The sequence below is a fragment of the Tamandua tetradactyla genome, chromosome 14 (genome assembly GCF_023851605.1).
Source record: "Tamandua tetradactyla isolate mTamTet1 chromosome 14, mTamTet1.pri, whole genome shotgun sequence".
In the NCBI taxonomy this organism is placed as follows: Eukaryota; Metazoa; Chordata; class Mammalia; order Pilosa; family Myrmecophagidae; genus Tamandua; species Tamandua tetradactyla.
Genome location: NC_135340.1, coordinates 45,204,817 through 45,348,995, shown reverse-complemented (window position 1 = coordinate 45,348,995; position 144,179 = coordinate 45,204,817). Strand labels below are relative to the sequence as shown.

Genomic DNA, 144,179 nt, shown 5'->3' with positions numbered 1-144,179 from the left:
GGAAATTCTACCATTGGTTTAACTTTGAGCAGTGCATCTGGCTGTTCATTTTGCTTGGAAGGAGACCTGGCCAGAGGTGCATTGTATACTGACTCAGGGACTGTTGCTAATGGCTTGGCTAGATGGTCTGGGACTTGAAAGCAGCATGATTGGAAAATTGGTGACAAAGGGGTCTGGGGAAGAGGTATGTAGATAGCCTTTCTGAGAGGGCAAATAACATGAATATATTTGTGTCCCATGTGAATGCTCACCAAAGGGTGACTTTAGCAGAAGAATGTTTTAATAATCAAGTGGATAAGATGACCTGTCCTGTGGGTATGCCATTCTCTTTCCTCAGCCACTCCTGCCATTGTCCAATGGGCTCATGAGCAAAGTGGGCATGTGGTAGGAATAGAGATTATGGATGGGATCCGCACATGAACTTCCACTTACCAACGCTGAACTGGCTACAGCCACTGCTGTGTGCCCAATGTGTCAGCAGCAGAGACCCACAGTCAGGCCCAATGTGGCACCAAACCCCAAGGTGATCAGCCTGCTGACTTGTGGCAGGTTGACTACATTGGGCCACTTCCATCAGGGAAGATGCAGCAATATGTTCTAACTGGAATAGACATATACTCTGGATATGGGTTTGCCTTCCCTGCAAGCAATACTTCTGCAAAAACTTACAAATACCTTATCGTTCATCATGGTGTTCCACACAGCATTGCTTCTGATCAAGGAACTCACTTCACAGCAAATGAAGTGTGGGAATGGGTACCTACTCATGGAATTCTCTGGTCTTATCATGTTCCCCATCATCCAGAGGCAGCTGGATTGATAGAACAGTGGAGTGATCTTTTAAAGACCCCATTATGGTATCAGTTAGGTGGCAATGATTGCAGGGCTGGGGTAGTGCTATCCAGGAGGCTTTGTATGCTCTGAATCAGTGTCCATCTTATGGTTCTCTTTCTCTCAAAGCCAGGATTCATGGGTCCAGGAATCAAAAAGCGGAAATGGGAGTGACAGCCTCACTATCATCTCTAGTGATGCACTAGGAAAATTTCTGCTTCCTATTCCTGAACACTTAACCTCTGCTAGTCTATAGGACTCAGTTCTAAAAGCAGGATTGCTACTACCAGGAGACACAACAAAGATTCCATTGAACTGGAAGTTAAGGCACAAAAGAGATTCCTATTCTGTCTGGGGTGATTCTTCCTGACTATGAAGGGCAAATAAGACTGGAACTACACAATGGAGGTAAAGGAGTATTTTCCTGGACTACAGGAGATCCCATAGAGAGTCTCTTGGCCCTTCCCAGTCCTGTGATTAAAGTCAATGGAAAGCTGCAACAACCCCATCCAGGCAGGACTACTAATGGTCCAGAAACTTTAGGAATGAAGGTTTGAATCACCCCAGCTAGCAAAGAACACAGACAGCTGAAGTGCTTGCTGAGGGCAAAGGGGACATGGATTGCGTAGTAGAAGAAGGTAGTGATAAATATGAGCTATGGCCACATGACCAGTTACAGAAATCAAGACTGTAATTATATGAACATTTCCTCCCTGTATTGTTCTGAGTATGTTTGCACTGATTTTTAAGCAAATCTCTTGTTTTCCTCTTATTCTATGACATAAATTGCATTGTTCATGTTATGGTATTTAATTCACAGGATATGAAGTTTAAGGGTGAATGCTACCTAAGTACTTGCACCTTATTCTGGAGGGATGTAGTACATTTCTGGTTGTTATGCAGGACTGTTAAGCATTGTTAGGCAAAACATATGTCTGTTATTGTGTTCTGTTTGGAAAGTAAGCATGTTTCAAGGTGATGTGTATAGCTGCCATGTTGACAATAAGTGGAGTGTGATGGTTGGAATCTGGTGTCAAATTGGCCAAGTTATGATGCCCGGTTGTCTGGTCAGTCAAGCACTGGTATGACCATTGCTGCAAGGATATTTTGTGGCTTGTTGATAAACTGGTATATGAAATCAGCAATCAGCTGTTTGTATGTGTGGCTGATTACATCAACGATCAATCCGCGCCTCTTGCCAATGAGATAACCCAATCACTTGAATTGTTGCAAGCAGGGATTCTTCAGCCAGTGAACCTCGCCTGTGGAGTTCATACAGACACTTCATCAGAGATGCAAGCTTCACAGCCTGCCCTGCAGATTTTAGACTCTTCCTTTCCCACAGTTGCATGAGACGTCTTTATATATCTCACATTTAGAGATATCTCCTTTTGTTTCTGTTTCTCTAGAGAACCCTGACTAATACAATGATGTTCAATATCATTTTCCCTGAACACTATGTCTTGTGCTGTTCATCCCCTGGTAAAAGGTAGCAGTGGATATAGAAAATAAAATGATAGCTTCCATTTGTCCCTCCAGTCCTACCATCAACCCTCCTGCATCCTACTATTTTCCCTCGGAATCTGACCAGAATGAGCTAACAGGCTTCTTGTTCTGGATTTTCTGATTGGTTTAGCCAGTGTGGAACTCTGCAAGAGATCCAAATGTGGGAGAGAGATGACTGAGATCTGGCCATTTGCATTTGCTCCTTCTCTGCAGGATCTTAGTGGGCTGGCTGGGATTTTTGACAGTGGCCCTCACTACAAAGATTCTTATTTTTTAGATTTAATCTACACTGCCCTTGCCCCTTTAGGCCTAAGAATTGTAATGTGTACTTCTGCTCATTCTAGCCTGGTGTAGTGTACCACTCTTTGTTTTCTGACACATTGGTTTGTAAGGATTCCTTTTTTAATTAAGACTTTCTTAGGTTACCTAATTTGAATGTGGTGTCTCTTATCATGGCAGGTTCCTGATTGATACAAGTATACAAACATTAAAGAAGAAAATCTTTGTTTTCTTGCCTTGTGGTCCAACTGTTCTGAAGTACTTATGGAAGAAGGTTTATTGTCTATTTGTTCAGATACGTATGTATTTATGCACATGGCAACATACTACCTCTACTGTTTAGCTAGTCACTGTTTTACTTAACAATATATGTGGTTATCTTTTAAATGTATAGACTCTGAAAATGCTTTTTAGTGATTGTAGAGAATTTCAGTGTATGGGTGTATTATACTTTAATTTATTGTCAATTGATATTTCGGTTTTAAGTCCTATTCAATGGAATGAATTTCTGTACTGCCAAAGCTTTGTGTCCACCCATAATTGCTCAATATATGATTGTTTGAAAATGAAGCCTTTGGGTATATTCTTCCAACATTTAAACTATATTATAATTAAACACATTTGTTTTTCTAGAGGTAAACAAAGTGATTAGAGTAAAATTATTTGAGTTAATATTTATTTACTTTTAGAGATTTCTTTTTTGGGGCAATAACCCATATTTGTAAAATATCAACAAAATGGCAAAGAAAATAAGCAGAAAATATCCCACTCTTTTCCCTCTTCCTCTCTAGTGCCTTATTATAAGTTCATGGAAATACTGGTTTCTCTGGCCAAACCAAATATATCCCTGGTGGTAAAATCCCTTGATCCATGAGCTCCTTGTAAACTCATGTCTTTGGAGTTATCACTTGGTCACTTTCCTGTAGCACTGATATTTCCATTTACTCCAATGATGATATTTTATATGGTATTTTGTTTTAGAGAAAACAGATGAATCTGGACTCCATAAATATGTTCTTCTGTTTATACAGGTAAAATGGAACCATGAAAGTACATTTTACATTAGAAAGAGTAGATTAAATGTCATATAAGATTCTGTAGTTGGAATTGCTGTGGACATAAATCACATCCTAATGGGCATGAGTGTCATCTTTACCCATGGTAGATAGTGTCTGGAGTTAAGAATTGAGCAGTAGAGGAGAATAATAGGAGGGGATTGACATTTGGAAATGGCTAATTGATGTTTTTGATTTTTATGCAGAACTACACTGTGTGTCTAGAGTAATGTTAAGGATATTAGAAAAAGGCAAATGGCTTTATAATGTTTTGTATTCAGCAGAGGCTATGGTTAAATCACTGTGTTACTAGTAGCAGGGAGTGAGAATCATTCATAGAATTATCACTTGAAACAGTTATGTGTTTCTGTATCATGAGATGCAAGAAAGGGAGGATGAGAAATGAGGTTGGAAATGAGCTTGGAAAGCACTAGATTGGAAAGAACTTTGATCTATTAGGAGCTTGTTGTTCATCTGGAGGTAAAAATAACCCATTAAACCATTGACGCTATGATTAGAATTGTTTTGAACACTTTGAATAACTGTGGGAACAGAAAAGTTGTAGGAAAGTGAGCATCCTGGTGAGGCTTTGTTTGTGAGAGCTGATGAATGCAGGGGCAGTGAGAAGAGAAAGGAACAGACACAAGGCACATGCATTGAAGGACATGAATTATCTTCATATTACAGATAGGAGAATGGGAGGGCTCAGAAATGAAATGGATGTCACACAGCATCACTGAGTTAATAGGTGGCTAGATGTGGAATGTAAATGTGGTTTTCAGATACTGAAGCCTAAATCCATTTCATTATACCATGCAGCTTATTTCAAAATATAGAAATAGTTTTTGTTAGGTATTGTTTGCCATTTGCAAACTCACTGAGAGAGGAAATTAATGAATGAAATGGCTATACATGAGAATCTATCTTTAGTATGTAACTGTAGATTAACTCCAGAGTCCTTGCATCCACATTGAGATTAATGATCAACATCAGTGTACAGTGACTCAAAGATGTATTCAAGCTGCTTACCTTAGTCTTGTTATATATCTAGCACTCTTTGAGACACTGTGGGGATTATAAAGAAACATGGCAAGTGGAATAGCACTATGATCTATTTAGGAAGTTGAAATGAAACCCTAGAAACAGAAAACTGCTTGAGTTGAGAATGATTTCAGGAAGAAGGTGGAACTAGAGTACATGTAAAATTGAGTAAACTTCCATGGGGTAACCCTTGCTGAATTCTCTTCAGGGGGAAGAAAGAGAAGTGGGGGGGAAAAATTGAATGAAGCACATAAATCTGGCAATTTTTTTTAATCATGAGTCCATTCAAGAGACAACTTGTTCAAGTGGAATATTTTCCTGAACAATCAGTATAAGAAGAAATGTTTTACAAATTGGCAAGTTTCCCAGGACTCTGAGTTACATTAATTTGTTGACACACCATTGTCAGAGATGGTTAATTGTCATGGAGGCTGAAACACTAGTCAGTGGTATATCAATATGTGGCAGTTATCCACTAATATAAGGGTTCATCTTTCATGAACAGTTCCTGTCATCACTCTACCACGTATTTTTATTCAGGATGAATTTTCAGGGGTCACAGATAAATGAGGGAAAAGAGGAACTGAAAAGAGTATTGATCTAGAAGTCAATGAACCTGGGTTCTAGTCTAAGCTCTAACATGAGGTAAATTTATGGTTTTCATCAATTTACTCAACATATGCAGTTATGTGTTTCTAGCTGTGTAGTAAGCAGAGATTTTCCTAAATTAGGAATTTTGAGTTCATCAGTAGGGTCCAAAGTTGATCTCCTTGATTTCATTCTTCTTGAATAGGTTTAGCATACTTGCTTTTAGTCTTTTTCTTAATTTTGAAAAGGCAAATCTTTCATTTTTTCTGAATTCCATTGACTTGATCATTCTTACCTGGTCAGTCTCTAACCCAAAGCAAATTAAAATTTTATTCATCCTTTCAGCAAATACTTATTTGTCCCTATTATGTAACTGGAGTGATTCAAAGTTTTTGGTTGTTACAGCAAATGAGACAGATGTGGTCCCAAACTTTATTAAGCTTGCAGCATAGTTGTGTGGAAAACTGAAAAATTAATAATCAATTAATTACATTTGTGGTAGATATAACAAGCGATATATTGCTTTTTAAGAGAATATTAATTTAGTTTACATGTTATAGTTTTTATTTCTATAATAAAAAGAGTATGCATTTTACAGGAGGAGATTATAATTTTTTATTGAAATATCTTTTCTGAAATGACATTTTGATGCTTTCTGTTGGCTAATACCTCCACATTTTCTTATTCATTCATTAATTTAATCTCATATGTTCTGTGCTATTTTGGGCTACTGAAAGGAACAGTAGAATTAACATCTACTGAATAGTTAATATAAAATACATTATTTATCTTAATAATTGCATTTTGATAGATAAACTGTGGCTCAGTTTCTCTATAAAAAAAACTACCCAAGATAACTTGTAAGTGTTTAAACTACACTGTGCTTCTTCTCTAAATAAAAGTAAATAAAAACAAGATAATGTAATAAGTTCTTACACAGAAGTTTGAATAAAATGCTTTTCAATCCACTGTGATGTTTTTCTAAAGCTTTAAGCTTTTCAGATCATGTGCAAATTACTTTTGGCCAGTACATCCCAAATTATCTGTCGTGAAGTTCCAGGTTCTTTGTTTTAATTTTCTAGTTCTTCAGGTACTGATACCTTTATAAAATACAAAATTAGCATCACTTAGTGTGTTGCTATTATATCAAGTAGCTGCAATTTTAATTTCTCTACCAGTGATGCATATGTCAGATAGTTCATAGACCTAAATCCCTGTCTGTGGATCACTTCTCAGTAGCACTGTTTCAGGGAATACAAACATGAATAAAGCCCTAAGTGTGGACTTCAAGAAGCTTGCAGTATACTTGTGAGTTAGAGATTTATAATATCATGACAATATAAGATACTAAAATGAACAAAAGTAACATAAAGCAAGACTTCACAGATGTGGTAAATATTTACTAAGTCCTCAGGTAAACATATTCCCAAAGTGGAGAATATGGAGGAAGGGAGGAGAGGTCTGTCTGCCACACTAAGGCTTTTAGGATTGAAAGTGGATGCAATAGTAATAGTTTTATGTGACTGGGGCCAGGCTATGTTAGTCTGTACCAAAATTCAAAAAGAGTTGCTGTAACCCATGTTAATCATCTTGTGTCTCATGAGGAACATTACAGCATCTACCCTGAGATGGAGAAGTAGGATATTAAATGCAGAGATGACTTGGTGATTGAGGCAGCTGCATATGACAACCACCAACTTCTTGAGGTGATAACAATATCAGAGGCTATGAGCACATTAGGTCAGATGTAATGCTTAAATGGAAATAGGCTCTTAAAATTTGGTTTTTCTCTCTTAAAATTTGTTTTTTCTCTCCTAGTCATTTATAGAAATGCTATTCACAAATATCATTGTCATATTTATATATTTTTCCCATTCCTTTCCTTCAGGCAGCCCTGGTAACAAAGCCAATGGATAGAGTGAATCACTCTGTGGTATCAGAATTTGTGTTCCTGGGACTCACCAATTCATGGGAACCCCAGCTTTTCCTCTTTATGTTCTCCTCCATGCTTTATGTGGCAAGCATGGTGGGGAACTCCCTCATTATGCTCATGGTGACTTTGACCCTCACTTATACTCCCCCATGTACTTTCTGTTGGCCAACCTCTCCCTAAATGACTTGGGTGTTTCTTCTGTCATTTCTCCCAAGATGATTTTTGACATTTAGAAAGCGCAAAATCATCTCCTTTGGAGGCTGCATCACTCAGATCTTCTTCATCCACGTCATTGGTGGTGTGGAGATGGTGCTGCTCATAGCCATGGCCTTTGACAGATATGTGGCTATTTGTAAGCCCCTCCACTATCTGACCATCATGAGCCCACGGATGTGCATTTCCTTTTTAGTGGCTGCCTGGGTGGTTGGCCTTATTCATTCTTTGGTTCAATTGGCTTTTGTCATAAACTTACCCTTTTGTGGTCCTAATTTGTTGGATAGCTTTTACTGTGACCTTCCTCGATTAATCAAACTTTCCTGAACTGACACCTACCAACTGGAGTTTATGATCACAACTAATAGTGGATTCGTCTCTGTGAGTTCCTTCTTCATATTGCTCATTTCTTATATTGTCATCATTTTCAGTGTTCAGAAACTCTCTTCAACTGTTTCATTCAAGGCTCTGTCCACACTCTCAGCTCATATCACTGTGGTAGTTTTGTTTTTTGGTCCTTTGATATTCTTTTATACATGGCCATCTCCTTCCATACCCCTGGATAAGTTTCTTTTCATTTTTGATGCAGTTGTTACTCCTTTCCTGAATCCTATGATTTATACATTCAGAAATCAAGAAATGAAGGTGGCAATGAGGTGAGTATGCAGACAGTTAGTAAGTTATGGGAAAATATCTTAAGTGATTGACTACCATTTGAAGTCTCCTCCTTGACTACTGGAGTTCCTTTTTTGCTAGTCAAAATCAAAGAGAAGCTTCTCCTTACCCTACCTTGGTTTGATTATTCATGCTGATAAAGAGTGTATCTTGTCATTTACTTAAGAATAAGTGACGCTCACTTCTGAAAAGAGAGGAGTTTCATATAAAGTATTTACAAACCAAAGATTATAAAAAAAATCTATGCCTCAATCTTAGGGAATAATATTTTTATGAAGTAATTTTTATTAAAAATGCAAGAGGACAGGCTTCTTTCAGGTCTTCTCATAGTGGGGGAGTCTCTTTTAGCAGGAGTCTCTTTCATTGATAGGAAATCCTGTCTGTAAGCAATGGGACATTTGCTAATGGGAATTTGAACTGAATCTCCCCACTGAACAGAGCTGCTGTTCCCTACCCCACCCCATTTTTGGGCTGGGTTTGCAAGGAGGGTAGAATCTTTGTGAGCATAAACACCAAGTCAATGGATGCATTTTCTGAGTGGAAGCTGTATGATCTGTTCTTGGAATACAAGGAAGGGAGTGGAAAACATGACATTTCTCTGTGATCTGCATTATACTACTCAAATTTATTAAAGTTTCCCTCCCCCTTTTTTCCAATTTCCTCATTTTTCTTCTTCCTTCAGTAGCTCAATGGTCTCCGGTCTAGAAGGGTTTTCTTACTTTTTCCTTCTCCTCTTCCAGGCTTCTTCTCCTTTCTCTGCTGTATTCTGTTCTTCTCCGACTCCCTTTCACACCTTGCTGTTTCCTTTTATCCTCCCTTTATTGCAGCTGCCTTTAAATTGCTCTGTCATTATAAGATGCCTACTGTACCAGCTTCATGTCCTGAGGAATTTTTGTGCATGAGTCACAATGATTCAGCTATCGAGTGTGAGGGGAGAGTGGCAAAATTGCAAGGCAAAGTCACTAAGAGCAGGAGCTCTCACACTTTCTGACAGCTCCCTACAGTAAGAGCTATAGTGTATGCCACCTTCCCAAAACATGCATCTGAAATAAGGTTTCTCATAATACCTATCTTTAGGAAATTTTATTTTATTTTTTCTTTCCCATTCTCTCTTCTTCTGTTAAAAATTTCTGGGCACAATCCACACAATTAATTTTTTAATCCATGAATGAACTGTGACTGCCTTGAAGGACCTGGTCAGAAGTAATGTATGTGGGATATGCACAGTATTGTGTCTTGTTTTTCTTTGCATGACTGTGGGTAAATAGGTAACCAGGAAAAAAGGCAGGCTTGAACTAATTTAGAGAAAATGTATTTGTTGTAATAAATGATTGGAGGCACTTGTAAGAGCAAGAATTAACTCTGGTAAATTCCCTATACTATGTATTTGTTGTTGAATGCATTGTTTACCTCCACTAAACTGTCCCTGTGCTTTCACTGTGGTCTACTATGGTCTACCACATCTCCCTCATCTACTTACCCCTTTTATCATTTTTATTTTGTCCTGAATTTAAGGTCAGATCTTGGGAAGGTAAAATAAAAAGAACTATCAGAACTTACTTTAAAAGAACATTGTCACTTGGATAAGGTAGTCGTATAAATATCTGAAAAGAATAACAGTTGCAGCACTTTATTTATAAGAGTGACAATATAATGTTTAGAAATAAACAGCATAGGAACTTTAGCTCTTTCATAGGCCACTGACATTAAAAAAAGAATAATGACACAAAATAAAGTCAACATAAGGGATGATATATCATTCTCATGAACTGAAGAATCTCTGCTAATTTAGGAAGGTTACCCAGAAGGAGAAGAATGACATTTACTGCCTCTAATTAAGAACAGAATGAGAATGCCAAGATAAATTTTTCATGTTTTTGTAACAGAGAGAAAACCTGTTTTCTATTCTGCTTTAATATATTTGGCAATAAAGCATTTTTGTTTTTTTTTTTTATATAAACCAAACAAAACTGAGCTGTGAAAACTTTACCAAAATTTTAGCACATCTCATTGTGTCTTTTCCATCCTCATTATTTGATATTTGTGTACATCCAGGTCAATATAGTTTTCTGAAAACCTCTGCAGTTTTATGTAGCCACTCATTTTATTTCCTTTTATAAAATTCAATTTTAGTGAGACATATTCATATACCATATAACTTCTAAAGTACACAATCAATGTTTTGTAGTATCATTGTTTAGTTGTGCATTCATCACAATAGACTTTTTTTTAACATTTTCATTACTACAAAAACATAAAAAAAAGAACAAAATAAAAAAGTAAAAGAGACACTCAAAGCACATCAATGCCACCCAATTATTTATGTATTTTTTATCTGTATTTTCTTACTCATCTGTCTATATACTGTGTGATGAGAGTGTCAGTCAAAAAGTTCTCAAAATCACACAGTGACACAATAAAAGTGATATCATTAACAATCATCTTCAAGAAACAAGAGAGGTGGGCCAAGATGGCAGCTTAGTAAGATACGTGTGTCTTAGTTCCTCCTCCAGAGCAACTACTAGGTGACCAGAAACAGTGCAGAACAGCTCCTGGGGCCACGGCAGGGACCAGACACACAGCGTACCCCAGTCTTGACTGGCTGGACTGGCTGCAAGACTCTGCTGAGGTGAGCTCCATGAGTGGCGCATGCATCCCCGGGCCACGGCAGCTGGTGGCCGGCGCCCCTCCCTCTCTCCTTTCCGGACCAGCTGAGAGTCTCAGAGAGGCAAGTTCCTCAAGCCACAGTGGCCGGCGGCCGGCACCCCTCTCTCACGGGCGGTTTCCTGGACCAGCTACGAGTCTCGAATCAGTGAGTTCCCCAAGCCGCAGCGGCCAGCGATCGGTGCCCCTCCCCCACAGGCGGCTTCCCAGTCCAGTGGCGAGTCTCGGATCAGTGAGCTCCCCAAGCTGCGGTGACCGGTGGCCAGTGCCCCTCCTCCACAGGTGGCTGCCCAGAGGGAAACGAGGGAGTCTCCGACAGTGGCAGAGACTGGGTCCAACCAAACACCAATAGTGGCATTAATAAAGGAACCACAACATCTTTTGCTGGTGGGACCCGCAGACAGACAAGCGCCACATACTGGGCAGGATAAAAAAACAGAGCCCAGAGACTTCACAGGAAAGTCTTTCAACCCGCTGGGTCTCACACTCAGGAAAATCTGATTAAATGTCCAAACGACAGCAAAAAATAACAAATCACACCAGGAAAATTGAAGATATGGCCAGTCAAAGGAACAAACCAATAGTTCAAATGAGATACGGGAGCTGAGACAACTAATTCTGAATAAACGAACAGAAATGGAAAACCTCTTCAAAAACTAAATCAATAAATTGAGGGAGAACATGAAGAAGGCAAGGGATGAACAAAAAGAAGAAATGGAAAGTCTGAAAAAACAAATCACAGAACTTATGGGAATGAAAGATACAGTAGAAGAGATGAAAAAAACAATGGAAACCTACAATGGTAGATTTCAAGAGACAGAGGTTAGAATTAGTGAACTGGAGGATGGAACATCTGAAATCCCAAAAGAAACAGAAACTATAGGGAAAAGAATGGAAAAATTCGAGCAGGGGCTCAGGGAATTGGATGATAATATGAAGCGCACAAATATACGTGTTGTGGGTGTCCCAGAAGGAGAAGAGAAGGGAAAAGGAGGAGAAAAACTAATGGAAGAAATTATCACTGAAAATTTCCCAACTCTTATGAAAGACCTAAAATTACAGATCCAAGAAGTGCAGTGCACCCCAAGAGAATAGATCCAAATAGGCGTTCTCCAAGACACTTACTAGTTAGAACGTCAGAGGTCAAAGAGAAAGAATGGATCTTGAAAGCAGCAAGAGAAAAGCAATCCATCACATACAAGGGAAACCCAATAAGACTATGTGTAGATTTCTCAGCAGAAACCATGGAAGCAAGAAGACAGTGGGATGATATATTTAAATTACTAAAAGAGAAAAACTGCCAACCAAGAATTCTATATCCAGCAAAATTGTCCTTCAAAAATGAGGGAGAAATTAAAACATTTTCAGACAAAAAGTCACTAGGAGAGTTTGTGACCAAGAGAACAGCTCTGCAAGAAATACTAAAGGGAGCACTAGAGTCAGATACAAAAAGACAGAACAGAGAGGTGTGGAGAAGAGTGTAGAAAGAAGGAAAATTAGATATGATATATATAATACAAAAGGCAAAATGATAGAGGAAAGTATTACCCAAAAAGTAATAACACTAAATGTTAATGGACTAAATTCACCAATCAAAAGACATAGACTGGCAGAATGGATTAAAAAACAGGATCTGTCTATATGCTGTCTACAGGAAACACATCTTAGACCCACAGCCAAACATAGGTTGAAAGTGAAAGGTTGGGAAAAGATATTTCATGCAAATAAGAACCAGAAAAGAGCAGGAGTGGCTATACTAATATCCAGCAAATTAGACTTCAAATATAAAACAGTTAAAAGAGACAAAGAAGGATACTATCTACTAATAAAAGGAACAATTCAACAAGAAGACATAACAGTCATAAATATTTATGCACCAAATCAGAATGCCCCAAAATACGTGAGAAATACATTACAAATACTGAAAAAGGAAATAGACACATCTGCCATAATAGTTGGAGACTTCAATTCCCCACTCTCATCAATGAACAGAACATCTAGACAAAGGATCAATAAAGAAAGAGAGAATTTGATATTACAATAAATGAGTTAGACTTAACAGACATTTATAGGACATTACACCCCAAAACAGCAGGATACACCTTTTTCTCAAGTGCTCATGGATCTTTCTCAAAGATAAACCAGAGGCTGGGTCACAAAGCAAGTCTCAACAGATTTAAAAAGATTGAAATCATACACAACACTTTCTCGGATCATAAAGGAATGAAGTTGGAAATCAATAAAAGGTGGAGTGCCAGAAAATTCACAAATACGTGGAGGCTCAACAACACACTCTTAAACAATGAGTGGGTCAAGGAAGAAATTGCAAGAGAAATTAGTAAATATTTCGAGTTGAATGAAAATGAAAACACAACATATCAAAACCTATGGGACGCAACAAAGGCAGTGCTAAGAGGGAAATTCATTGCCCTAAATGCCTATATCAAAAAAGAAGAAAGGGCAAAAATTCAGGAATTAACCACCCACTTGGAAGAACTGGAGAAAGATCAGCAAACTAACCCCAAAGCAAGCAAAAGGAAAGAAATAACAAAGATTAGAGCAGAAATAAATGAAATTGAGAACATGAAAACAATAGAGAAAATCAATAAGACCAGAAGTTGGTTCTATGAAAAAATCAACAAGATTGATGGGCCCTTAGCAAGATTGACAAAAAGAAGAAGAGAGAGGATGCAAATAAATAAGATCAGAAATGGAAGAGGAGACATAACCACTGACCTCACAGAAATAAAGGAGGTAATAACAGGATACTATGAACAACTTTATGCTAATAAATACAACAATGTAGATGAAATGGACAAGTCCCTAGAAAGGCATGAACAACCAACTTTGACTCAAGAAGAAATAGATGACCTCAACAAACCAATCACAAGTAAAGAAATTGTATCAGTCATTCAAAAACTTCCCAAAAAGAAAGTCCAGGACAAGATGGCTTCACATGTGAATTCTACCAAACATTCCAGAAAGAACTAGTACCAACCCTGCTCAAACTCTTCAAAAAAATTGAAGTGGAGGGAAAGCTACCTAATTCATTCTATGAAGCCAAATCACCGTCATACTAAAATCAGGCAAAGATATTACAAAAAAAGAAAACTACAGACCAATCTCTCTAATGAATATAGATGCAAAAATCCTCAACAAAATTCTAGCAAATTGAATCCAGCAAGACATTAAAAGAATTATACATCATGACCAAGTAGGATTCATCCAGGTATGCAAGGATGGTTCAACATAAGAAAATCAATTAATGTAATGCACCATATCAACAAATCAAAGCAGAAAAATCACATGATCATCTCAATTGATGCAGAGAAGGCATTTGACAAGATTCAACATCCTTTCCTGTTGAAAACACTTCAAAGGATAAGAATACAAGGTAACTTCCTTAAAATGATAGAGGGAATATTTGAAAAACCCACAGCTAATATCATCCTCAATGGGGAAAAATTGAAAACTTTACCCCTAAGATCAGGAACAAGACAAGGATGTCCATTATCATCACTGTTATTCAACATCGTTTTGGAAGTTCTAGCCAGAGCAATTAGACAAGAAAAAGAAATACAAGGTATCAAAATTGGAAAGGAAGAATTAAAACTATCACTGTTTGCAGATGATATGATACTATACGTTGAAAACCCTGAAAAATCCACAGCAAAACTACTAGAGCTAATAAATGAGTACAGCAAAGTAACAGGTTACAAGATCAACATTCAAAAATTGGTAACGTTTCTATACACTAGCAACGAACAAGCTGAGGGGGAAATCAAGAAATGAATTCCATTTACAATTGCAACTAAAAGAATAAAATACTTAGGAATAAATTTAACTAAAGAGACAAAAGACCTATACAAAGAAAACTATAAAAAACTGTTAAAAGAAATCACAGAAGACCTAAATAGATGGAAGGGTAGAGCGTGTTCATGGATTGGAAGACTAAATATAGTTGCGATGTCAATTCTACCTAAATTGATTTACACATTCAATACAATACCAATCAAAATCCCAATAACTTATTTTTCAGAAATAGAAAAACCAATCAGCCAATTTATCTGGAAGGTCAGGGTGCCCCGAATTGCTAAAAACATCTTGAGGGAAAAAAACAAAGCTGGAGGTCTCATGCTGCTGGACTTTAAGGCATTTTATGAAGCCACAGTTGTCAAAACAGCATGGTACTGGCATAAAGATAGATATATCGACCAATGGAATCGAATACAGTGCTCAGATATAGACCCTCTCATCTATGGACATTTGATCTTTGATAAGGCAGTCAAGCCAACTCACCTGGGGCAGAACAGTCTCTTCAATAAATGGTGCCTAGAGAACTGGATATCCATATGCAAAAGAATGAAAGAGGACCCGTATCTCACACCCTATACAAAAGTTAACTCAAAATGGATCAAAGATCTAAACACTAGGTCTAAGACCATAAAACAGTTAGAGGAAAATGTAGGGAGATATATTATGAATCTTACAATTGGAGGCAGTTTTATGGATCTTAAACCTAAAGCAAGAGCACTGAAGAAAGAAATAAATAAATGGGAGTTCCTCAAAATTAAACACTTTTGTGCATCAAAGAACTTCATCAAGAAAGTAGAAAGACAGCCTACACAATGGGAGACAATATTTGGGAATGACATATCAGATAAAGTTCTAGTATCCAGAATTTATAAAGAGATTGTTCAACTCAACAACAAAAAGACAGCCAATCCAATTACAAAATGGGAAAAAGACTTGAACAGACACTTCTCAAAAGAGGAAATACAAATGGCCAAAAGGCACATGAAGAGATGCTCAATGTCCCTGGCCATTAGAGAAATGTAAATCAAAACCACAATGAGATATCATCTCACACCCACCAGAATGGCCATTGTCAACAAAACAGAAAATGACAAGTGCTGGAGAGGATGTGGAGAAAGAGGCACACTTATCCACTGTTGGTGGGAATGTCAAATGGTGTAACCACTGTGGAAGGCAGTTTGGTGGTTCCTTAAAAAGCTGAATATAGAATTGCCATATGACCCAACAATACCATTGCTATGAATCTACTCAGAAGACTTAAGGGCAAAGACACAAACGGACATTTGCACTCCAATGTTTATAGCAGGATTATTTACAATTACAAAGAGATGGAAACAGCCAAAATGTCCATCAACAGAGGAGTGACTAAACAAACTGTGATATATACATACGATGAAATATTATGCAGCTTTAAGACAGAATGAACTTATGAAACATGTAATAAAATGGATGGACCTAGAGAATATTATGCTGAGTGAGACTAGCCAAAAACTGAAGGACAAATACTGTATGGTCCCACTGATGTGAATTGACATTAGAGAATTAACTTTGAATATGTCACTGGTAACAGAGACCATCAGGAGACAGAAATAGGGTAAGATAATGGGTAATTGGAGCTGAAGGGATACAGACTGTGCAACAAGACTGGATACAAAAACTCAGAAATGGACAGCCCAATACTACCTAATTGTAATGTAATTATGTTAAAACACTGAATGAAGCTGCATCTGAGGTATATATTTTTTATTTTTTATTTTTTTATTTTTAGTTTTATTTTTTCTCTCTGTTATCATTTTATTTCTTTTCCTGCTGTCTTTCTATTTCTTTTTCTAAATCAATGCAAATGTACTAAAAAATGATGAATATGCATCTATGTGATGACATTAAGAATTACTGATTGTATATGTAGAATGGAATCATTTCTAAGTGTTGTGTTAGTTAATTTTTTTAATTAATAAAAAAAAAAGAATCAAGACTACTGGTTTAAATTTCATCAGTCTCAGGCATTTCCTTGTAGTTACTCCAGTACAGCAAGAACTGAAAAGGGGTATATATTTAGTGCATATGAATAACACCCAGAATGACCTCTTAACTCTAATTGAAATCTCTCAGTCACTAAATCTTTGTTTTTTTCATTTCTCTTACTCCTTTTGGTCAAGAAAGCTTTTTCAATCCCATGATGTCAGGCCAGGCTCATCCCTGGAAGTAAGTTTCCACGTAGGAGGGAAGGACAGTGAGTTTACCTGCAGAATTGTATATCTGCTGATTTTTTTCTTTTATCCTCTTTCATATTCAGGAATAAACATTTTATATAAGGATAACTCTATTTTCCTTGATAAACAAATCCAGATCTTATTACTTTGCATGCTAATTCCTATTTCTTGTTCACTATTATTTCTTGTATTTACTTCACCCACATTAATGATTTTTAACTAAAGTAACATTTCTTTTTCACAGAAAGTACTTGAAGGTGGGTAATTAAGAATTGTCTATTATATACAACTTTTTTTTACAACAGTTCTAGTAGATCAGCAAACTATATTAGCACACAAGATATAAGTACCTACAGCCACATACACCCTATTCACCCTTATTCATGGCAAAATATGTCATTTTTAAAGTAGCAAAAATGCACACATTCATATATGACCCAAGGTTACAGACATTTGATAAAGGCATAAGTAAATGCCTTTATCAGTCACACACACACACCTTGACCAATGAATCAATATTCAATATTCAGTTTCATTAAAATGTCATCCAAAGATTATCCACTAATAAGCTGAATTTAACAATTGAGAAAGGCCTAAAAAATAAAATTAGGAGTTTTGTTTTTGTGCACACATTACAGAACTGTCAAAATTATAATCTAAATTGACTGAACACATAACTTCACATTTTTCATAATGCTAAATGCTGGTTTTAAGCTCCATGCTAATAAGATCCTGAAGCAGTCTTTTAGTTGTTTTGCAAAAAAAATCAAAGCAGTCTGAATTTTCCAAGAATTCATTTTGATTATTTTTATATAAAAATGTTTCTTCACTGGTAGTTTTTACAATAATATACTTTTTTTCTGCAAATGTTAGCATGTGCAAATCTTAGACATTCAATTTCATTTTATTTTTTTACTTTTTGGTAATTTGGGGAAAATTAAATTCATGCTTTCACTTTCTAATCTCTATAACCCATACTAATAGAACCCGTTTATTGTAAGAATATTTGTATTTAAGTTACTATCTCCTTGAGTTAGGCTGATATTTCACTTGCACACAGTGTGAGAAAAAGGTCTCTCAATTACAGAAACACAACCAGACATAAATCATGTAGGTTCAGTTCTAGAACCTCAACCCTAGATCACACATGGACTCAGATTTATAAAAAAAAATAAAAAATAGAGGCACATATACAGAAGTCATTCCAGATCTCAAAGAGCTGTTCTGTTTCCCATGGAAACAAGACATAATCTTGCACAAGCAGACAAACAGATAACAAAAACTAACAAGCCAATTTCTCTGTCATTTTTTAATCTGATAGATAGGTCCCCACCATCACAACAGAGATTACCAAATGATCAGATCAGAATATCAAAATTTCAATCTTTCCTGCCACCAATGAGGAATAACCTATTGGCCCTATGCAAATTAAAATCAAAACTAAACTTGGCCAAGATCAGAAAAAAACAAAAACTACCAACACAAAAAAACAGTACAGAAATCTGCATCAGTGAAGGTAAAGGTTTACTTCTGCTTAGTATTTACTGTAAGAAGCAATAAGAGGCATATGTCGGCTTAAATACCCAATGAGGTGCTTTGCGTGGCAATATGGTTTGTTTGATAGGCTCTGGAATGTGAGTCCACTTGGATATCTTGATGTGACCCTCAAAACAAAGTACAATTTAAAAAATTTAAGAGCAGATTCATATATAAGGTGATCACATGCCAAGTATGTTACTAACGAGGGGACCAGCATTGTGGTAAATTGGTTCCAATTAAGTCCATGGAATCAGTTTCTAAGACTGAATGAATATCACTCTGAATCATCTTCAAGATCTCTTGATTTTAGCAAGTCCATGATTCTAATTTGTGCCAGTATATCATAACTGGATTGAAGCACAGTGGCCACTTCAAATCTCATTAAGAACCAAATACAAGGAAATAAAAAACTGGAATCAGACTACCTCTTATTCACAAAAATACATATCTACTGATATTTAAACTAAGGGCCAAAAAATCATGAAATAAATGAATTAGATGTCAAGTCTTTTAAAATGTAAAAGCAGTCCATATTTTATGACATTTAAGAAGTTTAAAATAAAGAAGCAATGAGTACTAACAATGCTCATATTTTCTCTTAATCAGGTAATTCCAAGTTAAAACCAATCTCTAGGCTGAAAAGCCCTTATGCTGTGTGAAAAGCATATTGCTTATAAAACGTGGAATGGAAAGTTCTTAATCTCTCTGACATGAGATAGATTCTGTTCTTGGATCCTGGAAACAAAGAAGTGATATGGTAGTTAGAATGTAGGTTTACAGACTAAGATGTTGGGGAAGTGTTCTTGGTACATAAAGAAATCAAATCTTAAATTGATGTGATCCAGTTCACCTCTGACCTGGTAGTTTCACTCCTTACTGTCCACATGAATCCATCAACTGAGTGGAAAGGAAGGCATCCATAACCTGTGGTTACCAAGTGGTTCCTAATATAATTTGTCCTTTGCCGTAATCAGAATGTATCTCATATGCAAAAATATCTGTATGTTTCCTTTCTGTTGACCAATTAAAACATGTATAGCTATGGAATTCCCATACAGGTCTATTTAGCAATACATACAAAAACTAAACCATGCATATAGTTTTCTACAAAATCCACTTATTATTATATATTTTTGGGAAGCATTTGCATAAGCCATGCATATAGTTTTCTACAAATTTTTACATATGCTTGGGAAGCATTTGCACATGTGTAAAAGACATGTTAAACTTTTATTGTTAAGCTATGAATGTAAAAATTTGGGATAGAATCCTAAATGTCCACCAATGAAGGACTGATTAGATACACTGATATGGTGGCTATTCTCTATTTTCCCATTCATATCTTAATTTTCATCATCTCCACCCTGTTCAGTGCTGAGAGAAACTAATTTTATTGACTGAATCAATAGATGGCTTTTACCCACTGATATCTGACAATGGAAGATTATGGCAAGAATTTTGAGGATAGGATGAGGGTGAAATGAGAATTTTTCTTTTTACCACAGCTCCCTCCTTTCTGGCTGCTGCACTGACCATGGAATTGCATTCTTCCACCAGTGCCCTTGGCACTTGCTGGTGGCCTTTTACTCCTGTAATAGCTCTTTCTTTGGTTTCTGGTGAATGCCCCCTTCCTGGGTCCCCTCAGGTTTAGGGACAGTAGTGGCTCCCCGTGTAGCTAATCCTAGATGCTTTTTTTCCTTGTTGGTCTCTCTTCATACTTCCTAGCCACTTGTAAATTTGAGTTTTCTTATTTATCCATTCGAATGAAGAAGTTTTTTCCAAGGGGGATCCTGACTGATTTGTATTTGTAGCAGGAGAAACTCCAGGAACAGCCCTTTGAAATGGGATTTTGGAATCGAATCACTCACATATTTGAGGAGTCCCTGTATAACTTCCTTGTCTGGGGGATGTTGGACTTTGATCTCATGAGGCACACAGTCACACTGTGATTACCCGAATGACAACTGGTGTTTGTATAGTCTGAGATGCTGATGAAGAGATAGGTACCATGATCCATAGACCACTGAGAGTCACAGCCACTTGGTCTCCCAATGCTTTCCCCTTTTTGCTGGTGGAGCAGCACCTCCATCCTGGTAACAGCTGTCTCATGAGGAGATGCTGATTCTCTTCAGGAACCTCTCCTACCACCCCTGTCTGCCTCTAGGACAATAACAAGAGCTAGATTCCAACATAATTTGAACAGAAAAGCACAAGGCTTGTTCTAATAATATAGAAATGTTATACTAAAATAATTATAGAAATTTGCCATTTTATATTGTTAAGGTTCTGGAGAACATGTATGCAAATTATTTCTAAAGGTATTAGGCTAAAAGGACAAAAATTTGAAGCTGAATCAGGCAGAATTTGTTGATATGGGGGTGTGCAACAGTGGTTCAGGCATTTATGTTGATTTGAGTGTCAGGAGTGGTGGTAATAGCCTTCCAGATTGCTTAGTTAAATACTGTACTCAATGAAGATGATCTCATGTAAATGCCCATCAGAGGGCATCCATTTTGGAGAATCTGTTAATTATCAGGTGAAAACGAGTGCCACCAGGTGGAATTCAGTCAGCCTCTTTCCCCAGACACTCCAGTACTTGCTGAATGGGCCCAAACACAAAGTGGCCATGACAGTAGAGATGGAAGCTATGCATGGCCTCAGCAACATGGACCTCACCTTGCCAAAGGTGATCTGGCTGCTACCACAGCTGAGTTCCAACCTGCAGATGGCTGAAGTCAAGGCTGAACCCAGTTAGGCAACATTCCTTGGGAGGAACCAGCTACCTGGTGGCACATAGATTACTTTGGGCCTCTTCTATTATGGAGGAAGCAGTCACTTATCCTATAGGAATAAATATATATATCAGAATCGTTTTGCCTTACTAGTCTGCTGAATGGCTCTATACTGTGACAATTTACCCAGCATTTTTTCCAGGTATGTTTCCAGATTAGGCTTTGTCACAAGAAAGATTTTTGTGAGTATTAGAAGGTGGCAGTGAAGCAGTAGCCTCTTTTGTTTGAAGGTTAGTGCAGGGCAAAGGCTCTTGCAGCTCATAAAGGTTGTCACTGCTCTGCTGGCTAAAGTTGTTGGTATAAATGGAGCAACTGGGCCTGAAATTCCTCCAGCTCAAACTGGATATACTCTTCCAGCTTCTCCATGACCTGCACCAAGTTCAAGTTTGTCTTTATGGTGAGAAGTGCTAGCTTATTCTGGTAATCACTTTCATTATCAAAATTGGAAGCAAGAAGAGGTAGACATTTCTAGTTTGCCCTTGGTCTTCTCCACTTCTTGTCCTTTTTTCCTTCCTGACTGTCAGCTCTGCTATCTTCAGGCCCAGCACAAGGTTCAATGGCAAGAGGTTTGCATAGAGTGCTTTACAGTTTCCACCAAAACATAAGGACAGATCCCCGTAAGAAATCAATTAATCTATATCACTCATAATGTTTCTACTTCTATGATCAAATCTGAGGGATATAGCCTCAATGGTTCTGCCAATCGAACCATTTGTGGTTTTACAGAATGCTTAGTCTATCCCCATGATATCTCCACAAACTTGCATATTACAAGAGGACTCATTCTACAGAAAATGAATGAGCTCACATCCATGGAATTCATTGGTGCAACCATTTGCCCCATCACTTACAAGCAACAGTCTTGATAGATTCATGTAATGGCCTTTTGGGGTACTGTTACAATTCTGTTTGGGACGTTATACCCTGGGGGACTGAGTGCTTTTCTACAGGATGCAATATAAGCCTGTGATAGGCTACAGATGCAGGCCATATTAATCTCCTGCCCACAGCTCTTGGTTTTACTCGTGATTTTAAAAACTGTCCCCTCCTTATCCTCCTTTAGCTGTAAGGTTGATAATAGCTCACTGCTCTTGCTGCTTTTGCATTCTGTCACCACTTCTGTTTGTTTCTTATAGTTCTACCCAAACCCTTGTATATGGATCCTTTATTAGACACTCTTAGTCAAATTAGACTCATATGACTGTGACATATCTTCCTGTTGGACCTCGAATGATACCTTGAAATACCTGTAAAACACTGAAAGAAATAAACTAGATCTATAGGCATTGACATAGATAAATAAGTAGAAATGTAAATGCTTAAAAACATGTCTAGACAAATACACATCAGAAGATGGTTACCTGTAGAGAAGAGGGATGGGGCCTTGGGCTAAGGGTTATACTCAAGGGGTCTTTGGCTTTATTTGTAATGTCCTCATTTTAAAAGTGAGAAGAAATTCATTTGCTCTCTGATCAATAAATAATTATTTAAAAAATTAAATATATCACTAGATGTTTGCTGCCTGAAAACATTCTTTGATACTTTAAATTGGATTTTCAGTTTTCAATGTATCATTTGTTTATTTTAAAATAAAGATCTTATTAATTCCTATATATCAGGCATACATTTTTATTTTCTGGCTAAAATGAAAACGATCACATTGCTTGACATTCTCTGTTTTTAGTTTGCTAATTTCAAGTATGCTCTGTGGGTTAAGAATAATGTATCCTTGTGGCGATTGATTGCAGGCCTGCTTCGTAAAGTATGTACTCTCTCTTCACAGGTGCCTGTTTGGTTCGTGTGGGCCACAGAGGTGAATGGACTTTGGGGAGACACTGAGAGAGGTCAACCGGCCTGCCACCCAGGGCATGGTCTCTCCTGGGAAGCAGCTTTCACCCAGAAACCATTGCTAAGGATTTATCCGCTTGCTTATTTTAAACCTCAATTTTAATTTCTACTTTCTGAAATTCTGTTGGAAGTGATCATTTTATAATTATGATTTATCCTCCTTCTTAATCATTTCTGACATTTCTATTTTAAACTATTTTTCCATTTTCCATATTTTAACACCTTATTTTTATCTTTCTTATTTCACTTTCACTCAGATTAATAAACATTTAGAGAATAGCTACTATGATCCAGAAAATATGCAAGACACTAAACATACAGAGAAAAATAAGACAACTTCCTGACTTCAAGAACCTTCCATTTTGTAGGAGATGGGGAGAAAAACATATTTTTTTCTTGTCAGAAGTTAAGTGAGTAATAACAGTATACAGAAGATGCTAAGGGAGTACAAAGAGCACAGAATTAGTTTTCACTGTTAACTGTGTATCAGAATTTCCTGAAGAGCTTTAGAAAAGTACAGAGACTCTTGACCCATCTCCCAGAGATTTTGATTCAGTTGGTCTTGGGCGGGCTTGATATTTTAAAAGGTTTTCTGACTCGTCTCCTACCACTTTATACTCTGTACTTAATGTTCCTTTAAGGCTAAATTAACTATCGTGTCTCAAATGTACCAAACTATATCATGCTGCCTACTAATTCCCTCTGGGATGTCTTGCAGTGCCTCCTATCTCCCAATCCCACCCTCTCTCAAACTCTTAAACTCCATGTCAAGGTTCTAGTTTTCAAGGAACTTGCAATCTAATAGACTTTTTTCTTTCCTTTTTAGTGGCTTTTGAGATCCCAGAGAGACTATATTGCATGACATTTTAAAAATGAAGTAATTTTTCTTGCCTGTTCAGCATTACTTGTTCTTAAGGTGATGGAAATTTAAGTGAAAACACATAGTTTTGATTAAATTGTCCATAAGTAAATTTCTTTCCACTCCCCAGACATTTTGCCTCCTTCTAAACCATAAATACACAAGGCAGAATTTGTAGATAAAATTGACAAAGTAATGCTCTTAGAATAGCAGCCTAAATTTTCTTTCCTCTCAAATGACTTATTAAAAGTTCTTCCTTGGTTGCTTTTACTAAACCTATAGAGTTCCAGAGAACACATGAGCTAAGGTGACAAATACTGGTCTCTGCAGCATTACTGGGTCACGACAGTCCAGTGCTGTCAATTACCTTTTAATATTTTTTGACTTTCTGCTTTTCATATAAGAGCAGTGGCAGAAGCAGAAGTTCAGTTAACAATATGCACTAATTCCCTGAGTATGATGTGTGTGGAAACAGGTGGTTTAAATATGGGAAGTCAAGATAATAACAGGAAAAAAAATGGACTTGATCTATTGCCTCCAGTTTCAGAAAAAATAGTGGCAGATTTCAAAGAAATGTTTGCTTTTGGTCAGAGAAGCTGTAATATAGGAAAAAGAAAAAAAGTCATCTTAGGGAGTATATGAGGGTAGTTAAAAACTTCCAAGAAAAGCAAACAACTGACTGATTTCTACCTGATATTAGAAATATGTCTTGGGATTTTCAGCCTGAAACTGAAGCACTGAAGGAGAGTTGGGATGAGCAAAATGTGATGTCATTAGCCAAGACAAGGAATTTGGGGGTGGGTTGGGACTGGCGTTCATTGATAACTTAGCAAAGTACTTATTTAACTTTATATCTCATTACCACCTTGATAGGAGTGAATGGAAATTAATAACACACAAATAATAAAAGTAAAGTTTACTCGTCCTGTTTTATTTCTGTCATTGCAGAAGTCCAAAGGAGACTATTGTTACTTGGTAATCCTTGGTAATAAAACCAAATATTACATGCAGAATTCACAGAAGGATTGTTATGTGAACTGTCTTCCTATGAATCCATCTGACTCACATGTCTGCTCATTTAAAGACTTACCATTATTTTCAATTGTGATGTAGGAAACCCTCCATAAGGGTATTAACTGAGAATTAATTCATCTGCTATGATATGTGTTGGGCTTTTAGTGTTTTTCTTTTTCCCTCTCTAATTTTGGTCACCATAATGTAAAACAGATATAAATAAGGTTAAGAGAGAATGACAAATTTCAGGATCCAGGGATTTGGGAATAGATCTAAGAGGAATGGTGAAAGTATGGGTTAACTTAATTTGATTCCTTTATTTAAGTAGAGTCAGGACTTATATGAGAGTTTTACTTATAATATCTGTAATTTTACTGTCACAGAATAATTGACAAGAGGAAATAAGCTTTGAACAAGGAACAAAAAGTTCAGTTGTAAGCAGGGATGAAGATTTGTACTGTCAGAATGATAAAGTACAAGAATAGTCAAGCAGGAGAGGTATTGAATTGTCAAGTGGTATGTCCTAAATGATTTAGATATGCCACTGAGAAATTATATAAACTAGAACAGAAATTTTATTTACTTACTTACTGGTTTATTTCTATGACTTTATTAGTGAGAAACATTCTCTCCCATTTTCTTTAACAATAAACTTCAAAATGAAAGAGGTCACCTCCTGTAGGAATGACCCAATCCATGTAAGTCCACTAAAGAAAAAATGGTATATGGCAAGCCAATGTTGAGGAATCCTATTTTGAAATCCTTATGGTCCTTTAAGAAAGCAGTGGATGGTCATAGATAAAAGTTCTGGAGAACAGAAGATTCAATGTGACCTATTAGAACAAGCTCTGTTTACGCACAGTGAAAAATGGCTGAGATCACTGTTTCTCATATTTCAGGGGTTCTCCAATGCTTTCCTATAGTCTTCTGAATTCAATGAACAGTCACACTTCTCTTTGAATCTCTGTGATGTAAGCCATCCCCATTTCAATATCTTCACATATTCTTTTCTTTGCATTACTTCCTTGCCCTTTTTAGTTTAGCTCTTTTCAAACTCTTGTTTTTTTAGCCTATTTCTTGTCTCCTATTCCTCCTTCTTCAGAAAATTAGTGATTATAATGTTATACTATCATATCCCATTCAGGCTCATGATACTTAGACAGTATCAAATGCTCCTAATGCATTTGGTCTTTTTCTAACAAAATTCCAAGGTTTTTAAATACTCACATTTGAGTTAGCTATACCTTCCGCAAAGAGATTTTTAAAAAAACCAATTCATGCAAGGGCATAAACGACTTGCAATTTCCTATTCTCAGAATCCTTGTGAATATTAATGTATATTAGCATCCTATGGCATCAGTGCTTAGGAAACTTCTGACGCTATCTACAAAAGTTAGAGTGGACATTAAATATATGAACATTGATTTGTTACTAAAGTTCATGAATTCTTCCATGATGTTTTTCATTTTTTGAAATGTGGACATTATAGAGTCCTCGTGCTTCTAACTAGCACTGGTTAACAAGTGTTGGGCAATCCTTCTTTGCACTGCATTTGGCTCCTCTTCCATCTATCTGTACATCTGTCAATTTGTTTATCATCTTTCCTTCCCTCCTACCATTTATCTACCCACCTCCTCATCCATCCTCCCTTATGCATTCTGGGTACTTTCTCTCTGAAATATTCTGATTTCATGTGCACTATGTGATAGGAATAATGCTGGACATTCTGGGGATTAAGTGGTATAGAAGACTTTGCCTCAGAATTGCTCATAGTTTAAAATAGGGCTTCTCATCCTTAGCATTATTGACATTTTGGCACAATAATTCTTCATGGGGTGCTTCCACTGCACCACAGGATGTTTAACACATTCCTGGCCTCTTACAACTGGATACCTGTAGCTAACACATCCTCATAGCTGTGATAAGCAAGAATGTCTCCAGACATTTTCATCTCTCCCTTATGGGGTAAAACACCTTGGCTGACAACCATTGGTTTAATAAGAACAGCTTAAAGACACATAAATTTCCTGCATTGTAGTAAGTGCTACAATAAAGAAATTTGCTCTGGCGACTTGGTCTTCTACTGAAGGATGTGTTCTGTGTCTTCTCCTCACCTATGATCATTTTAAACATACTTTTGTCAAGCAGTTCAATCCAAGAAAGAGATCCTGTATTTCTGGAAGTTATAAACCATAACTCATGGTTGGCTTGTTTTATAACATAGTGACTTTTATTTCATGTGTTAGATCTCCATCTAGGTAAATTATTAACTGAAAAGTTGGACATTATTACTGCATTTTCTACCATGCTGTTGTTTTGAAACAACTTGAAGAGGATATTTAGTAGAAATGCTCTTTTTTCCCTCATAAGTCTTTAAATACTAAACCACTGAAAATGAGCCAGCATATAAAACTGGATAGAAAGGCCTCAAATTTGTAAATAACTCCTTTACTAGAGCCCTTTTGTGAGATAAAATAGAGAAACACTCAGAAGATTTCAGAAAGAAAGTTCTCAGAGGAGCTAAGAGAGGATCTACAGAATTTCAGAGAGGAGGCCACTGGAGCCAGGTGCTGAGAGCAAAGAAAGCCAAGAGGGAGGATAAGCAAATGCCGGCCATGTGCCTGTAATCTGACACAAGAGCCCTGGATGCTGGTGGCCTTTTTTGGAAAAGGTATCATTTTGCTGATGCCTTAACTGGAACATTTTCATGGTGTGGTAATTAGGGTCAGGTGTCAGTTCTGCCAGGTGATGGTGCCTTGTTCTGTTGCCGTGGACTTGAATCATTAGCATGTGTAATTTATCTATGGCTGATTACATCTGCAGTTGGCTAAGGGGAGTGCCTTCTGCAATGAGTAATGTTTAATTTAATTAGCTGGAGGTTTAAAAGAGAGAGGTCAGAAGAGAGCTCAACCCCTTAGAACTATACATTTTTAAACTAATAAATCCCCATTGTGCTACAACTTCCAGAAGAGTCCCAGGACCAGAGAAATCCTGAAACCTTAGGGCCCAGCTTCTCCAGAGCATCAGCTAATTCCGTCTCCCTACCCCATATTATTGACAGCCTCTTTCAACATGAAACAAAATGGCCATAGCTCAAATACCCCTAATGAGTAGGATAGAAACATCAAAAGTGATGGTGGAGTTATAGAGAGAAAATAGGGTTTAACAAACAAATATGATTATTATATCATTAGTCTCCAGTGTCTTAGAGCAGCTAGACGTGAAAACCTAAAATTGTGGAATGGCATCTCATACCAAATTCTGAAATCTGTTCTACAACTAATTGTTTTCTGTACTTTGAAATTTATGCGTTATTTTTCACAAAAAAAGAAAAAATGTCAATTTTGATGACAAAAAATATTTATTCCTTCTAGCCTCCTATGTTCTGGAGCAGGTAGAAGCAAAAATCTGAGCTGATGTTATGGTAGCCCATGACAAATCCTGGGATCTGTCCAGTAACTATTTGTTGAAGAGTGCTTTGAATATTAGTCCTTTTTTTCTTTCTTTGTTTTATATATATGTATTATGGAGTAAAAAGAGTTTTAAAAAATTCCCATTGTAAAAAATTACCCTTTTCTTGTACTTTGCATTCCAGCAGCTTTGACAAACTGAAACAGTGACACATCAATTCTGTCCTTCTATTTTCAAGATTTTTTGTCTTTGTCTTTTAAGAGTTTACCTATAATACGTCTCAATATGGTCTCTGTGAGTTTGTCACACTCAGTTTTTTTGGGTTTTGGGCTTATATATTTATATATTTCATTAAATTTGTAAGTGTAAGTGTTCAGCTGCTTCCTCCCCTCCTTCTGGGTCTTCTATAATGTACATGTTGGTGTGTTTGATGGTGTCTCACAGGTTCTCTCTGATCAATTTTTTCATTCTTTCACATTGTACACCTTAGACTGGATAATTTGAATTGTCTGATATTCAAGGTCACCGATTCTCTTTTATGTTCACTCCAATCTGTTGTTAAATCTTCCTATTGAATTTTCATCTGATATATTGCCATTTTCATCTCCAGAAATTCTATTTCTTTTTTCTTTGTGATTTATACTTCATGATTGAAATTCTCATTGTATTCATTTATTGTTTTCCTAATTTCCTTCAGTCCTTTTTCTTTTAGCTCATTGTTGCTCTATTAGATAGATGATCAAGATCTTTGATCAGTGAGTTCAAAAACTGTTTTTTCTCTTGAATATTTTCTGTTGAATAATTTCTATGACTGTCCCACAGCTTACTGTTTCATTAGTATGTTTTGTAATCTCTTGTTGAAAACAGGACATGCAAAGTAATATATTCTGGTGACTCTGGAAATTGGGTTCTCTTGCTCCTCATTCTGCAAGAACAATAAAAGATAACAAAAGAAAGAATAATGGAAAGAGAGTGACAGAGACAGAAGAGAAAGAAGCATACTAGTCAACAGCCAGAACAGCTACATGCAAGAAGAGAGGGGCACTGAGTCTCCAAGTCTCTTGGTAAATATGATTGGGAGGCTTGAAGTGGTTGCTGCAGTGGACTGATACCAAGGCTAGCACCCATGCTGGTCCCTCAAAGATGTGCCAGACCAAAAATGCCAAAAAGAGAAAGGAAGCCAAGCAGAAAAGATACACTGGGTCTTTTCATCCCAATTTATTCTGTAAACCAAGAGGGTCAATAACAAGCTAGTGTTTGCTCTGGCCCCTCATGAATCCCCAGATTTACCTTGCTCTCCAATTTCAGCTTTTGAAGCAAGGTGTCCTCTGTCCTCTCTGGCATAAGCCTACTTGTCCCAGAGTCCAGGCTATGCTTCCACAACTACAGCCCTGGGGTTGAGGAACAGGTCTGGTCCTTATTTGTGTATTGCATGCCTTCACTTATTAGAGGTGAAAGCTCAGCTGTCCTTGCTTTGTTTGACACTCCCATGGTCACTCTTAATGTCCAGTCTTGTACCAGGGTTCCCTCTAGTGAATGCCAATTTTTTCCCATTCATTCATTTTTGTGGTGAAGACATAATTTGTAAAAGTTCCTCCTCTGCTGTTTTGTATTTCAACTACTTTCACGTTTATTTACATCTGATATAAGGCAATATATTTGTTAAAATTAGTGAAAAGTACTGATAAATTATTATTAACTAAAGTCCAGTGTTTTATTCTGAATTTCTTAGCTTTTGTTGTTGTTTTCTTTTTGTCCTTATTTTTATCCCAGATCCCATCCAGGATACCATACTATATTTAGTAGTCCCGTCTTCTTAGGCTCATTTTGAAAGACATTTCATGAACTTACTTTGCTTTTAACAGTGTTGACATTTTTGAGAAGACTCAGTTAGGCATTTTAAAGAAAATCCCATAATTTGGATTTATCTGATGTTTTGTAATGATTACTCTGGGATATGGGTTTGAGGAAAAGGACCACAGAGGTAAAATATCATTTATATCACATTCAATCAAGGATACATATTATCAATACAATTTATCACTCAATATTAAATTGAGTTTATTTAAATTGGGTTTCTTGTAGCCAATATAAAGTTGAGACTTGTTTTTTTATCCTCTCTAATGGTCTCTGTATTTTAATTCACATATTTAGACAGTTCACATTTAAGGTGATTATTCACGTAGTTGGATTAATATCTACTACATTTGGTTAGCTCTGTACTCATTGCCCTTATTTTTTGTTTCTTCTTTTTTTCCTCTCTTTTTGTCTGTACTTTATGGGTTTGATGAGCATTTCACATTAATCTTTCTCTCCTTTTTAGTATATCAATTATACGTCTTTTTAAAATTCTGCTAGTTACCATTCTAGAGATTCAATATACATTTACAACTAAGGTAAGTTTATTTTCAAATAACATTATACTTCTGCAAATGTAGTGTGTATATTTAAAGCAGTGTATTCCCTATTATTCTTCTGTATTGCTGTTAACAATGCTGTACTTCATTTCACTCATTCCAATAGTATAATCATCAAATACATTTTTCCTATTATTATTTTATAGTTAAATTTTTGAAAAATTAAGAGTAAGAACATAAAATATTTTACTTTACCTTCATTTTTTCCTTCTGTGATACTTGTTTCTTTTTAATGCAATTTTGAGTTTCTGAACTATGGAGTTCTGAGTTTTTTGTCCCAAAAGACGTTTTTAGCAATTTTTTCATGGTGGGTGTACTCATGATGTATATTCTCACTTGTTGTTTGTCTGCAAATGTTTTTATTTTCCCTCACGTTTGAAGGATAATTTTGATGGATACAGAATTTTATGTTGTTGCTGTTTCAATTCTTTCAATGTTTCTTCACTGTCCTTTTGCTTGCATGGTTTCTTACAAGAAGTCTGCTGTGATTCTTATCCTTGTTCCTCTATAGTTGAGGTATTTTTTTTATGTCTGCCTTTTTTTTTCAGTATCTTCTCTTGTCTCTGACTTATTGTAGTTTAAATGTGCTATGTCCACATGTAGATTTTTCAGTGTTTACCCTGCTTGAGAATTCTCTGAGCCTCCAGATCATGATTTTATATCTATCATTTATTTTGGAAATCTTTCATTTATTATTTCCTCAAATATTTCTTCTTCTCTGTTCTCACCTTCACTTTCTGATATTCCAAATACATACATTTAACAAGTTATTAAAATGTTCCATAGATTTGGATATTCTGTTCCTTTTTTCTCATTATTTTTCTCTTTCGTTTTGTATTTGGGTAATTTCTGTGGACCTATCTTCAAGCATACTTACTCTTTACTTAGCTTTTATGAGTCTACTGATGAGCATTCTTTTACATTTGATGTCTAATATGTTCTTTTGATACTGTCAGAAAAATTTCCATCTCTCTGTATACCATTCCAGTTGTGTCTTGCATGCTGTCTTCTTTTTCCATGAAGGTACTTAATGTAATATCATTATCATTTAATATTCTCTGTCTATGGTTCTAAAATGTGTGTCATGGTTGAGTTTCATTCCTATGCTTATTTTTTTCTCTTGAGAGTGATTTTGCTTTTCCTTATAGTATGCTGTGATGGTCAGGTTCATGTGTCAACTTGCCCAGGTGATGATGCCCAGTTGTCTCATCAAACAAGGCCTGGCTAATCAGTTGCTATGAGGACATTTCAGAGACTTAAATCATGAGCACATTGGTTGCATCCAGTGCTGATTACATCTCCTATTGGCTAAGGGTTGTGTCTTCTGCAATGAATGACACCTAATCTCATAACCTGAAGGTATTTAAGGAGAATTCAGAAGACAGAATCTCTCTTTCAGCTTCAGCCAGCCAGCCTCTCTTGGAGAGTTCATTGAGGAAATTCACTGGAGTTGCCAGCTCACAGCCTGCTCTACAGATTTTGCACTTTTACATCCCCATGGTTGCATGAAACAGCTTTATAAATCTCATATTTATAGATCTTTCCTCTTGGTCCTGTTTCTCTAGAAAATTCTGAGTAACATAGCTTGGTACTGGGAGTGGTTCTTGAGAAACAGAATCTCAAACACTTTTTTTTTCCATTGGTTTTCTACTCTGATTATTCTCAAAGGTATTAAGGACTTTGTTTCAAATAATCAAGATGGCACTGACAATCTATGGGGTGATTTGGCAAGAGAGATACACAAAATGTCAGCATTTAATTCTGCAAGGCTCTGAGTAAGAGTCTTTTTTACACTGAACAGAGTTTTGTGGAATTAAAAGGTATGATGATGTTGGCTAGTTGTTCTTAGAGATGATGGATACAGTTATAAAAGAAAAGGATAAGCTGAAGTTTTCCAATTTGCAGCTTAAGTGCTATATGAAAGACGTAGATGCTTTTATGAGTGCCATGAAAGAAAATTGTAGCCTCAGAGTTGAGATCCCTGAAAATCAGACCCAGAGTCTCATTGTTACAGTAGTAGATTTATAACCTAAACTGAAATCTCAACCTTGCAGGAGGTCTGCTGTTAAAGTGAAGGCATTGTTTGGAAAGGAGTGGGATTCTGAAAACTGGGATGTAGACATATGGATTTATAAGCACTGCTGTGGGGACTTTGAAACTCTAGATTCTGCGAAGTCTTTTCTAGATAAACTTGCAATAGACTGCCTAAGGACATGTCCAACCAACCTTCAGCTTGCACTGAGGAAAGAGCTTCCAGACCACTAGTCTGCTCTGAGGAGTCAGCCATCCAGCCTCCACCTGAAGAGATGAACCCTTCTGTGTCTGCAAGACATGTAACTATCTCCCCCAGGGAAATAGTCCTTGCTTCTCAATCTGGAGAGATTAATCCTGTTTCACCAGATGAAACTGGAAGGGAATGACCTGAAGCAATTGGCTTGAAAGGCACTTTTACTTCTTTTCACGACCCACCTTGCCACACCTCTTTTCTTCCATACCTATGACTAGAATAAGTCACAACAGGTGCCAAAACGTGAGGTACAAGGTGTGATCCATGAGGGGTATGCTATACTCCAAAAGAATTGCATGAGTTTGCCCATCTATGTAGACAGAAATCAGGGGAATATGTGTGGAAATGAATATTAAGGGTGTGAGATAATGGTGAAAGGAATATAAAGCTGGATGAGGCTGAATTTATTGATATGGGCTCACTAAGCAGAGATGCTGCATTCAATGTTGAAGTTCGAGGGGTTAGAAAGGGTATTAACAGTTTTTTTGGGTGGTTGATTGAAACATGGGTCAATAGGTAGCTGACATTACCTGAGGTTGAAATGCCAGAATTGCCATGGTATAATGTAAATGAGGGGATCCAAAGGCTTAGATAAATTGGAAAATCAGAGTGAAATGATCATGGAAGCCCCACTCTCACATCCAGGAATGTCCAGAGGATACAACTTTTATCAGAACCATGAGAAATAAATTTGTGAGAATAGCTCCATCATCCCTGAAGAGCTCTGTATTCATCCTTCTCTGTAGGTCAGGTAATAATGTGGGAACTGCTGTCACTGAGCTGGAATATCTAAACATAATGGAAATGATTGGATCCTGAGTTGGCAGAGGCAGGTGCAACACTTAATTGCCAAAGACAAGGTTGGTGTAGTTATTATAATGGACAAGAGACTCAAAGAAGGAGTCAAAATACTCTGACTCACAGAGATCTGTGTTATTGGCTAGTAGATCATGGGGTATTTATAAGAACAATAGATGGGCACTCTACTGCATTCATGTTTAAGCTGCATAAGTAGAAGAGTTCTAGGTCAAGTGAACAGAAGTCTAACTTGAATTACAAAAACACAGAGTCATGCCCCTTAATCAATTCCCAGACTTGAGACAGATTATAGACCCAGGACTCCTTGAAAGGAGGGAAGGCCATGTCCCTTTGGGGAAGGACCCTGTTACATTACCACAAATTTACACTGTTAATCTTCTTCCCAGCCTTCTTCAAGGAGACCTATGGCCTTTTACAAGAGTAAACTGTTAGGTAGGACACTTTCCCCCATAACATGACCAGCCCCTAGCAAATATTCCAAGAAGCTTTGCTTCGAGGAAACCTACAGGACCCACTCAAGCCCATGTCCTCTTCCCCTCTGGCAGTTTTAATCTTGAGACAAGCTCCCTTTACCAAATGTCTGCCCTCTGGCTGTTGAAATCCTGTCTGACTATGGCAGTCTTTAAATTTTAAACTTATTAATGAAAAGCTACCGATTCCCAACTTAGCCTCCTGCTTCCAAAATCAATCAATGGAAACCTGCAAATGTGCAACTCCCGAACTAGACAAGGAAAACCCACGACTTCCCATTTCCTAATTCCCACTATCTGTCCTATATAAGCTCAATGCCCTCTCCTGCTCGGTGCTGTCACCATTTTAGGTTTCAACCCTGTTGTACATAGCCTCCAAAAAAAGCTCCTTTTTTCGAGTTTTAGCCTCTCTCTTCCCTCCTGGTTGCAAAACCTACCATTTTGGTGCCCAAACCTGGGACTTGGAACAGAGAAAAACCTTCATAGGAGGCAACGAAATTCACTTGCCTGACTTTAGCACTAACACTAGTGAATCATCTCAGGATATGGAAAAATGCTCTCCTCTTTTCTGTCAGGTGCTCCCTTTCTCTGCTGTCTCGGACATGTCTGGTAGAGAGGCGTGCTTCCTCTACCAGATCTGGAACCCGAGAAGTGAGTGAGAAGGTGGGATGCCTTCATGAACTCCACCACATAGTCACTGGGGTTTAAAACTCTCAAGGGGGAATGCCCTCTTGATTGTTTCTAAGTAATTTAAGAGCTAGAGTTTCTCCTGACCCTATCACACTATTATGTACAGCTAATTTAAGATGTAAGAGATTAATTTTACTGCTTGGCCACAGTAAAAACTGAATAATGGATAAGTTTCACCAGAAAACAGAACACTTGACCCACAAATTCTTCCAGAACTTGACAATTACAGTTCAACATCTCAGCAAGCAGAGTGAAGTCCCATATATCCAGGCATTCTTTGGCTTGTACAGGTACACCCTTCCTCTGCCAAACTTGTTCTACTTCTCCATTCCCCTTTTCCAAAACAATCTAGTTCCGAACTCAGTGCCCCTTCTCCTTCTCTTCCTGATTTTTCCTTAGATCCTGCCAAAGACCTTCTCTTTAGCTTCCCTCCCCCACCATGTGCAGCTCTTTCAGCCAAACTGCACCTGCTGTGGCACAGCCAGAAGATAACATTCCCCTATCTTCCCGCCCCCCCCACATTTCCAGACTCCATCACAGAGTCACAACTCTCCTCTAACCTTTCTCTTGCCCCTGGAATTTCTCTAATGTAGCAGAAAACCGATAGAGGGCTATCTCTGGAAAAAGCAAAGGCATTTTCCAATGATCCTGGTCTCAGCTTTTAGTAAAATATATCTAATAATTGGAAATAGTTAAAGAAAGACATAAGAATTCCCCAAATTCCATGACCCTCACCTAAAACTTTCAAATCAAACCTCAACAAGCCTGATTTCTTTCTGTCCAACTTATTCTTGCCTCAAGGCCTAAACACCTAAAGCAGTTATGGGGTGAGGGCTAGGCATAGGAAAATATGGAATGGTGTGGTTTAGATTTTGTTTTAACTCGGCCTGTAGATTAGAAATGGTAAGCATAAAAAATGCTACATAATAAGCTATGTTTGTCAGTATTTTTCTCCAGTAAAAGCTTTGCAATGATAACTGTAGTAATCAGATCATTAAAATATAAATAGCCTTGCAATTGGAATAACTCAATAAATCTAATTAAATTTCAGTAAGTAAAATTGTGGTATATATTTTCCAGAACTTGATAATCAATGTACTTTTAAACTATTTGTAATTTGAAGATATTATGAAAACAAAGACTTTTTTGAATCTGTGATAAAAGAAATTTATGGTAAATTTTGAATTAAACAAATGTGATTTTATTCTGCTTGGGTGTATTCTCCCTAAATTTATACAAGCTTAATACAGATAAAAGAAACTAGTCTAAGGTAATTCTGATTGAACTGAGATATTGCAGGCATATTGTGATGTAATAATTTGTGTTTCTGAATATAAAGTCTATAAATAGATGCCTGTGTTCCTGACTCAAGTGTTCCAGTTTGCAAGCTGCCAGAATGAAATATACTAGAAACAGTATGGCTTTTAAAATGGGAAATTTAATAAGTTGCAAGTTTACACTTCTAAGGCCATGAAAATATCCAAATTAAGGCAAGGCTATGAAAATGCCAAATTAAGATAACAACAAGAGGTTACCTTCAGTCAAGAAAGGTTGGTAAATTTCAAGGTTTTTCTCTTAGCTGGAAGGGCCCATGGCAAAGTCTGCTAGCTTTCTCTCCAGGATTCTTGTTTCATGACACTCCCCACACTGGGTGTTTTCCTTCCTCATCTCCAAAGGTCTCTGGCTGCATGGGTTCTAAAGCTTTTTCAAAATGGTTCCCACTTAAAAGGCTCTGGTAAACATCCCATCTTGAATGGGTGGAGGTACATCTCCATGGAAACCATCTAATCAAAAGTTACCACCCACAAATTGCATGGGTCACATCTCCATGAAAGTAATAAAAAAGCTTGCACCCAGCAGTATTGAAAGAGAATTAAAGGACATGCTTTTCTGGGGTACACAACAGATTCAAACCAGCATGTCAAGCATGAATTTTTCCTTCTCCCATTATTTTGTAGTATTTCTGTCTCTTCTTCCCTTCATGAATACTGTTATTGGAAAGAGGTATGCAGGCAGGTTCAAAAGCTTTGTGAATTCAGTATCGAGTTTATTTCTTATGTGCAGCCTAGATATTTAAAAATTATATGCAGAATGGATATAGAAAGTGATACAAAGTTTAATAGAACAGATTTCATTCATTGTAGTCATGTTGACTGTAAGCCCTGAATGGATACAGAAAGCAGTAGAGAGTTGGAGGTCATAAATTATGTTTTACTCATTGTTGACTATGAGCTCTCAATGAATGGAATTATAAAAAAGGAGTTTGTGCAAGTGAATTCTGTCTGTCAGAGTCAGTGCTGACCAAAATTTAATAAGTCTGTTAATCATACATTTAAAAAAAGAAAGCTTTTGGGTCAAATTGGGTATTCATGCAAAACTAAGGTTTAGTGTTCCTCCCTGTTAAAATAAAATGGATTGTTAGTCTGCTCTTAATGTAAAGTTTTTAAAAGTTTTTCCTTAAATATCCAAGTACTCTGTCCAGAAAACAAAGATTTTGCATCAGAATAATATCCTCATTAATATCCATAGCCTCTTCATCCTTTATTTCAGAAGACAAGTCTTCTCACTGTTCAGGAAAAAACTGTTACAAATAATTTTTTCTTTCCCCTTTATAAGTAAGTGCTAAAATAGTTTAAATGCTAATAGTTTAATGTATCATAAGTGTTTGGGGAGTATTACAGTAGTTAAAAAGTTTTTCTATTTTGTTACTGGTTAAATTTGTATATATAAAATAATATTGTTCATATATTCAGAGATTATAAAATTCCTAAAAACTGACATTGTTCTCACTATCCATGTGATATCTTGCTATTAATCTGCGTGATGTTCAGAAATGGTGTGGTGTTGTTAGTCATAGTTTTAGTTATTCTTTAAAAAAGCTACAGATCATAGAAACAGCCAAATTATCAATTGCACTACTTTGCTCTAATACTTCTATAGTCAGCTATAAGTCAAATCACCATCTGTAACAAGGAAAAGCTTTAGAAGAAAGGCAGGACAAATATAGATATATATTGTCTGTTAATTAACAAAACTTTGGTAAATGTGTAAAAGTGAAATAGAACAAAAGCTCTGCTATGGTTTGTTAATATAAAACAACTGTCTAATATTTTTATTTCTGAAAGAGGCTTCACTTCAGAATGGTTATAAAGATTAAAGCTCAGATTGTAAGCTTTAACTATTATCTTTACATTTTAAAATGCTTTATTCTTTGTATAGCTTAGTAGTTCCCTGGAACTTTAAGTTTCTGTGTGATACCGAAAACTCAGATTTATATCTCCAGCTCCAAAAGTCAGGATGGATACATATAGCAACTGTTTAAACAATAAAAAACACAAGCAAAATACCTGAAAAAAAGATCAAACTCTGATTAAAGATGTGATGAAACTGAGCTAGTTAAAACTAAGGTAATTCAATAAACAAGGTAAACAATAATATTGCCTGTATTTTAAAATTTTAATTTTTTGTAAGATAAAAAGAAAAATTTTTATTCTATCCAAAATTTAAGTTTTCTGTAGCACACTATCACATTTTATCTGTTTAGTTAGTTAATTTAAACAACCTTATTCAGCTTTATTTAACATAGAACTTAAAATAAGGAATACAATCTTAATATGCTGTACAAATTAATGTTATGTTCAGAATATTTTGGGCAGAAAGTGAAAAATATTTGCAAAGTCCCTTGAGGAGCTCTTGATCTTGAGGCTTATTCTTGTGAAGCTTATGTAGGTAGTGAAGAAGCTTATCCTAAATGTAGGTGTGCGTAAGAGTTATTTCTGGAGGACTTCTTTTGTTGCTCAGATGTGACCTCACTCTCTATAAGCCCAATTCTGCAAGTGAAATCATTGCTCTCCTCCCTATGTGGGACATGACATCCAGGGGGAAAGTCTCCTTTGTGGCATGGGAGATGACTCCCAGGGATGGGTTCAGTTCTGGCATTGTGGGATCAACAATTCCATCCTGTCCAAAATGGGGGAAAAAAGTTTAATAAAGTATCAGTGGCAGAGAGATTTCAAACAGAGTTGAATGGATGCAAATAGAATTCAGAGGCTACTCTTGAGCTTCAATTAGATATTCCTACCTATCATAACTTGCCAAACCCCAACCAGGATCATTCCAACCAATCCTAAAGGACACCTATGGCAATATATAAGATTCCATAAGTGTTCCATGCACTAGAGTAACTTTCCAGAAATCTACAACACCTGGACCAGATAAGTCCTGAAACCTAGAGGGCCCAGCTTCTCCAAAACATCAGATAGTTCCATCTCACTACCCCATATTAGTGGCAGACCCTTCCAACATGAAAAAGTTAGAATGGCCATAGCCCAAATACCCCTAAAGAGAGATAGAAAGATCAAGGTTGATGGTGGAGTTATACAGAGAAGATAGGATTTAACAAATGAATATGATTGCTGAATCATTAAATTGATATCTCTTTTAGTCTCCAGTATCTTAGAGCAGCTAGAAGTAAAAACTTAAAATTGTGGAATTGTTACCTCTGTCAAACTCTGAAATATATTCTATAACTAATTGTGGTACTGTGCTTTGAAATTTATTGCTTTTTTGTATATATGTTATTTTTCACAAAGAAGAAAAAAAGTCGATTTGATGATAAAAAATTATGTATTCCTTCTAGCCTCCTATATCCTAGAGCAGCTAGAAGGAAAAATATGAGCGGATCATGTGGCAGCCCACGACAAAGTCTCAGATCTGTCCTGTAACTACTTGTTGAAGATTGTTTTGAGAGCTATTGCTTTTTCCTTTTTTTGCTTTGTATACATTTTATATTATACAATAAAAAAATAAAGAAAAAAAAAGCCCCTTGAGGGATTGGGGAAAATAGAACTACTAAACTTCCCAATTTGGGAAATTCCTGACATTTTCTTAAGCAAGAGGGCCTACTAATTTAATAAGCCAACACCTCAATTATGAGTGTTGCCCCTATGAAATTTATTTCTGTAATAGCAAACTGAATCTTCTTATGATTAGTGTCTGAGTTATCTCCCAAAAATCTTTGCTGTTGCTCAAATGTGCTCTCACTCTGAGCCAAAATCTGAACTTCCCCCCAACAGGGGTCATTATTTCCAGGGGTGTAAGCCTGGCCCTGGCATTGCAGAACATAACTGGCCATGACATCATGAAACATAAGTTCCAAGGATGAACCTGGCCCTGGCAGCATGGATTACCTGACCAAAAGGGGGTAAAGAAATAGAGTTTCAGTGGTTAACTGTAACAACTTGTTGAAGATTGAGAGGTCATTCTGGAGGTTACTCTTAGGCAAGTTTCAGCCAGATATTGCAAACTGCTCTGATGTGTCAAACCCTAAACAACAGCGTTCTTGGGAACCCTGAAAGACATCCTGTGATGTACAAAATTTTACTTATTAGGTTTCTTTTTCAGAGACTTAAAGCCTCCAGATTTTTCCAATGCCAGAGAATTTATGAAACCCAGAGATGCTGGACCTTCCAAGAATAACAATCAGTTTCAGCATATCATACCTTTGCCCCTTAATGACAACACCCCTTTTCAGCTTTGAAGCAGTTTTAAAGAGTCATCATCTAGATATCACTCCTCATTTTGGGGCCTTGTCTCTTAAAATCTTAACCAGTTTTATTTGCAGAATTGTCTGAGCAATGACAAATCAGGATATTGGTGACATGCTACTCCCCCCAAAATAAACATCAGTACCAGCCACTGCCCTGTGATGAAACATAGGGACATTTCTGTACCCCCTACCAGCTGGAAGCAGATGGGGAAGCCATAACTCCACATTTCAGAATCCCTAGATAATTAAAAGGAAAAGGCTGGAATGTTAGGCAAAATCCTTTCCCCTATGATGTGGCCAACCTCTAGCAAAGATTCCAAGAAGCTTCACCCACCGATGATTTCCAGGAAGCTTACAGAGCTCACCCAAGCCCATGCCCTCTTTCCCTCTGGCAGCGTAAACTTAGAATAAACTCTCCTTATTCAATATCTGTCTCTGGCAATTGCAACCCTGCATTACTATAGTGGCATTTAAATTTTAAACCTCACCAATGAAAAGCTGTCAACTTCCAGTTTAGCCCCCTGCTTCCAAAACCAGCCAATGGAAACCTGCAAACTTCCTACTCCCAAATTAGACAAAGAAAATTCTCTGCCTCCTTTTCTGTACTTCCCACCAACCATCCTATATAAACTGTTCCCCTTCTCCTGCCAACGTAGGCTTCAGCTCTTTTGTGCATAGCCTCCCCAAAATGCTACTTTAATTCAGTTTTGGCCTCTTCTCCTCCCTCCTGGTTGAAAAAAACCTATCAGCAATGGTTCATTGGAGAAAAGGAAATGACCAGATATTTCAGAGATTGTTAGACAATTGTTCAGAAGTGATATTAATTCCATGGGACTCAAAACATCACTATGGTCCACCAAAGCGGAGGCTTTTGGAGGTCAGGTGATTGATGGAGTTTTAGGTCAGGTCCATTTGACATTGTGCTCTCACACCCATTCTGTGGTTATTTCCCCAGATCAAAAATGCAAAATTGAAATAGGCATGTTGAGCAACTGGAATAATCCTCACATTGACTCTCTGACTTTTGAAGTGAGGGCTATTATGGGAGAAAAAGCCGAGTAAAAGATATTAGACCTGCCCCTATCTAGCAGAATAGTAAATCAGAAGCAATCCTGGATTCACGGAGGGATTGCATAAATTAGTGTCACTCTTAAGGACTTGAAGCTTTCAGGGTGGTGGTTCCCACCACATTCCCATTTAACTCTTCTATTTGGTCTGTGCAGAAAACAAATGAGTCTTGATGGATGGCAGTGGATTATTGTAAACTCAATCAGATGGTGACTCCAATTGCAATTGTTGTTCTGACTGTGTTATCATTGCTTGAGAAAATCAACATATCTCCTGGTGCCTGATATGCTACTGATCTGGCAAATGCTTTTCTCTCAATAGCTATTATTAAGGGCAACCAGAAACACACTGCTTTTAGCTGGCAAGGCCAGCAATGCATTTTCACTGTCCTACCTCAGAGGTATATTAACTCTCCAGCCCTATGTTATAATCTTATCTGCAGAGAACTTGATTATTTCTCCGTCTCCCACAAAACAATACACTTGCCTATTATATAATGATATCACATTGACTGGGCCTAGTGAACGAGAAGAAGCAACTATTCCAGACTTATGGTTAAGCATCTAAATGTTAGAGAATGGAAGATAAATCCAACAAAAATACAGTGGACTTCCTCTTCAGTGAATTTTCAAGGTGTCCAGTGTGGGGGGCATGTCAAGCTGTCTCTTCTAAGGTGAAGGATATGATGTTGTATCTGGACCCTCCAATGATGAAGAAAAGGGCACAATGCCTAGTGGGTCTCTTTAGATTTTGGAAACAACATATTCCCCATTAGAGTGTACTACTGTGGTCCACTTATGAAGTGACCATAAAAACAACTAGTTTTGAGTGGGGAACTGAATAAGAGGAGACTGTGATAGGTCCAGGCTGCTGTAGATGCTTCTCTTTCACTTGGTCCTTATGATAGAACAGATCCAATTGTGCTGGAAGTGTCTGTGGCTAATACAGATGTTGTCTGGAGACTTGGCAGGCCCCTGTAGGAGAACTACATCATAGGCCCTTAGGATTTTGGAGTAAGATCTTGCTATCTTTTGTAACTACCCTCCTTTTGAGAAACAGCTTTTGGTCTGCTACTGGGCCTTAGTAGAGCCCAAATCCTTAACCATGCAACAACAGGTTACCTTGAGGTCTGTGCTGCCTATCATGAGTTGAGTGTTATCTGACCCACCAACCCATAAATTTGGAGTGCACAGCAGCACTTCATCATAAAATGGAAATGGCATATTTGAGATAGGGCTGGAGCAAGTCACGGAGGCTCAAGTAAGTTACATGAGGAAGTAGCCCAAATGCCCATGGTCCCAGCTACTGCCATATTGATTTCTCTTTCCCAGCCCAGATCTATGGCCTTTTGGGGAGTTCCTTACAGTCAGTTGACTGGAAAGAGAAAAATCATGGCCTGGTTTACAGATGGTTCTGCATGATATGCAGGTACTACCCCAAAGTGGACAGCTGCAGTAAGTGGCCCTTTTACAGTATGTTTCCAAAGGACAATGGTGAGGAGAATCCTATCAATTGGTAGAACATTGAGCAGTGCACCTGGTGGGTCATTTTGCTTGGAAGGAGTACTGGAAGGTGGGACATTTATATACTGACTCATTGGCTATTGCTAATGGTTTGGCTGGATGGTCTGGGACTTGGAAAGAGCATGATTGGAAGATTGATGACAGAAGGTCTGAGGAAGAGGTATGTGAATAGACCTCTCTAATTGGGCAAAAAACATTAAGATATTTGTGTCCCATGTGAATGCATACAATGGGGTGACTTCGGCAGAAGAATATTTTAATAATCAAGTGTATAAGATGACCCAATCTGTGGATTCCAGTTAGTTTCTTCCCCTAGCAGCTCCTGCTGCTGCCCAATGGGCTTATGAACAATGTGGTAATGATGATAGAAATGGAGGTTTTACATTTTCTCAGCATCATGGACTTCCACTCACCAAGACTAACCCGGCTATATACACTGCTGTGTGCCTAATCTTCCAGCAGTAGGGACCCACACTCAGCCCCCAATATAGCACCCTTTCCTGAGGTGATCAGCCTGCTACCTGGTGGCAAGTTGAAGACATTTTACCATTTCCATCATGGAAGGGGCAGTGATTTGTTCTAACTGGGATAGACACATACTCCTGATATGGGTTTGCCTTTCCTGCACACAATGCTTCTGCCAAAACTACCATCCATGGATTTGCAGAATATCTTATCCACTGGAATGAAACAGAGTTGCTTCTAACCAAGGGATCCACTTCATAGCAAATGAAGAACAGGAATGGGCACATGGTCATGAAATTCTGTTATCGTGTTCCTCATCATCCTGAGCATCTGGATTGATAGAACAGTGGAATGGCATTTTGAAGACGTAATTACAGTGATAACTAGATGGCAATATTTTGCAGGGTTGGAGCAATGTTCTCCAGGAGGCCATGTAAGTTCTGAGAAAGTGTCTACTATATGCTTCTGTTTTTTCCATAGCCAGAATTCATGGGTCCAGGATTCAAGGTGTGGAAATGGGAGTGGCACCCCTCACTATTACCTGTAGTGATCCACTAGGAAAATCCACTAGGATCCACTAGGATTGTCCCTGCAATTTTGAGCTCTGCTTGTCTACAGGCTTTAATTACAGAAGGAAGAGTGCTTCCATCAGGAAACACAGTGATTTCAATGAACTTGGAGCTAAAACTGCCACCTTGTCACTTTGAGCTAGTTGTGCCTTTGGATCAACAAGCCAAGAAGGGAATTACTTTACTGGCTGGGGTGATTGACCCTGACTATTAAGAGGAAATAGGACTGCAACTATGCAATGGAGGTAAAGAAGATTTTCCAAGAATTCAGGAGATCCCCTAGGGCATCTCTTATTTTTTATTTATTTTTTAAAAAAAATTTTTTTTATTAATCAAAAAAAAGAAATTAACACAACATTTAGAAATCATTCCATTCTACACATGCACTCAGTAATTCTTAGTATCATCACATAGATGTATGATCATCATTTCTTAGTACATTTGCATTGATTTAGGAAAAGAACTAGCAAAACAGCAGAAAAAGATATAGAATGTTAATATAGAGAAGAGAATTAAAATAATAATACTAATAAAAAATATATATATAAAAAAGGAAAAAGAAAAACACAAAAACAAAAGATACAAACAAACAAACAAGCAAACAAAAAACTATATTTCAGGTGCAGCTTCATTCAGTGTTCCGACATAGTTACATTACACATAGGTATTATTGTGCTGTCCATTTTTGAGTTTTTGTATCTAGTCCTGTTGCACAGTCTGTATCCCTACAGCTCCAATTACCCATTATCTTACCCTGTTTCTAACTCCTGCTGGACTCTGTTACCAATGATATATTCCAAGCTGATTCTCAAATGTCGGTTCACATCAGTGGGACCATACAGTATTTGTCCTTCAGTTTTTGGCTAGACTCACTCAGCATAATGTTCTCTAGGTCCATCCATGTTATTACATGCTTCATAAGTTTAGTCTGTCTTAAAGCTGCATAATATTCCATCGTAGGTATACGCCACAGTTTGTTTAGCCACTCGTCTGTTGATGGACATTTTGGCTATTTCCATCTCTTTGCAATTGTAGATAATGCTGCTATAAACACTGGTGTGCAAATGTCCGTCTGTGTCTTTGCCCTTAAGTCCTTTGAGTAGATACCTAGCAGTGGTATTCCTGGGTCGTTATCCATTCTGCCATTCTATGTCTTTTGATTGGGAAATTCAGTCCATTAACTTTTAGTGTTATTACTGTTTGGATAATATTTTCCTCTACCATTTTGGCTTTTGTATTATATATATCATATCTGATTTTTCTTCTTTCTACACTTTACTCCATACCTCTCTCTTCTGTCTTTTCGTATCTGACTCTAGTGCTCCCTTTAGTATTTCTTGCAGAGCTGGTCTCTTGGTCACAAATTCTCTCAGTGACTTTTTGTCTATAAATGTTTTAATTTCTCCTTCATTTTTGAAGGACAATTTTGCTGGATATAGGAGTCTTGGTTGGCAGTTTTTCTCTTTTAGTAATTTAAATATATCATCCCACTGTCTTCTAGCTTCCATGGTTTCTGCTGAGAAATCTACACATAGTCTTATTGGGTTTCCCTTGTATGTGACAGATTGTTTTTCTCTTGCTGCTTTCAAGATCCTCTCTTTCTCTTTGACCTCTGACATTCTAACTAGTAAGTGTCTTGGAGAACGCCTATTTGGGTCTATTCTCTTTGGGGTGCGCTGCACTTCTTGGATCTGCAAATTTAGGTCTTTCATAAGAGTTGGGAAATTTTCAGTGATAATTTTTTCCATTAGTTTTTCTCCTCCTTTTCCCTTCTCTTCTCCTTCTGGGACACCCACAACACGTATATTTGTGCGCTTCATATTGTCGTTCAGTTCCCTGATCCCCTGCTCAAGTTTTTCCATTCTTTTCCCTATAGTTTCTGTTTCTTTTTGGAATTCAGATGTTCCATCCTCCAGTTCACTAATTGTAGCTTCTGTCTCTTTAGATCTACCATTGTAGGTATCCATTGTTTTTTCCATTTTTTTCTTCTTTGTCCTTCACTCCCATAAGTTCTGTGATTTGTTTTTTTAGATTTTCTATTTCTTCTTTTTGTTCAGCCCATGTCTTCTTCATGTCCTCCCTCAATTTATTGATTTGGTTTTTGAAGAGTTTTTCCATTTCTGTTCGTATATTCAGCATTAGTTGTTTCAGCTCCTGTATCTCATTTGAACTATTGGTTTGTTCTTTGACTGGGCCATATCTTCAATTTTCCGAGCATCATCCATTATTTTCTGCTGGTGTCTGGGCATTTGATCAGATTTCCCTGGGTGTGGGACCCGGCTTGTTGAAAGGTTTTTCTGTGAAATCTCTGGGCTCTGTTTTTCTTTTCCTGCCCAGTAGGTGGCGCTCGTGGCACTCGTCTGTCTGCGGGGCCCACCAGTAAAAGATGCTGTGGCTCCTTTAAATTGCCAATCCGAATCTCACAGTCGGCCTGGGAAACCACGCATGGGGGGGGGGGTCGCCAGTGCCGCGGCTTGGGGGAGTGCCGGTCCAAATTGCCCAGCTGGCCCGAGATGCCAAGAGTGGTGGGAGGGCCCCACTATCCAACATTCCCAATCAGACCCGGGAGCCACGTGCATGGAGGGGACCCCAGTCGCCAGCCTCCCCGGCCGGGAAAACGCACGCCCCTCGGGTATCTCACTGCAGCAGATTCTCCCTGCCCGTTCAGCCGTTCCAGAATGGGGTACCCTGTCTTTTTGGTCTCTGTCGTGGCTCCGGGAGCTGTTTTGTATTGTTTCTGTTTCTTTAGTTGCTTTTCTGGAGGAGGGACTAAGACCCGTGCGTCTTACTAAGCCACCATCTTCTCCGGAAGTCCCCCCTAGGGCATCTCTTAATACCACCATGCCCTGTGATTAAAGTCAAGGGAAAATTTCAACATCACAATCTAGGCACAACTATCAATGGTTCAGAAACTTTGGGAATGAAGGTTTTTGTCCCCCACTAGGCAATGAACCATGGCCAGCTGAAGTGCTTGCTGAAGGTAAAGTACACATGGAATGGGTATTGGAAGCAGGTAGTAATGAATATGAACAATGACCATGTGAACAGTTACAGAAATAAGGACAGTAATGGTATGGATTTTTTTAAATTACAAATACATAGATATGCATCACATACTTGCTATGTAATGTGTATCTATGCATTTGTACATAAAGCAAATATCTTTATTTTCCTTTCTATTTTATCCCCTTTTTCTTATGACATAAATTGTATTATTCATGTTATAGGATTTAAGTTATAGTATGTCAAGTTTAATAGTGAATATTACCCAAGGACATGCACTCTATTCTGGAGAAATTTAGTGCATTTCTGGTTTCAAGACAATTGAGTGAGTACTGTTAGGCAAGAAAAAAAGTGTTTTTTTTTTAATTTAGATATTAAGTATGGCTTAATGTGATACGTACGACTACCAAGATGGCAAGGGGTGTACTGTGAGGTTAGATTCATGTGTCAACTTGGCCAGGTGTTGGTGCCCAGTTATCTGGCCAAGCAAAGACTGACCTATCTATTGCCGTGAGGACATTTCATGGTCTTAAATCATGAGCACATTGGTTGCATCTACAGCTGATTACATTTGCAGTTGGCTAAGGGTAGTGTCTTCTGCAATGAGTAATGTTTAACCTAATCACCTGAAGTGTTTTAAGGAGAATTCAGAAGAGATTATCTTTCCTTCCACTTCAGTCAGCCAGCTTCTCCTGGGAAGTGCATTGAGGACGTTCATTGGAGATGCCAGCTTGTGGCCTGCCTTACAGATTTTGGACTCTTATGTCCCCACGGTTGTGTGAGACACTTTTAAAAACTCATATTCACAGATATCTCCTATAGGTTCTGTTTTTCTAGAGAACCCTAACACTTACTGAAAGACAGACATGATCTATTGTGTAAGAGAAACTGAGTCCCTGATTGTCAGTATGTTCAACACTTTTCTTGTAAAGTTGAGAGTGAAAATTTGCAATGTCTTTAGAAGTTGGAGATTAAACAAGAGGTTCAAAAAATTTATTATAATTAGTAGTTCATTTTTGTATGTGGTATCATTTGTCTCATGGAAGTGTATTTTTGACCTCTGATCCATTTACTAAAGCCAACTCAAATTTCCCTATGCACATTATACAAACACATCCCTGCACAGTTCACAGTCTTACAAAGTATTGTAGCAAGTGGGTTCCCAACTTATTCAATGTCTCTTTCTCTTTATGATCTTATTAAATCATTGGCTATAGACTCTCTTTGGGAGCCTCAAAATATAACTTATTTATGAGCAATAACCTTAAAACAGCATACATTTATCATCTCATATATTTTCTGAGGGTCAGGAATCTGAGAGTTGTTTAGCAGAGTGGTTTAAGGAAAGACCTCTTAGGAGAATGTAACCAAACTGTTGACAGATACTGCAGTCACTTCAAAGCTAATCTAAGGCTGGGGACTCAGGTACCATGTTGAACTGAGATTATTAGAGGGTTTCAGCTCTTCACTAACTGTTGGTTGGAAGCTTAAGTTCCTTACTACATGGGTCTCTTCGTTGTGTGTTCATAACACCATAAATTGCTTTCCCTAGAGTAGATTGCTAGATTCAGCACATTGGGGGTATTTATTTGACAGCCCTACTAAAGAATAATTAGTGAGAGAGAGGGAGAGGGAGAGAGAGATAGAGGAAAGAAGGAGAGGGAGGGAGCTAGAGAGAGCAAGAGCGAAAGAGAGAGGAAGAAAGTCCAAGACAGAAGGTATATTCATTTTATGACTTTTCTGAAAAGTGACATACTCTCCCTTTTGTTTCATGTTATTTGTCACACTGATCAACTCTGTACAGTGTATGTTGGGACTACTTCATGGTTTATACCAGCAGAGGTGATCATAGCTTATTATAGTTTCTTTATCTTGATTCTGTACCACTTGCTTGCACACCTTAAATAAAGGCAACAATATCCACTACCATTCTTATGGGGGCTTCTAATAACTTCATTTCCCACACTTATTGATCCACTAATCTGGGTAATTTTGGCTGTTTACTGAAAAGTTTTCTACATTTCTTTGTCAGTCACTGCATTTTTGACAATTGCTTTCTCCTTTGTCTAGTATTATCCATACTGAAACAATTGAACTCTGCTTTTATTTTTGTTATGAGAAGGATAAATGCATGAGTTTTAACCTTTTTCTGAGAATTGTCAAGGTCTGTGTACAGAAAAATGCTACTATAGTGTATTTTTTCATATTTTAAGTTTGTGAATTTCTTAAATATAATGTTAAAATAGTCATTGATAAATTCCATGGTATCTTATGTCCTTGTTCCATTTGTCAAATTATGAATTGTGGGATTATTTGATATAACAATGCTTTGCAGTAACACTTAAGACTTTGGAAAATACTTGCAGTTGTAATTCATAGACAATCTTAATCTGAATGATGGTTAAATGCAGAGTTCTTTGGAACCATAATTTGTAATTACTAACCTTATTTCTAGAATTTGTGTCTTTGAGTCTATTTGTTCACCTTTCCTAGGTGCAAGTGGATCAGACCCTGAGTGGACTCCAAACTGTAATTTCTATGTCATTCTGAAATCTGGAAAATGATGTCAATCTAGAGGGAAACCAAAAGTTTTTTCATCAGTTTATTTAAAACTCAAGAAAGTTATTTTTGAGGCCTTATTTTGAATTAAATACTCCTTTTGAACTTTTAAAATTTTGTGTACTAGTATTATTAGTTTTTTCGTGAATTATCTTACATCTCTCAAACCTGCTGTACTCTATTAAGTCTTTTGGTTGATATCCTTGGAAGTTTTACACATCAATCATTTCTTAAAATTATTCCTTTTAACAATTCTTCTTTCTCTATAATGGAATGAATCCTTGCTAGTATGTAAAGTATGACATCAAAAGGCTTGAAGGGCTGAATTGGACTTTCTTTTCTGGTAAGAGTAATTTCACGAGGAAGTAAGAGTGTGTGCACACATTCTGTGTCTCTATATGTCTTTGATTTTTTTCTCTGTTTTCATCTCTGTCTTTCTTTTTCTAATCTGTTTCTAGTCCAGGAATTCACATTTTCTCTATTATTCTAAGTCTTTTATGATTATTCATGCTTGCTGCTCTTAGCTCTTGCTTGGACCTTAGAACACAGAAATGGACACAGTTGAGAAGGTATGTCAATATTTTTAAGATCTAAGACAATTTTTTTTAATGTTTCCAACTTCTTCCATTGAAATAGTAGAAAAAACATTCTCTCCTTCAGTAAGTATTCCCTCAGGCTATATAACAAAATAAAGATATAAATTATGCAAACAAGTGAAATGGCAAATCTTTATTTTGCATAAGTAAATTATACAACTTTTTTCTCACACTTTACTTTCCTAAGAGACAATTCCCTTGGTCTGATGACCTCACTCTGAGAATCCCAGGATCCCAGAACTCTAAAGCTTTACTCCATCACCACCTTCCACAGTAGCTAATTAGTCACCTTGCTCAAAATAGGAGTGTTTTAAAAAGATTTTTGTCCAAGAGAGGGTGGGTGATGTGAAATTGTTAATATTTCATCCCAGGAGAAAATCTACTCTGGGTAACTTTTCTGACTCCTTCACCATGCCACCACCTGAGAACTTTTGACAGCATGGGTATGTGGTGATGGGGGTGGAGAGGGGTCATAAGATGTGGTGGACCACTCCTTCCCACAGGAACAACTGCATCCTCAGGCTCCCATGCTTCCAGAGAGGAAGGATGCAATAATAAGGGCAGAAGGAGCAGAAATGTTATAGGCAAAGGGAGTTGGGAGAATTTTCTGGAGAAAAGCATATGAAAGAAAGTGTGGTTGAATTTTTACTGGACCCAGATTTGTGACTCAATGTGCGGTAGAAAGAATTATCACCCTAACCTTACAATTACTGTTCTTGATTTTAAGTTCTCTGATGCTGCTTATTCTTATTCTCTTAATTTAAATACTACAGCTATTTTTAAAATTTTCATTTATTTTATCTTGGGCTTCCCTTGCTGTATCATCCAGCATGTAATTTGGTTAAACAATTTCAATGTGATCTGTAGCCACCAAGGGTCTCTGTTTTGGGATACCCAATTCTTCTCATTGGTAAAGACACACACATACAAGCACACATTAAAATTCTAAGTATTGAGTTCTTAATCATTTCTGAATGGCTTCACAAAAACACTCCTTGCATGTCTCTCCAAATTCATAATATCTGTCTTTGACAAGATTATCACAGTTGTTTGGCAAGGCTTTTATTTGTGGCAAATGTTAGTAAACATCTTCTAACAATTGTTAATAACTTTGTAAAAATCTTTCTACATGCAGTATTGAATGTATCATTTATAATCTTGCTGTCTACATATTCTCCCCATTCATTACCTACTGTATTCTTGGTTCTCTCTATTATTTGAGTTCACTTTCTCTCTTTTTTTTTAGTGTCACAGCACTGAATCTATGTCTTTTCCTTAATATTTTCCTTTTGTTTCACTCTGTAGCATATGAAAGTGAACACCTTTTTGCCACTCCTTTCTAGCTTGTCTTCTGTGGCAGTGCATGGATGTTGAACTTATTAAAAGGCAGGTAATATATAAAAATAGTAATAGTGGTGATACAATAATGGCAAATACTAGATATTTGCTCCTTTACCCATGTATGGACATTTTATTAACTTTAAACAAACAATATCTTTACGCACATGCTATTCTATATTAAGTCTCACTTTCTCATGACTCCAACTTTTAAATGGTTCCCAATTTTTTGTCTCCAATCCTGGCTTTTCTTGGTTATCCTTTATCATGGCTTCTTAATGAATAATTGACCCTGTGACTTTGCTAAATATTTTCTGATACTAAAACTTTGGTTCATTCCCTTTATCATCAGCATTGCACCTTCTAGTTGAAATACTAACCTGGGAATTTAAATTTTGGTTCTGCTACTAGTAGCTGTGAAATCATTGGTAAGTCAAATTATGTCTGTGTCAAATGTTTATGCATGTAGAATACACTGTGTGTTTGAGTAAAATACGGGTTATTTTAATCATGAAAAAAACATCCATAATAGCTTGATTTTGTGAAAACTGCATTGAATTTGTGTTAGAAGACTTGATTTTTGTTTCCAAACGAATTGACTCTATGGTTTGAAGTAAGTTGCAACTCCTCTAAGCTTGAGATTCCTCATCTATAAATGAAAATAATTCTACCATCTGATCATATTCCCATCCTTTGTTCCCTGAGCAGGTGATTTTACCACCTTTAAAATTCCGTTATTGCCTATTTCAGAAAACTTTAAAATCTGCTGAAAGCATATTTATATTTTCTTCTCAACCTTTAGGAAGGGTATGGGAGTTCACTATTAATCATTTCATGAAGTCTGGTAAATAGAAACTGCTTCTCTCTCTTTGTCTCAATTTTTTCCTTTACAATCTTTTTGTTGCTTTCCAAGATTTCATCATTTTAAACCAAGATCCTATGTAAAATTTGTGAAGCATTTTCTCTGTTCTTCAGCTTGGAATTTTTTGCAGGAATATTATCTATTTTCTTAATGAAAGTAGTTACAAAATGTGCTAACAGCGTTTGAATTTGGAAACATCGTTTATGCATGCTGGACTTAATGGGAAAAGATGTTAGTTTACAAAAATAGCAATTTTGGAAAATTATGGCACTGAAGAAATCACTTTGCCTCAGGAATAATCTAATAACCAGTTTTTTTTTGTTTTTTTTTTTTTACCATTTATTTCATTTTGTATTCTAGGAAACAAAGAAGACAGAAGAAGTTCTCCTTCCCTTCCTTAAACCTATATTTGTGGTGATAGCATCTATAAAAAATGGAACCATTGAAGAAAGATTATTAGTAGCAAAGGATTTTCTGTAATCAAGGAAACTCATTATTCAACCTCAGGAAATATTCTGCATTCCCCTCACCTTATCAAATTCCTACTAACTTTTCAAAGCGCACATCAAACCCTTCAAGATTTTTGAGGTTTCTCTGAATTATCCAACAGAAATTTGTGTGTCCTTCCTTGTCAACCACAAACACCTGGAAGTTCTCGTATGGTACCAAATATTTCAGTTTAATTGTTATGTGGCAAAGCATTATTTTGCCAATTAAATTTCTAATGTTCCAGACATTAAGAGTGAGAGAGGGAAAAGATTGTTATGAACTAGATTACTGGGGAAATTTTCAATGAGGAAATGGGATATTGGTTAAACTTTAAATGTTTCTAGTGATTGGGAGTGTTCAATATTGCACTGTCCAGTACATATTTGATACATGTGCTGGTATAACTGAGGAAATGTATTAAATTTCATCTAATATCACATATGACCAGAGGTATTGGATTCAGCATATTAGAGTTTTGGATTGTCTCTTCTCCATTTACGTGTGTCTAGTATGTAGAATACAAAGCCTTATCTGTATCAGAAAACCTAGTTTCTCTGTCTATGAGTATTGTGTGAATTGCTGGATTGCTACTTTCTCAATTTTAAATGAGAAGCTTTTACAAGATAATTTCTGGGGCATTTGGGTGGTAGTAGTTTTATGATAAATTTTAACCATCATGCAAAAATGAAGTGTGACTATGTGTGTGTTCATGTAAATAAGGAGCATTGGGATTTTTTTTTTTTTTTAGTAAAAGGCATCGGGATTTATTTTTTTTAAATGCTCATTTCTCATGACCTCTACTTTCAATACCAAATGTAAGGTTTCTTATGCATTGATGTACTTTTATTTTGCCAGCCTTTGTTTCTTTTCCAATCTTCCTCTTTTTCCACACCCCCTACCTTCGGTAGCCTGCTCAAGAGTTGTGTATTAGGAGAGATTGAGACGCTTAAGTGTTTGACTCACAAGAAGGAGATTACGTCTCGCATCTGGTAACATATATTCTTGTAAGAATTGGTAAGACTCATATAGTAACCAAGAATTAGGGACAGAGACAAAGTGAGAATTTGCATTGGATTATTGGAGGCTTAGAGATAAGACAAATGGCTAAAACCACTGAAGATGAGGTACAGGAGATCAGTGGTTATATACCAATTATGAAGTTAGTGCGAAATTCTTTCTCTCTTGCAATTTTGGGGAGTTTAGGTTTCCAATAGCTCTATCCAGGGACACAAATTATAGACTGTGAAAATCTAAACAGATAAATTGACATTTTTAACCTCCTTGACATCATGGACCATCTCTTCCCACTCTGTATACATTGGCCATATCTTGACTCTTAAAAGATCTACTATTTGTACCTCCATTTACAATTTAATGTCCATGCATCAATCTTTGTTTTACTCTTGTCTTTGTCTAGTCATACTATTGTGTCAGCAACATGCCCTAGACCAGGTTTTGTTATTTCCATCCCTGCTCTGTTGGCATTGGGTGAAATGTGGATGTAACTGTTGGTAGTGAAATGAGAATGACCATAAGAGTCATATTATGTGCATGAAATGATGTGAAGTTAAGAGGAGAGGCAAGTTGAATGACTGGAGAAAATTCCATGAGCAATTCAAGCACAGAACCTATGAGCTCTGGAAAATGAGGCCATTTCTACCTCTCCCTTCTCTGTTTTATAATATATTATCTTCCCTGACTTTCCTAATCTGTGCCATGTACATACATCTACTATGTTTTCATATTTGTTATCAACACTTGCTTATAATTTGAGAGTAATGATGTGAAGCCATGATGATGAGAATGTTATGTTTAAGTAACTCAGGTTATTCAGGTGACCCCAAGGGAAATTCATTACTTATTGAACATAAGAGTCTGAGCCTCTATTGACAGGATATATACTTTTTCAGTATATATACCCTTAAATAATGAATCATTATAATAGTAGAACAGTATTACCATTCTTATTTCAGTTTCCTTTTTATTTTCTTTTGTGTGGTAATATTGGAGGCACTCCAGCTGATAAATCAATGGATGGAGCAAATAATTCCACTGTGTCAGAATTCGTGTTCTTGGGACTCTCCAATTCTTGGGAGATCCAACTTCTTCTCTTTGTGTACTCCTCTGCATTTTATGTGGCAAGCATGATGACAAACTCTCTCATTGTGCTCACAGTAGCTTCTGACCCTCATTTACACTCCCCAATGTACTTTTTGCTGGCCAATCTCTCTTTCATTGACCTGGGTATTTCTTCTGTCCTTACCCCCAAGATGATTTATGACCTGTTCAGAAAGCACAAAGTCATCTCCTTTGGAGGCTGCATCACTCAGATCTTCTTCATTCACATCATCGGTAGTGTGGAGATGGTGCTACTTATAGCCATGGCCTTTGACAGATACATTGCCATATGTAAACCTCTCCACTATTTGACTATCATGAGCCGAAAAATGTGCATTTTTTTTCTGATTGCTGCATGGATAATTGGTTTGATCCACTCTGGGACTCAACTGAGTTTTGTTATAAAATTGCCATTCTGTGGTCCTAACGTGTTGGATAGTTTTTATTGTGACCTTCCTCGGTTCATCAAACTTGCCTGCATAGACACCTACAGACTAGAGTTCATGGTCACAGTCAACAGTGGGTTTATATCTCTGGGATCATTCATCATTTTGGTCATCTCCTATGTTTTTGTCTTGGTCACAGTCTGGAAACGCTCTTCAGAGGGATTATCCAAGGCCCTCTCCACTTTGTCATCTCATATCATTGTAGTGATTTTGTTCTTTGGTCCTTGCATCTTTGTTTATACCTGGCCTCACCCCACTTCGCATGCAGACAAATTACTTGCTGTTTTCACTGCAGTTCTCACTCCTTTTTTGAATTCAGTCATCTATACATTCAGGAACAAAGACATGAAGATGGCAATGAGAAGAGTATGCAGCCTACTTACCATTTATAGAAAAATGTCTTAAATGAGATAAGTATGACATGTAGGCACATAGAGTTTGTATTATTTCAATGTCTTGATTTTCAAAGATATTTTACAAATATTTAGTTGAACTAGATGATAATAACTTCATTCTTTTAAGTATTAATTGATGTATTTTTTGAAGGAAGCTAACAATGCAATGAAATGTACCTGAGGGAGAAGTCCAAAAGCTCTTCTTTCAGGTGATATTACTTTGATGAATATACTATGTCCAAGGTTTCAAAATTGGGTCTCTTCATTGTCAGAGAGTGGGTGATTTAAGTGAATGTTGAATGACCCAATAAATGGATGCAAGATAGGAATATATACATTTATTGCCTGTTTTAACTTGTCATAACACAAAATAATCTGTCGAGTAGCCCAGTCTTCTCCATAAGTGAGACCCAAGTTTTTGCTATACAGAAGCCTATGGAAGTCCATGGATGATGACAGCATTAATGAGTAGTGTATCAGAACAAGAGGAATTAGATAGATTTTTTTGCATATTTAATGATATCGTGCTTTGATTGGAGAGTAAAGCTTGTATTACACACTGGGTATGTCTCCCATTACAAGAGGGAAAATGAATTCCTTTGGTCTGGCCACCTTTTTGATTGGACAGTGCTGTCTGGGTTTCACAAGATTAACCTTTTCAATCTTATGAGCAGTGTGTTCCAGCTTATTTAACTTCTAGATTCTTCAAGGAAGAATCATAATTTACATATATAACTATCCAGCTTCTTCCTCTTCTTTTTTCTGATATAAAACTGTTTCTGTTGCATTTGTATAGTTTCACTCATCACAAGCTAAGTTTTCATTGAAAGATGTTTTATTCCTGCCTTTCGCACAGTTTGGTTACTACCTGAGATGAAATTTTTCTCTCACTTAAAAGTTCTTTTTGACTATGATCTTTTCTCAAACTTCACTTGTTCTTGATCTAAAGTTTTGAGGAGTAATGGTCTGATATTTTATAGAACTTCCCTCAACGGAGATTTATCTGTTTTATCATTATTATATTGGGATATGGGGATTTTGGGAAGAAAACCACTGTTGTAAAATCCTTTTTTTTTGTCACACCCTATCAAGAGTGCAGATCTCAACAGGATTTACCACTGAGTTATTGTTTTTTTTATTAATTAAAAAAAGAATTAACAAAACAATTAGAAATCATTCCATTTCTACATGTGCAATCAGTAATTCTTAATATCATCACATAGTTGCATATTCATCATTTCTTAGTATATTTGCATCGATTTAGAAAAAGAAATAAAAAAATAAAAGACAACAGAATAAGAATTAAAACATTAATAGAAAGAAAAAAAAAACAAAAAACCTATACCTCACATGCAGCTTCATTCAGTGTTTTAACATAATTGCATTACAATTGGGTAGTATTGTGCTGTCCATTTCTGAGTTTTTATATCCAGTCCCGTTGTACAGTCTGTATCCCTTCAGCTCCAATTACCCCTTCTCTTTTTTTTTAATTAACAGAAAAAAAGAAATTAACCCAACATTTAGAAATCATACCATTCTACATATGCAATCAGTAATTCTTAACATCATCACATAGATGCATGATCATCATTTCTTAGTACATTTGCATCAGTTTAGAAAAACTAGCAACACAACCGAAAAAGATATAGAATGTTAATATAGAGACAAAAATAAAAGTAATAATAGTAAAGTCAAAACAAAACAAAACAAAAACTTAAAGCTCAGATGCAGCTTCATTCAGTGTTTTAACAAGATGACTTTACAATTAGGTATTATTGTGCTGTCCATTTTTGAGTTTTTGTATCTAGTCCTGTTGCACAGTCTGTATCCCTTCAAATCCAATTGCCCATTATCTTACCCTGTTTCTACCTCCTGCTGGACTCTGTTACCAATGACATATTCCATACTTATTCTCGAATGTCTGTTCACATCAGTGGGACCATACAGTATCTGTCCTTTAGTTTTTGGCTAGACTCACTCAGCATAATGCTCTCTAGGTCCATCCATGTTATTACATGCTTCATAAGTTTATCCTGTCTTAAAGCTGCATAGTATTCCATCGTATGTATATACCACAGTTTGTTTAGCCACTCGTCTGTTGATGGAGATTTCAGCTGTTTCCATCTCTTTGCAATTGTAAATAACGCTGCTATAAATATTGGTGTGCAAATATCCATTTGTGTATTTGCCCTTAAGTCCTTTGAGTATATTCCCAGCAATGGTATTGCTGGGTCGTATGGCAATTCTATATTCAGCTTTTTGAGGAACCTCCAAACTGCCTTCCACAGTGGTTGCACCATTTCACATTCCCACCAACAGTGGATAAGTGTGCCTCTTTCTCCGCATCCTCTCCAGCACTTGTCATTTTCTGTTTTGTTGATAATGGCCATTCTGGTGGGTGTGAGATGATATCTCATTGTGGTTTTGATTTGCATTTCTCTAATGGCCAGGGACATTGAGCATCTCTTCATGTGCCTTTTGGCCATTTGTATTTCCTCTTTTGATAGGTGTCTGTTCAAGTCTTTTTCCCATTTTGTAAATGGGTTGGCTGTCTTTTTGTTGTTGAGATGAACAATCTCTTTATAAATTCTGGATACTAGACCTTTATCTGATACATTATTTCCAAATATTGTCTCCCATTGTGTAGGCTGTTTTTCTACTTTCTTGATGAAGTTCTTTGATGCACAAAAGTGTTTAATTTTGAGGAGCTCCCATTTATTTATTTCCTTCTTCAGTGTTCTTGCTTTAGGTTTAAGGTCCATAAAACCGCCTCCAGTTGTAAGATCCATAAGATATCTCACAATATTTTCCTCTAACTGTTTTATGGTCTTAGACCTAATGTTAAGATCTTTGATCCACTTTGAGTTAACTTTTGTATAGAGTGTGAGAGATGGGTCTTCTTTCATTCTTTTGCATATGGATATCCAGTTCTCTAGGCACCATTTATTGAAGAGACTGTTCTGTCCCAGGTGAGTTGGCTTGACTGCCTTATCAAAGATCAAATGTCCATAGATGAGAGGGTCTATATCTGAGCATTCTATTCGATTCCATTGGTCGATATATCTATCTTTATGCCAATACCATGCTGTTTTGACCACTGTGGCTTCATAATATGCCTTAAAGTCTGGCATCACTAGACCTCCAGCTTCGTTTTTTTCCCTCAAGATGTTTTTAGCAATTCGGGGCACCCTGCCCTTCCAGATAAATTTGCTTATTGATTTTTCTATTTCTGAAAAATAAGTTGTTGGGATTTTGATTGGTATTGCATTGAATCTGTAAATCAATTTAGGTAGGATTGACATCTTAACTATATTTAGTCTTCCAATCCATGACCACGGTATGCCCTTCCATCTATTTAGGTCTTCTGTGATTTCTTTTAGCAGTTTTTTGTAGTTTTCTTTATATAGGTTTTTTGTCTCTTTAGTTAAATTTATTCCTAGGTATTTTATTCTTTTAGTTGCAGTTGTAAATGGGATTCGTTTCTTGATTTCCCCCTCCGCTTGTTCATTGCTAGTGTATAGGAATGCTACAGATTTTTGAATGTTGATCTTGTAACCTGCTACTTTGCTGTACTCATTTATTAGCTCTAGTAGTTTTGTTGTGAATTTTTCCGGGTTTTCGATGTATAGTATCATATCGTCTGCAAACAGTGATAGTTTTACTTCTTCCTTTCCAATTTTGATGCCTTGTATTTCTTTTTCTTGTCTAATTGCTCTGGCTAGAACCTCCAACACAATGTTGAATAATAGTGGTGAAAGTGGACATCCTTGTCTTGTTCCTGATCTTAGGGGGAAAGTTTTCAATTTTTTCCCATTGAGGATGATATTAGCTGTGGGTTTTTCATATAATCCCTCTATCATTTTAAGGAAGTTCCCTTGTATTCCTATCTTGTGAAGTGTTTTCAACAGGAAAGGATGTTGAATCTTGTCAAATGCCTTCTCTGCATCAATTGAGATGATCATGTGATTTTTCTGCTTTGATTTGTTCATATGGTGTATTACATTAATTGATTTTCTTATGTTGAACCATCCTTGCATACCTGGGATGAATCTTACTTGGTCATGATGTATAATTCTTTTAATGTGTTGTTGGATATGATTTGCTACAATTTTATTGAGGATTTTTGCATCTATGTTCATTAGAGAAATTGGTCTGTAGTTTTCTTTTTCTGTAATATCTTTGCCTGGTTTTGGTATGAGGGTGATGTTGGCTTCATAGAATGAATTAGGTAGTTTTCCCTCCACTTCGATTTTTTTGAAGAGTTTGAGGAGAATTGGTACTAATTCTTTCTGGAACGTTTGGTAGAATTCACATGTGAAGCCATCTGGTCCTGGACTTTTTTTTTTAGGAAGCTTTTGAATGACTAATTCAATTTCTTTACTTGTGATTGGTTTGTTGAGGTCATCTATGTCTTCTTGAGTCAAAGTTGGTTGTTCATGTCTTTCCAGGAACCCGTCCATTTCATCCAAATTGTTGTATTTATTAGCGTAAAGTTGTTCATAGTATCCTGTTATTACCTCCTTTATTTCTGTGAGGTCAGTAGTTATGTCTCCTCTTCCATTTCTGATCTTATTTATTTGCATCCTCTCTCTTCTTCTTTTTGTCAATCTTGATAAGGGCCCATCAATCTTATTGATTTTCTCATAGAACCAACTTCTGGTCTTATTGATTTTCTCTATTGTTTTCATGTTCTCAATTTCATTTATTTCTGCTCTAATCTTTGTTATTTCTTTCCTTTTGCTTGCTTTGGGATTAGTTTGCTGTTCTTTCTCCAGTTCTTCCAAGTGAACAGTTAATTCCTGAATTTTTGCCTTTTCTTCTTTTCTGATATAGGCATTTAGGGCAATAAATTTCCCTCTTAGCACTGCCTTTTCTGCATCCCATAAGTTTTTATATGTTGTGTTTTCATTTTCATTTGCCTCGAGGTATTTACTAATTTCTCTTGCAATTTCTTCTTTGACTCAGTCGTTGTTTAGGAGTGTGTTGTTGAGCCTCCACGTATTTGTGAATTTTCTGGCATTCCGCCTATTATTGATTTCCAACTTCATTCCTTTATGATCTGAGAAAGTGTTGTGTATGATTTCAATCTTTTTAAATTTGTTAAGACTTGCTTTGTGACCCAGCATATGGTCTATCTTTGAGAATGATCCATGAGCACTTGAGAAAAAGGTGTATCCTGCTGTTGTGGGATTTAATGTCCTATAAATGTCTGTTAAGTCTAGCTCATTTATAGTAATATTCAGATTCTCTATTTCTTTATTGATCCTCTGTCTAGATGTTCTGTCCATTGATGAAGTGGGGAATTGAAGTCTCCAACTCTTATGGTATTTGTGTCTATTTCCCTTTTCAGTGTTTGCAGTGTATTCCTCACGTATTTTGGGGCATTCTGGTTCGGTGCGTAAATATTTATGATTGTTATGTCTTCTTGTTTAATTGTTCCTTTTATTAGTATATAGTGTCTTTCTTTGTCTCTTTTAACTGTTTTACATTTGAAGTCTAACTTGTTGGATATTAGTATAGCCACTCCTGCTCTTTTCTGGTTGTTATTTGCATGAAATATCTTTTCCCAACCTTTCACTTTCAACCTATGTTTATCTTTGAGTCTAAGATGTGTTTCCTGTAGACAGCATATAGAAGGATCCTGTTTTTTAATCCATTCTGCCAGTCTATGTCTTTTGATTGGGAAATTCAGTCCATTAACATTTAGTGTTATTATTGTTTGGATAATATTTTCCTCTACCATTTTGTCTTTTGTATTATATATATCATATCTGACTTTCCTTCTTTCTACACTCTTCTCCATGCCTCTCTCTTCTGTCTTTTCGTTTCTGTCTCTAGTGCTCCCTTTAGTATTTCTTGCAGAGCTGGTCTCTTGGTCACAAATTCTCTCAGTGACTTTTTGTCTGAGAATGTTTTAATTTCTCCCTCATTTTTGAAGGACAATTTTGCTGGATATAGGAGTCTTGGTTGGCAGTTTTTCTCTTTTAGTAATTTAAATATATCATCCCACTGTCTTCTAGCCTCCATGGTTTCTGCTGAGAAATCTACACATAGTCTTATTGGGTTTCCCTTGTATGTGATGGATTGTTTTTCTCTTGCTGCTTTCAAGATCCTCTCTTTCTCTTTGACCTCTGACATTCTAACTAGTAAGTGTCTTGGAGAATGCCTATTTGGGTCTAATCTCTTTGGGGTGCGCTGCACTTCTTGGATCTGTAATTTTAGGTCTTTCATAAGAGTTGGGAAATTTTCAGTGAAAATTTCTTCCATTAGTTTTTCTCCTCCTTTTCCCTTCTCTTCTCCTTCTGGAACACCCACAACATGTATATTTGTGCGGTTCATATTGTCCTTGAATTCCCTGATACCCTGTTCAAATTTTTCCATTCTTTTCCCGGTAGTTTCTGTTTGTTTTTGGAATTCAGATGTTCCATCCTCCAAATCACTAATTCTATCTTCTGTCTCTTTGAATCTATCATTGTAGGTATCCATTGTTTTTTCTATCTTTTCTACTTTGTCCTTCACTTCCATAGGTTCTGTGATTTGTTTTTTCAGTTTTTCTATTTCTTCTTTATGTTCAGCCCATGTCTTCTTCATGTCCTCCCTCAATTTATCAATTTCATTTTTGAAGAGGTTTTCCATTTCTGTTCGTATATTCAGCATTAGTTGTCTCAGCTCCTGTATCTCATTTGAACTATTGGTTTGTTCCTTTGACTGGGCCATATTTTCAATTATTTGAGCGTGATCCATTATCTTCTGTTGGCATCTGCGCATTTAGACAGATTTCCCTGGGTATTGGATCCAAAAGTTTGGAAGATTTTTCTGTGAAATCTCTGGGTTCTGTTTTTCTTATCCTGCCCAGTAGGTGGCGCTCGTGGCACACGTTTGTCTGCGGGTCCCACCAGTAAAAGGTGCTGTGGGACCTTTAACTTTGGAAAACTCTCGCCGTCCCGGAGGTTCGCTAGCCGAAGCGGCTTGGAAGAGTTTGAGCCGGCCCGGGGTCCGAACGCGTGGAGGTTTGCTGGCCGCCGCAGCCCAGGAAAGTGCCCGTTCGAATTTCCTAGTCGCCTGGGTGACAAGCGTGGCGGGAGGGCGCCAGCGGCCGTGGCCCGCCCGGGAGAGTGCACGTTCCCGGGAAGTCACGGGTTTGGAAGGGGCCTCCCCCACCCTTCACCGTTCTCCGCGGCCTGGGGATTTCCAATCCAATTCTCTCAGTTGGTCCAGGGGGCCGCGCGTGGTGTGGGCACCAGCCGCCACGGTTTCAGGGGACTGCCTCTCCAATTCTCCCAGCCGGCCCGGGAAGGGGGAAGGGAGTGACTCCGGCCGCTTGCCGCCCCGCCCGGTGAAGCCCGCGTGCCTCGGCGATCTCACCCGAGCGGCTTCTCTCAGCCAGCCAGCCGTTCCAGGATGGGGTATGCTGTCTTTTTTATCTCTGTTGTGGCTTTGGGTGCTGTTCTGTATCGTTTCTACTCCCCTAGTAGCTGTCCTGGAGAAGAAACTAAGATCCGCGCGTCTTACTAAGCCGCCATCTTCTCTGGAAGTCTGAGTTATTGTTTTTAATTTTGGTTTCTTTTACCCAATATATGGGTGGGAATTTTTTTTTTATCTGACAGTGTCTGGATTTTAATTAACCTGTTTAGACTGTTGGCATTTAAAATGAATATTTATATAATTGTGTCAATATCTATCATGCTCATAAATTTTATATGCCTTGCACTTATTCATTTGTCTCTTTTTCTGTTCTTCTATCTTCTCCTGTGTTGAGAATTTTTCACGATTGTATTTTCTCTCTTCTCTTAGTATATTGCTTACACCTCTTTTTAAAATTCTTTTATTGGTTGACCTAGAATTTGCAATACACATTTACAACTAATCCAACTGTACTTTTAAAGAGCTCTGTACATTGCACATTAGTGTTGATCCTTAGGGCATTCTCAATTCCTCCTTCCCATCCCTTATATTATTACTGTCCTTCATTTCACTTATCCATATGCAATGTTCACCAAATAAATTTTTACAATATTATTTTAGACTGATATTTTAAAGATCAATGAAGAGTAAGAAAATAAAATACTTTATTTTACCTTGATTCATTTCTTCTCTGAGGCTTACCCTTTCTTTCAATTATTCTGGGCTTATGATCATATAATTTTGAGTTCCTTATTCCTGAAGAACTTCTTTTAACAATTTTGTGAGGCAAATCAGCAGGTAATGATTTTCTTCAGTGTTTATTTTTCTGCAGAAGTCATATTTCTCCTTCACCTTTGAAGGATAATTTTGCTGGATATAGAGTTCTAGGATTATTTTTCCTTCAACAATATCCATATCATTCTTCTCTTGTTTGAATAGTATAATTACCAAGTTGTAGCTAATTTTAAAAAGTAAAATTTTCATTTTATGAATTGAAAGAGACCTGAGTGTTGTGGGTTACACCAAAGATCATTCCTGTTTACCCTTACTGCTTTCCTTGAAAGTTGCTCCTGACAGTTTATGTGGTTAAAATGACAAAGAAGTCATAGTATCACATTAATTAATTCATATTAATGACCAGATTAATAATACTGTGATAATTTTCAAATCACATGATATTCAAGTTGGGATTAGTAAATTTCCAGATTCCCAAAATTTATATTTTTATCATGAAATAGCTCAAGGCATAATTCCCCCTAAAGAGAGGGGAAGCATATGGAGACATGAAATCAGAATAACTTCCATCCATATCGTTCATTTAGGTTCTTCCTGACATGGCTTTTAGCAACCAATATTGTTAACAAAGAAATTTTCCATTAGGCAATTCTTATTAATTTCAGTCATATATCTATGTAACTGTCCCTTAATCCATTAGGATCCAGGATTGTGGATTGGAAAGATCAGGATTTCTCTAACATGGGCATCTAAGAGTGCTGAGATTGTATAAAAAGAATTCCAACTGGTGCTGAGCTGCCTTTGCCCAAGGGAGTCCAGATGTCAGGTATAAGTTGGAAGAAGAATTCTTTAATATTCTGGAAACTATGCAAAACTTCCTGAAAACCTCAGTGAATATCTATGGAAATTTGATATTTGCATGCCATGAAATTTGTGTGAAAGGAAGGGAATTATCAGAGAAGCTAAGAAATTGTTACAGAGTTTAGAATGTATCTTTGTCTTAGTTTTCTGGGCTTCTATAACCAATACCATGTGGTTGGTTGGCTTAAATAGTCTTGCTTCTTGGGGCTCATAGCATTCTGGTTGGCTGATAATTCTTGGGTTCCTTGGCTTTTTCATTACTTGGTGATGTCCTTAACTTTCTCTTCCAGGTTCTTCCTGACGTTTGGGTTCTTGGTCCTTCCCTATCTTTCTCTATAAAACCTCCAGTAATAGGATTAAAATCCATCCTAATTCATCTGGCCACACCTTAATGAAACGTAACCTTTACAAAAGCTCTTAATTGTATTGGGTTCACACCCACGAAAAAAAGTTTAAGTACCTGCTTATTCTGGGGTACATAACATAAATTAATCTACCATAGTTGGCCTTCTAGATCCCAAAAGAACATGTTAAATACATTCACATACAAAATACATTCATTCCATTATAATATTCCAAAAGTTTTAATCCAATTTAGAACAGCTCTAAATCAAAAGTCTCATCAAAATCAGTTATGGGGGCAGAATCAAAATCAAATATGGGGGCAATTATGGGTGGTTCAGTGGCAGAATTCTCACCTGCCATGCCAGAGACCCAAGTTCAGTTCCCAGTGCCTGCCCATGTGAAAAAAAGAAAGAAAGAAAAAAATCAATTATGGGCATGGTTCATCTGGGGCAACATTCCTCTCCATTAGAGGTCCTGTGAAACCTAAAAAACAAATTACCTACTTCCAAAATACAATGGTATGGCACAAATAGGATGGACATTCCTATTCTAGAAGAGATCACTTGAAAGGAAATTATGGGTTAAAAGTTCCAAGCAAGGCTGAAACCCACCAGGGTAAACTACATTAGATTTCAGGGCCCGAGAGTAATCTTTGGATGACACTTTATTCTTTGGGCCTATTGGAGAGGCAGTCACCCCCCTTCCAGGTGTTTCCCACTGTCCATGTTCTCTGAAAATACTGTGGCCTAAGCCTAGGCCTACCTTATCTGAGCTTTGGAGTGGCAGCCTAGCTTTGCCTAAATACTGAGGTGTAGGCCCTACTATCTTCAAGTTTTTGGGTAGTGGCTGCTCACTCCCAAAACACTTGTGCATAGAACACACACTCTCTTAGCACTGTGGTGGTGGACACACTCTCCAATGGAGTGGGACCCATGCCCCCTCCAAGTCCCAGGGCTGTTGGCCAGCTCCCTTTAAGTGCAAAGGTAGACCTGCCCTTTCCATACACATGAAAGGACCCTGTCTCTTAGACACAGGAGATTTCTTTTGGTCAAAGCTTTGCTTCCATGGCTCTGCCTTTGAAGTCATTTTTCCTTTGTGTCCAGGCTGTAAGTAGTTCTGCTTATACAAATTTTGTAAAAACCTTGTCAACTCTGTGTATGGCTCAAGGGGGTCTGAACCATCGAGTTTTCTCCAGATCCTTCCTGGTTAACTCACTTCCAGTCTGCCTTCCTCTGGACCAATATTCAGTAACACCCTCTTATCAAAGGGGTGTTCAAATAAGCCCACATATGGAGCCTGTTTTTTTGTGAGTTCACTTGCCATAAGCACAGGGAGAGTCCTGAGGAAGTCACTTCTGGCTCTAATTTCAGAGCATGCTATCTGGGTAGGCTGAAAATTTTCCAAATAATCATTTTCTACTTCCTTTGTGCTTGTGAGCTTAATTCTCAAAAATCACCGAAAATAAGATGAAAAGCTTTCCCAGGAATATCTCAAAAATAGAGCAAAGAGCATATCAAGATCAGAACAAATTTTGGCGGTGAAGGAAAAGCCAAGACCAGCAATACAAACTCAGTGATCACAGAGTCATTTAGTCTATCCATTGACTGGGACAAAAGTGTAGATATTCAAGTGACCTGAGGTAGAAATGAAAAATAATAAATATCACTAGCAAGAGAAGAGTTTACCTATTTTAACTGCTCATTAATTATATTAGGTAATATTCTAGATGTCCAATTAGTCTATGGGGAAAAATCAAGGATATGCAGAAAATAATGTTAGCATTAGAATTATTACACAGCAGATACTTGATGGAAAAATATGATGGAAAATATGTAGGGATCCAAATATGGTTACTGCAATTTTTATCCCATAGTTATATTATGTTATTCTTTCTCTTGAGGCTTTCTTGGTCATTTTTTTTACTGACCATTTTCCTGGTTGTCCTTCACTACATCATTGTGATCTTTTCCATAGCATCATTAATATTTTCACACGAGGTTGTATAACCTTCAGCTGAACCTTTCTTAGCCTATTAATCTCTTACCACTGTGGCATATAGTTATTACCAGGATGAAAGTAGCTGAACACAGCAATTCAGGAACACAGTACATATTAATTATACTATTTTTTTCATAACAAAATGTCATCTTCAGTTCATAACCTTTTTTTTTCTTATTAGAAAACATGTAGAGGTACAGAAGTATCTTGCAGAAAATACACAATTTCCATGCATTGCCCCATTTTTAGTGCAGTGTGTTTAAATTTTGTTATGATTGATGAGAAACTATTATAATAGAATGATTAAATATAGTCTATAGTTGAGGTTATAATTAATTGCTTGAGCTGCACAATTCTATGATTGTGTTTTTCGTTGTTCTAGAAACACATATACCACCTAAATTTCCCCTTTCAACTGTATTCGCATACATGATTCAGTGGCATAATTAACCTAACCATTTTAAATTAATAGGTTATTTAATGACTGTTAAAAATAAAACTTTGCGTATCTGTGAGTAAAGCTTACAATATCATAACAATGATAATTAATGAACAATAATAAACACAGAGCACATTTATTGAGTGCATCCTACATGAAGAGCATAGTACAGAGTAATTATGTTCTTCAAACTTTGTCATGACTCCATAAGATAAGTTCAATTTTTATCTCAATATTACAAATGAAGAAGCTGTATCTCAAAGAGATGAATTAAGACTTTTATCAAGGGCCTTAGAAGTCCAGAATCTTTACCACTGCTTTATGTTCTGTAAGACCAATACCTACCCCCAAGTATACCCCAGATCTCCCTGTTTCGATCTGTCAAAGCTGCCAGAATGCAACATAACAGAGGTGGACTGGCTTTTAATGAAAGGGGATTTATTTTCTAAAAATGTATAGTTCTTCAGAGGAAAGGCAACTAACTTTCATCTGAGGTTCTTGTTACATAGGAATGCACATGGCTATGTCTGCTGGCCTTCTCTCCTGGCTTCTGGCTTCTAATAGTCTTCCCAGAGGCGATTCCATTCTGAATCTCCAACTTCTGGGCTGAGCTGTAAGTACTGAGATGAGGTATGCTAAGCTGCTTGGGTTGTGCTGCTTTAAGCTCTCTTCTGACCTCTTTCTGTTAAACCTCCAGCTAATTAAACTAAACTTCATTCGTTGTTGAAGGCACTCCCCTTAGCTGACTGCTGATGTAATCAACCATAGATGAGTTTTACATGGTAATGTTTCAAGTCCACAGCAACAGAACTAGACACTATCACTTGGCCAAGTTGACACCAGCAACCTAACTACCACATTCCCCAAAGGTCTTGATGCATACATTAAATCTCTTTTTTCTTCACCTTTTCACTTTTCTTGCTTTGTTACACATAAACACTTTCTTTTCAAAAATAGAATTACCTCTGGAATAGCAGCATACATTTAAGATTTCCCCTTTCTTTTTCCAACACTTCATGAGCACGTTTATCTTAAGTTTCAAAACCTTCATTTGTTAAACAGATAAAACTATCTAGCTTCCACCACAGAACACTGGTTTTGTGAAGTCAAAATGGGTTGAACACAGGATAAGCCACATATAAAAGTATCACATGCCAAAATGATTTAACCATTATCTTACTTGAAACCACTCCAGATTTGAAACCATTGTTAATGTCCTGGTTTTTGAAATTCCCTCTGCTTTTAGCTGCTATATTTGTTGCCAATCCAAAAGGTTTTTCCATCCTCACAATAGAACATCTATCTTATTAGGAATTCGGAAGAGATCTTTTGATATTTGAGTGTCCTATGTTCCATGGAAGGTTGAAGATTTCCTTTTCCAGATAAGTATGCAAAGTTTCATATGGAGAAGACCTTTTTCTTTCTGTGTATAATACTAATGTGTTGCCTAAAGGTGCAATAATCATAGGGTTCTAATGCCCATGTGTTAATTATGACAATGCCAGCAGATAGAATAAAACCTAAGTTCCAAAGATCTTGTTACATTCCTTAACTGCTGCCAGAAAAGGTTCACTTCCTGAAATCATTTAAGATGACAGAAATAAACTAAAATTTGTATACTAGACCTTAAGTAGGGCATTTGTTAATTTCATCTGAATGCAATTTTAATATTTGTATAGAAACACCCTGTTAATAGTTTTCACTACATGCATGACTGATCCTTTTATGTGTCTTTCACTGAGTTAGAAATTGGTTTACTTCTGCTTACCTAAATGTTAATGTGACTCAGGAGTCTATTTAACATCTTTTTTTTTTCATTCCAAACACTCATTATTACCTTACATTCTTCCTACTTCTTGAAGACTTTTATATCTATGACTGTAGACGTGGTTTCCAGTGTAACTTTGTCCAAAACTGTATTTGAGTCTACAAATGGAAAACCCTTCAATGCCTCAAGTTAAAATGCTGATAGATGAACTCATGATTTTATATTATATCTCAATACTTTAAGAAATGTTGTAATAAGTCTCCCAGATGTCCAATCCAGGAATCTATGTGGCACCCATGTCTTACATTCCCAATGGACAACTATGTCTCCTCAATATTTCTGACTTTAATTTCCTCCTCTCCATTTCCATTATCAATTTCTTTCTTAGGTCTATATATTTTCTCATACTGATAAATGAAATGCCTTCTGAATGATCTCCCTGCCCCCAATCTTACCCATCTTCAAATCCATTCTACAGTAAACTTTCAGATATGCATACCTAAAGATCAAATATGATCATGGTACCCTCCTGTTCAAACTTCTGGTTCTAGCAGGAGTATAGCTGAAATTTAACATGTATCATACAAGACCTCTCATGAATTGGACACTACTTCTTATGTTTTTTCAGTATTTTCTGTTTTAGAATTTCTTAGGACCCTGTCAATTACTCTAAATTAAAGATTCCTTTTCATCAAAAAATATCGCTAATGAGAAATCCGAACAAGATGAAAGAACATGTAAAATTCAGGCAAGGCAAGTTATATCAAATAGACATGCTAAAGGTAAGAGTCTTGCCCACTTGCATGATTGACACCTGCTTTGACTTCTGGCCTAAACTTTACATCTTCGAGGTCTTAATTAACGGCTGAAGGACTAAACTGATGATTGCTAAAGCAAAACCTGAAACTTAACACTTGGAACACACAAAATACACACTGAGGAATCCTTGAGAAGTGGTGATTTTAGAAGCTGGAATGATGACAATAAGAAAATTGAAAAATAGTCTTGAATCTTTTTGACAACAAAGTGGCAGCCTGCAGAATAGAAAGATGCAGTTGTCACAACTTTGGCAGCAATAGCAATGGATGATTTTTATGTAGTGTGGGATAAATTAGGCTCAGGAACACTTGGCAGAGGGCTCTCCCTCATCAGCACTTACATGGAGCTGTGCTTGTGGACCAATCAAGGGTGAAGTATGTCTATCCTATCCCTGATCCAAGAATTCTTCTGGTTACTGCAAGATCTTCTTTACGTTCACTAACCTTCCCCTCTGTCCACCTTCAGAAAAGGAGAGAACTCTTAAAACACAGATATAAGCATTCATTCCAATAAACATTTCACAACACAATAGTTTACCTCAAACATAAAATTATGATGAGTGAGTGAAAATCTGGTTTCAAAGTTTTACTAGGAATCTCTCTATATCACTTTGCTAGGGTGAATGGTACTGAAATGGATCTGAATAACAGGTATTAACAAGGAAAATGTTAATTATTTGAGCAAAGTTAGCAAGTAAAGTTGGTCAGCAGTAAAGGGAGATTATACATGACAGGATGAGACTGGAATAAACTTTTCTTTGATGGCCCAGTGTAGGCATGGCTAGCAGGTGAAGAAAGAGTAGCATTTTCTTCTTTCTACTGAGATGGTCTTTAACTGAGTGTAGAATTAGATGCCCTGTCTGCCAATTCAAAATTATTGTGCGCACTAGAAAAGCCATGTTTTAATCCTTGTCCATTTTGTGGAAGCAGCTGTTTCTTTTAATCCCTATTCAGCACTGCAGGTTTGAAACTTGATTAGATTATCTCCACAAAGATAATCTCTCTCTCAAACTCACCCAATTATTGGTATCAGACTTTGATTAGAGGGAAATGTGACTCCACTCATTCCAGGTGAGTCTTGATTTGTTTACTGGAATCCTTTAAAAGAGGAAGCATTTTGGAGAAAGTCATAAGAACCATGAGAGCCCACACAGTCAGAGATCTTTGGAGATAAAGAAGGAAAATGTTCCAGGAGCAGCTTCATGAAAAAAAAAAAAGCCTGGAGAGAAAGCTCGCAGATGTCTCCGTGTTCACCATATATCTTTCCAGTTGAGAGAGAAACCCTGAATTTCATTGGCTTTTCTTGGGTAAAGGTAACCTCTTGTTGGTGCCTTAATTTGGACACTTCTATAGCTTTGCTTTAATTTGGATATTTTCATAGGCTTAGAATTGTAAACTTGCAACTTAATAAATTCCCCCTTTTAAAAGCTGTTTCATTTCTGGTGTATTGCATTCCAGCAACTAGCATACTAGAACACCCTGTTTCATAGATATTGGTGTGTCCCCTGAAGGAAGATCGAGAGCCAGTGAATGAAAACATTGGCAAAGATTCTGGAATGGGGACATTCACACCCACTTGTATGACATTCACCAGGTGGGAATATTTCTGAGCTATACCTCTGTTGGTGGTGAAGATGGCAGTTTCATTTCCATACGGGTTGTCATTTAAGATCTTAATGGCTTCATCCAATGTTTCTGTCTCTAGAAACAGAAGAACTAGACCAAAAATCTCTTCCTTTTAATAGGTCATATTTCACTTGACATTTGGGATGATGGTGTTCCAACAAAGGCCACTTTCATAGCTTCTGACTTTAATTTTTCTTGCATCAAGACTGATGGACACTCCCTCCTTTATTCCACTATCAACCATATTACAGTTTGGCGTTTTCACCTGGGGGCTTATCAGGGGATCAAAATGAGAACCAGACTGTTCTGCATTGACTCTCATGTTTTTGACAAGCTCCATCAGTTCTGGAACCCATTTCTTGGAATCCCCCATGAGAATCTCTGCTGAAAGAACCATGTACTGCTGACCAACTGCTCCAAATGCTGCCCCAATCAGCTGGTTCAGGCTGTTTTCCTAATCAGCATTCTGGCAAGACAACTCCATGGTTCTTGGCTCCCATGTTGACTTGAACTCTTTTACAATTACCCTCTCTCAAAAACGTACTCTCCTGCCTGGTTGGATCCCATAATTCTGCTTGCTTTAATATCTAGATGATTGCATATGGATGATGTTCCACATCCTATCTGGAGTATCAGAGTCCTGAAGCAACTTAGTAAGAAGCACAATTGCCCCAGGGACTCACTCTGATGATTTCATTAGGAAGGAATTTCCATGCAGTGTGTCCATGGGGAGCATCCAAAGGGGGATTGTGGCCAGAAAATTGAATGGTGCAATGTCTACACACACAATCAGTGGCAAAGAATAGGAATAAAGTTCCATATCTTTGGTAATGGGTGGCCTGGTTTCTCCCAGCATGAGAAATGTTCCCTTATAAGCATGCTCAACCACATGAAGGCCTCAAAATACAACTCCTTCAGCATCAGCTAGGTTCTTCCCTAGCTGTTCCAACATAATTAACCTGACAACTTCAAGTTTTCTTTAATGAAATGTTGATAGCAGAGCAGGAACTGTTAATAGACTAATACTGATGTATTTATCTATGGGAGAAAAGCAAGTCTGAAGGAAGCAACAGCTGCCTCCATTTCAGCCTCGGTGGCCCGAGGACCCAAATAATGACCTCATTGATCTCTGTGTTTTGGGTGTCAATCCATTTGTGACTTTTGGATTCAACTACTTTCCCATAAATGAAGAGTTCTACAGTTGGCACTGAAGAGGAAGAGAAAGAGGGTGCTGGAAAGCAGGTGGAGTTTGCCTTGGAAGAAATCTGAAGGATATGGGTCCTCAGCAGCCATCACTGCTGCTGTAATCTGGGTCTGTTATCCACCCCCTTGCTCTTCTACTCCAAAATAAAGTTTTAAGAGACCTGGGCGATCTTGATGTTTCTCAGAACTTCATAATGGCCCATTAAATTGATGACAGCATGCTTATCAAACTAGATGAGTAAGAAGTGGCAGGTGCTCCAGAGATTTTGTTAATTCACATGCTTTCTAGATGGTGGAAGATTAACTCTATGAAGAATCATCAAAGTAAGACATCATTAAAATTTTAGGGATTCAGTGGTGTGGGGCATTCTAGGATATCCCTCCTAAGTAAAGGACAAATTATTGAATTTTTCACCTCTTAACACTAATAAGGATGCACTATGGCTTTTTCTGTTTCTGAGGGAAGAATATTTTATATCGAAGAATACTGCTCCAACCCATAACTGGATGAAGAGAAGGGCTTTCAGATTTGAATGAGGCCTAGATCTGGAAAGGATTTTTTTGCAGTAGGTGGAGGCTGTGTGCAAATGGCCCTGCTGCTTGGGCTGTTCTCCTTAGCATATCATATATTATTAGAAAAATTGGTATTGCAAAGAGATATTATGTGGAGTTTATAGCAAGCACCAACAGGATAATCACAATCCAAACTTCATGATTCTTGAACAAACATTTTCCTAAGGTATAGAGAATATTTAATAAATAAATATGATACACCATGATATTGTAAAGCTTGAAATTGAGATGCACTATTAAAGCAGTGCTTTCATATCTTTGAGTGTCTTAAGGCCCAAAGTCCTACCTGTGTAGTCCTCTGCTCTTTCCAGCTAAGGCTTCCTACCCAGTGGGAAAATTTCCTTATCAGTCAGACCTACTATACCCCATCCAATACTCAGCCTAAAGGGCTTTGGTAGCCTGTCAACCCATGAAATCATTCAAAGAAACTAATTACATCCTCCCTTGGGAACCAAGGACCATCCAGCCTTCTCGTCATTACAAAGCTTCCTTCCCACACCACTTTCTTTCATTCTGCTCCCTAGTACAACTGTACAGTAGTAGCCTTGTATGGCATAAAGTTTCCTCTTTCCTTGAGCTGTAAGTATGTGTGACTAATAAACATCTTCCAATATCATATGTGTAGGTGTCACATGTACACTTATCTCATACCATTTAGGGTGGGATGCATCCTTCACCCTCAAGTTGAATAGGAGGTGGTCAGAACACCCAGAAAAATTCATGTCATACTGAGGACTCGCTTTAGGGCAAAGCAGAGTTGGAATAGGGTGCATGATCACATGATCTACTGGTCCTATCACCTACAGCACCATTTAGAAGCTGCTAACTTAATTAAGAATTGGAACTATTTATTTCAGGTGTAGCTAAAGCATCAGCTTAAAGATGATATCTTGGGAATGGAGTGCCATTTTTCAGGGTATAGTATATATACTAAATCAACAACTATTATATGGTGCTACATCCCATCAGATCACATACATGGGTCCAGGAGGAAAGCAAAAGTAACCTGCATGAGCAGGTGGCTCAGATTTCCATTTCTTCCTGTTTCCTCACCAACTCTCTTCTCACATGAGGAATTATCTAAGACCAATTCACAAAGGAGGAGAAAAGATACGCCTGGCTTATGAATGGATTCTCATGTTATGCTGCCACCAGCTGGAAACAGATTACCACTTCAATAAATCCTACAAGACAGTACCCTGGAGGATAGTGGTGAAGGGAAAACCTTCTAAAGGGAGGTATTTCAAGGAATTCATTTAGGTATAAACTTCCTTTGGAAGAGCAGATGGCCTGAGATTATGATCTACACTAATTCGTAGGCAAAGCTGATGGTTTGGCTGGTTGGTCAGGTTCAAGAAAGAACAAGATTACAGAATTATTGGCATGGAGTCTTGGGGAGAGGTATGTAGCTGTATTTCTCATAAAAGGCGTAGAGAATGAAGATATACATGCTCCATATAAAAATCTATTAGAGATTATTGCAGTACAGGGACAAGATGATATTTCATAAATGAGATCAGTACTGTATGTTACAAATTTTAATTAGATTATCTCCATGAAGATGTGACTCAATCAAGCGTGGGTATTAAATTTGATTAGGTGGAAATGTGTCTCCGCCCATTCTACCTGGGACTTTATTAGTTTACTGGAATCCTACAAAAGAGATTCTAAGAGAGCAGAGAATGACAGCCATGAGAAAGCCACAACAGAGAATGCCATGGAACCATGAACCAGAGAGTCCACCAGCCAGTGACTTTTGAAGATGAAGAAGGAAAATGCATACCAGGGAGCTTCATGAAGCGTGATGCTTGGAGAGAAAGACAGCAGATGCCACCATGTTCACCATGTGCTCTCCAGCTGAGAGAGAAACAGTGAATGTCATCAGCCTCCTTAAACCAAGGTATCTTTCTCTGGATGCCTTAGATTGGACATTTGTATGTAGTTGCTTTAACTGGGACATTTTCATGGCCTTATAACTGTGAACTTGTAACTTATTAAATCCCCCCTTTTAAAAAGTCATGCCATTTCTGGTATATTGCATTCTGGCAGCTAGCAAACTAGAATACTCTGCAAAACCAGGATTGTGGACCTGTAGACATTTGGAAAAAATTTCCTGGGTGAACCCTAAATATGTCTGGAATGAACAGCATAGACTCCAGTAGGTCATGTCTCCTTGGCCCCTTGAATTCTTCACTACAGGGTAAAGGTCATGATACAAGAAGGGCCAACTTCGGGCCCTCTGTAAGATGTGGACAAAGGCAGAGGTCTGTCTCACTGAGGTCTAAAGACAATACTGTTTGCTGGGGTGAAACATTCCAACTGTCAATGGGAAATTGGCTCCCTGCTGCACATTTGAACAAGTAGTATTAGAATTAGAACTCAGGAGATTTTTACTATACTGCTTCCTTTACACATTATTTCCAGTTAATGCAACATAGTGGCAATTCATTAAACAAAGGATAATTTCATGACTAATGTCCTATAAGAATGAAGAAGTTTTGGTTATCACAACATGTAGAATACTCTGCCCAAACTAAATACTGAGGGAGGATTAGATGAAATGAGGGAAATTCTCTTAACAACATAAGTGTCATGACTGCTGTAGAATCAAGGATTAAGCCAGCCATGTGTTAAACTAATTATTTTTTCCTTCTCTTCCCCCCTAGCTAATTAATATGAGGAGCACTAGTGGTAGCTAACAGTTTGGTTTAAATTCCTCTGCAATGATATAATAACTAATTATTCTTCTATGATGTCCAATTTTATTTGCCCTGAATACCATGTCTTGCCCTATTCATCCCTTGGATAAAAGACAACAGTGGATACAGAGAATAAAGGAAGAGCTTCCATTTGTGCCTCCAGTACCACTCTCAACCTTTCTGCTCCCCCCTCTTTGTGCCTTGGGAACCTAACCTGAATGAGCTAACAGGCTTCTTGTCCTGGGTTTTCTGGTTGGTTTAACCAGTATGGAACTCTAGCAAGAGGTACAAATGAGGGAGGGTGGTGACTGAGATCTGGCCCTTTGCATTTATTATTTTTCTGCAGGATCTTAGAGGCACTGGCTGTGGTTTTGGACAGCAGCCTGCACTACAAAGCTCTTTATTTCTAGGTTTTAGTCTACTCTGTCCTTGGCCCTTTAGACCTAAGAATGGTAATGTCTGCTTCTGCTCTTCCTAGCCTGGTGTATTGTACCTCTTTTTGTTCTATCATATTGCTGAGTGAATATTCTCTCTTTTTTATTAAGCCTCTCTTGATTACCTAATTTCAGTGTGCCATCTCTTGACACGGCAGGATCTTGAGTGATACAAAGATTAGATACGAAAATATTTTTCTTGCATAGTAATCCTAAAGTACTTATTGAAGAAGCTTTATTTGTCAATTTGTCCAGGTATGTATATATTTATGTGACAGCAACATACAACATATGCTGTTTAGCTAGCCGCTGTTTCAGTCAACAATTTGTCACAGTTCTCCTTTAACTGTATAGAGTTTGAAAATGCTTTTCAGTGATTGCAGTGAATTTCAGTGTATGGGTATAGCATAATTTTATTTATCATCAATCATAGATGTTTCAGTTTTAAGTCTTATTCACTGGAATGAATTACTGTTTTACTAAATTTTTGTCCTCTTCTATACTTATGAATGTATATGATTGCTTAAAAATTAATCTTTTGTGTACCTTCTTCTGCCATTTAAACTTTATAAAAATCAAGCACAATGGCTTCTCTAGAGATAATCAAGATGATTAGAGTGAAATATTGAGTTCATATTTATCTATTTTCAGAGATTACTTCCTTTGGACAATAACCAATATTTTAAAAATGGCCATCAAAATGGCACAAAGATGTTAAGCAGAAAATGTTCTACTGTTTTCTCTCTTCCTCTCTAGTGCCTTATTATGAACTTGTAAACACAATGGTTGCTCTGGTATTTAGGGGCAAAGTCCCCTGACCCATGAGCTCCTTGTAAATTCATGTCTTTGGAGTTATCGTTTGGTTACTGTCTTGTAGAGCTGTTAATTATTTTCATTTTCTCCAATGGTAATATTTTATATGGCATTTTGTTTTAGAGAACACAGACAAATCTCAGACTCCATGAATATGCTCTTCTCTTTATACCAGTAAAATGGAAGTATGGAAGTAAATTTAACAGTAGGAAAAGTAGACTTCAGTCAGATAAGATTCTGTTTTTGGAATTTCTATGGACATAAATTGCATCGTAATAGGCATGAGTGTTATCTTTATGCAGAATAGAAAGCATCCAGAATCAGGAATTGGGTAATAAGAGAGAATAATGAGGATACTGATATTTGAAAAACGTTAATTGACATTGATTTTTAACTGGAACTGCACTGTGTAGAGTAATGTTAAAGATATTAGAAAAAGGCCAATGGCTTTGTAATGTTTTGGATTCAGCATACGCTGTGATTAAATCTCTTTGTTACCAGTGGCAGGGAATGAGAATCATTCAGATAGTCATCACTGGTAACAGTTATGTGTTGCTGTATTATGAGATGCTAGGAAGAGGGTAGGAGAAATGAGGATAGAAAGAACCAGATTCTATTAGGCGACTGCTATTCATCTGGAAATGAAAAGAACTCATTAAAGCATTGACACTATGAAAAGGTCTATTTTGAGAACTAATGAATAACTGTGGAATAGAAAAAATGTTGGAATGAGAGCATCATGATGAGGCTTTGCATGCGAGAGCTGATGAATGCAGGGGCAGCGAGAGGAGAAATGAGCAGATATCTCACTGCTCTTATTCCCTTGCTTGCATCTCATGATACAGCAACATATAACAGCAGTGATGCCTGTATGAATGTTTTTCACTCTCTGCCACTGATAACAGAGTGATTTAATCACAGATATATTAAATTGAAAAAAAGGAATTGTGGCATATTTCCATTTAAAAAGTACCAAAAATATGATTGGCGACCACTTACTAACTTCCAAATTTAAAAGATATCATTGTCAGTTTTGTATGAGATCTTATTAAGTTTTGCTAATAAAACATGAATATGATTAAGTCATTTTCATCTTCCTAGATTCCTTGTTCTTCCTCCTCAGAGGAAATGACTTTTCTGAAGTTGTTGAGTACCTTTTCTGCTCAACTTTTTCTACTTTCACTATAAATGTATTTATAAATAATATATAATTAAATATTTAGTGTTTTTAAAATGTAGAAAAATTATATATTATATTTATTTGTTTATTTGATGTTTTCCAATTGATTTATATTTTTGAGATTTATCCATGATGAGATATGTAAATCTGATCCATTGAATTACTTTCAAATAATTCATTCCATTGTGTTATATACAATAATAATATTTATCTATTCCTTTTTTATGGACAGATAAATTATTTCCTTGACAGAATTCATTTCAGAAGAAGAACTAAGTGGATTTGGTGACAAAGATTATCACATGTTGTCATAATAGTTCTACATGGCATGAATTATTACCATTATACCTATAGATGAAAAGGCCCAGAGTTGAAATGTATTTTACTCATGTCACTGAGTTTATGGTGACAGGATGTGAAATGTGGCTTTTAAGACACTGAAGCCTAAACTCACATCATTATATGCTGCAGTTTCTTTCACAATAATAGAAATAGTTTCTACTAGATATTGCTTGCTATTTGCAAAATCTCTAAGAGATTAAAATGAAGAACCACACAACACAATCACACAGTCACTGTATCCACATTGAGATGGATGATCAACGACAATATACTGTCCCTAGGCTGTTTATTTAAGTCTTGTTATGTATCTAGCACTCTTTGAGGCATCGTGGAAGATATAAAAGAATTATAGATAGAATAGCCGCACGATCTATTTAGGAAGTTGAAATGAAACACAAGAAACAGAAAACTGCTTGAGTTGATTTCATGAAGGAGGTAGAACTTGAGTACAGTTAGGATAGTGGAAACTTTCTTGTGGTAGCCCATGCTGGATTCTTCAGGGGTCTCAGTTCCTTCTGGGAAAAGAAAAGTTGAATAGAGCAGATAAAACTGGCAATATTTTTGCCATGTGTCCGTTCAGAAGACCACCTGTTCAAGTTGGAGTATTTTACGGAACTCATTTGAACAAGTGCAGGTTCCCCAGGACACTGAGGTACATTAATTTGTTGACAGACAGTTGTCAGAGATGGTTAATCATCATGTAGACTGAGGCACTAGTCACTGGTATACCAATATGTGGTAATAATCAGCTATTGGAAGGGTTCATCTTTCATGAACAGTTTCTGTCATGATTCTGCCATATGTTTTTGTTCAGGCTGAATTTTCATGGAGTTACAGCTAAATCAGGGAAAGGAGGGGTTTGGAAAGAGTACTGATTTCGGAGTCAGTGAATCTGGCTTTTAGTCTAAGCTCGAACATGAAGTAAATTTATGGTCTTAGTTAAATTACTTAAAATGTTCAGATATGTGTTTCTTATTGTATAACAATTAGAGATTTTCCTGAGTTAGGGATCTTTAGTTTGTCAGTAGGGTCCAAAGTTGATCTCATTGATTTAAGTCTTGAATATTTATGTTCAGGACACTTTCTTTTAGTTCTTTAAATTTTTTTTTATATTGCCTATTTATTTATTTTTATTAATTAAAGAAAAAAGAAATTAACAGAACATTTAGAAATCATTCCATTCTACATATGCAATCAGTAATTCTTAACATCATCACATAGATGCATGATCATCATTTCTTAGTACATTTGCATTGATTTAGGAAAAGAACTAGCAAAACAACAGAAAAAGATATAGAATGTTGATATAGAGAAAAAAATAAAAATAATAATAATAGTAAAAAAAAGAAAAGGAAAAAGAAAAAAAGACAAACAAACAAACAGACAAAAAAAACCTATAGCTCAGATGCAGCTTCATTCAGTGTTTTAACATGATTACTTTACAATTAGGTATTATTGTGCTGTCCATTTTTGAGTTTTTGTATCTAGTCCTGTTGCGCAGTCTGTATCCCTTCAGCTCCAATTACCCATTATCTTACCCTGTTTCTAACTCCTGCTGGACTCTGTTACCAATGACATATTCCGTATATACATACGATGGACTATTATGCAGCTTTAAGACAGAATAAACTTATGAAGCATGTAATAACATGGATGGACCTACAGAACATTATGCTGAGTGAGTCTAGCCTTTAAATATTTTTGATCTTCCTTTCAGACAACTTTTTCACTTTTTCTAAACTCTATTGACTTCACCTGTTCTCATCTGGCCAGTTTCTAACCCAAATCAAATGACAATTTCATTAATTTGTCCTTTCAGCAAATACTTATTTGTCACTATTATATACTTGGAGTAATTCAAAGTTTTTGGATGAATTAGTGAACAAAATGGATCGTGTCCCAAATTTTATGGAGCTTGCATTCTAGTTGGCTAGAAAACTTAAAAAGTAATAACCAATGAATTACATTTGTGATAGACAAAACTAAGAACTACAGTGCTCTTTTTAAAGAGAAAATTAATTTAATTTACAAAAGACTGTTTTCTTTTCTATCACAAAGAAGTATGGCTTTTTGGAGGGGATAATTATAATTCATTACTGAAATATCCTTTCTGACATGGAATTTTGATGCTTTCTCTTGGCCAATACCACTGTATTTTCTTATTCATTCATTAATTTAATCTTATGTTTTTAGTGTTATTTTGGGGTAACCAAAAGAAAGATAAATAAAATTAACATTTCCCAAATATCAAATATGTCATATAATTAAAATACATTCATAATTTTACTAATTGCAATTTCACAGATAAACTGAGGCTCAAAGAATTTAGGTAACTTACCTAAGACCAACCTGTCAGTGGTCAAACTATGTTTCTTTTCTAAATAAAAGTAAATAATTACAAGATAAAGTGACAAGTTATCACCTAGGGCATCTTACAAAATGCTTTTCAGTGTGCCATGATATTTTTCTCAGTTTTAAGTTTGCACATTTAGATAATGTGCAAATTACTCTAGGGCAGTACTTCTCAAATTATGTAGTAGTGAAAGTTGAGGTTATTTTCTCTTTAATTTCTACTCCTAAAAAAGTGTACATCAATGCTTTTGTAAAATACAAAATTAGGAACATTTAGATGTTGCTATAATATCAAAAAGCTACAATTTGATTTCTGTACCAGTGATGCACACTGGAGAGAGACAGTTCATGAAATTGAACCTGTCTGTGGCTCACTTTTCAGTAACACTACTTCAGGTTCTCCAAAGATGAATGAGCCATAATTGCTGCCTTCAGAAGCTCACAGACTACATGTGAGTTTGACCTTTAACAAATTCCTTAAAATATAGGAGATAGTAAAACAAAAATAAAAAATAATAAAAATAGAAATAATATGTAAAGCAAGACTTTGCAGATGTGGTAAACATTTAAAAAACCCTGCAGAGAATGTATTCCCAAAATGAGGAGTGAGAAGGAAAAGAGGAGAGGTCTATCTGTGACATTAAGTTTTTTTGGATTGAAAGTAGATGCAATAGTAATTAATTTTATGTGACTGGGGCCAGGCTATGTTAGTCTGTACCAAAAATCAGAATGACTTGCAGTTGAGTTGCTTTTATCCAAGTTGAACATCTTGTATCTCATGAGGAACATTACAGCATCTACCTTGGGAAGAAGAGGGATATTAAATGCAGAGATGACTTGGTGATTGAGAATGGCTGAACGTGACAGCCACCAACTTTTGGTGTGATCACAATTTCAGAAGCCATGAGCATATTAGTTTAGATGTAACACTTAAATGGAAATAGGACTCATAATGTTGACATTGTCTTCCTAATTTACAAATATAATTATCATAATTTATGCTTTTTCTTTTTCACTTCCTTCAGGTAACCCTGCTAACAAAATCAATGGATGGAGCGAATCACTCCATGGTGTCAGAGTTTGTATTACTGGGACTCACTAATTCATGGGAACTCCAGTTTCTCATCTTTGTGTTCTCCTCCATTTTGTATGTGGCAAGCATGGTGGGAAACACCCTCATTATGCTCACAGTGACTTTTGACCCTCACTTACACTCCCCCATGTACTTTCTGTTGGCCAACCTCTCCCTAATTGACTTGGGTGTTTCTTCTGTCACTTCTCCCAAGATGATTTTTGACATTTTTAGAAAGTGCAAAGTCATTTCCTTTGGAGGCTGCATCACTCAAATCTTCTTCATCCATGTCATTGGTGGTGTGGAGATGGTGCTGCTCATAGCCATGGCCTTTGACAGATATGTGGCCATTTGTAAACCCCTCCACTATCTGACCATCATGAGCCCACGGATGTGCATTTTCTTTTTAGTAGCTGCCTGGGTGGTTGGCCTCATTCATTCTTTGGTTCAGTTGGCTTTTGTAGTAAACTTACCCTTTTGTGGTCCTAATGTGTTGGACAGCTTTTACTGTGACCTTCCTCGGTTAATCAAACTGGCCTGTACTGACACCTACCAACTGGAGTTTATGGTCACAGCCAATAGTGGATTCATCTCTGTTGGTTCCTTCTTCATATTGCTCATTTCCTATATTGTCATCATTCTCAGTGTTCAGAAACTCTCTTCAGCTGGTTCATCCAAGGCTCTGTCCACACTTTCAGCTCATATCACTGTAGTGGTTTTGTTTTTTGGTCCTTTGATATTCTTTTATACATGGCCATCTCCTTCCATACTTCTGGATAAGTTTCTGGGCATTTTTGATGCAGTTCTCACTCCTTTCCTGAATCCTATGATTTATACATTCAGGAATCAAGAAATGAAGGTGGCAATGAGGAGAGCATGCAGACAGCTATTAAGCTATGGAAAGATTTCTTAAGTGACTGACTGCTTTTTGAAGTCTCCTCTTTGACTACTGGAGTCATTGTTGCTGGTCAAAGTCAGAAAGAAGCTTTCCTGTACCCTCTCCTGACTTGATTATTCATGCTGATAGTCTATTTTGACATTCACTTAGGAGTGAGTGACATTCACTTCTGAAAAGAGAGAAGGGGTTTCATATAAAGTACTTACAAACCAAAGTTTATAATAAATCTATGCCTCTTTCAACTCCTTAGAATTCTGATTCCCTATAAACCAAATTTCCGAAGGTAATGCTCTTAAAATAACCAGTCTCAGTTTTGTTTCCTCTTCAGAGCTTATTAAATGATTTTTCTTTTGATTGCTTTGACCAAACCTATGGGGTTTCAGGGACAACTCCCATGACCACATGAGTAGGATGGCAAAGTCAGTTCTCTACAGCAATGTCTGGTCACTATACTCCAGTGCTGTTAATTAGCCTCCTTTTAATTTTTTTTTACTCTCAACTTTTTATATAACAGCAGTGGCAGCATCAGAAGCTCAGGGTACTCTAATTCCCTGAGGATGGTGTGGTCTGCAAATAGGTAGGTGGAAAGATGGAATATCAAGTTAATAGGAAAAAAAATGGACTTAATCTGTTACATCTAGTTTCAGAAAAATAGTCTAGTGGCAGAATCTCCATTTGCAGATTTCAAATAAATTTTTGGGTTTGGTCATAAAGGTTACATTATAAGGGAAAGGAACAGATCATATTGCAGAGTATATAAGGGTAGTTATAGACTCAAGAAAGACAAATAACTGATACTGACTTCACCTGGTACCCGAAATATGTCTTGGGGTTTTCAGCCTGAAACTAAAGCTGTGGAGGAGAGCTGGGACGAGCAGAATGCGATGTCCTTAGCATAGGCAAGCGATTTGGGGACACTTTGACTTAGCAAAGGATTTAATTATTATTTTTTATCTCATTAATCTATTTGTTAAGAATGAAGAGAAATTAATAACACACAAATGTTAAAAGTTAAGTTTACTTGCCCTCTTTTACATCTGTATTTGCAGAAAAATTAAAAAAGGAAGTCCACAAGAGACTACTATTAGGTGGTATTTCTTGGAACTACAACCAAATGATACATACAGAATTTGGAGGATTGACTGATTAACTGTCTTCCTGAGAATCCACCTGATGCCACCTATATGCCTAGAGACCTACCATCATTTTCAGCTGTGATGCAGAATAACTGCCTTAATGATATTAACTTGTAATTAATCCATCTGTTATGATGTGTGTTGAACTTTTAATGTTTTTTTCCTCCCTCTCTAATTTGGGCCACTGTAATGCAAAATAGGTATAGTTAAGGTTCAGAGACAATGACAAATTTAGGGGTCTAAGGGTATGGAAGTAGATCTTAAGAGGAAAGGTAAAAGGATGGGGTAACAATTTGAATTCTTAATTTAAGTACAGTAAGGATTTATATGAGATTTCTTATAATATGTGCAATTTTACTTAATAGAAATAGAATAGTAATAGAAAAGAGAAAGCAGACTTAGAATAAAGAAACAGAAACTTCAGTTGGAAGCAAGAAAGAAGATTTGAACTGTCAGAATGATAAAGCCCAGAATAACCAAACAAGAGAGATGTGAATTGTCAAGTCGTATGTCCTAAATGATTTAGATGTTCCCTGATGAATTATATGGACTAGATCAGAAATTCTATTGACTGGTTTATTTCTATGACTTTATTAGTGGCACATTATCTATTTTCTTTAATAATAAACTTCAAAATGTATAAGAATGTCTTCTGTGAGACTGACAAAATCCATGCAAATCCACAAAGCAAATTAAATTAAGTATATGGCCATTTATTTTTAGTAAAGTTGATGAATTCTTCCATGATGTTTACATTTGTTATGGAACGTGGTCTTTATAGACTCCCAGTGCTTCTAACAAGTGCTAGTTAGCAACTGTTTAGAGATCTTTCTTCCTTTGTACTGCCTTTGGCTCTTCTTCAGTTCATTTATTCATCTGCTAATTTGCTTATCATCTTTCCCTCTCTCCATCCATTCACCTATCCATCCTCCCTTATTCATTCATCCAACAAACACTAATTATATGTACACTGCATGATAAGAATGGTGCTGGACAATCTGGGGTTAAGTGATATAGAAGAACTTGCCTCAGAGATACGTGCAATTTAAAGTAGGGCTTCCCATACTAGATGTTCTTGATATTTTTGCTGGATAGTTCTTTGTCGTGAGGTGCTGTCCAGTGCATTGTAGTATGTACAGCCCCATCCCCAGCCTCTACCCACTGGATGCCAGGACCACCACCTCCTCCCAATTGTGATAGGTATAAATGTCTCCAGACATTGTCAAATGTCCCTTATGGGGTAAACACCCTTAGCAGAGAATCATTGGTTTAATAGGAGAGACTTAAAAACACATAATTCCCCTGCAGTGTTGTAAATGCTACAGTAAAGATGTGCTCAGTGGAGATTTGGTCTTCTACTGAAGTATGTGTCTTGTCTCTTCTCCCAACCTATTATCATTACAAATATGCTTCTACAAAGTAGTTCTTAGTTCAATCCCAAAAGAAGATCCTTTATTTGAGGAAATTATTCACCATAACCCATAGTTGACTTGTTTTACAGTACAGTGACTTTTCTTTCATATGATCGATCCCCATCCAAGTAAATGATTTAGCTAAAAAGTTAAGATTTGATTTACTGTTTTTTCTACCACGTGGTTACTTTTGATATAACTTTATGAGAAGATTTAATAAAAATGCTCTTTTATTTTCAGGAGTCTTTAAATACTAAACCATTGGAAATGACACTGTATATAGAAAGGATGAGAAGTACTGGAGTTTGTAATCAATTTAGAAAATGGATTTTTTGTTTCTGTTTGCTTGTGTTTCTGCCTTTTTTTGGGTGTGTGTGTGTGTGCATGGTCTGGAAATTGAGCCCGGGTCTCCCACATGGAAGGAAAGCATTCTACCACTGAACCACCTGTGCACCTCTTGTTTCTGTTTTTTAATAAGAAACATTTTGATCAAATTTAACTGAAATTGGTTATGAGTACTTCTATATTGGTATTTTTTTAAGTGCAGGCCTTTAATGTTTTATGTCATAAACAAGGAGTAGTAATATTAAAAGACAGGCTATTCCTTTAAATCTAACTGGGTATGAAGTATTCATACTGGTTTATTCATTCAGTAGGTAATATAGGTCTTTCACACTTACTTTTCTTTTGCTTTCATCATTTAATCTATTGGTTCTGAAGTGTTGTTTTCTCTTACATTCTACACTAAAGAATATTCATCTTCAGCTTTTTGAGAGTGTTCATGGAATGTCATGGCTCTTTATGTATTAATTCTAGCATTAAAGGAGTCATCTGGATATTGCTTGAAATGTTTTCCCACCCCCTCACTCTCTCCCCAGACCTTTATTTGTGGGAATGTTTTATCTATTTACTTTAAGTGGAAGTGGTTGACATGTGCAATTTCCTTTTTGGTTTCTGATCATTAGTAGGTTTTAATCATCAGCAGAGTTGTTCTATCACAATGTTGACAATTATTTGCTTCTTATTTCCAGAAAGCTAAATTTCTTCCACTGTTTAATTCATCCTAGCTCTATACACATAAAGAGACACTATGGAGGATTATTCTCTCTGCCTACCTTTTCATAGAGGCAGAGTAAATATTACATACAGGAATGTATTAAATATAGGCACAGCTGATGCTTGGCTGTAAATATTCCAGTGTTCATTTTTGAGCTCTTCTATTGAGTACACACAGATTCCTAATGTAATTTTAGATGTGTTTTTGGCATGGAAATTCTTATCACACAGAAAGAATGATTTCCCTTTACCATTTATCATTTGTTGCAGTCTAAGAGGCTCACATATTATTTATGAATAATATCTGAATTTTTTGCAATCTGGTCTACACTTGGTAAGGTGACTACTGAAATTTTGTATACTGGATTCATGCAGGCCTGATTACAACTGACTTAAAACTTTTTAACTAAAGGTAGAAACTAGTCTTTCTATTGTTCCACTATTTTACTCTTTATTTTCAATTTTGGGTGTCTTTTGGGTTGTTTATTTAGTGACATTTTATAGAGTGTCTATGAGCGAGCTTTTGAAACCCCTGGTAATGTGAAGTTTAAAGTGACCAAAAGCAATGCTTATTCTTGCTTTCCTGCTTCAGAAAAATCTCATTAGGGAAAAAAAGTTTAAAGAGCTCAGTGTAATTGGCCTGAAAGTCCAAATCGTTCATTAAAAAAAGAGAAATGTTAACTTAAACTTTGTTTAGGACATGGCATGATAAATAGAGGCTATTTTGTTATTTTATTTAAAAATTCATGTTGGGTTCTAAAACGTTTCAGCCTATACAACTGTTAATGTATTCTATAGTTTTCTACTTGCTTTGTAAGGGATTACTTCTTTTTATTTGCTTCAAATTCCTACTTAGAGCTTCAACTGCTTCCTTATTCTAGAATCTTAATTAGTTAGTGACTAAATATACATTTTCATAATTTTGTAGATTTGGGGTCATTTTTGCTTTGTTCATATGAAAACTTATGCAGTGAGCTTTGATTTTTCACATCTAAAAGCCTCAGTATCATCTATATCCCTGTAAATCTCACTATGCATCATCTCGGCATAACTAGCACCTAACTAAATCTCATCATTCCACCTCTCCTGTCCTGATCTAAGCCACCATTGTCATTTGCTTGGATTTTTGCAGTACTCCCTAACCAATCTCATTGATTATATCATTGAGACTATGAAGTATATTCACAAGGCTGCAGCCTAAGTGTAACTTTAACAATGTAGCTGATTTTATCATCCTTTAGTTCAGTGTCCTCCACTTGCTTTTTATCTCACTCACTGCTTTAATAAAGTCCTTACAATGGCTCACAAGGCCATTTTTTGTGATTGTCGGTCTCTGCTACCTCTCAGACCTCATGTACTACACTGTCCCCCTTATGTACTCAGGTTCAGCCCTACTGATTTTCTAATAGCTCTTTGAATACATCAAGTATGCTCATGCTTCAGGTTTTACTCTTGCTGTTTTCTTCATGTTCCAAGTATCTTCATGTCTCACTCATTCACTTTCTTGTGATTTCTTCTCAAATCCAAACAACCAGCAAAAACTTCCCTGTCTACTCCAGTCTATCAAAGCATTCTCCATACTGTTCTATCCTCTTTCCTTGCTTTATAGTCTCCATGGCAAAATCATCATCAGACACACTATCTATCATCTTTATTATTGTTTAATTGCCTGTCCTTCTCTGACAGAATGCAAATCAATAAAGATATTTATTTTTTTCTAGTTTGTTTTTTGTAGCATCTCTGGTATTTAGATAAGTTTCTTGTACATAAACTCAAAACAAAGTAAGTAAAAATGGATGTACAGTTGGTTATGAGTGACGTTTGGTTGAAGCGGTGCCATTTGAACTAAACATTGAAGAATGAATTTTTTCAGAAGTATACAATTGAGAAATAATTTCTGGCTGAAGCAACAAAAACAAAGCCACAGAATCTTACAATTCTTTTCACAATAAGTATAGCCCTCTTAATCTGTCTAATATATGTGATTAGTATGATCAGTCCTCTAGATCATTCACCATACTTCATGTTAGCAAGGCCACAACACAACTCATTTATGTCTTCTATAACTATAGTATTAATAGTAAAAGGTTGTTATTTGATTTTTATGAAATGATCAGGTGGCATTTGACTACCATAATTTAGATATTTTTTTATAGAGGATATTAATGTAGTACTACTAATTTACATTTTCTTATTTCCTCCTGTAGGTAACATGAGATTGAACATACCAATTGAACAATGAATGGAGCCAACCACTTTGTAGTGTCTGAGTTTGTGTTCCTGGGCCTCTCCAATTCCTGGGAGATTCAGCTTCTTCTCTTTTGCTTTTTCTTCCTTTTCTATGTGTCCAGTACGATGGGAAACCTCCTCACAGTGGTCACTGTGACCTCTGACGCTTACCTACACTCCCCCATGTACTTTCTGCTTGCCAACCTCTCCATCATTGACCTGCTGTTTTGTTCCATTGCAGCACCCAAGATGATTTGTGATCTTTTCAAGAAGCAGAAAGCCATCTCCTTTGGAGGCTGTTTAGCTCAGATCTTCTTTAGCCATGCAGTTGGAAGCACTGAGATGGTGCGGCTCATAGCCATGGCTTTTGAAGATATGTGGCCATATATAAGCCTCAATTACCTGGAAATCATGACCCCATGGATGTGCATTTTGATATTAGTGGTTGCCTGCGCCATTGGTCTTATGCACTCATTGACCCAGTTGGCTTTTATTGTAAATTTGCCCTTCTGTGGCCCTAATGTATTAGATAGCTTTTACTGTGACATACCTCAGCTCATCAAACTTGCTTGCACAGAAACCTATAGATTGGAGTTCATGGTGACTGTTAATAGTGGGTTCATTTCTTTGGGAGCTTTCTTTTTGCTCATCCTTTCTTACATCTTCATCCTGGCCAGTCTTCAGAAACACTCCTCTGGTGGTTCATCCAAAGCTCTTTCTACTCTGTCAGCTCATATTTCTGTGGTGGTTTTATTCTTTGGTCCACTGATTTTTTTCTATATGTGGCCATCTCCTTCAACACATCTGGATAAATTTCTAGCTCTGTTTGATGCTATTTTAACTCCTTTTCTAAATCCAGTCATTTATACATTCAGGAATAGAGAAATGAAGATGGCAATGAGGAGAGTGTTTGGTCAGGTGAAAATCTTTAGAATCATCATTTAGATGACTTGATTGAAGCTTACTTCCAAGACACTATTGACTGTTCATAGCAGTAACCATGAAGAAGGGTCCATCTTTTTATCTTTCAGAATTTCAGCGTTCACGGACTTCCTATCACTGGTGTAGTGGGTCTATTTTATTCCCACTGAAGAATTAGTAAGATTCTTACCTGAAAAGAGAGGAGGACTTTTATATAAAAGATAGAACTATCCACGATTATATTAATCTTTACTTTATGGGTCCCAAAGAATAGTGCCAAGAATAGCTTTCACACATTTTAAATAATAGTGTAAATTTTTTCTCAAGATAACCATACAAATATTTTCAAGCTGTCTTGCCCTCTACTTGGTGCCCTTGTTAACATCGTATATCATTATCTATTTGCATCCCATATCTTTTTTTGTTGTTCTGCTTTCTTTCCTGAATTTCGTTGGTTATGGTTAAAATTTAGCAATCATCTTTAAGTTCTGTGGCCACATATTCATTCTAATCAGTCTAAATATATAATGTACATACCAGACAATTATTATAGAATTAAAATTTAATAACATGGAAAAGTGCTTAATATAGATTAATAAATGAAAAGGGAGATAATAAAAAAATATAATCTATTTTTAAGTAATATATGTGTATAAGCAAAATGTTAATGGTGATATTTTCTCTCATAAGAATATAGCTATCCCCTTTGTGCACTTATCTTCCATCCTTACCTGTAATTTTTATATTTTTACAACAAATGTTGTCATGTAATAATAGAATACATTTAAAAACCTTAAACAAAATACAAAAATTTGTCGTTTTTCACAGATTTTAATGTGGAATCTTGACAAAGGCATTTTTTGAGCTACAAAATTGTGATCACTGGTGTTAATTTCTCTGCACGCATACTTGGCCTCCTGTAGAATTCTAACAACAATTACTTTTAGTCTTAAATATTACAGTGCCTTTTCTCATATCTTGCAAAGCTGTGTCTCTTCACTGAACCATAGATCATTACACATTTTGCTGTCTTTTTTGGTAAGAGCACTTTGAAAATGGTCTGCAGATGTCACACTCATTCATTGAATGAATATGAGTCAACTTCTCAATTGGTGACACAAGAGATACTAGGGTGCTTTGACAGGCAGTCTCTGTGCCCTTTAAGAATGGAGGTTACAATGCAATCTCTATTTCTCTGCATATGTCTTGAGGACATAAATATTGGACAGATTGGGTCCAGTTTTTACATTGGATAAATATTGTTAGAAATAAGAATGAGATCAACTTAGACCAACGTACAAGCTTGGCCAACTTAAAAGCAAGCACTGAAAACCAGCCACACAAAAGAAAGTCACAGTTCCTCCCATGTTCAGTCAAATATGATGATGCTTACAAGTGAAACTATGATAGAATTAGTGTATATTGGCCTGGCTACTAATGATAGCAAATTTTCAACTGTGTGCAAAATAGTGTTCTTGGAATTATGGATAGATGTTCAATAAATATTATACATTGCCTTGACTTTGACAAAATTTACAGTCTAAAGGAATTTAGGTCTTTACTGAAACAAATATTGTTTATTTTCATTACACTTTAGTGGAAGTGAGTCAAATCAGTTGCATGGGGAAGAGGTTTCTTTCATGTGGATGTAGCAAAGTTGGAGTAAGTGCAAGCTGATTTTAGGCTCTTTGATTTATCTTTATGGCTCTGATTGATCAGATTCATATGCTACTAAAATCAGAGACATAGCCAAGGAAAGAGCTTTCTAGTGATGATAATTCAGAGTACAGTTGTGAATATCCCTAGATCTGTAGGTACCCATTTTTCATTTCTAGAGTAGTCATTGAATTAAAATTATTACCTAGGGATTTCAGTTCTGTTTTATGGCATTTATTATTATTATGCTTTGAACTTATAAAAGTGCTAACATTTTTAGAGCCCTGCCCCATCCATTTCCTATCAAGTATATGTGAATTTCCTACTTAATTCTCTTGACATCAGGTGCAATTTAAAGGTGTGTGTAATATTGCCATTACTCGTTTCTAATTCGTTTTTAAGAATAAGTTATTAAATCATTCTGTATACTTTATATTGATTATTCTTTAGTGAATATATTTCTGTTTGCTTGTTTAACATTACTGATACAGGCAGTACATTTGACTTTTGGCAATCATAAGCATGGTTTCAAATCTTTCGTATACGTATTGATACTTTCCATTGATTTTTCAATTAAATCCAAACACCAAGTGGGTTTAAGTTTTACAATCTGGAAAAAATCCATTTTCACTACCATCCCATCTTCCTTCCCTCCTGTTGACGAGCAACCTCTTTACAATAATTTTGCTTTATTCTTTGTTATTTGGCCTAGCTAATGTCAATCTTTGGGTTATTCTTTTTACCAAGTATAACTTGGTTGGCAATTCCTCATCTCTAATAGTGCTACTTGGGCACTGTCATGGTTAGGGACAGGTGTCAACTTGGCCAAGTTGTGGTACCTGTTCATCTGATTGGGCAAGCGCTGGCCTGTCTGTTGCAATGAGGACATTTCATAGGATTAGGTCATGATCACGTTAGCTACATCCACAGCTGATTCCATTTGTAATCAGCCAAAGGGGAGTGTCTTCTGCAATTAGTGATGCTAAATGCAATCATGGGAAGCCTTTTAAGGAGGACTCAGAGGAGACAGGTTGCATTCCTGCTTTGGCTGGTGAGCCTCTCCTGTGGAGTTCATCCAGGCCATCCATTGGAGTCATCGGCTTCGGAGCCTGCCCTGTGGATTTTGGACTCTGTATTCCTACGGTCACATGAGACACTTTCATAAATTTTATATTTGCAAGTGTTCCCGGTTGATTATGTTTCTCTAGAGAACCCTAACTAATACAGGCACTTATTTTTTTTTATTATTTTAAAAGGAATATACAAGAAATTTGGAAAATACAGAAAACTCTTGCTTACACAGTTCCAGAACTCTGAAATCCCACGGTTACTATTTTAGTGAGTAAGGAGTTGACTTTTTTATCTTTTTATTTGAAATAATTTGAAACTTACAAGACAGTTGCAAAAATAAGACAAAACCTATACAGAGAACTCCAGCATATCTCATACTTAGACACCTAAATCCAGTTTTTATACCTGAATCTAATATTCTTCATCCATCTATCATCTATATCTACCTATCTAATCTGTCATCAATATATTTCTAATCTATCTATCATCATCATCATCTATCATCTGTCTTTCCATTTATTCATCTATCTTCTAAATACTTGATAATAGGTTGCATACATAATGTTTCTCGTACACTCAATACTTCCATATACTTTTCCTGAGAACAACGGCATTAGCTTATGGAAGCAACTTAAGTAGAGCAATGAAGTTTGGGAAATTTAACATTAATGTAAGGCTTACAGTCTATGTATCATTTCCCCATATGTTCTAATAAGGTATTTTGAGCCTTTTCTCCTCCATTATTATATCCACTCCAGGATCATATACTGTATTTAGCTGTTATTGCCTCTTTGGTCTTTTTTTTTTAATTGCCAAAACATATATACAATGCAAACTTTTCCATCTCAACCACTCCCAAACATACAATTCAGTGGGATTAATCACATTCACAATGTTGTGCTACTCTCACAACCATCCAGTATCAGAAATTTCTGATCACCACGAAGAGATCCATAGTGCGTCACTTGGATGCACTTCACCCATAGTGCGTCACCTTCCAATTACTCCTCCATAACCTTAGTCTACTTTCTCTCTCTATGAATTTGTATGTTCTAGCAAGTTTTTATATCAAATCACACAATATCTATCTCTTTGTGTCTGACTTATTTCACTCAACATGATGTCTTCAAGGTTCATCCATGTAGTAGCATTTATCAGAACTTAATTCTTTTTAACAGCTGTATCTTTTTCCATGTGCATGTATTTAATATATTTTGTTTATCTATTCATTTGCTGAAGTTATTTGCATTATTTTCATCTTTTGCCTATTGTGAAGTGCTTCTATGAACATTGTTGTACAAATATCGTCTGATTTCCTTCTTTAAAGTCTTTGGATATATATCTAGAAGTAGGATTGTCAGAACATATGGTAGTTACATATTTAACTTTTTGAGAAACTGCCAAATTGTTTTTTTGCAGTAGGTGTACCATTTTATATTCCCACCAAACATGTTCTAAGATTCCTATTTCTCCATATTCTCTTCAACCCTTGTTATCTGTTTTTTTTTAATTTTATAATAACCATTTAGGTGGGTGTGAGTTGGTATTGCATTTTGGTTTTGAGTTGCATTTCCCTATGGCTAATGATATTGAACACTTTTTCACATGCTTGTTGGCCATTTTTACATCTTTGGAGTAACTACTCTTCAATCCTTTATTCACTTTATACATTGAGTTTTTGTCTTTTTGTTGTAGAGTTGTAGGAGTTATTCATATATTCTGGATATAATACTCGATTCATGTATATGTTTTCCAAATATTCTGTTGGTTGACTTTTTTTAGAAAGCAATTTTATTGATATATATTCACATATCATATAAGCCATCCAAAGTGTACAGTGGCTTCTAGTATAATCACCAGAATGTGGTCATACCAAACAAAGCACTTAAAAATGATCTTAAAAATATTCATGTTAAAAAAAAGAAAAAAAAATGTTCAAGTTGATGAAACAAAATACAGAGAACTAAAGACCAGACTGGACTTGGCAGAATAAAGAATCAGTAAACCTTAAGTCAAGACCCTTGAAATGAGTCATACTGAGGAGCAGAAAGGAAAAAAAACTATATAATGTGAAACTATCCTAAGACAACTCTGAGGCCCCATCAGGCACACTGATACATACGTTATGGGAATCCCAGAAGGAGAACAAAGAGAGAAAGGAGCAGCAGGAATGTTCAAAGAAATAATGACTGAGAAATTTCCAAACTTAGCAAAAGAAGTGATGGTTCACATAGAAGAATCCCAGAGAACACCAGACAGGATAAACATGAAGAAAAATACACCCCATCATATATTGATCACACTATTGAGTGATAGGGCAAGGAGAGAGTTCTGAATGTTGCAAGAGGAAAGCAATATTTTAAGGGCAGGGACTTCCAGTTAGATTGAGCACTGATTTCTCATCCAAAATCATGGGGGCAAGAAGGCAGTGGGCTGAAATAAAGTGCTAAAAGAAAACAAATACCAGCCAAAAATTTTATATCCAGAGGGACATTCTTTCCAAAATAAGAGGGACATTAAGACATTCCCAACTAAACAAAAGCTGAGGGGGTTCATCCCCACTAGACCTGCCCTATTAGCAATGTTAAAGGGAGTTCTTTAACTGAAGGGAAAGGACACTACACAGTGAATGCTTCAAAGTGCAGTTATGTTCAAGTTAGGTAATGAACAGAACAATTTCCAGCTGTTCTGTTGTTGTGGACTTAAATCATCAACATGTGAATTTCATCTATGGCTGATTATGTCTGCATTTGGCTAAAGGAAATGCCTTTCACCATGAGTGAAGCTTAAAAGAAGGTGTCAGAAGACAAGAGCTCAGAGCCAGCTCAGATCCAGATGTTTGGACATGCAGAGAGGATATGCCCTTGGGAAAACTGTTTGAACCATAAAGCTGGGATAGAAGCCAGCAGACATTGCCATGTGCCTTCTGATATTCGTAATTTATAACTAAATAATTCCCCTTTGTAAAATCCATTTCATTTCTGGTGTTATGCATTCAATTTTAGCAAAGTAAAACAAATTCTAATACATTTGGCTAAATATTTTGAGATTGAGATTCAAATCAAATTAATGCTTGCAAATTAAACTATTTTTCAGTTCAATATATTACTGGATCCCTCCTAATCAAAGCCCTTCAATAAGAAAACTGGAAAAGCAACTGCTGTGCTTGTGCTAAAGAAATAAAAGACAAGGAAAAATCTGATGAACAATAAGAGGTCTCTGAGGGAGAATGTAGCACCCAATTTCTAATTATTCTTTTAAATTTACAGATTGACTAGACATAAGGGTGCCCTACTTCTAAGTCTATCTTCAGAAACAAAGAAATGCCCAGGAACAAGACCTCTCCATTAGCCCTTAGTCATTTACGGCAGGCAATAAATGATACCATCGGACTTAGTAATATGCTTGTTCCTCTATAGGTAAGTCATTTTTAACATCCAGCTTCTTTCAAGATTTTGTCTTTATCTTTGGTTTACCTCACTTTACATATGACATATCTAGGTATAATTTTTTTTTCTTTGGTATTTTTCTTGCTTAGTATTCTCTGAGTTCTAGATCTGTGGCTTGGTGTCTTGTCATTGATTTTGGAATTTTTTGTCTTTGTTACTTCAAATATTTTTTCTGCTCTGTTCTGTCTCTTTTTTCACTTTCTTTTCAAATTTTTATTATTCCTTCTTACTATTGTTTTGGTTTGCTAAAGCTGCCAGAGTGCAACACACCAATGATGGATTAGCTTTTAATAAGGGGATTTATTTAGTTACAAATTCACAGTTTTTCAGGGGAAAGGTGACTGGCCTTCCTCTAGGTTTCTCTGTCACATGAGAAGGCTTTCCTTGGGATGATTCCTTTCTGCATCTCCAAAGTCTGTGTCTGAGTGCTGAGATGAGGTATGCTGCAACTGCTGAGCTTTCTTCTGATCTCTCTTGTTTGCCTCCAGCTAATTAAGTTAATTGTCATTCATTATGGCGGGCACTCCCTTTAGCCAACTGCAGGTGTCAGCAGCCATAGATGAATTTCACATGCTAATGATTTACATCCACAGAAACAGAACAATGGTCAACTGGTCAAGTTGACATCTGAGTCCATCACAACTATGCTCCAGGGTTCTTGGACATTTATTTGTTTTTTTCCCATTCTACCTCTGTTAGTATTTCAGTTTGGGATGTTTCTATTGATGCTTACTAATTCTTTCCTTAGCTTTGGAAATCTACTGAAGAACCAACAAAGACATTCTTCATTTATGTTATAGTGTTTTTAATTTCTAACAAGTCTTTTTGATATCTAACAATTCCTCCTAGAATTTCTACATTTCTGCTTATATTACCTATATATTTCTTTCATATTTCTCCCTTTTCCATCATGACCTTAACATATTAATCAAGTAATTATTTGAATAATGTCTCATAATTCCCAAATATGAGTAATAAATAAGATGGTCCTGATGTCTATTTTGTCTTTTCAGATTGTTTTTTCCTTACCTTTTTTTAATATCTAGGGCTGGGAGTATGATGGCTGGAGAAGTATTACATTAGTTGATCTTATGTCACTGAAGAAGAATTGTATGAGACAGAGAAAGGGCATATGCCAATATCATCATTTTTTAAAACAAAGAAACTGTAGCATATAAAGAAAGTTAACCACCTTGCCCAAGGCATCAAAAAATTAGTATAAAACATTCAGGATTTATAACTTCTGCTCTTCTCTTCATCAGGTTGTAATATAGCCTTCTCCTTTCTCCAGTCTTTCCCATACATATTATCCAAGTATGATATGTATCTAAATTGTACTTTATATGTATGCATTTTAGACACCTCAAACAAATCATCAAATAATAATTTCCTATTACATTTTCTTTGATATGTCAGACTTTGAAATGATGTTCATAAATCTTTTAAATATGAAATTATTAGGAAGAAGAAAGAAATGATTGAGAGACAAATACAAGAACAGTTATAATGACTTTGTTTGGGTAAAGAACCAAAAGATTAAAAAACCAAAGTCAAACCCATGGGAGTGGGGGGGAGGAAGCTTTTTTGATGGACAATGTTTGCCTCTTTGCTTCTTTATGCAGCCTGGGGAGCTATGGTACTCTCTGTCAGTATTATAGACTGGCTGTGATGTAGAAGGGGCACTTTCCAAATCTGGGTTCATCACTCTGCACCACTAACAGAGGTCACACTGATGGGGGTTGAGGAGGAAAAAGACATTTATTTATTTTGGCAGGAAGAATGGAGAGATTTCCCAAATCATCCTCCCTTAACTGAATGTTCAATTTGCTTTTATCAGAGACAAAGAGACATACTCATCTAGTTAACAAGTAAGAGAGGTCTGGAAAACTTCAATAGTTTATCTTAGCTATTTCATATTTCCTTCAGGATTGACATCCTGTGACACCTGGGAAAGGTGCCTCCCAGTTGAGGGAGATAGATGAGAGTCCTATTCATACCTGGGAGGTCTGGATACAGACTTTACATTTACATTAGCTTACTCAGGTCTGGTGCAGACTTTACATTTACATATTGCTCCTTTTTGAGGCTAGGAGCTCCCATTAACAGCCATTTTCCAGCTTTCAAGTTATATTCAAAGGCTGTTTTAAAGGCTACATTCTAAGGCTAATTTACAATTTCTAGCTTAACAATTTTAAGATTACATTTAAAAGTTACTCTTAAGATGAGACTGAACAAACAATGAGATTAGTTTCTAGGATATCCATTTCTTTTGCATTTTCAAATCATCTTTTTTCTGTTTTGGGAAAATATTTCTTCTATGCCCTGAGAACCTTTAGGCTATACCACTTCCATCCCTTTTTTCCTGGAATGACAGTTTACTACCTTCACTGCATATCTTAAGAGGGCATTTTCAGGAGAATATTAGGAGACACCGTTGCACAAACAGCCTGCCTTCATCTGCCCCAATAACCCAAAAGCTTTCCTCTATAGTGTCTCAAATCTGGAAACAGGATTCTCCTCCATTTGAAAAATTTCCAGAACAACCACTGGTATGCGTCTTTAAGTTTTCAATGTTAATGGAGTAGAAATGATTTTTAATAACCTCTCATAAAAATATACCATTTGCCAAAATTAATAATAGAAAATAACACATATTTATTCAAAATAAGGAATTAAAATATTTATAAAGACAGCCTAAGTTATTACTTTTATATAGGGAAAAATTAATCTTCTAAGAATCAAAGAAGTTCAACTTCGTATATGGGGCATTGTGTCTAAAACTAATTTCATAATAAACTACTTTGGTGGAAATAAGGCAAAAGTGTTCACTTATAATATGAATTCCTTTCTGGGTTACAACACTATACTTGAGTTATGTGGTAACAGTATGCATGGTTTCTGAAAATATTTATACAAATAAATGTCACCTGTAGAACTTATTTGCCTAGTTTGTTTTTTATTGGATATGTTGTGGGTTAACATAACAATCATGCATAGAATACAGGTTTCTCATATACTACCCTATTAGTAACATTGCTTTAGTGTGGTACATTTGCTTCAGTTGATGAAAGCACATCTTTTTAATTATACTATTAATACTAATCCATGGTTTAATTAGGGTTCACAGTGTAGTGTAGTTCCATGTATTTTTAAAAAAATGGATTTTAGTACCATATACGTAACTTAATAGTTCCCCTCTTGACCTCATTTATTATATAATTATATGCTGCTAATCATCACCACCAAATAGGAATTCTGCATGTTTTAATTGGTGACTCCTTATACCCTACTTCCACCCTGTCCCTTGGTAATTTACATTCTAGACTCTTCCTCTTAGACTTTGTTTATTATAATTATTTCATATCAGTGAGATTATACAGTATTTGTCCTTTTATGTCTGGCTTATTTCACTCAACATTATGTCTTCAAGGTTCATCCATGGTGTTGTATATATCAGTACTTCAATTCTTTTGTGACTGAATAATATTCAATTGTGTATATATACCACATTTGAATGAATCTATATTCATGGACACTTGAGTTTATCCCATCTTTTGGCAGTTGTGAATAATGTCACTATGAACATTGCTGTGCAAATATCTGTTTGAGACCCTCCTTTCACTTCTTTTAGCTATATAATAGAAGTGGGATTTCCATATGGTAATTCTATACCTAACTTTCTGAGGAACTGCCAAACCATTTTCTACAGTGGCTGCACCATTTTAAATTCACACCAGCAATGCTTGAATGTTCCTGTTTTTCCACATCCTCTCCAGTACTTGTTATTTTCTTTTTTTTTTTTAATAGCAGTCATTCTAATTGGTTGTGAAATGGTATCTCATTGTGGTATTGATTTGTATTTTCCTAATGGCTAATGATGTTGAGCATCCTTTTGTTTGCTTTATGACAATTTGTATATCTTTTTGGAGAAACGTCTACTCATATCTTTTGCTTATTTTTTTTTCTGGCATGGGCAGGCTCCAGGAATCAAACCCAGATCTCCGGCATGGCAAGCAAGAATTCTGCCACTGAGGGACCTTTGAACCACCCTTGCCCATTTTTTAAATTGAGTTATTTGTCTTTTTGTTCATGAGTTGAAGGATTTATTTATATTTTCTGGTTATTGAACATTTTCAGATATATAGTTTCCAATTTTTTCCCCCAGTGTATAAGTTGTAATTTTACTTTCAAGATAAAGTCCTTTGAGGCACAAAACTTTTAATTTTGATGAGGTTCCATTTATCTGTTTTTTTGTTTGTTTGTTTCTTGTGCTTTGGGCATAAAGTCTAAGCAATCATTGCCTAACACAAGGTCCTGAAGATCCTTCCCTATGTTTTCTTCAATGAGTTTGATTGAAGAAACTAGCTCTTATATTTAGGTCTTTGATCCATGTTGACTTGATTTTTTTGTATACGGTGTGAGGTAGGGGTCATCCTTCACTGTTTTGGGAAACAGAGCTCCAGTTTTCCTAGCACAATTTGTTGAAGAGACAGTCTTTCTCAATTGAGTAGTCTTTGCCCCTTTTTCAAAACTCAGATGGCCATAAATATGAGAGTTGATTTCTGTGCAATTTCATTGATTTATATGCCTGTCCTTGTATCAGCAGCACACTGTTTTGAAGCTATAACCTTACCTTTTATTATGCCTTACATTTTTTTTTTGTTGAAAGCTGCATTATGTATTAGGTAATAGATGCCAAGTCATTGATTTTCAGTCTCCTCAGCACTTTTTTTGTTGTAGAGTTGGGAGTGACAATTTGCAAGCCCTTTACATGTTGGGACTGAAATCAGAAATCAGAAAAATTGTAATTTTGTTTGTAAAATAGTCATTATTTATGGTGCCATCTCAAGGAATTAAACTTCTTACATCTGGTCTACTACAAACCAGTCTAAACTTCCTTAGGCCTATTAATATAAAGATAATTCAGCAAATTATAGGGTCTCATAAAGTATTTTAGACAGTGATTTTGTAACCTCTCCAAAATCATTCCTTCTTATAACCTGACTAAAGCCTTGATACAAATCCTCTGTCTTGGGAACCCAGCCATTTAGGTGGTATGTATTAAATAACCTCAAAGTGTAGCAGCTCAAAACAACAAACATATAGTTTTCTCTTATAGTTTCTGTGGATCATGAATCCGAAAGCTTTTTAGCTGAGTGGGTCAGGGTCTCTCATGACATTATGGTCAAGATGTTTATTGTCTCATACTTGCTGCTCTTAACCATTGTTTGGGCCTTTGAACACACAAAGGGCTTTAGCTGACAAGTGTGTCAGAATTTTTAAAGTCTTACAACCAATTTTTTTCAAGAATGTTTTGGAATTTCTTCTATGGAAAAATTTAAAAATACATTTTCCCTTTCATTAAGGATTCCCTGATCATAGCTAAAATAAGATATAAAATAAGATATAAATGAAAAAGTAAATATTTATTTTTTCATAAGGAAGTATGAATCTATCTTTCCCCTGACAATCTTCTGAGACAATTCCCTTGGACTGATGATCTCAGTCTGAGGATCCCAAAACTCTGAAGTGTCATTCTGTCATCACTTTCTATTGTTGCAAATAGTGACCTTTTTCCAAATGGCAGTGTTGCATATAGCTTCTTGTCTTAGGGAGGGTTGGTGCTGAGAGGTGAGAAATTCTTGTGCACAGAAGCATATTTAATTTAAGGAACTTCTCTGACTTCCTGATCATGCTGCCATCTGAGATCTTTTCATAGATTAGGTAGGTGGTGGTAGTGATAAGGGGCTGAAGAGATAGCACACTACACTCTATCTCAAGAAGAACCCTTTCTTATGTTTCCATAGAGGTAGGACATAACAGAAAGAACAGAAGGAACATAAGTTTCACAGGAAGGGAGATTTGGGGCAATCGTATGAAGAAAGGGCATATGAATGAAGTGTGTTTGATTTTTAATGGGGATCCAAATCTGAGTGTCAAAACATAGGAGAAAGAATTGTCACCATAATTTTACAATTACTCTACTTGCTTTGAAGATCTGAAATGCTACTTATTTTCTCCATATACCTGCTTAATTTTGGCTTCATTTGCTATATTCCCCAGCATGTGATCTAGTCAGACAATTTCAGTGGATCTCTAGCCTACAAGGATCTTCGTCTTTTTATGATTCTCCATTCTGCTCATATGGTGGACAAAAGTGCTATTCTTAAGTTCTATGTATTTAGTTCCTGAACATTTCTGAATTGCATCACAGTAATAGTCCTGCAAGCTTTTCTTCATCTTAAAAGAATTCTCACAGTTGCTTGGAAATAGTTTTGTTTATCTCAACTGTTTATAAACAATTTTTTAATACTTTTTAACAGTTTTTTTTTACAAATAACCTTCTCACCTACATTATTGAAATTAATTATCATACATAATCTTGTTATTTATGTCTGTCACCATTCACTACCTTCTTACAGTCTTGGTTATCTCTCTAGAATTTGATTTCTGCTGCTCTTTTTTCATGTCACAGTAATAAATCTATGTGTTTTTCTTAGCCTTGTCCTCTTTGAACACTTGGTAGCATAAATGAAAGACACCGCATATTTAATTAATTAATTAATTTTTGCATGGGTAGGCATTGGGAATCAAACCTGGTCTCTGACATGGCAGGCAAGATTTCTGCTACTGAACCACCATTGCACTGCTCACCTTTTAGTTTTTTGATATTCTTTCTCCTTTGTATCATGTCGCAGCACATAAAAGCTGGGCTTTATAAATGTAGACAATATGAAAAAATAGTAGTAATATATTATGATGATGATGAATACTCTTTTATGGACACCATAACTGTGATGTATTTTGGTTCTTTCCCATTCTCATTATTATCACCCCCTCCAAATTTTAGTAATAATGGTGGATAATAATCTTGGCTCTGCTGCTATTAGCTGTGAAATCTTGTGTTAAATATTTATGAGTATAGAATTGACTATTTTTCTGAGCAAAATGAAATTCTTAAGTAAAGTTAATAATATGAATAATTGTTTCAGCTAATGACAAAATAATCATAGTTGCATGATACCATGAAAACTGTACTGAATATGGATCATAAGACATGATTTTTGGTCCCAAGTTATTAGGCTTATTGTTTGGGGGTAAGTTGTCAATATCTCTGTCTTGAGACTTCTCATCTATAAATAAAAATAATTATACTATCTAACATATACCAGTCCTTTGTCCACAAACAGGTGGTTATTAAGATCAAATATGCTAATTTTTTATTATATACTGTGGCAGCTTCTAAATTCCATCATTACTTATTTCAGAAACCTTTAAAATCTGGTGAAAGATCATTTGTATTTTCTTCTTTGCATATAAGAAGGGTATTGGAGATATTACTAATTATGTTATGAAGCCTGGAAAAGAGAATTTGTGTAAGTTTTTCATGGAACTATTTTTCCATGCTGATTTTGGAACTTTTTTTTTCCCCTCACTCTCTGTCTGCTATCTTTCTTTGTCTCGCTGGGCCTCTCTCTCTTTCAATTTACATGCTTTTCATTTGCGCCTGAGACTTCATCAGGTAAAATCATGGGTATATAAACCTTGAAGAGAGGTTCCCCTAAACTCTAACTGGAAATTTATAGCAGGAATATCATGCATTATCTTTTTGGAAGTGGTTGGGAAATGTGTTAACATAGGGTGAATGTGGAAACTTCCTTTATAAATGTTGGACTTAATTTAAAAAGATGATAAACAAACAAACAAACAAACAAAAAAGATGAAAAACTAGAAAAATAGGAACTGTAGAAAATTATGTACTGGAAGAAATGGCCTTGCCTCAGGAAATTGTATCAACCAAACAATCAAGAAACTTTTACGATTTAATTCACTCTCCATTTGAGGCAAAAAAAAAAAGCCAGAAGAAACAGTCCTTATTCTCCTCCAATTTATATTTATATTTGAGAAGATAGAATCAAAAAACTGAAACCATCAAGTAATGATGAATTGTAGCAAAAAATATTCTCTAGTTAAGGAAACAAATCATTTCTATTTTCCTCTTGTAAGTTAAGTTTCTCTCTTTCTATTGTACCTTACAAATCCCTGGAAATTCTCCCATTGTGCTATTTTGAGATTTATTTGTTATGTGAGAAATTATTTTTTCCAATTAAATTTTGAGTTTCTTGACTTGTAGGAAAAACTGTGAAGAGGTTAGTATGAAGTGCAGTTAATGGGTATATTTTCATGGAGGAAATGGGATTTTGGTTAACCTTTAAAATGTGGGTAGTAATTGGAACTATTAAATAGTGTACTGTTCAATAAATATTTACCACCTGTGACTATTGAGCACTTGAAATGTGCTAGTATAACTAAAGAAATGGATTTTTTGTTTTATTTAATAATTGTATGTGACTAGAGGTTATGATATTGGACTGAGTAGTTCTAGAATTTTCTCGCTTTGTTATTTTTCTTGTATGTAAAATCTGAAACTATATCTGGACCGGGGAACCTAGATGCTGGTTATGTCCTCACCTTCTCATTTGTAAACAAGCATCTAGGAATTGATATTATCTGGGAGGTTCTGTGGTAATAGCTTTATGATAGATTTCAACCATCACATACATCTGAGATGTGTGTATGTGTGTATGTTAATTAACATAAACACTGATATCAAAGGGCAAAACATTGAATTTGGTTTATTCCTAATGCTCAGTTTCTCACATCCTATCCTTTCAGCTTCAAGTCTAAGGTTTCTTATGCACTCATATACTTTTATTTTACAAGCCCTCTACTGTTTTCACTCCAAACTACCTCTTTCCTCAATTCACTTTACTTTTTTAAGAATATGCCCAAATGTTGTGGGAGGAAGAGGGCTTGAAAAATAAAAATGTTTGACCCCCAGGCAGAAAATTGTATCTTCCATCTGGTATTATTTAAAGAAATAGATTAGAATAAAACTCCTATAGAAGCCAGGATTTGTGTCAGCAAAAAAGTCAGACTTGACATTGGATGGCTTAAAACAGAGAGATGAGTTAAGAGGGGCTAAAACCGAAGAATGAAGGAACAAGGGAGCTCAGTGTTTATATACTAAGTGTGATGTTAGTGTGCATTTTTTTTTTATCTCAAACAAACTCTAAAATCTTAGGTTTCCATTATCTATAGCCAGGGTTTAGAAACATCAGGAACTGCCAAGAATCTGAACAAACAAATACATAGGACTTCTTAATATCCTTGACTTCCTACAGAACCCCAGCCCCATCTTGCATACCTTTGTCATGTCTGGCTGATAACCACCTTACCTGTACTACCATTTAATATTCTGGGAGCTCACAAAATACCCTGAGTGCTCAATTCCTTTTTACCTTTGCCTTGGCCCTGTCATTCTCTGGAGTCACTTCAGTGTCCCACAAGAGGTTATGTTATAATCACCCATATTCTCTGGGCTTTGGAGGAACTACAAATGTGCTTGTGGGTAATGATATGAGAATGACCACAAAAGACTTATTACGTGCCTGAAATAAGGTGAGGATAAGAAGAGAGACAACTTGAATGACTAAAGAATATTCTATAGGCAATTAAATAATAGATCCTTTGAATTCTGGGAAATGAGGTAATCTCCACCTGATACTTCTCTTTCTCATACTGATGTTTTATAATACATCACTTCCCTGATCCTTCAATTTGTTCCATGCAAGCATATGTTTCCATATTTCTTACATTATCTTATTTATAGATAGAGGATAATCACAGGAGGCCATGATGATGGGTTATTGCAAGTGGAAAGTGACTCAACTGTTAAGATGATCATAAGTAAAATGCTTACTTAGTGATTATGTGGCCCTGAGAAGGAATTGAGAGGGTATACAGTTTTACAATATGAATGTACCTGAATAATTAATCATTATATGATGTTATTATCACTCTTTTTTTAGTTTCTGTCCCATTTTCTTGTATCTGGTAACATTGGAGGCACTCCAGCTGATACATCAATGGATGAAGCAAATCACACTGAGGTGTCAGAGTTTGTGTTCCTGGGAATATCTGATTCCTGGGATATCCAACTTCTCCTTTTAGGGTTCTCCTCCATATTTTATGTGGCAAGCATGATGGAAAACTCCTTCATTGTGCTCACAGTGACTAGTGACTCTCACTTACACTCCCCCATGTACTTTCTGTTGGCCAACCTCTCCTTCATTGACTTGGGTGCTTCTTCTGTCACTTCCCCCAAGATGATTTATGACCTTTTCAGAAAGCACAAAGTCATCTCCTTTGGAGGCTGCATCACTCAGCTCTTCTTCATTCACATCATTGGTGGTGTGGAGATGGTGCTGCTCATAGCCACGGCCTTTGACAGATACATTGCCATATGTAAGCCTCTCCACTATTTGACTAGTATGAGCTGAAAAATGTGTATTTCTCTTCTAGTTGCTGCATGGTTAATTGGCTTGATCCATTCTGTGATTCAACTAATTTTTGTTATAAAATTGCCATTCTGTGGCCCGAATGTGTTGGACAGCTTTTACTGTGACCTTCCTCAGATCATCAAACTTGCCTGCATAGACACCTATAGACTAGAGTTCATGGTCATAGCTAACAGTAGATTTATATCACTGGGATCATTCTTCATATTCACAATCTCCTACATTTCTTTACTGGTCACTGTTTGCAAACACTCTGCAGGGGATTCATCTAAGGCCCTCTCTACTTTGTCATTTCACATCATGGTGGCGATTTTGTCCTTTGGCCCTTGCATTTTTGTTTATATCTGGCCTCACCCCACTTCACACCTAGATATATTCCTTGCCATTTTTGACGCAGTTCTCACCCCTGTTTTGAATCCATTTATTTATACATTCAGGAACAAGGACATGAAGATGGCAATGAGGAGACTACGTACTAAATTCATTATTTATACAAAAATTTCTTGATTGACAAACGTTTCATGGCATTCCTAACATGGAATAACACCAACTTGCTATTATACCAATATCATAAGTTTTCAAGGATATGTTAATATTTAGGTGTCACAATTAAAATAACATTGCTCTTTTCAAACCTTAACTGATAAATTATTTTGCTTTCTATGGTTGAAGTAAGGTTGTGGTGTAGAAAAGTCTCCAGGAAAAAGCTAATTGCTGTCCCTTAGGATACATTACTTTTATGAATTGACCATGATCTTGGCTTCAAGATTGAGGTTTCTTCAGTGTCACAGAGTTGCTTATAAAAAGAAATACTAATTGCCACTAAATATATTGAAACCAGATGGGATATATACATTAAGTTGCCAATGTATTAATTTGTCACAAAAAATATCTGTCCAGTGGAAGGACTTCTACATAGGTTGAACTCATTCTTTCATTATCAGGAGGTTTCTGGTAAATCAATCAATGATGAGAACATCAATGAGCAAGGAATTATTCAATATTGAATGATATCAGGTTTTATTAGATTAATGTCCATCCTTCTAGCTAGTCTAGTCTTGCCATCACAAGAGGAAAAACAGAATTCTTATGCCTGAACAGGGCTATCTGATTTTTCCAGCATTTACCTTTTGACTTGTTTGCACTTTGTTCCAGTCTATATATCCCCATATTGTTAAAGGAACACTGCATTTTGATATGTAACTAGCCAGGTTGTTTTTCTTCCTTCTGCTAACATAAGATTATCCCCATTGATTTTGTATGATTTCACTTCTCACAGGAAAAGTTTTAGGTTGGAAGATATTTTATATATATATATTTTTACATGGATAGGCACCGGGAATCGAACCTGGGTTCTCTGGTATGGCATGTAAGCATTCTTGCCTGCTGAGCCACCATGGTTTGCCCTCTATATGAATATATTTCATTATATTAGAATGGGTGATTTGCATCAACTGATTTAAAAATTATAATCCACACCCATTTCAACAGAGAACAAAACAAAAGATCATTTTCAGATAGAGATGTAGTGAAAATGGCTCTGAATGTAATACATACATCATATGTCTAAACAAATTTATCAGACTTCTAATTTTCCCCATTGTCTTACAAGTAATCCTTATTTTTCTTTATAATTTGTCTCAGTTTTTATTAATTTGCTTTTTCTTTTTGCTTTCCAATGCCATTTCCCCCCATAGGTTTAAAATAGTTCTTTTGAAAAAGAATCATAATTTCAAATTATATGTTTTAATTTACCAATTTTAAAAGGAAAGAATTATAGTTTTCTTTTAAGCCTTGTTTAGAAAGTAAGAAGAGTCACCAGCCCCAAGTGTGTATAAATTGGCTGACTGACAGCACTTGGTTACAATATTGAAAAAGAGTCTTTACATCTTTTTTTTGAAAGGGCCAAACACATTAAAACACATACACACAGAGGAAACATCTCTAGTAGCGTTCCCTGGCATACAAAACATGCAGGAAATGATTATCTATAATGTTGGCAGTTTTCATTATGAGTTTTGGTCAAACATTCAAAAAACAGAGGTGGTCATCAGGGATTGTTCAGATTAGATTCAGTGGGACACCTTGTTCTTGTTTTCACTCTGACTTCCAGGATTTCACTTCCTTTATAACATCTCTTGCAGAATCATCTTCAATTTAGTGCAAGTGCAAAGTGAAAGCAAAATGAAAACTCAATGAAAATAAATACATTAGGAGAAAAAGCTGGTCTTTAAGCTTTGTAATCTTTCCAACCGTGTGGGCCATCCAGTTCAATTTAGTAGTCCAGCTTTTCCTGACCACTTCATCAAATTTTTGCTTAAATTGTTTGAGTTCTTCTTCTTCATTCTTCCCTTAGGCAAGAGAGCCTTGAGATGTTGTGTATCCTTGACTGGCAATAGCTAAGGAAGCCCAGTAGTCAACATCAGTGCAGAATGATGAAGAGATTCCCATACCATCATAAATCAGAAATGCATCCTCACAACACTGGCAGAAACAGCCACACTTTTCTGTTTCCTGTTTTTCCTTTTTGAATGACATAAATGGAATAATAGATGACAATAAAAGGTACTCCCTCCTTTTTAATGCCAAATGTAGACTTGAAGTTTCCCAGAATATGTTCAAAGTCAATGTGGGAGAGTTGACCAGTTTCCTTGACCATGATGTTGTCACTATGTCTGTCACCAAGCCCAAGGACATACGAAGCTACACATTAGCCAGCACAGGACAGAGAAAACTTCTCAATGGCTTCCTCAAGGTCATTTCCAGAAATATTTCCTTTAAGCCAGTTCTGAAGGGCATCTTTGTTGAAGCCTACTGCAGCAGCCACATTTGTTACTATTCTGCTGAACACTTTTCAGAGGTGCTCACGACTTTAGTGAGGCCAGAACAATCTCCTGTTGTTAAACAACCACAAGGTAGCATCTGAAGACCCAGACCAACTTCTTTCCAGAGTAAATTTATCAAGTGAGGCATTTGGAGTGTCAGCATATTCTGTTGTAAGTCATCTTCTAGTTTTAAAAATGACCCCAACTGAATCCTCACCAAACACTATATCATTATACATCAACCACATAAGCTTCATTTTGGAATCCATGTATTTGCATTTTTCAATGTAGAGTTTTCAGAGGATTATACATGGTTTCAGAAGTGACTGTAGGTCAGAGAAGTCTTCATGGTAAGCATCCTGTTTTAGACAGGTGTGCATGACTTCCTTCCCTTTGGCTCTGTTTAGCTTCATTGCATTCAGTTTGATTAAACTATTTAAAGTTTTTAACTTATTGCGTGCTTCAACCTGCTTAGAAAGCACTTTCATGTGGCCTATGCTTACACAGCAGTATGCTTCAAGAATGACACCAAATTGTACTGAGACAGCAGGATTTGTGCACTTCTGACCAAAGATGCCAAAATAGAAACTGCCCTGTTCTCTGATTAGCAAGTGCCCTTTTAATAGGAATTGAGAAAGGTCACAAGCAAGAAAAGGTTCATATTTTAAAACCTGCACCAGTTGTAAAAGATAATGGAGAATTCTTAATCACTTCTCTTTGCAGGCAGCCCACAACATATTCCCACAAGTACTGGTTTGGATAGTTGAAATCCAGAAGCTCCAGGTTTTTCTGGGGGTACAGTTTAGGCCATATCTGAAGAAGTCCCTGAAGCTGAGCCGCATCTTCAAGTTTATTCCACGTGATAGACAGTAGTTATTCTGGCAATGAATATGGAAAATTCTTTTTGCAATCTTGTCGCAGAAAGTCCAAATGTCCAAAAAGATCCATTTCATTTTTGTACTATTGAGATAAGGGATCCCTGCTCAAGATTTCTTTCAGTATTGCAAGAAACTTTTTCCCACCTCAACTTGATGCATTAGCAATAGCACTGCTTGCAATCTCAGTTGTCTTTTCAATAATTTTATCAAAATGAGGGTAATAATAAGGTTGCTTTTTATTCTCTAGAGAATTAATGCCTGTATGTACTCACACTCCCCTCCCTGTCGGCCTCCCAAGCTACCCTGCTGCACCCTTCCCTGAGCTCTGGCTTATCTCTGGGTCAGTGACAGCCTCCAGGTGGACCTGGCGAACTGGGCGGGGATGCTGGATGGTGCTCTCCCAGAGTTCACCCTGCTGCAGAGCTGCTGTGCTATCATTGTACCCCTTCTTGTTGCTTTTGGAGGGCTGAGGGGGGTTTAAAAGCTCCCAGCAAGCAGTCTCTGGAGAAACCCACCACCTGCCTCACCCTCACACCCTCCTCCCGGAAGACCTCTCTGTTCCTAGACACTTCACTGGCCTCTCTATTCCCAGCTCCTATACCCAATTGCCTTCCGCGGCACTGACTAAACCCATCTGGTGCTGGGCGAAGAAAACTTTTGCTTCTCCACTTCCTCCTTCCCCTCTGTCACTCCAGTGGGAGCATTAGGTCTCCTGCCCCACCATTGGCCCTTCAGTTCTTATCATTTTAATGATCATTTAAAGGCAAAATTCCAGCCTTCGAAGCCCAATATATTTTTTCTTTGTTCATTTTTGTGGTAACAGCCAACGTTTGTCTCCCTTCAATGTCTTTATATCATTCATTCATTTTTAAAAATCCCTTCTGTATGCTTGGAAACTTTTGCATACTAGGAAACCATGTGTGTGTGTTGTGTGTGTTTGTGTATGTATGTATATAAAAGTTTACTAGTCAGACCTTATACTAAATCTCCCCATAATTTGTTTTGAAGAACTGGTATTTGTGAAATGGAAATTTCACTGGATTTCCTCTTCCATTGATTAGTTAATGATCATAGGATATGTCATGGTGAAGTTCATGGGTCAACTTGCCCAGGTGGTGGTGCCCAGTTGTCTGGTCAGGCAGACAACTTGGACTTTACATCCCCATGGTTAGTGAGACAGTTTTATAAATTTTATGTTTATGAATATTTCCTGCTGATTCTGTTTCTCTAGAGAAACTTAGCTAATACAAGTCTTAACAGGGATTCCTAGATTCCTCACTTTTATTTGTGTCCATTTAGAGAAAGTCCTGCTTCTCCCAGTTCTTTCTCCTTCTGCCTTTTTGTCAGGTCTATGCTATGACAAGATATATCTCCCAACTGCATAGTGACTGAGGGCTTTCCATATCATTTGATGTAAAACTTTGTCAAAGGCCATTCTGTTTAGTCTAAAGAAATATGTACTTTTGGTGGACATCCTTGTTACCTGCCCAAATTATTAACTTCCTTCTGATAAATGTACTTTTCTCTTGCACTGTGTTAAGTTTAGAACATGCCATCTTGTAGATTTTTCCTCTATAACAGCTATTTATTGGTCAAATGTCAGACTCTGACCCAATAAGTCATAATAACATTTCCCCCCAGCCTCAGTTGTATAGTCTGAGCCCCTGCCCAAGATGGGCCAGTTTGAACTTGAGTGCTTGAACTTGACAACAGAGGGAGAACAAATCTCAGTTCCTTTTGGAGCTGTAATATGTAGTGACTGTTGGCAAACATATTTCCTGCTGTCAAAAAATCTAAGCTGGGAAAATGAAAGATGATAGGTGAGAGAAAATGATAATAGATTGAAATAGAAAAGCTTGGCAGTATTCTAGTGTTTGGTCTCAGGTATCTTAAACATTCAAATTATAACTGAGCTAAAAAAATCTGTCCTTTCCCCTAAGTTTGTTTAAATTGTGATTCTATTACTTACAATCAAAAGGGTATTGAGGGCAGTATGATGGTGGCTCAGTGGCAGAACTCTTTCCTGCCATGTCAGAGGCCTGGGTTTGTTTCCCCATGCCTGCCCATGCAAAAAATAAATTAAAAAAAAAGGTATTGATAAGTAAATCTGAAACCCTGCATTTTCCATAACATAACCTTTGATGTGAAACCCTGCATAGTTTTATTTCTTTAATAAACATATTATTTTTCCTCTAATAAAATTCATGCTTATCTATCAAATTTACTTGGATATTAAAAATAGGAAAATAGAAATTCCCCAAAATCATCATATGGAGATAAGTATTAGTAATATTTTAGTATGTTTGTCTCTGTTGTTTATCTATGCCTAAATGTAAGTCCAGGTTTTCAAATTGGTATTATATGGTCTCTACATTTTGTAGCCTGATTTTTTGATTAATAATATATTTTAAGAATTCCTTCATTACCATATTTTTCCACTGCAGTATACCTTTTTTTTTTTGCATAGGCAGGCACTGAGAATCGAACCTGGGTCTCTGGCATGACGAGTGAGAACTCTGCCTGCTGAACCACCATGGCTCACATTTTAGTAAAATTTTTAAAGAATACATAGTACCATATTGCATGACTATATCATAATTAACTTTTATTACTTTGTTTTTTTTTTTACCTTTTTTATTAATTAAAAAAATTAACAAAACATTTAGAAATCATTCCATTCTACATGTACAATCAGTAATTCTTAATATCATCACATAGTTGCATATTCATCATTTCTTAGTACATTTGCATTGATTTAGAAAAAGAAATAAAAAGACAACAGAATAAGAATTAAAATGATAATAGAGAGAAAAAAAACCTATACCTCACATGCAGCTTCATTCAATGTTTTAACATAATTGCATTACCATTAGGTAGTATTGTGCTGTCCATTTCTGAGTTTTTATATCCAGTCCTGTTGCACAGTCTGTATCCCTTCAGCTCCACTTACCCCTTCTCTTTTTTTTTTTTTAATTAATGGAAAAAAAGAAATTAACCCAACATTTAGAAATCATACCATTCTACATATGCAATCAGTAATTCTTAACATCATCACATAGATGCATGATCATCATTTCTTAGTACATTTGCATCGGTTTAGAAGAACTAGCAACACAACCGAAAAAGATATAGAATGTTAATATAGAGAAAAAATAAAAGTAATAATAGTAAAAATGAAACAAAACAAAACAAAACAAAACAAAAACCTAAAGCTCAGATGCAGCTTCATTCAGTGTTTTAACATGATTACTTTACAATTAGGTATTATTGTGCTGTCCATTTTTGAGTTTTTGTATCTAGTCCTGTTGCACAGTCTGTATCCCTTCAGCTCCAATTGCCCATTATCTTACCCTGTTTCTACCTCCTGCTGGACTCTGTTACCAACGACATATTCCAAATTTATTCTCGAATGTCCGTTCACATCAGTGGGACCATACAGTATTTGTCCTTTAGTTTTTGGCTAGACTCACTCAGCATAATGTTCTCTAGGTCCATCCATGTTATTACATGCTTCGTAAGTTTATCCTGTCTTAAAGCTGCATAATATTCCATCGTATGTATATACCACAGTTTGTTTAACCACTCTTCTGTTGGATGGAGATTTTGGCTGTTTCCATCTCTTTGCAATTGTAAATAACGCTGCTATAAACATTGGTGTGCAAATGTCCGTTTGTGTCTTTGCCCTTAAGTCCTTTGAGTAGATACCTAGCAATGGTATTGCTGGGTCGTATGGCAATTCTATATTCAGCTTTTTGAGGAACCGCCAAACTTCCTTCCACAGTGGTTGCACCATTTGACATTCCCACCAACAGTGGATAAGTGTGCCTCTTTCTCCGCATCCTCTCCAGCACTTGTCATTTTCTGTTTTGTTGATAATGGCCATTCTGGTGGGTGTGAGATGATATCTCATTGTGGTTTTGATTTGCATTTCTCTAATGGCCAGGGACATTGAGCATCTCTTCATGTGCCTTTTGACCATTTGTATTTCCTCTTCTGAGAGGTGTCTGTTCAAGTCTTTTCCCCATTTTGTAATTGGGTTGGTTGTCCTTTTGTTGTTGAGTTGAACAATCTCTTTATAAATTCTGGATAGTAGACCTTTATCTGATATGTCATTTCCAAATATTGTCTCCCATTGTGTAGGCTGTCTTTCTACTTTCTTGATGAAGTTCTTTGATGCACAAAAGTGTTTAATTTTGAGGAGCTCCCATTTATTTATTTCCTTCTTCAGGGTTCTTGCTTTAGGTTTAAGGTCCATAAAACCACTTCCAGTTGTAAGATTCATAAGATATCTCCCAACATTTTCCTCTAAGTGTTTTATGGTCTTCGACCTAATGTTAAGATCTTTGATCCATTTTGAGTTAACTTTTGTATATGGTGTGAGACATGGGTCTTCTTTCATTCTTTTGCATATGGATATCCAGTTCTCTAGGCACCATTTTTTGAAGAGACTGTTCTGTCACAGGTGAGTTGGCTTGACTGCCTTATCAAAGATCAAATATCTATAGATGAGAGGGTCTATATCTGAGCACTCTATTCAATTCCAGTGGTCGATATATCTATCTTTATGCCAATACCATGCTGTTTTGACCACTGTGGCTTCATAATATGCCTTAAAGTCAGGCAGCGCAAGACCTCCAGCTTCGTTTTTTTCCCTCAAGATGTTTTTAGCAATTCGGGTCAACCTGCCCTTCCAGATAAATTTGCTTATTGGTTTTTCTATTTCTGAAAAATAAGTTCTTGGGATTTTGATTGGTATTGCATTGAATCTGTAAATCAATTTAGGTAGGATTGACATCTTAATTATATTTAGTCTTCCAATCCATGAACACGGTATGCCCTTCCATCTATTTAGGTCTTTTGTGATTTCTTTTAGCAGTTTTTTGTAGTTTTCTTTATATAGGTTTTTTGTCTCTTTAGTTAAATTTATTCCTAGGTATTTTATTATTTTAGTTGCAATTGTAAATGGGATTCGTTTCTTGATTTCCCTCTCAGCTTGTTCATTACTAGTGTATAGAAATGCTACAGGTTTTTGAATGTTGATCTTGTAACCTGCTACTTTGCTGTACTCATTTATTAGCTCTAGTAGTTTTGTTGTGGATTTTTCCGGGTTTTCGACGTATAGTATCATATCATCTGCAAACAGTGATAGTTTTACTTCTTCCTTTTCAATTTTGATGCCTTGTATTTCTTTTTCTTGTCTAATTGCTCTGGCTAGAACCTCCAACACAATGTTGAATAATAGTGGTGATAGTGGACATCCTTGTCTTGTTCCTGATCTCAGGTGGAAAGTTTTCAATTTTTTCCCATTGAGCATGATATTAGCTGTGGGTTTTTCATATATTCCCTCTATCATTTTAAGGAAGTTCCCTTGTATTCCTATCTTGTGAAGTGTTTTCAACAAGAAAGGATGTTGAATCTTGTCAAATGCCTTCTCTGCATCAATTGAGATGATCATGTGATTTTTCTGCTTTGATTTGTTGATATGGTGTATTACATTAATTGATTTTCTTATGTTCAACCATCCTTGCATACCTGGCATGAATCCTACTTGGTCATGATGTATAATTCTTTTAATGTGTTGTTGGATACGATTTGCTAGAATTTTACTGAGGATTTTTGCATCTGTATTCATTAGAAAGATTGGTCTGTAGTTTTCTGTTTTTGTAATATTTTTGCCTGGTTTTGGTATGAGGGTGATGTTGGCTTCATAGAATGAATTAGGTAGTTTTCCCTCCACTTCGATTTTTTTGAAGAGTTTGAGGAGAGTTGGTACTAATTCTTTCTGGAATGTTTGGTAGAATTCACATGTGAAGCCATCTGGTCCTGGACTTTTCTTTTTAGGAAGCTTTTGAATGACTAATTCAATTTCTTTACTTGTGATTGGTTTGTTGAGGTCATCTATTTCTTCTTGAGTCAAAGTTGGTTGTTCATGTCTTTCCAGGAACCCGTCCATTTCATCTAAATTGTTGTATTTATTAGCGTAAAGTTGTTCGTAGTATCCTGTTATTACCTCCTTTATTTCTGTGAGGTCAGTAGTTATGTCTCCTCTTTCATTTCTGATCTTATTTATTTGCATCCTCTCTCTTCTTCTTTTTGTCAATCTTGATAAGGGCCCATCAATCTTATTGATTTTCTCATAGAACCAACTTCTGGTCTTATTGATTTTCTCTATTGTTTTCATGTTTTCAATTTCATTTATTTCTGCTCTGATCATTGTTATTTCTTTCCTTTTGCTTCCTTTGGGATTAGTTTGCTGTTCTTTCTCCAGTTCTTCCAAGTGAACAGTTAATTCCTGCATTTTTGCCTTTTCTTCTTTTCTGATATAGGCATTTAGGGCAATAAATTTCCCTCTTAGCACTGCCTTTGCTGTGTCCCATAAGTTTTTATATGTTGTGTTTTCATTTTCATTCACCTCGAGGTATTTACCAATTTCTCTTGCAATTTCTTCTTTGACCCACTCATTGTTTAAGAGTGTGTTGTTGAGCCTCCACGTATTTGTGAATTTTCTGGCACTCCGCCTATTATTGATTTCCAACTTCATTCCTTTATGATCTGAGAAAGTGTTGTGTATGATTTCAATCTTTTTAAATTTGTTAAGACTTGCTTTGTGACCCAGCATATGGTCTATCTTTGAGAAAGATCCATGAGCACTTGAGAAAAAGGTGTATCCTGCTGTTGTGGGATTTAATGTCCTATAAATGTCTGTTAAGTCTAGCTCATTTATAGTAATATTCAGATTCTCTATTTCTTTATTGATCCTCTGTCTAGATGTTCTGTCCATTGATGAAGTGGGGAATTGAAGTCTCCAACTATTATGGTATTTGTGTCTATTTCCTTTTTCAGTGTTTGCAGTGTATTCCTCATGTATTTTGGGGCATTCTGGTTCGGTGCATAAATATTTATGATTGCTATATCTTCTTGTTTAATTGTTCCTTTTATTAGTAGATAGTGTCCTTCTTTGTCTCTTTTAACTGTTTTACATTTGAAGTCTAACTTGTTGGATATTAGTATAGCCACTCCTGGTATTTTCTGGTTGTTATTTGCATGAAATATCTTTTCCCAACCTTTCACTTTCAACCTATGTTTATCTTTGGGTCTAAGATGTGTTTCCTGTAGACAGCATATAGAAGGATCCTGTTTTTAAATCCATTCTGCCAGTCTATGTCTTTTGATTAGGGAATTCAGTCCATTAACATTTAGTGTTATTACTGTTTGGATAATATTTTCCTCTACCATTTTGGCTTTTGTATTATATATTTCATATCTGATTTTCCTTCTTTCTACACTTTACTCCATACCTCTCTCTTCTGTCTTTTCGTATCTGACTCTAGTGCTCCCTTTAGTATTTCTTGCAGAGCTGGTCTCTTGGTCACAAATTCTCTCAGTGACTTTTTGTCTGAGAATGTTTTAATTTCTCCCTCATTTTTGAAGGACAATTTTGCTGGATATAGGAGTCTTGGTTGGCAGTTTTTCTCTTTTAGTAATTTAAATATATCATCCCACTGTCTTCTAGCCTCCATGGTTTCTGCTGAGAAATCTACACATAGTCTTATTGGGTTTCCCTTGTATGTTATGGATTGTTTTTCTCTTGCTGCTTTCAAGATCCTCTCTTTCTCTTTGACCTCTGACATTCTAACTAGTAACTGTCTTGGAGAATGCCTATTTGGGTCTAATCTCTTTGGGGTGTGCTGCACTTCTTGGATCTGTAACTTTAGGTCTTTCATAAGAGTTGGGAAATTTAAGTGATAATTTCTTCCATTAGTTTTTCTCCTCCTTTTCCCTTCTCTTCTCCTTCTGGGACACCCACAACACGTATATTTGTGCGCTTCATATTGTCCTTGAGTTCCCTGATACCCTGTTCAAATTTTTCCATTCTTTTCCCGATAGTTTCTGTTTGTTTTTGGAATTCAGATGTTCCATCCTCCAAATCACTAATTCTATCTTCTGTCTCTTTGAATCTATCATTGTAGGTATCCATTGTTTTTTCCATCTTTTCTACTTTGTCCTTCACTTCCATAGGTTCTGTGATTTGTTTTTTCAGTTTTTCTATTTCTTCTTTATGTTCAGCCCATGTCTTCTTCATGTCCTCCCTCAATTTATCGATTTCATTTTTGAAGAGGTTTTCCATTTCTGTTCATATATTCAGCATTAGTTGTCTCACCTCCTGTATCTCATTTGAACTATTGGTTTGTTCCTTTGACTGGGCCATATTTTCAATTTTTTGAGCGTGATCCGTTATCTTCTGCTGGCGTCTGCGCATTTAGACAGATTTCCCTGGGTGTTGGATCCAAAAATTTGGAAGATTTTTCTGTGAAGTCTCTGGGTTCTGTTTTTCTTATCCTGCCCAGTAGGTGATGCTCGTGGCACACGTTTGTCTGCGGGTCCCACCAGTAAAAAGTGCTGTGGGTTCTTTAACTTTGGAAAACTCTCACCGTCCGGGAGGTTCGCTAGCCGAAGCGGCTTGGAAGAGTGCCAGCCGGCCCGGGGTCCAAACGCGGGGAGGGTCGCTTGCCGCCACAGCCCGGGAAAGCGCCCGTCTGAATTTCCTAGTTGGCCTGGGGCGTCAAGCGTGGCGGGAGGGCGCCAGCCGCAGCGGCCCGCCCAGGAGAGTGCACATTCCCGGGGTGTCACGGGTTTGGAAGTGGCCCCCTCCATCACCGTTCTCTGCGGCCTGGGGATTTCCGATCCAATTCTCTCAGGTGGTCCGGGGGGCCGCGCGTGGTGTGGGTGCCAGCCGCCATGGTTTGAGGGGACCGCCTGTCCAATTCTCCCAGCCGGGAAGGGGGAAAGGAGTGACTCCGGCCACTTGCTGCCCCGCCCGGTGAAGCCCGTGCCCCTCAGCGATCTCACCAGAGCGGGTTCTCTCAGCCAGCCAGCCATTCCAGGATGGGGTACGCTGTCTTTTTTATCTCTGTCGTGGCTTTGGGAGGTGTTCTGTATCATTTCTACTCCCCTAGTAGCTGTCCTGGAGAAGAAACTAAGATCCACGTGTCTTACTAAGCCGCCATCTTCTCTGGAAGTCCTAATTTAATTGCATGTGGCCCAAGTACTCCACGAGCTATGGGCACCTCCTCTGTGGGTCCAAGAATTATTACTTTGTTGTTTTACATTTAAATTGATGTCAGTTTTTTATTCTTCTTTAAAAATCCTTGCATTTACCTTTTGTTTGTATTTCAGATCACTCTTTATGGACTGATATAATTAGAATTAATAGGGTATAAAATTTTGGACTTTTTATTCGTGTTATCACTTCTCCCAAAAGATATGTGGCTGTTGTGGATGAGTGAATCCATTGCAATTTCCTTCCCAAGGTACTGAATAGGACCACTCATTAAAAATATTTGTGAGTTTGGAAGGCATAAAATGGTAACATTTTGAATGATTGAGGCAAGATGGAAGGTTAGTGAGGTGTGGAATCTAGTTCATGCTCCAGAATAACTAGTAAGTAGCCAGGAACAGTACAGAACAACTGCTCGGGCTACATGAGTGACCAGACACATAACATACACCAGTCTGGACAAGGTGTACCAGCCATGACCCCACAGAAAACTCCCATTAGGTAGAACTGCAAGGCCTCTCAGGCTCCAACTGCCCCCAAGCAAGGGCAGAATTAAGCTTGTCTGAAAGACAAAGTGGCTGGTCAGTTGAAAGGAGTTAATTCCCTGGAGGATGTGCCTTCCCCAGGAGAGTGGTAGGGTCCAGCTCAGGTGGAGTCCTTCCCTCAAGGAATTAAGACCCCAAGGACTAGAAAACTGAAGCCATTAAAGCCAGCCTATGACTTCTCCTCTGTTTCAACCTTGCCCCCAGCAGGGAGAATCTGGTGAAGTTAAAGGCATTGCACAACTTAATGCTGGTAGGAAGCCATAGGCAGACAAAAACCACATACTGGGCATAATAGGAAAAATACAGAGTCTAAAGCCTTCATAGGAAAGTCTGTCAATATGTTGGGTCTAACCCTCAGGGAAAACTGATGCAGGTGACTCTTTCCTCCTGAGAGGAGGCTAGCCTGGTCTGGGAAAATCTGACTGGGTTCTATAATATCTAAGTAGATGCACCTTAAAAAGGCTCCATTTAGGCAGGGCAAGAAGGAGAAAAATAAGAACTGAAAAATTCTGATCAGTTAAACAAAACCTATGTTAGAAGTCTAGAGTAAGCTGAACTGAATGTCAAAGAACAGATAGTGAACAAAGCCATCCAGCAAGAAAATCCTAGGTAAAAGAGTGAAAAAAATCTCCAGAATAAACTAATTAAGGAAATCAAATGTCTAGATGCCAGCAAAAAGTAACAAGTCACACTAGGAAAATCTAAGATATGGCCTAGTCAAAGGAACAAACCAATAATTCAAAAGAAATACAGGAGTTGAAACAACTAATTCAGGATGTTTGAACAGACATGGAAAATCTCATCAAAAATCAAACCAATGTGTTGAGGGAGTATATAAAGAAGGCAATGATTGAACAAAAAGAAGAAATCAAAAGTCTAAAAAAGCAAATCATAGAACTTATGGGAATGAAAGGCACACTAGAAGTGAAGGGAAAAAAATGGAAACCTACAATGATAGATGATGCAGAAGAAAGGATTATTGAACTGGAGGACTGGACATCCAAAACCTGACACACAATGCAGGGTAAAAAATGGAAAAATATGAACAGAGTTTCAGGAAATTGAATGAACATGAAGCACATGAATACATGTGTTGTGGGTGTCTCAGAAGTAGAAGATAAAGGAAAAAGAGGAGAAAGACTAATGGAGAAAATTATCACTGAAAGTTTCCCATCTCTTATTAAAGACATAAAATTACAAAACCAAGAAATGCAGTGAACCTCAAACAGAATAGATCCAAATAGACATACTCCAAGACACTTACTAACCGGACTGTCAGATGTCATAGTGAAAGACAGTTTTGAAAGCAGCAAGAGAAGAGCAATCTATCACACACAAGGGGAGCCCAATGAAACTAGGTGTGGATTTTTCAGCAGAAACCATGGAGGTGAGAAGGCAGTGGTATGATATATGTAAGATTCTAAAAGGGAAAAACTGCCAACCAAGAATTCTATATCCAGCAAAATTGTTCTTCAAAAATGAGGGGAAAATTAAAACAATTTCAGACAAACAATCACTGAGAGAATTTGTGACCAAGAGACCAGTTCTGCAAGAAATATTAAAGGGAGCACTAGAAGCAAATAGGAAAAGACAGGAGAGAGAGGTGTGAAGAAGAGTGTAGAAATGAAAACTATGAGTAAAGGTAAAAAGAGAAAAAAATAGATATATAAAATCCAAAAGACAAAATGGTAGGAAAAAGTACTGCCTTTACAGTAATAGCACTAAATGTTAATGGATTAGACTCTCCAATCAAGACTGGCAGAATGGATTAAAAAACAGGATCGACTGATATGCTGTCTACAGGAGACTCATTTTAGACTTAAGGATAAAAATAGTTTGAAAGTGAAAGGTTTGGAAAAGATATTTCATGTAAACATCAATCAGAGAAGAGCAGGAGTAGCTATTCTAATATTCAACAAATTAGACTTCAAATGTAAAACAATTAAAGGAAATAAAGAAGGACACTATATATTAATAAAAGGAACAATTCAATAAGAAGACATAACAATCATAAATATTCATGCACCAGGCCAGAGTACTCCAAAATACATAAGAAAAACACTGAAAGGAGAAATAGACACCTCTACCATAATAGTTGGAGACTTCAATTCCCTGCTCTCATCAATGGATAGAACATCTAGACAGAGGATCAATAAAGAAACAGAGATTTAAGTAATACAATAAGCAAACTAGATTTAACAGACATTTCTACAATATTACACCCCACAATGGCAAGATAAACATTTTCTCAAGTGCTCATGGATCATTCTGAAGTATAGAACGTATGCTGGGTCACAAAGCAAGTCTTAATAAATTTAAAAAGATTGAAATCATACAGAACACTTTCTCAGAACATAAAAGAATAAATTTGAAAATCAATAACAGACAGATCACCAGAAAATTCACAAATAGATGGAAGCTAATCAACACACTCTTAAACAACCAGTGGGTCAAGGAAGAAATTGCAATGAAATCAGTGAATATCTCAAGGCAAATGAATATGAAAACACAACATATCAAAATTTATGGGGTGCATCAAAGGCAGTGCTAGAAGGGAAATTTATTGCCTCAAATGCCTATATCAAAAAACAAGAAAGAGGAAAAATCAAGGAATTAACTGTTCACTTGGAAGAATTAGAGAAAAAACAGCAAACTAACCCCACAGCAAGCAAAAGGAAAGAAAGAAGATTAGAAGTTTAGAGCAGAAATAAATGAAATTGGAACATGAAAACAATTGAGAAAATCAAACAAACTAGAAGTTAGTTCTTTTAGAAAATCAATAAGATTGATGGACCCTTGGCTAGGTTGACAAAAAGGAAAAGAGAGAGTATGCAAATAAATAAAATGAGAAATGGAAGAGGAGGCATAACCATGATGCCGCAGAAATAAAGGCCATAATGAGAGGATACTATAAGCAAATATATGCTAATAAACTAGACAATGTAAATGAAATGGACAACTTCCTAGAAAGGCATGAACAAACAACATTGATTTGAGAAGGAATAGACAACCTCAACAAACCAATAACAAGTAGAGATTGAATCAGTCATCAAGAAGCTCCCAAAAAAGAAAATCCAAGACCATATGGCTTCACATGTGAATTCCATCAAACATTCAAGAAAGAATTAGCATTAATCTTGTTCAAACTCTTCAAATAAATTGAAGAAAAGGGAAGGTTACATAACTTATTCTATAAAGCCAACATCAGCCTCATACCAAAGCCAGGCAAAGATACTACAAGAAAATAAAATTACAGACCAATCTCTCTAATGAATATAGATGCAAAAATTCAATAAAATTCTTACACATAGAATCGATCAGCACATTAAAAGTATTATACACCATGACCAAGTGGGATTTGTTCTAGGTTTGCAAAGATGGTTCAACATAAGAAAATCAATTAATGTAAGGCACCATGTCAACGAATCAAAGAAAAAAAAACCTCATGATCATCTTGTTTGCTGCAGAAAAGGCATTTGACAAAGCTCAACATCCTTTCTTGATGAAGAAACTTCAAAGGATAGGAATAGAAGGAATATCCTCAACATGATAAACGAAATATATAAAAAACCCACAACTAACATTATACTCATGCTGAAATACTGAAAGCTTTTCCCCTAAGATTAGGAACAAAACAAGGATGTCCACTGTCACGTTGTTATTCAACTTTGCCTTGGAAGGTCTAGCCAGAGCAGTTAGACTAGGAAAAAAAAATACAAGGCATCAAAATTGGAAAGGAAGAAATAAAATTCTCACTGTTTGCATACTATATGTCAAAAACCTCAAAAATTCCACAGCCAGTCTACTAGAGCTAATAAATGAATACAGCAAAATGGCAGGGTACAAGATCAACACTCAAAAATCAGTAGTGTTTCTATACACTAGTAATGAGCAATCTGAGGAGACATTCAAGAAAAAAATCCATTTACACTTGCAACCAAAATGATAAAATATTTTGGAAAAATTTAACTAGTGATACAAAAGACCTATGCACAGAAAACTACAAGAAATTGCTAAAAGAAATCACAGAAGATGTAAATAAATGGGAGGTCATACTGTGTTCAGGATTGGAAGACTAAATATAATTAAGATGTCAATTCCACCTAAACTGATTTACAGATTCAATGCAATACCAGTTAAAATACCAAAAACTTGCTTTTCAGAAATGGAAAAACCAATAACTAAATTTATTTGGAAGGCCTGGGTGCCCCAAATAGCTAAAAATATCTTGAGAAATAAAAATGAAGTGGGAGGTCTCATACTACCTCACTTTAAAGCATATTATGAAGACACAATGGTCAGAACAGCATGATACTGGCATAAAGATAGACATACTGACCAAAGGAATTGAATTGAGTGTTCATAGATATGACACTCTCATCTATGGACAATTGATCTTTAATAAGGTAGTCAACCAACTTACCTGGGACAGAGCAGCCTCTTCAATAAATGGTGCTTAGAGAACTTCATAGCCATATGCAAAAGAATGAAATAGGATCCATATCTCACACTTTATATAAAAATTAACTCAAAATGGATCAAAGAAGTAAACATTAGAGCTAAGACCATAGAAATTTTAGAATAAAATGCAGGGAAATAGCTTATAAAACTTGTAATAGGGGGCAGTTTTCAAGATTTTACACTTAAAGCACAAGCATTGAAGAAAGAAATAGATAAGTGAGAATTCCTCAAAATGAAACAGTTTTATGCATCAAAGAACTTTGTCAAGAAAGTAAAAAGGCAGCCTACGCAATGGGAGACAATATTTGGAAACCATGTATAAGATAAGGGCTTAATATCCAGAATGTATAAAGAGATTCTTCAACTCAACAACAAAAAGACAAGCAATAGAATTAAAAACTGGGCAAAAGACATGAACAGACACTTTTCAGGAGAGGAAATACAAACAACTAAAAGGCACATAAAAATACTCCAATGGCTATTAGGGAAATACAAATCAAAACCACAATGAGATATCTCACACCCACCAGAATAACCATTATCAAAAAACAGAAAATTACAGGTGCTGGACAGGATGTGCAGAAAGAGGCACACTTATCCACTGTTGATGGGAATGTAAAATGGTACCACCATTGTGGAAAGCAATTTGGTGGTTTCTCAGGAAGCTAAGTATGGAATTGACATATAATCTAGCAGGACCATTGCTAGGTACCTACTCAGAAGACATGTAGGAAAGGACAAAAATGGGGACATTTTCACACCTATGTATATAGCAGCATTATTTACAAGTGCCAAGAGATGGAAACAGCCCAAATGTCCATCAATGGATGAGTGGCTAAACAAGCCATGGTATATACATATGATGAGATATTAAACAGCTGTAAAACAGAATACAATTATGAAGCATGTAAAAACATGGATGGATTTTGAAGACATTATGCTGAGTGAAATTAGCCAGAAACAAAAGGACAAATACTGTATGGTCTCACTGATATGAACTAACATTAATGAGTGAACTTGGATAATTTCAATTAAGAACACAGGTATCAGGAGAGAGAAATAGGGTAGAGATTGGGGAATTGATGCTGAAGGGATAGAGATTGCGCAACAGGATTGATTGTAAAAATTCATGGTACTACCTGATTGTAGCACAATAATATAATCACACTGAATGAAGCTGAATGTGAGAATGATAGAGGGAGAAGGGCTGGGGGCACATATGAAACCAGAAGGAAAGATAGATGACAAAGACAGTCTATCATTCTGATATAATTTAGGAATGTTTAGAGCATAAAATTATGGTTATTAAATATACAAATTTAAAAATGTTTTTGCATGAGGAACGACAAAAGAATGTCAGTATTGCAGGGTGTTAAAAATAGATGGTCATCCATATTTTAAAACTTCAACTTTTGTTTGAGACTTAAGGAGAAATGTTTATTTGGTGCAAAGTTTATATTTCAATTAGTACATTTCCTAATTTAACTTGTATGGTTAGTTTAATTGGATATGATAAATACATGGAACTCTGAATAAGGCATGAGATTTCAATGATTTGTCCAGGTTAGTGTGATGCCCTGATAAATCCCAGAGTGATTTGAACAGTGAATAACTAAGTATTTGCAAAGTCCCCTTGGGAGAATGAGGAGAAAGGTGGAAAAATTCAACTTCCCCATTTGAAGAATTCCTGATATACTCAGAAGCAGTGTAGACAGCTGAATGAAGAGGCTGAGCTTTTGATCTTGGGGTTCACCCCTATGAAACTTATCCCTGCAAAGGACAGGTAAAGCCTTCTTAAATTTAGGCCTAACCCCCCCCCCGAACCTCTTTTGTGGCTCAGATGTGGTCTCTCTCTCTCTAAGCCAACATGGCAAGCAAACTTACTGCGTCCCCACCTCTATGTTGGACATGAATCCCAGGGGTGTAAATCTCCCTGGCAATGTGGGACAGAAATGCTGGGATGAGCTGGAACTCAGCATCTAGCAGTTGAGAAAACCTTCTTCTTCAAAGACCAAAAGGGGGAAGAGAGAAATGAAACAAAATAAAGTGTCAGTGGCTGAGAGATTTCAGAGTCAAGAGGTTATCCTGGAAGTTATTCTTACACATTATATAGATTTCCCTTTTTTAGTTTATGGTTTATTAGAGTGGTTAGAGGGAAGTACCTAAATTGTAGAGCTGTGTTCCAGTAGCCATGTTTTATAATGAGGATTGTATAATGATATAGCTTTTACAATGTGACTGTGTGATTGTGAAAACATTTTGTCTGATACTCCTTTTATCTAGGGTATGAACAGATGATTAAAAAGTATGGATAAAAATAAACAAATAATAGGGGTAATAAAGGTTAAAATAAATTGAGAGGGAGGGGTAAGGGACATGGTGTGTATGAGCTTTTTTTAAATTTCTTTTGCAGGAGACATGCAAATGTTCAGAAAAATGATAATGGTGATGAATACACAACTAGGTGATGATATTGTGAGCCATTGATTGTACACCCTGTATAGAATATTTGTATGTCAAGAATGTATGTTTTGTTGTTAAGGTTTATAATAAAAATATTTTAAAATAGATAGCATTTTGCTCAAAATTTCTTTGCATCTTTTCAGATGTTATCAGAACTCTGAGTTACAAATATCAGAAACCCAATCCAAACAAGTTTAAAATAGCAAAAACAGAACATGAATTTATTGTCTCAAGTCAACAGGATGCCCAGTAGTGGAACTGGCCTCCTGGACTCTGAGGATTCACTTAATGTCACTTTGTGGATTTTATTTTTTTCATTCACTCCTTTTCTCTTTCTCCTCTGTATTTCTGTCTTTCTCATCCTCTATACCATATTTTAGCTTTATCTTTATAAATTCATCTTGATTTTTTATTTTGATATGGATTTCTTTATGTTTGGTGTGAGAAGATACAAGAGGCTACAAATAATTCCAAGTTTAAAACATTCCAGTGGAACCATCTGAAAGGAAAGGGAAGTTTTTTTTCCCCTCAGGATCCATATCAAAATCAAGTGAAAGGATCTTAATTGGTGTTCTTTACCTTGAGTTTGATTGATTTCCAAAATCACCTTTACTTTGACATTTTTAAATGTTTTATCCTTTTTACAAAAGCTCATAAGATTCTATCTTCAGGGCTTAAAAAATACTTTTCTGTATTTTTCAAATTCTTAGATATATATGTACTATTGAAATTATCATAAAAGTTTAAAAGTGGAAAACATCATTTTTAAATTACTTATGGAATGTATCACAGTAAAATACAGATTCAAAATACTTTAGAAAATGGCTAAAGGCCTCTTTGTCTTAAAAAATGTTCCCAACTTCTGATTTACCTTCATTAAAATCTTCTTTGACTAGTGTTCTAGTTTGCTAGCTGCCAAAATGCAATATACCAAAAACAGAATGACTTCTAAAAAGGGGAATTTAAGAAGTTGCTAGTTTACAGTTCTAAGGCCAAGAACATGTCCCAGTTAAAACAAATCTATAGAATATCCAATCAAAGAATCAAAGACATTCAGGGAAAGATCCCTTGGTTCAAGAAGGCTGATGAAGTTCATGTTTCTCTCTCAGCTGGCAGGGCACATGGCAAAAATGGTGGCATCTGCTGGATTTTTCGTGGTTCTACAAAAAGGGAGTCTCTCCAAAATGTTTCCTCTTTTAAACGATTCCAGTAAGCAACTCCACCTTCAATGGGGGGAGACACACCTACATGGAAATCATCTAATCAAAAGTTACCACCCACAATTGGGTGGGTCACATCTCCATGGAAACAGTCAAAATGCTCCCATCCAATAATATTGAATGAGGATTAAAGGAGATGACTTTTCTGGGGTCCACCACAGTTTCAAACCAGCACAGCTAACATGGGAAAAACAAGATAATCATAAGTGATAATTCCACAGACCAGGTAATCTTATTCTTGTAATCCTAGATCTCTGCAATATCGCAAGTTCACCGGTATTGTGATTGCTTTCTGCTTTCGCTGTGGCATTGTTTGATACAGCTATTTGTTCGGGCCTGTAGTGATCCTTTATAGGATCTGGTTGAATTTTTTTGGATCACGTCTGAATGTTCAGATGCTTTCTTAGTTCCCTTGGAAGCAAGCAGGTAGATGAGAGGGGTAGCAATAATAAAATCAGAGAGTAAAGATTTCTCTGTTTTAAGAAAACAGATGATTTTGGTCATGAGGTATTTCCTCAAGTCAGGTCTACAGTATTACAAAAATCTCTTAATCTGTTCTTTCTTGTCACTTCCTTCCAATATATCTGCCACACTGACCAATGAAACATCTTCTTTAAGCACTGATCTCATTAATTCTTTGCTCCTGAGTCTCCATTTGCTCCCCTTCACCTATTAACAATCCTCACACATCTCTTTTTTTTTGAATATTTTTTATATGGGCAGGCACTGGGAATCGAATCCAGGTCCTCTGGCATGGCAAGTAAGCATTCACCGTGTTCACCTCGGCCTGCCCTGCTCACACATCTTAAGTTAAAGTCTAAAGTCAACACAACTAGTCTCATCATTCTTTTTCATCTTATTTTCCACTGTTCTTTTAAACAATTTCTATTCTCCAGGTAACCTCCACTCTTCACCATTATCCCAGTGAAACTTGACCTCATTTATCATTTCTCACATTGCACCACTGCATTGGAATGATTCTTCAAAGTCTATCTGTACATATTATAATAGTTACTATTTCTTAAACTTCTTCTCTGATGCCACATTTTCCACATTGTCTTCTTTGATCACCACATCTTCAGTGAGCTCCATCCACCATCCTCAGGTAGTACTAAGTCTCTGACACTTCTTTGACATTAATCATACTGTGTCTGTTAGATATTAACCCGCATATAAGATAGGCATTGTCTTTCTAAACACCTAAGATAGATTCTCAGTAAACACATTTTAAATTAATAAATTAAATAAAAAAGAAAAATAAAATGGCAATAAGCAGAAGTAGGATTGCATTGTGTTTGAGTTATCCTGTGTATAGTTTGATGTCAATAAACTATCTTTGTTTTTTCCACTTGTATGAGATTAACAGTAGCTGTGAGTAATGTATAGTAAGTGGATCTTGAAAATTGTAGTTTGTGAGGAAAATCTTTCTTCCTGGAGGAAAGTATTAGAGGGTTTGCATTCTCTTCCTTGATAAGTTTATACAAAATTTATCTGGGTGGGCACAACCTTTGGAAATCCCATGAAACATCCTTCCCCCATTCAGATGCTAATGAGCAATATTATCTGAGTTAGCCAAGATTGGCTTCCGTGGCTTTGATCCTAGGAAGAGAGGGGTTCAGGAAATGACACACTCTGACTTATTATTTGCCAAAGCACAGATTTCTTTCCACAAATAAGTCCTGGATAAGTGTCTTCACTTAGTAGCAAATTATTCTATAAGAAATATTCCTTAACAAGTCTTTCAAGCTACTGGACACCAGCATAGACATGAAAACCTAACTTGAAACCAGGCCCAGTTAATTATACCAAAGTAATGGATTCTGAAGTTGATGTATCAGTTTTTTACTTTCCATTTTGCATGGGCAGACTCCAGGAAGAATTATTAGTTTTAATACTTGGAACTGAAAACTGGAACACATGGATGATCCTCAATGTGTATCACTTGTGCTCTCACCATGTAGTATTGCATTAGTTACGTATATCATATCATCTACTTCTCACCACACCATTGAAGGGAGTTATTAATATTTCCTTTTACAGATGAGGAAACTGAGTGCCAGAGAGTTCAAATAACTTTCACATGCTATTTTACTTTGCTAATGTTACTGGAATGCAATATATCAGAAATGGATTGGCTTTTGTAAAGATTTATTAAGTTACAAGTTCATAGCTCTAAGGCCTTAAACATGTCCAAACTAAGGTATTTAGAGAGAGATCATTTGACTCCAGAGAAAATGCTGCTGGTGTCCAGGTTTTCTCTGTCACATGGGAAGGCACATAGCTGGTGTCTGCTAGTCCTTTGTTCACTTCCCTGGGACAACTCTGGGTTCCATCTTGTACTAGTTTGAATTTGTGGTGGACCCCAGAAAAGCCATGTTCTTTAATTCTCATTCAATATTGATGGCTGGGAACTTCTGGATTTTTCAAATGGAGATATGACCCACCCAATTGTAGGTAGTAACTTTTGATTAGATGGTTTCCATGGAGATATTTCTCCACGCATTCAAGGTGGGTTTCCTTGCTGGTGTGCTTTAAGAGTGAATATTTTGGAAAAAGTTACAGAGCCTGTGCAACCAGAGACCTTTGGAGATGTAGAAGGAAAGTGTCCCCAGGAGAGTTTCATGAAACAAGAAGCCTGGAGTGAAAGCTAGCAGATGCTGTCATGCTCATCATGTGCCTTTTCAGGTGACACAGAAATCCTGAACATCATCAGCCTTCTTGAACCAAAATATATTTCCATGGATGCCTTAGATTGGACAATTCTATAGCCTTGTTTTAATTGGGATATTTTAATGGCCTTAGAACTGTGGACTTGCAACTTAATAAATTCCCTCTTTTAAAAGCCATTGTGTTTCTGGTATATCACATTCTGGCAGCTAATAAACTAAAACAGATTTGGTACTGGAGAAGTGGGGTGCTGCTGTGGTTTGCAAATACTCAACTTGTTGAAATGACTTTTTAAATGGATATGGGGAAGGTTTTGGAAGAGTCATGAGGAGCTTAATAGAGAAGTCCTAGAATGCGTTGAAGAGACTGTTGGTATAAACATGGACTCTAAAGATACTTCTGATAAAGCCTTAGACAGAAATGAGGTGTGTGTTATTGTAAACTGGAAGGAAGGTGATCCTTATTTTAAAATGGCAGATAATCTGGCAAAGCTCACTGCTGGCTTTGGCAGGAAGGCAGTTTTTAAAAGCCATGAACTTGGATATTTAGCAGAAGAGATTTCCAAATTTTAAAAGTGGAAAGTGCAGCCTAGTTTTTCATCATAGCTTATTATACCAAAATGTGACAGGAAAGAGATAAGCTGAGAACTGAACTCTTGGGTACAAAGAAACCAGAAATTGATGTTCTGGAAAATTCTAGGCTTCCAGGAAGGAAGACCACAAAAATAGTGTCCCACATGAAGATTTAATCAGATGCAGAACCAGTCAACCATTTCAGAAAAAGCAAGTATTAGAAGTGGAGTTATCCAGGAAGGATTTGTGGAAACTCCTGCTATCTGATGGGCATGATCCTTGCTTACTACATAGAAAACCAAAAAGAGTGCTGTGGGACCTGTATAGATGAAGTCACTGCCAGTCTGGACAGAGTGCTGAGAAAAGGGACAAAGTGAAGGTAAAATAATTTCAAAGGCAGAACTATGGAAGCTGAAGTCTGAAGTCAAGAAATCTTGGACCAAGACAGTGGACCCACCCAAGCATGTGGAGAGGATGAGTTTGCCATGAAGGCAGAGGATGGGCCTTCTACTTTGTTGCAGTGGAAGAGCTGTTTTGCCACCTCAGGCCTTGGAGAGGGTGGAGCACATTCCCTGGAGGCTGAGGAGACCCTGGCTGCCACCATGTGGACAAGGATGAATGTGTGCCCCAGAGATGACAGAGAGCCTTGGTGTGGTTCCCTCAATGCTTGGAGAGAGTGGCACTGAGAAAAGGTGGTCTCCCCAATGTCACACCAAGGTTGCATTTGGAGAGAGGTGGGCTGCAGCATAGGCCCTTGGAAAGGGTGGAACTGCCACTTTCTAAAGCTCCAAGTATAGATGATTCTCAGACTCTGAAATCTAATGAAGTTTTCCCTGCTTGGGTCCAGTGACCCCTGTGTTCTTTCCAGTTTCTCCCTATGGAAATGGGGAAATTTATCCTAGGACTGTTCCTTCTTGCATGTTGGCAGTAGATAACCTATTCTGAGATTTACAGGTCCAGAGCCAGAGGAGTTTTGCCATAGCATTGGCCATGCCTATAGTTGACTTTGATGGGATTTTGTACCCTTTCTGACTTTGTATTTTATTTGTATTGTTACAGAAACACTTTAAAACTTTCTGATATTTTAATATTCCTCATTTGGAAAATATGTCTTTTGGGGTCCAAAGGGTGGAATGTGCCAGTCTGAATCTGTGGTGGACCCTAGAAAAGCCATGCCTTTTAATCCTCATTCAATATTGCTGGCGGGAGCTTTTTGTTTGTTCCTATGGAGATGTGACACACCCAATTGTGGGTGGTAACTTTTGATTAGATGGTTTCCATGGACATGTTTCTCCACCCATTCAAGGTGAGGTTGCTTGCTGGAGCCCTTTAAGAGGGAACAGTTTTGAAAAAGGCTACCGAGCCCCTGTAGTCAGAGAGCTTTAGAGATGAAGGAAAAATATCCCCAGGGGAAATTCATTAAACAAGAAGCCTGGAGTGAAAGCTAGTAGATGCTGTCATGTTTGCCATGTGCCTTTCCAGTCAAGAGAGAAACCTGAACATCTTCGACCTTCTTGAACCAAGCTATCTTTCCCTGGATGCCTTAGATTGGGCATTTCTATAACTTTGCTTTAGTCGGGATACTTTCATGGCCTTAGAACTGTGGACTTGCAATTTAATAAATTCCCCCTTTTAAAAGGCATTTTGTTTCTCATATATCACATTCCAGTAGCTAGAACACTTTTCTTAGTCTCTCTTGTCTCTCCCGGCTCTGACTTGCTTAGCATCTCATGGAAACGCACGTGTTAATGTCTGGTGGGCTCTGGATTCTGTCCAACTTCTGTTGGGTCTTTCAGCTCCTGGCATCTCTTTAGTCTTCTGCATTTCCAAACATCTTCTCTGTCTGTTGGTGCTCCAAGATTTCCAAATATCTACATCTCTATTGGCTTTGAAGCAATTATGATGTTCCAAAATGTCTCCTTTTTTAAAGGGCTCCAGTAACTAATCAAGACCCACTTTAAATGGGTGGACTCATACCTCCACAGAAATAATCTAATCAAAAGGTCACTTCTACAACTGGGAAGTGTGTCACATCTCCTAGGAAACAATGTAATCAAGAGGTCCCACCCTACAATATTGAATCAGGAAAAGAACATGGCTTTTCTAGGGTACACAATAGTTTCAAACCAGTACATTCCACCTTCTGGACCCCCCAAAAGACATGTTCTTTCCACATAAAAAATAAATTTACTCCATCATAATATCACAAAAGCCTTAAACCATTTCAGTAACAAAAGAAATACAAATAAAAGTCAAAATCAGTACAAAATCTCACCAAAGTCAGGTATAGGCATTGTGTGTTCTAAGGCAAAAACTCTCCTCTGGCTGTGGACCTGTGAAAATCAGAAGAAGCTATCTGCTGCCCATATACAAAATAGGGACAGTCATAGGATACATGTTCCAATTTTCATGGGGTGATATTGGAAGGAAAATGGGTCAAAGATCTCAAACAGTTCCCAAAACCTGAAAGGCTAACTCCATTAGATTTCAATGTGTGAGAGTAATTTATAGAATGACAGTTCCTCCTCATAGCTTCAGAGAGCATCAATCTCATCCTCTCCAAGGGCTTACTCAGTGGCCTTGTTCTTTCCAAATGTTGGGGTGAGATTCCAGAGAGTGCCTGAGTTGAGCTTCTTGTATTCACCAATTCATGGGAGATCCAACTTCTCATTATGGTGTTCTCCTCTGGACTCTATGTAGCAAGCATGACTGGAAATGTCCTCATAATGTTTTCTCTGACCACTGATCCTCATTTACATTCCCCCATGCACTTTCTACTGGCCAGTCTCTCCTTCACTGACATGGGAGCCTGCTCTTTCGCCTCACCCAAGGTGCTTTATGACTGTTCTAGTTTGCTAACTGTCAGAATGCAATATACCAGAAATGGAATGGTTTTTAAAAAGGGGAATTTAATAAATTTCTAGTTTACAGTTCCAAGGCTGAGAACATATCCCAAATAAAATAAGTCTATAGAAATGTCTGACCTAAGGCATCCAGGGAAAGATACCTTGGCTCAAGAAAGCTGATGAAGTTCAGGGTTTCTCTCCCAAGTGAGAAGGCACATGGTGAACACAGTTGGGGTTTCTCTCTCATTTGGAAAGGCACATGGCAAACATGGCATCATCTGCTAGCTTTCTCTCCTGGTTTCCTGTTTCATGAAGCTCCCTAGGAGGCATTTTCCTTCTTCATCTCCAAAGTCACTGGCTGGCAGACTCTCTGCTTCATTGTTCTGTGGCATTCTCTGTTGTGGCTTTCTCATGACTGTCATCATTCTCTGCTCTCTCTGAATCTCCCCCATTCTCCAAAATGTTTCCTCTTTTACAGGATTCCAGTAAACTAATCAAGACCCACCTGGAATGGTTAGAGACATGTATCCACCTAATTCAGTTTAACAACCACTCTTGATTGAGTCACATCTCCAGGGAGATGATCTAATTACAGTTCCAACACACTGAATAGGGATTATAAGAAATGGCTGTCTATAAAATAGGATTAGGATTAAAGCATAGCTTTTCTAGGGTACATAAACCTCTTCAAATTGGCACAGTGAGCTTTTCAGAAAATGCAAAGCCACCCATTTACAGGCTGCATTGCTCAGATCTTCTTAATCCTATCTTTGGTGTGGTGGAGATGGTGCTGCTCATAGACAAGTCCTTTGACAGATAAGTGGCCATATGCAAGCCTCTGCACTATCTGGCCACCATGAGCCCACAGATGTGCATGTTGTTTCTGGCTGCTGCCTAGGCCTTTGGCATTAGTCTCTCACTGACGTGAATTTAGCCTTCTGTGGTCCCAATTTTTAGACAGTTTTTATTGTGACCTCCCCTCAACTTCTGAGCTTGTCTGCACAGATACCTACTGTATCAGGTTACTGTCAATAGTGGATTTATCTGCATTGGTTCTTTCCTCATACTTCTCATCCTCTATCTTTTTTTTCTTGTTTGCTGTTTGGTAACACTCCTTTGGTGGTTCATCCATGGTTCTTTTCACTCTGTCAGTGCATATCAAAGTAGTCCTTTTGTTCTTTGGTCCAACAATATTTGTCTATACATGGCCACACCGCAAATCACAGATAGACAAGTTCCTTGCTATTTTTGATGCATTTCTCACTCCTTTTCTGAATTAGTCATCTACATATTCAGGAATAAAGAGATGAAGGCTGAAGTGAAGAGATTTTTTTTTAATCAGTAGTGATTTTAGAAAGATCTCATAAATAATATTATATAGTCTTTATCCTGATCATGATGTGGCTTTAAATTGCCATATCTATCATTTTAAATTGGCTGTTTTAGTGCAGCAGATATGGGTTTGAGTATTGCCATATTCTTTAATAATATTCTTCTTCCCTATGAAGAATGAAGCATTTATGCAAATAAAATCTTAATTTAAAATATGTGGTGAATCAAGTCATCGTTGCACAAATATATACTAATTGTAGCCATTTCTTTCCAGCTGTCTTCTTTGTTTCTTTTTGCTTCTCAAGATTCCTGATTTATTGTTGTCTCTTAAGATAACCATATATTTCCACATACTCTTATTCTTAAGGTAACCAAGATATTAATTACACCCTTGCTGTGGTTTATATCCATTTTTACCAACTGCTCTTTTTTGATTATTTTGGCAAGTTGAGAAATATAAATATCTCATCGAATTTCTTTGACCTATTATGTTCCATCAACCTTCTCTTGTGATTTGAAGGACACATTTATGTTTTCCAGTAGGAAATGTTTCTTTTCAGATTCTTTTTCAAACAATTAAAGCCAAACTGATCTCAGACCAATACCAGTTTGAAATGTTTACTGTTCATCCAGAGAAGCACTGTTCCTTCATTTGAACTCTGCCCTCACTCCCCTTTTCTCACTGCTCTCTCTTTTTTAGATAATTGCTCTTATGAACAGTCAGTGCTTTTCATATTTGTTGATAATAAACCCTCCTGGGAAGAAGTTTGGAAACATAAACTAATGATATCCACTGGGCTCCTATTTTTCACATATATATGCATATCCATGAACCAGTAGTTCATGCTTTTTTGTTCAATTTACCCCACAATTTATTTTTTGTTCACAATATACCTGGGATTGTGCTAGTTACTTGGAATATTTGGAGGTACCTTAACATTTATGGCCTGAAACAGTTAAAGTTGGATGGAGGTATGAACCAAGCATTTGCAATACACACTTATAGAAGTTTTTATAGTGCCTTGTAAAAATCCTGTGTGAGTTTTCCATTGCTCACCAAAGTGTAGAAACTCATAAGTCCATCTTTCCCAAGTTTTACATCTAAACACACTGGAATCCTGTTCAGAGGAGCAGTTAAAATGGCTGAAAGTCCTTGCATCTGATCTGGTTTGGTGTGAAAGGATTCTAGTCTAGAAGGAATAAACTTGGTGAGAAGATTAAAAATGCAAGATCTGATTAACAGAAAGAGGAAGATAGAAGTGAGTGGGCTTATGAGATGCATTAGCCAAATGAGACTGGGGAAGAGGGAAGAAAATGACCATCTTTAAGGCCCAAGAGTGAGTTTTAGTTGTGTGTCTCATTCTGGCTTAACTGGGGAATAAGAGGTACAGGAATGAGTCTTAGAGGGGGCTTAATTGACTGGACTGTGACTTTGACTATTGTTTTGGCCCAGTTATTCCCTACAAAGGTGTTAGTATTTGTGCCAGTTTGAAAGTGTTGTGTACCCCAGAAAAGTCATAACCTTTAATCCTGATTAAGTTTAGTAGAGTGGAAACCTTTGATTATATTGTTTCCATGTAGACTGACTTGCTCAATTGTGGGTGCGTCCTTTAGATTAGATGGAGTTATGACTCTACCTAATCAAGGTGGGTCTTGATTAGTTTACTAGAGCCCTTTAAAAGGACATTTGTATCTTAACTTAAGTTGAAATGACTTACCTCATTCAGGTTGGGTTTTAATCCTCTTATTGAAATCCTTTATAAGAGAACAAAAGACAGAGAGAAGATGCAGAAGAAAGCCCCAGAGAATCTGAGAGACAAGATTCTCTCAGATTCACACACAGAAACTCAAAGAGGAAGCCACAGAAGGCAGAAGCTAGAATCAATGAAACCCAGGAGAGAAGGAAGAGACAATCAGAAATCATTATGTGCCTGGTCATGAGACAGAGGAGTTGAGGATTGCCAGTATCCATACTTCATGAAGAAGGTATTATCCATCTGATGCTTTGAATTGGACATTTTCAAGATCTCTATAATTCTGTAAGCTAATAAGTCCCCATTGTAAAAGCCAACTCATTCATGGTGTTTTATATTTCATCAGCTTTGGCAAAACAAAACACTAACAGAAAAAAGAAAAACCTGGAAAGTTTTTGACCTGTTATACTAATAGAAATTGTATTTATAAAATTTAAAGTACTTTCACAGAGAACTTCAGGGCCAAATGGATGCACTAATGAATTCTGCTAAGTATTTAGTGAAGAAATAATGCCAATTTTTCACAAAATCTTTTCAAGTATTGAGGAAAATATAATGCTTTTAAACTTGTTTTATGAAGCCAGTATATCCCTGATGCTAAAATCATGCAAAGATATTTTTAAGACTGCAAACTATTATACCACACTGTAATTCTAAATAAAAATATTAACAAATCTTTTCCAATAATACAAAAAAAGGAAAATACAGCTAAGTGAGGTTAATCTCAGTAATGCAAAGTTAATTTAACACTAGAAAACCAACCAATGCAAATAACCACATTAACCAAATAAAGGAAATGACCCATATGGTTATCTCAATTGGCACAATAAAGTCATTTGTTAACAGTTAGCACTATTTATGTGATAATATCTGAAAACTAGGAATAGAAGAGAAGTGTTATCAATGTAATGATATATACCTACAAAAATCTACAATGGGCATCATAATTCGTGGCAAGTATTGGACACTTGTATCTTAAGATAAGCAGTATAACACACATGTCCAGTCTCTTCACCTTTCTTGATCATTAAATTGGTAGGAGTATTCAGGACAATAAAGCAGATGAAAATAAAATAATGCTGGAATGCATGAAGTAAAACTGTCTTTATTTGCAAATGGCATGATGGTTCATGCAGAAAATCCAAATAATTATACAAAGTACAAGAACTATAAAGTGAATTTAACAATTTGTTGAAAATAAGGTCAATATACAAAATTCAATTGGATTGCTATATCTAAAAAGAAGAGGAAAATGAAATAAAAAATCAATGTAGCATAAGACCTATGTACTAGAAACTTCAAAATATTGCAAATAAAAATAAAATATACTGTATTAATGATCTGAATATTTGATAGTTTAAAGATTTTAATTCTATAGGTTTATAGATTCAATACAGCCAGTGAAATGTCAGCATTTTTGTATAATTTGATATACTGATTATGAAAGTATGCTCGATATAATAAGGATAAGGGAACAAAACAAAAAGCTTTGTCAATAAAAAGAGCTAAAATGGACAATTAAAAAACAAAACAAACATACTAAAATTGACCGAAGGTGAAATAGAAAGCCTAGGAAATCCTACAATTGTTAGACCAGTTAAATATATTATTAAAACTTGCTCCCCAGATTTATGGTGTGTGACTATATCTCAATGAAATTGCATTAATAAAAAAAAATTGTCCCATAAGTAAACTTTGGGTCAAATGCTTTTCAAGAACATTCTAAGTTCTTTATTTGCTAGCATAGCATTGACACTAAACATGCCAAGGAGAGAGTAAGATTTAAAATTTATGAGTTAATCTCATTCTTGAATATTTGTGTAAAAACCCTAAAGAGATTTATACCAATGTAATCCATCAGCAATACTGGTTTGCCGGAGGAAATCATAAATGGGTTAATAATTAATATAATTCACTACATTAGCAAGTTAACAGAAAAATGCATTTGTTCACCTCAAAAGATACTAGAAAATTGTTGCATAAAATTTAACACTCATTCATAACACAAGTCTTAGCAAACTAGGAAGAAGATAATTTTATTAAATTTGATTAAAGGCTTTTTTCAAAGAGAGCCAAAGCAAACATAGTATCTGCAGTGTAAAAGTTTTTCACTATGGTCGACATAGCATGGCATGAATGTTCAAGCCAAAATATTAAGATAAAGAAAAATGAAATATATAAGGATAGAAAAAGGTGATACAACACCAACAGTGGCTGTATAAATGATTGTATATAGCAGAAATATAAAATCTATATTAGATTTAAAATGAAATGATAAAATGTTTGCTTCATTTAAAATCAATATTTAATAATCGACTACATTTTAAAACACCAGCAAGAAAGAACAATTAATATAAAGAATATGTTCAGGTATAAAACTCTAAAATATGTAGATGTAAATTTAATAAGGGATGTATGATTATAATGTAAACATTGGTAAAACTTTGAATAAAATATTAATGTAAGCAAATTGAGAGAGATATACCATATGTCTCGATTGGAAAACAATATTTTAAAATTTTCAGTTTTTTTCAAATGTGTCTAAATTCAATGTTTCAATTAATTAATGTCTCAAAGTTTATTTTATTTTAATTTATTGGTGTAACGTACAATCTGATTCTAAAATTAGTATAAAACTATGTTGGACCAAGAAAATCCAAGATAGTCTTAAATGAAAGGTGTGAGAATATGCTCTATGAGATAACAAGAATTATCATAAAGGCATTGCAGTGTTATAATAGGCACAGTGAAATAAACTAATGAAATATTATAAGAAACCAACAAAAATGCCCATATACAATTAAGCAGCTGATATTTGTCAGAGCTGTCATTGGAGATCAGTGCATAAAGGATGGACTTCTAAATAAATCACTTTGAGGCATCTGATTATTTGTATAGAAAAAATAAAATTAGACCCTCATATCACATCATACTAAAAATTAATGTTGACATTAAAGATCTAAAAATGAAGGGCATGAAGATAAAAATTCTATAAAAATTATAAAAGAATATCTTATTCACATAGGGTTAGACAAGGATTTTTTCCCCAAAATACACAAGTGAAACAAAGAATAAAGGAAAAGATTGGTAAATTTAAATACATCAAAATGTAGAAATTCTGTTTATTAAAAAATCTCCTTAAAGGAAGTGAAAAAGAAAATCACCAATCGGAAAAAATACATTTTATATATATAATAAAAATACGTTATTTGTATATACACACACACACACACACACACGATGAAGGCCTTGAACCAGAATATGTGTGTATGTGTGTGTTTGTGCAGGTCTTTATGTTGTGCATTGATATATATTAATTGAAGCATATATGTAAATTCTAATGTCACTAAATAAATGAAAAATTAAAATGTCTCACAGTATTAAGCTTGATGAGAGCAATGGTAATGCTTATCTATTTTTGGCAGGAGTGAAAGTTGGTAGGACCATTTTGAAAAAAAAAAGGTTCTATGATAAGATTGAGCAATTCAACAATTCCACTCTTAAATATATACTGGAGACTTTCTTGCACATGTGCACCAGGAGATGTATAAATGCTGTTAATGGCAGCATTGTCTGTAATAGCTAAAATCTATAAAAATTCTAAATGTCCATCAAGGGCAAATACGATGAATAAAGACTGATATATTCATGCAGCAGAATACCATATATCTATGAGAATGGATAAACTACACAACATGCATTGACATGGTTGAATTTTGCAAACTTGTTGATTAAGGTGAAAGTAGCTAAAGGACTTCTACAATATGATTTCTTTTATATAAGGTTCGAAGAGCAAAACTAAATAATGGATTTTGGGGGATACATTTATGGATTGAACTCTATATTAAAAAATGGAATATTTTCCCAAAAGGATAGTGGCCATTTCTAGACCCAAACAAAGGAGAATACAAAAAGGGAAGCAGCACTCAAAGGACTTTTAATCACAGATAATGTCATATTTTGTACCCTGTATGGGGCTATGTAGGTATTTACTTTGTTATTAATATTTAAACACTAAAACATAGGTTTTATTACTCTTCTCTGTGAATAGAAACCTCCAGTCAATTCAGTATTCTCCCTTTCCTCTTCCTCTTCTTATGTTCTATCCGGAGGTGACAGAAGTTCACAGAGGTGACAGAAGTTCTGAAATGTGGGAAAGCTTACATATTATTCTGTCACCATAGTGGATTGGGATTTTTGGTGGAATAAATATCCTCCACCAATTATTTACCCTTTTTCTCACTTTCCATATTCCATTGAATACCAGGTCAAGTTACTCTCACTTTCAAACACTTATGCAGACTATGTCTCCTTGTTCCTGTTTCTCCCACTTAGTTCATCACTCATCTATCTGTACTATTGTAGTTTCCTAATTATTCTCTTTGTCTCTAAATCTTTTTTACCCCTCAATGCAGCCAGAATAATCGATATAAAACATGCATCTTCATTTAAACTTTTTTGGGTCTTCCCCTCCTTTTGTTTATAACATAACCAAAGCTTTCTATGATCTGAACACTTATACAGCTTTTTTTTACCCTTGATTGACTTCTAATTATCCTTCAGTAATACAAAGCTGCTTAAGCTCCTTTACACATCCCTCTATTTCTTGCTCCCTTAAATTTGCTCATGCTGTTCTTTTTTGTTTGGAATACCTACACATTTCTTCACTTGGTTAACCCCTACTTATTTTCAAGATTGATCTTAGGTATTGGCTTCAGAAGTCTGATCCCCTTCCTCTGTGTTCCTGTATTTTTATGAATTTATCCAATTTATCACATTTTAGGTTTTCTTGGATTATTCTTTTTACATGCTAACTCTCCTACTGAATGATAACTTTCTAAGGGCTTATTTATCTTTGCATTTTCAGCATTTAGCAGATTCCAGTTCCCAGTAATCACTCGGTAAATATTTGGTGAACTAAACTGTATGTAGTCAGCTGGTTTTGAGGCACTGATTTGAAACTATACTGTTATGATGGAAATATCACAGATTGATATGGTCATTCTCTCTTATTTTTCTATTTGATATAGATGACGTGATAAAAGAAACCTTAATTGTATCACTACACAATTCCGTAGTAACACAAAACTCTGTAAATCCCTTTATTTTTTATGGTATATGTACATATGCTGAAATATTACAAAAAGAACATGGTACAAATATGTCTTAATTATTAGATGTGTAGGTTCTAGATCAGATCTCCTGAATTTAAATGTAAGTTCCACAAACTTGTAAATTTAGAGCAAGGATTAAGTGAAAAATAAGGTAGAGCAGTAACATATTATCTGGCACAAGAGAAACAGTAAATGTTAGCCAACATTTCTGTATTTGTTTCTTTACACTTAACTAATTATGTAGAATTCTCCTTTACTTTGACTTTTTGAAAACTAGATTTTGTATTTTCTACTATTAAATTATGATTTATTCATTCATTTTATTTTAATAGGTCATTTTAGCTTTTCAAGAATCAGAAGTTCACTTTTAAGACTACAGTATGGAAATTGAATGATCTTGTTCTGACTAAAGCTGACATTTCCAATATCTCACTTTTAGTGTTAGTAGCAATCATTAACATTTATTCTTTGCATGTTATAAATTAAAATTTGTGGACAAACAGCAAATAGATATATCTCCTTGGCGCTGTCATTTAGGTTTTTGTAACCTTACGTTTATTCATCCCATTGCTTTTTCACCATTTCTCTTCTCAGTAAGAGAAGAGATATACAAGGCAATACATTGCTAACTTTAATTTGTCTCTGCACCTGTAATTAGGTTAGGGTTTTATATTTCTAATGTAGAATTCACAATGTAGAACTCTTCAAAAGCTTAAAATTGTTCATACAAGGCTTTTGCTACTGTTTTATTATTATTATATTATAAATTACTTTCTATGTTATTCAAGGACTGTCTTTTTTGGATACATGGGGAAAAATTCTTAGTAGGGAAAGGAAAGAAATTTACAGAAGGAGTTGTCGCTCCCAAGAGGCCCATTAATGACTTCTCCTCTTAATTACTCTGGGAAAACCAACATGATTCTAGGAGACAATTCCCACAACAGACAGAATTCTGGCTGGCAAGATCATGTCTCTGAAGTTTCATTTGGTCACTGTCCAAGTTTAATTAGTGCTGTTAATTAACTGTTTTTACTATGACACCATTTTGGGTAACTCTTTGCAGAGGGGAGAATTATGCAACAGGACAGAAATTTTGAGTTTTTCTTCCTCCCTTATGTTGTTGCCTTATGCCCTAAGTCAGAGGTGAAAAATGTTCCTTGTTCATTGTGTTTCAGCGTTAAAAATATGAGTTCCCTGTGGGAACAGCTTTCTGCAATGGTTAGTTGAATGCAGACCTTCAGAAAAGGGTGGTTTATAGGTTAGAAGTTGGTACTCCCACCTGTTCGATGTGCTTTGTCTTTGATTTTATTTATTTATGATGATGTACAATATGATACAGAAAACCACACGAAGTAATTTTATATCTCAATGATTTTTATAGGGCAAATACTCCTGTAATCATCAGTCAGGTGAAGATATAGAGCTTTGCCAGCCATCTCAGAAATCCTCTATGACTAATGCATACATAGTTTGGTTAAATATCACCATGTTATTCTCTGTAAATGGTTGAGCTATTTTGTTTTAAGACCAGAAACTTACCATTTCTCCACAGTCTCACAAGAGTCTATTGTCAGCATTTGCATTTTTTTTGCCAAGCTCATGTATGAGAAATGCATATCTCAGTGGGTTTTTTTTTTTCCGCATGGGCAGGCAC

At 36.4% G+C, this 144,179-nt stretch overlaps 3 protein-coding genes and 4 pseudogenes across 3 annotated transcripts; 5 read left to right on the top strand and 2 right to left on the bottom strand.

Annotated features, from left to right (window-relative positions):
- The first annotated feature begins 7,209 nt into the window (after positions 1-7,209).
- LOC143655076 (olfactory receptor 4F3/4F16/4F29-like) lies at positions 7,210-8,145 on the top strand (annotated as a pseudogene).
- A 46,865-nt stretch (positions 8,146-55,010) lies between these two features.
- LOC143655075 (olfactory receptor 4F3/4F16/4F29-like) lies at positions 55,011-55,949 on the top strand. Its single transcript, XM_077126620.1, has one exon. It carries the CDS (start codon positions 55,011-55,013, stop codon positions 55,947-55,949), a length of 939 nt encoding a protein of 312 aa, XP_076982735.1.
- A 15,062-nt stretch (positions 55,950-71,011) lies between these two features.
- Positions 71,012-74,221, bottom strand: LOC143655435 (methylmalonate-semialdehyde/malonate-semialdehyde dehydrogenase [acylating], mitochondrial pseudogene; annotated as a pseudogene).
- Positions 74,222-82,575: 8,354 nt separating this feature from the next.
- LOC143655074 (olfactory receptor 4F3/4F16/4F29-like) lies at positions 82,576-83,514 on the top strand. Its single transcript, XM_077126619.1, has one exon. It carries the CDS (start codon positions 82,576-82,578, stop codon positions 83,512-83,514), a length of 939 nt encoding a protein of 312 aa, XP_076982734.1.
- A 5,827-nt stretch (positions 83,515-89,341) lies between these two features.
- Positions 89,342-90,277, top strand: LOC143655073 (olfactory receptor 4F15-like). Its single transcript, XM_077126618.1, has one exon. The coding sequence runs from the start codon at positions 89,342-89,344 to the stop codon at positions 90,275-90,277; it is 936 nt and encodes a 311-aa protein (XP_076982733.1).
- Positions 90,278-106,358: 16,081 nt separating this feature from the next.
- On the top strand, positions 106,359-107,297 carry LOC143655072 (olfactory receptor 4F21-like; annotated as a pseudogene).
- Positions 107,298-108,947: 1,650 nt separating this feature from the next.
- Positions 108,948-112,049, bottom strand: LOC143655433 (phosphatidylinositol 4,5-bisphosphate 3-kinase catalytic subunit beta isoform pseudogene; annotated as a pseudogene).
- Between the last annotated feature and the right edge of the window lie 32,130 nt (positions 112,050-144,179).

Coding starts and splice junctions, on each gene's coding strand:
- LOC143655074 (XM_077126619.1), top strand. CDS start 82,576: ATGGATGGAGCGAATCACTCCATGGTGTCAGAGTTTGTATTACTGGGA.
- LOC143655073 (XM_077126618.1), top strand. CDS start 89,342: ATGAATGGAGCCAACCACTTTGTAGTGTCTGAGTTTGTGTTCCTGGGC.
- LOC143655075 (XM_077126620.1), top strand. CDS start 55,011: ATGGATGGAGCAAATAATTCCACTGTGTCAGAATTCGTGTTCTTGGGA.